The sequence below is a fragment of the Mustela erminea genome, chromosome 3, assembly GCF_009829155.1.
Source record: "Mustela erminea isolate mMusErm1 chromosome 3, mMusErm1.Pri, whole genome shotgun sequence".
Classification (NCBI taxonomy): Eukaryota; Metazoa; Chordata; class Mammalia; order Carnivora; family Mustelidae; genus Mustela; species Mustela erminea.
In genome coordinates, this window is record NC_045616.1 from 130147757 (window position 1) to 130268367 (window position 120611).

Consider the following 120611-nt stretch of genomic DNA (forward strand, 5'->3'; position numbering starts at 1 on the left):
TCTAATAACTCTAAAGAGCTGTCTTAAAGTTTTCTTTTTTTTTTTTTTTTTTTACATCACAATTAATTTTTTTATTTGAAGGAATAGTACAGAAGTCCTGTGACATAATAGGAAAAGTGCATAAGCCTCAGTGTTGTCTTAAAGTTTTCTAATTTTTCATAGCCTTATTCTATTTAATTCACAAATTTTCCCCTTGCTTCCCCTTCAGTGAATAAACCATAAACCCAATCTTCTTTTTCTAATTAGCTCACAAGCACCATCTAGTGAAGAAGCAGAATAATTACAGAACAGTTCCTGTTGCTGATCATGATTTAATCTGTACTAATTAAGCCTAAATGAGCATAGCACGTTTTTACCTCTGTTGTAAAACAGAATGAGATTTGTGAAATGCAAACATTATGGCTAAGGTCAAAACTATGCATTTCAAGTTTTGTTGTTGTCTTGAATTTTTAGAAATTGAATTTTAGAAGTTGAAGTTAGAAAATTTTTAAAAATTTGAATTTTAGAAATTCAGAGTTTTAAAAATTAGCATGCTTTCTATTTCCACTTCCAATTGGCCTTTCTACTACCAAATATTATGGGTCCTCAGACAGCATAAAGTGACACATTTCACTGTATGAATACCCCAGGGTAGTTTTGACATTTCATTTTCTATGTCAGTCCATGCACTACTTTCTTCCTCCTTCTTTTCATTATCACACTAACATGAATTTTTTTTTTTTTTTAAAGAGAGAGAGAGCACACACACAAGTAGGGGGAGCAGCAGGCAGAGGGAGAAGCAGGCCTTCTGCTGAGCAGGGAGCCTGATGCGGGGCTCGATCCCAGGACCCTGAAATCATGACCCAAGCCGAAGGCAGACACTTAACAACTGAGCCACCCAGGCGCCCCCTAACATGAATTTTTTAATATATTCACCTAACCATTTGTCAAGGACTGTCTCTGCCCTCAAACTCACTGTCCAGGAGATAGAGACTTTAGGGAAATAAAGTATTACAGGTATTATGACAGAGGTAATGTGCTCAGAGACTATGTTAATTACAGTGGTAGTATCCTAGAGAAGAGACATTTTCCACAGTGGCCAATCACTGGTGTCAAATGTGACAGAGGTGTCCAAGAAAATGGGTTCTGAGATTTTCACTGGGTGATAAGGAGATTGTTAGTGACTTTCAAGAGAGTGATTTTAGCTAAATAATTAGGATAGGAGCCAACAACAAAGGTTTCTAAGGAGTAAAGAGGGTGTCAGCAAAAGTAAACTACTCATCTGAGAGCTTGAATTGGTAAAAAAAGCTTCTTGGTTCTTTTTAAGATTTTATTTAGTTATTTGACAGAGATCACAACTAGGCAGAGAGGCAGGCAGAGAGCGGGGGAGGCAGGCTACCTACTGACCAGAAAGCCCGATGCAGGGCTCGATACCAGAATCCTGAGACCATGACCTGAGCCGAAGGCAGAGGCTTAACCTACTGAGCCACTCAGGCACCCAGAAAATAGCTTCTAGGTAGAGAAGATAAACTAATGTCAGATTAATGTTTAAGTTCTCTTGTTTTAGAAAACCTTGATAACGTTTCACAATTTAGAGCAAAAAAACAAAACTATAATTAAAACCCAAGAGCATAGTGGTTTGTCTCCTTAGATTATTATAAAGCTTCAGCTATGCTCTGCCTCTAATAATCAATATTAATATTTAATATTTCATTTTAACTTTACATATACTAGATAAACAAGTACAGAAAGACAAGTTTGGGGGTAATATAGAGGAAGTAAAATGTGGCTTAGCATTCTTAGCAGAATTATTAGGCTAATAAAGAAGAAAAAAGAGTCTAAACTGTGAGGAACTGCCAAATGAAAGGAAATTTTCTGCAAAAATTCAATCAGCTCTGCTCTAACAAAGTAACCTCTGTAGGGCACAGGGACCAGCAGAAGACAAGGAAGATCTCAGATGGCAGCAAAGAGCAGGACCAAAATTGGAGCAGGCTGGAGAGAGTGTGCTTATGGAGAGACACATCATTAAAAAAAGGAAAAAGGAAGAAAAGGAAAACCCAGGAGCAGCCTGTACTTAAAAACTAGTTGTTCCTATCCTAGGAGCGAAGCACAGGATCCTTCTCGTGGCACCATACCAAAACAACAGACTCTGTATTTCTAAAAAGGTGAAGACATCTTCTGGAAAAATCGAGTGCCAAATACATGAATGGAGGGAACAGATGTCAAAATGGTACATTAAACTGTACTTCTTTGCTTCTTTGTTCAGCATCCCTAAGAGTTAGAGGTTGTTCTCTAAAAGTTAGCTGGTAAACCAGTTCTATGACTGCACAGTACTGTGGTTCAGAGTAGAGCTTGACTGCCCAGGTTCCAGTCCTGACCCCACCACCTACTACTCTGAGCTTCTACAGCTGTTAAAATGGGATGCCTACTCAAAGGATTGTTCTGTTGTGCTTAAGGAGTTATCACATTGATGTTCTTACAGTCACGCCTGGCACCTAGGATTCAACAAAGGTTAGCTATTATCATAAGTAGCATGCTGATAGGAATAGGAACCCAGTAGGTAGTTCCTAGAATAGGAGGATCAGAGAGCTGTGGCTATGGAAAAGGCCAGGAGACCAATAAGTCACCAGGGATTTGGTAAATGTATAGACAAACCTCTCTAAATACAAAACAGAAAACTTCTAACTGCATAAGAGAAGACTTCTAAGTGTTTAGCAGACATTTAAATTCCAAAGAGCCCACAAACCAAAACAATAAATTAAAATACTGAATTTCATTTTAAAATTCAGTGACCAGATGACAGTAGGAAATGCTGTCTATTACGTCCTTTCTTCTTGGAGCTTTACAATGAATGTTATCAGACTCTGCAATTAGAAAAAGAAAAATACCATTGAATTTTGTTTAATCCGGCTTTGCCTAAACTTTTTTGACCATCGAAACCGTTTTCCTCTTACCTGTCATTAGCGCCACACTTTGAGAAATGCTTCTCCAGGTCAGTTACTTCCCAGATACTCTAAATTAAAGAATAAACAGCAGCTATCCCTGAGGAAATAAATGGACAAGGTTTTGATTTGACAACCCTCAGAGGATTATAAAAACGCTATTCATAAATTGAATATTGGCTAAATCATGATTGCCAGTCTTGCTCAACCCATTCAAAGTCAGAATAGCAATGTTAAAATAAAACATACAGCTCCAACATTTCCTTTTTTCTGCTCACATTGGTAAACCCACTATGAATGATTTTCTGCTTAATTATTACTTATTTTAATGAAGATAAATGTGAGAACTGCAAAGTGCATTAAAGCATTATAGTTCTGACTTAATATGGTGATCATTTAAAGTGGACACAAATATTAAATCCCTATGTTGTACACCTGAAAATAATACAACGTTATATTGTCAGTGGTACCTCAATTAAAATAAAGCATTACAGTTCTTTCTTAATAATCTGAAATTAAGTTATAAAAGAAAGGGAAGCTTTTAACTCTTATTGCATGGGAAAACAGGAATATTTATGGCAGCCCAGTGATGTTTTTACAAGGCGTGCTAGTACTCATGTGAACTCTTATTAGTTTTCTTGCTTCTGAGAAGGTCTTTATTCAGGGGTAAGAACTTAAGTGGATTAGGCATTGCAAGGGGGTCCATCATGCTTTGGTAAGTCTTAGCTTAAGCATAGCACTCTTAACAGATTTCCCCCCTCGAAGCATCTCTTAGGGTTTTTAGAATGCCAGGGGCCTGCTTTCTTGCCCATAATAGGACTGAAACACCCAGTCCAGGCATAAAACTGTCTAAAGTAAGAAGGTAAAAGAGAAGTCAATTGTTCAGAATCTCGGTTCCTCCATCCATTCATTCATTTCTCTAACACACATATATTGAACACATTCCGCAGCTTGCAGTATATTCTAAGTATTGAGAATACTCCAGTGGACAAAAATCAGCAAGATATCTACCTCCTTGGAGCTTATGGCCTCAGGTGGTATAAATGTAATATAATCACATATAAAAAAGGTTAAATGGATATTGCTCTGGAGGAGGCATTTGGCTCCATGAGCACGTTTCATAGGAGAATAGCCTTAATCAGGGCCTTCTGGGACACTTCCCTAAGAAAGTGGTAACAGAGCCAAGAACTGAAGGAAGAGAAGTAGTTAACTGGATGACAAAATAAGGGAAAGTCTTGCAGACTGACGTAAATGTGGGAGCAAGGCTCTCTGGCAAGGCAAGGCCAGCTCCTCTGAGCCACTTCCTGGGAGAGCAAACTAACGAAGGAAGCCTGGCTCCAAGGTCAATGACAAGGAGCGATGTTGTATGTCCAAGGATAGTTGCGCATTCATCTTTGGAGACGGAAATTCTTAGCTTAGAAGGAAAAATATTGTTATTTAAGTACTGTTGAAGTGTCAAGTACCAGGACAGACTAAGAAGAAAGATATTCTGGAGTAAACAAGGTTTCTAAGTGTCTCCCAACTCTTGCCACCTGGAAAAATGACCACCCATGCTTGCACGAGGAAGGGGGAAGTGGAGACAATGAACCATAATAGAACCATAATAAGAAGGAATTTAAGGAAATGGGGAAAGGATGCGTAGTCAGAACTAAGTCAATGCATGGGTTTTTTTTTCTAAAAGAAGAAGAGAGAAGGAGGAGGAGAAGGAGGAGGGGGGGGGGGGGAGGAAAAGAAGAAGGAGGAGGGGGAGGGGAGGGGGAGGGGGAGAAGGAGAAGGAACAAAGTCTGTTATCAGCACTTTGTCATAGCAGTTTCAATCTTCCATTGCTGTATAACAAACCACTCCCAAACAACAATCTGTTATTGTGCAGAATTCTGTTTATTAGGATTCTGGCAGGGTTCAGCTGGTGGTTCTCCTGTTACGAGGATGTTGCTAATGCAGCTGCCTTCAGCTGCTACATCCAAGACAGCCCCTAATCCTCCAAGACTCTCTCCAGATTGCCTCTCATGATTCAGCCCAAGGTTCCTTATAGTATGACCACAAGTTCCCAAGAAGGAATTTTCCAAAAGGCCAGGTCCCGATCCACAAGCACTTGCCCAGCCTCCCTCTGCATATCACTTGTTAAGGCCCGTTGGCCAAAGCGAGGCATGTGGGAAAGCCTAGAGTCAAAGGATTGATTCACACATGCAAAAACAAGAGTTCTCGGAATTTCTAAAAATGGTGTCAATTATTCTCTGTATGTGTGCATATTCTAGAACAAAAACATCATGGAAATTTTTAGTCTGCTCTTTTTTTTCATACCAGCAAACATTCTCTTCACACACCCCCCATTCTATGCCAAAAACAAGATAGCTTTCACAAGTGTTTTAATCCCTATGACACTAAGTTGTGCTCTTTGGAAAAAGCATGGATCTATATGAAAGAATCATTCACTGAATTCATCTTTTAATCCATTGGCAAAGCTGGTGAGATGTGAGTCATCTAATTTTGATATTTACTAGGAGAAACGGTTGAAATTATTAAATAAGATGCTTGACGACCTGTAATTTCAATTACTTATGCCATCCCAATTCCTTATCACCATTAATGATCACAAATTAGTTACATTAGCATTCATGACCTGTCATGAGGGACCTCGACCAGTTAAGTTTCAATCGGGGAAGCAGAACCCCTATGAGTGATAGGAAAGAAGAGATTTACTAGGAACACGACTTGACACAATTGTAGATGCTGGAAGGAAGTGAAAGCCTCCAGCCCAACATGAGCTGAGAGAGAGTGAGGACACACTGGACCCCTCATCTGTCACACACAACAACACAGGTGACCTGCAGAAGCTGGTGCCCTTCCCAAATCCATGTACATGGGTTTTGCCCAGAAAGCTGAGAAGCTGAAGAAAGAGATCCAACACGAGTGAGAAGAGCTGGGGTCCCAACTAAAGTGCAAGGTCAGCAAATTGGCCTGGAGATAAGTCCCCATGGAGCTGCAGCAGTCCTCGGGGGCCCGGAACAAGCCTTCAGAGTGGTATGGCTGCTGCTTTGCCTCATCTCCCAAACTTCACGCAGTTTCTCTCGGGGTTAATGTAGGCCCAGACAAGGAAAGAAATTCTAGGAATGGTACTTCCAGATTAGCTAAATTGACACAAAACCATACTGACTGTGGTCACCACCCATCAGAAACAGGCCTGATAGACTGGTCAACTCAGAAGTCAAAGAAGTCCCAGACTTTGGAAAAGGTAGAGAAACCGGTACTACTGAATAACCACTGTCAGTTTCAACCGACTCCACTATTTCTTGGTAACCTGAGGCTTCCATAACACAAATAGAGTTCCCCCTTCACTTGTGTTCTAAGATAGGGGAGAATAGATTGTGAAAAATGCTGGCAATGTTATTTTTTATTTTACTTCTGAGAGTAGCATGAGGAAAGAGAGATTCATCAGTACCAAAATTGACAAATGATTACTGAAAGGCAATAGAAAATTTTTTTAAAAAAACAAGGACTATTCCAAGACTCATGACTCCAAGTGTCCTCCCCACAATAACTTAGAAAATGACGGTCCTCTGGCACCAGGGTTTTATTTAAAATATTACCAACTATGAATTAAAAATATGTGTTGTTACATATTTGAAGAGAATTATTTCCTGTGAAAAACTGTGATTCAGTGAATTTTCACATGCTATCTCTTCCATTTAAAATGTTTTTCTACAGGATGGGATCAGGAGAGACACAAACTATAAGAGACTCTTAATCTCACAAAACAAACTGAGGGTTGCAGGCGAGAGGTGGGTAGGGAGAGGGTGGTTGGTTATGGACATTGGAGAGGGTATGTGCTATGGTGAGTGCTGTGAAATGTGTAAGCCTGACGATTCACAGACCTGTACCCCTGGAGCAAATAATACATTATATGTTAATAAAAATAAAATAAAATAAAATGCTTGTTCTGGGACATCTGGGTGGCTCAATCGGTTAGGCATCTGCCTTCCACTCAGGTCATGGCCCCCGGGTCCTGGGATCGAGTCCCGCATCAGGCTCCCTGCTCAGTGGGGAGTCTGCGTCTCTCTCTGACTCTCCCCCCTTGGTTGAGCTCGCTCTCTCTCACTTATTCTCTTTCTCTCAAGTAAATAAAATCTTTTAAAAAATAAAATAAAATGTTTGTCCTTCCAAAGGCACAAACCTTGTGCCTAACCACCTCTTATTTATCTTCTAAAACACTTCTCTGCACAAGGTCCCCAGAATTCCCTCCTCTGACCCAGGCAGTAATAATCATTCTCTCCTATGAGCTACCTCCATAATTTGCAAATCATTTCATTTCTGCACTTCCACCAAATTACAATTTTGCATCCCGTATTTCGCTGCAAGAGAAGATGCCACATGTATCTGCTCCCTGGCATAGCACATGTCAAACAATAACTAACAGCTAGGCTTTCCATTGCCCTTGATCATATATTTTATAGATAGGAAACCCAACTGAGTCAGTGGTGGAGGGAATAGAATACAAAACATTGCAAGCACGGCATCTGGGTGGCTCAGTGGGCTAAAGCCTCTGCCTTTGGCTCAGGTCATGATCTCAGGATCCTGGGACCGAGCCCCGCATCAGGCTCTCTGCTCAGCATGGAGCCTGCTTCCTCCTCTCTCTCTCTGCCTGCCTCTCTGTCCACTTGTGATCTCTCTCTCTCTCTCTATGTCAAATAAATAAACAAAATCTTCAAAAAAAATATTGCAAGCATAAGCAATTTCCTACATCACCTTGTGGTCTAGAAAATGTCATCAGTGCTACCATTAACTCTTTTTATGGCTTCTTCCAGTTTAAACAAAAACTCCTTACTCCGCATCTCTTCCAAAAATCTCGTGCCAAACATCTGTGATTCTTCTTTCCTTTGCCACCCCCTCTCTTCACCTGGAATCTAGAAGAACTAGCATAGTTTGGGTTTGACCCACCTCCTGAATGCTCCCTCGGTCTCTCTTCTTTCCTTCCCCATCTCCCTAGGCTGAGCAGTGGCCATTTCCCCCTCTCAGCCTCTCATCCACCTGGACAAGACCGCTAACCCTCCAGACTCTGGTACATCAGGAACATCTTTTCTGCTAAGCTCTCTACATGGTTGCCCCCTGTTGTCCCTTGCAGTTTATTCTACTTTCATAACTCCAGTGGTGCCATGAAAATATTAAATCATGGTACTTTCGAACATATTTATTACCTTCTTTGTTCTGTTTGTTCAACTTCCTTTATTCCGGTGGGCGGGGGAAGGAGAATATATTATTCTAGAGGACCAAAAAGTTTATGCATAAATTAGGAATAGTGATATTTACCAGGCATTGTAATTTAAGAAGACAAATATAATTAATTGGCAGAAAATACGGTTCTTGTTGCTCCATCTGCCACAGGGTAATTAGGGGAATATTGTGATGTTTTGTGCTCCAATTTCCCCAGTGAAAATTACAATTAATAACATACACAGAAATCATTATTTTTAAAAAAATATTTCATCAGTACAAAAAAATTAGATGGGCTATAAATTCTAACTTGTGTTCTTAAAAAGACAATATTTATCAAAAGAACTTGGGTTTTGTTTTTTTTTTTACCTTTTTGTTTTTATTTCAGATGTGCTCCAACTCACAACAATGGTTCGACTTTGGCTATAGATTTAATACCAAAGTACTGCTGATAAACTAATAGATGATAGAGCACTTTACATTCCTCGTAGGGCAGAGGACCAAATGAAAAACCTTCCCCAAAACAGCTCAATGTCTAAAGTTTTAAAAAATAAAGGTCTCTGACCTGAAGCTCACTTTCAGTTGGTCTCAGGAAAATAATTAAATGGCTCCTCAGAATTTCTTTGGTTAAAGCATTCTAATCAATTCATTTTAAATTATTTAAATAGAGTACTTAACTCCTTTCTTTGTAGAAATATTAATAATATTCTGTTCTCATACAAAGGCTTTCACCCCAAATATAAATCGTAGGAGAAATTTGCCAAAATATGTTGAGAGGATGATATCCTCCACCTTGTTCATTTCTTCCTTCCCATTCTACATTGCTTTAAACAATCTTACAACTTCTTTCATTCCATTAGACCAAAGAGGAAGTTAGAGAATGTCAATGGGTAAAGATATCAGTAACCACATCTAGGTAAGAGGAATGACAACATCAGAGGATGCCAGACTAGACCGATGAAGACCGAGGACCCGCGCACTCCGCTCAGACATCTCTGTAACTCACCCGGCTCTCCACCCTACTTGGCCTCCGAGTGAAGATGTGCCCCCAGGAGTAGGAGGAGACGTTTTCAACAACAGGAACAATGGGAGTTCAAGAAAGGAATTCAGTTCAGTTATGGAAAATAAAGTTGTATTTTGGTACATCAGAGTTTGTGGCCTGGGAGGTGGCAATTCACACCAAAACACTGTGGCCTGACTGTTGGGTGGGAGGCTGTGAGAGGTCGAAGCAGGCATGGCAGTGCAGTAGGTAGACTCCGGAAAGCAAAACCCAGAAAGGCTGCTCCAAAGGCTTCTTGGTTCTGCTCCTAGGGAAGAAGCAATCCCAGGATTTAAGCTTTTGTGCATGAGGCAAATAGCAGCAGGTGTTTGGAGAGAGAATGGGTGGAGAGGCAATCATGACAGAATAGGCAGCACCTTTTGTGGTGCCATATGTGAAAAATATTTTTTAATCGTTTAGTATGACAAGGTTCCTCCCTTTCGTGAGTGCCCACTTTCCTTTAGCTACTTTTGCTTGACAAACATCAACAGAGTGATTGAGGAGACCTGCTGCCTGCCAGGTCGAGGGCGCCATTTTCTGTTGTAGGAGGCCCTGAAAACTCACAGGAGGTGAACAGGATGGTGCCCAGCATGAACTGAGCACTTGTTAACTAGTAGCTGCTGTTAATATTACCCACTGAGCTACTAAAATAAGTAAGAGAACAGAGTCTCTCTATCTGGAATTAAAAAAAAAAAAAAAAGTTAAGATAATCTTCCAGATAATGAGTCCTAAACAGAAATCCATGTGGACCACACACAAAAATCATTACCCTCCCTCCACGTCCATGGGAACATACGTAGTAAAATGCCTTTATGTTCAATTTAGCAAAAGGTGAGACCCTCCAGATATTAAACGTTATCCAATGTGGTTCATTATGTAGAACATAGTAACACTTTTCATAGTGATGCCATCATCCAACCACTTGTCCTATATTCAATCATCAAAGATCACCCATTCGTGATGCTTACACAGACAGTGTTCTGGGTGAGAAAGTATTCTGATCCATGACAACAAGGACCAAAGTAGTACAGATACGCGAAAATTCTTACGTGTAGAATAAGACTTTCATAAGATTTTGTCATAGTCTTTGAATGTTCTATTGGTCTCATTTACAATGATGATTTCTAATCCTTATCTGACCATGCATCCAAGTTACTGTAATTATACCTAACACTAATGAAGCAGTTATCCCTAATCAGATACAAGGGTGTGGACCTAAAGGACATCTACATTTCCATGCTCACAGATACCCCAATGGGACAAAACCACAGAGCTGGCTGTAATTTGCAAGAACAAAATTTTCCATGAATCAGTAAAGCCCTGAAAGCTTTACAAGGCCTCTTCCAGAAGGAATGATTTCTGAAGCATAGTGTTCCAGTAAACTCAGAGAGCAGTGACAAAGCATTCTAAGATAAAGCCATGACATGCTGTTTCCTCCCTCTGGGGAAGAAGTTACTCCCTCTGACATAATACGAGGAACTTACCCACTCGGACTTTCTCCCATTTCTCTAGAGGTTCGAGGTGACCTTTCAGTTTGAACCCAGCATCTGTGTGCGTGTGTGTGTAGTGGAGGTCGAGAATCAAAAGGTCTGGATGGAATTCACCAGGCACAGCCCCTACTACTCTGTGTAAGCACCGGACTTGTCCGGAAAATGGACTTCCTTAGAAGGGGAAAAAAAGCAAGGCTGGCTGACAACTGTTCACTGGCCTTTGGAAAATTGGATCCAGAAAGGGCTGATTTAGATGAAAGTTCACTGGCTAAATCTAGGTCTACACCTTACTGGAGATGTTTCCAAATTTCTAAACATAAAAGAAAAAAATTCTTTTTGCTTTTTTTTTTTTTTTTCCCCGTAGTAAGCCAAAAAAAGAGTGTGTGGATGAGGGGGAATACGGCCTTCTTTTAGTTTCTAAATGTTCCTTTTCCATGGGTTTTTCCTATTCACTATATATCAAATCGCTGTGCTGCTGTGTTTTTCAATGTCCCAAATGCAGCAGGGTGGAGGAGGAGTGAGCTCTTAGATCTTCCTCTTCTGTCTTTGTAACAAATAGGAACACCTCCAACCTCTTGCTCTAAGGTCTCATTTCTAATTCACGTCTCTCCATCACCGTGGGAAGTGTAGCTACCATCTTCCCATGTGTCACCTGCATACCCCAAATCTACATCACTTCAATTCTTCTCAACATCTGTGACAACCACTTTTACTCCTCACCATTCTACTGCTGCCACATATACTTCCCCCAAACTCGGAGTCCCCTGAGGTGAGCTGGATCCCTCCCGTGCCCCCATTCTAGTACCTCCAAATCTTTGTTATCCACAATGACCCACACAACACAGCCCAAGCACCTAGATCTCTGAAGGACTGGCTTGGTCTCTGAGCAAAATATGAAATATCTGGGGCAAACTGGACTCCATATCCTTTACGCTATCTTTTCATTAGTTATTATTCTTCAGAAATGGGCTTTTGGAAGGAATTGGGAAATAGAGTTCAAAGTTATAATCTTTGGCAAGGATATGAAGTACAAATATTATATATAGAATCAAGTAGTCATCTGCTTTCACAATCAACATGACAGAGATGTAGTATTTCCCCACTACTTCAGTTCAAGCTTTTAAAGTTCTCCATAATCATAAACTGGCCTATCTCTACCTATCCAATGTAGTTTTCCACTCCTCCTCCCAAAAATTATGTACCAAGATCCAACTATCTTTTTCTACCACTATCTTAATTATATGCCAGAGTTTCAAATATTAACATTCTAATTATTGTCTCATCAGCTATATCACTGTAAACTATATCACTGGAAACTATATCACTGTAAAGCTAGATCACTGGAAACCAAAAGGTTTCCATCCAGAATTACAGTATACACCGCAGTAAATGTCCATATAACCACCTCAGTCGTGAACAGTTCAATCCCTCAGTCCAATATGGAACTTTGAAAAGTTTAAGAACAGCAATCTTAAGTGCTTTGACATTCAAATGTTACCATTTCTGCTCCTTTACTAAACTAACACTTCAAAAGTTTCACTTAAAGGAGCGCCTGGGTGGCTCAGTGGGTTGGGCCTCTGCCTTCAGCTCAGGTCATGATCTCAGGGTCCTGGGATCGAGCCCAATGTAGAGCTCTCTGCTCAGCGGGGAGCCTGCTTCCCCTCTCTCTCTGCCTGCCTGCCTACTTGTGATCTCTCCCTCTGTCAAATAAATAAATAAATAAAATCATTTTTTTAAAGAAAGTTTTCCCCCTCCTTGTTAATTAAACTAATGCTTCCTTCCTTTGAAGATTTAGATTCTTTGAGAATCTAAAGAGGAGCCAGAACATACAAGTTGCTGCCACTGGAGTGTAGAGTTTTGGTTGTTTTTTGTTGTTTTTGTTTTCTCTTACCATTCTGACCCAATAATACTTATTGGCAAGGACTCTCAAAAACTGGCAAGAGCTATAAATTAGACATTTGAACTCTTCTCCCCCAGCTATTCAAAAGAACTGTCCAAATTTCAAGTACGAAAATGCTTTAACTCATAAGGCTTATGCCTTAAGGGACTTGAAAATTTGCCTCTCAGTCAGATGAACACATGGGTTATGAGTTATTAATTATACATAATAAGGCTCTGGGATAGGATAAATTGAACTAAACCATAAAGCTGACGGATACATAATATATCCCATATTTGTGTTGGATGATAAAACAGCAAAATCTAAAAGTTAGGGCCATGACTTGGATGGAATCAGAAAGGCGAGAGCCCACTATCCAGATTCATTACCAAATACCGAACTGTTTTCACTGAGTCCATCAATGCCTGAAACGCCCACTGCAGAAAAAGATTAGTCCTCTCTCTGTGTCCTTTCTATTCCAATCCCTAGAAAAAATGTGGAGAGAGAATGATAAGAAGATTTATATGCCAGAAAACTGTCCACAGTTACACAGACAGAAACATACATCTAATGCATTAAAATGTATACATTTACTTTTACACATTATTTACTTAGATGCATAACTTTAAACACAAACTACCAATTTAGGACAAACAAGAGAAAATAAAGGATTGTTAAAAGGCCTAAAAGACATGTCAACACTAACCCTTTCAATGCCTAGGTAGAATTAAAAATATATATATATTTTTTTCTGGTAACAGACTCTGGGGTACAATGGATTGATTTTGAAAATTCTTTCTAGTTGAATAGCACTATACAATGTGAGCAATACAAGAATAAAAAGAAGTCGGATCTTCTAGTTACAGGACTTAGCAGAAAAAAATGGAATAAAAAAACAGGATAGATGAAGATTTTTTTAAAGATTTTATTTATTTATTTGACAGAGAGAGATCAACAAGTAGACAGAGAGAGAGAGAGAGAGAGAGAGGAGGAGGAGGAGGAGGAAGCAGGCTTCCTGCCGAGCAGAGAGCCCGATGTGGGACTCGATCCCAGGACTCTGGGATCATGACCTGAGCCGAAGGCAGAGGCTTTAACCCACTGAGCCACCCAGGCGCCCCAGATGAAGATTATTTTTGTTGATATTAGACTTTACCATAAGTAATCCACCAAATTTTAGGGAGTTGTACTTTAAGAAATTATATATTCAAATTCATTTAAATATCCTAACCAATAAAGTAAAATAAAACCAACTGGATATGGGTTCAATTCAGTTAACACAACTGGATGACAAAGGACTAATGAGTAGCAAAGAATGAGGTCCTAACTTTTAAAAACATGGAAAAATACTTACTACAAAAAATAAAAATAAATAACTTCAAGTATAATTATTTTTAGTTTAAGTTGAAGGCAGGAATTATCTCAACAACAACAACAACAACAAAACAATCCAAGTTGCTGCTTTCCAGATGTACCTACTACTTTGATATAGGGAAAAGGACATAAATAAAGATAATATTTACTTTTTTCTAGTAGAACTTTCATGATATAATCCAGACTTGAGGTTACTAATGACCTGAGATCCATTAGCAAATTGCATTTACCACTTAAAAATTAAAAAGGAGTCTTTCCTGCTTTAAAACATATGTACACACACACACACACACATACAGACACACACACAAAATCACACACAGATCTTGATCTCAGGCACAACAAAATGGAAGCTGCTTACCAAACCAGCAGATACCATGAGTTGTAAACTGAGTAAATACGAGCATGACAGTAAAAAATTTCACACCAGCTATTTCTTTTTCTGGATTAGAAATAGCTTTTATGTGTTTATAATTGTTTTTGAGAAACATAATACCAAATTAATTATGTAGAGAGGCAGATATCCCAAGTACTCCTCACACATTCACCTAGACATTTTGGCACAGTACCAAAGTCACAAAGAAAATCTACACTTTTGCTGCAAAAAGACATGATCTTTACTCGTGCTCAGATAAACAAAGAGGTAGTGCAGAAAAGGTGCCACCATTTTTCTCAGATGTCATCAATTACATAAGACCTCAAAACACACTCTGATTTGGAAAAGAAAAAAAAAAGAATTCTTGCCAACAGTTAAGAGACTGATTAACTTCATCTCTTTCATAGTAGCAAGCCTTCCCCAGATGTTACTAACAGGCAGAACTATTCGCTTTAGCCCTTTGTTACCAGAGACAATTGCTACATCTCTATGCAAACATGATGAACTCATTTTATTAGTCAAATACTTGAATTCCATTCAAGTGCACTTAATACAGTAATACACATTATAAATTGATTGAAATTAAAAAAAGATCTTGGATTGGAAAATGGATTTTTAAAAATACTAATTTCAAATTACATGTTTCATTGATGTCCTGATGAAATACACAAAGCAAATTATTTGTTTCCAGCATCTCTGAAAGATTATCTAGTCCTTTAATATATTAAAATAGAAGTCAGAAAATACATCCCTGAAGCCTAGAATTGGAAATACAGTTCAAAAAGTTGAAGCCAATTTGATAACATTAATTCAGATTATGGTTAAATGGTAAGAGGATAGCTCAGGAGTTGACAGAAGTTTCAAATAAGTAGCATTTGTTGTAAATAACATAAATGAAGGTAGCGGTAATGTTTATAGGGTCAGATTTTTCAGATCCACATGTATAATGTAAGTACTAAGATCCTAAAGATTTAATTTCTTAAAACACTGCTGACTATTAAGGAAGAATAAAAAAAAATCCAAATGGATTACAACTAAAATAAGGCTGTTCACTCTTTTAGAAAATACTTCCGGAATTCATGACACAAAAAATATGCACAGAAGACATGGCGAATCTTTTTTTCTTTTTTTAAATCAAGGAATCACTGCTCCTGAGAAATCTCCCCACGTGTTTCGTTTTCTTGTCTTCTTTTTCTTCCAAGAGCTTTGCTACAGATGTGCATCAGCTGTATATAGTGATATGGGATTTGTCTGTTCCCACAACGGAAGAGGTGGCTTTGTCAGACAACAGCTTGGTCTTTAAAATTTACTTCTGGTAGGATTCTCTCACTTTCGCCTGCAGTGCGTCACATGTCTTCTTGGCATCGCCTAGAAGCATGGCCGTGTTAGGTTTGTAGAAGATGGGATTGTCCACTGCAGCATAGCCAACACCCAAGGACCTCTTCATAACGATGACCTAAGGAGCCAAGACAAAGGGAGAGAGTGAGTGTATGGTAACAGACACGATGGGGATGTGACAGGGCCAGCACCGCCCTGCCCTAGCTCTGAATGAAGTGCGTACCACAACCAAGTCCCGAGTGCACAGACTTCTGTGACACACAGGGAATGTTTTCTTAATACATGTTTACATTGTATTAACTCTCATTTTTAAAATGTGCCCGTACTCCTATCCATGAGAGAAAAGTCGTATTAACAACATAGTTTCTTCTCATTGCTTTTCTCCATACAGACTGTGTAACATCTTCTAGTCAGAAAAATAAGTATCATTCTGGGCTTCGGAGAACAAACTTGGCATATAAACTTCTGCTACAGATCCTAAGATAAATGTAGCTGAGTGGGAAAATAGGATGGTTCTTATTCCATCACTTTAAAGTGAGGCAGAAGGTTCCATGACGAAAGCCCGAAGAGCAATCTAGCCCATCACAAGACAGAGCGAATGACTAATATTATGCTCCTACAAAACAAAATGGAAGAAGTCAGTCTGTCTAATACTGATGTGTTAGAGTCACTTACAATTACATGAGTTATGGAGGGTGCTATTCAGTTAAATATCAAGTCAGTTCTTAAAGAAATGGAAAGCCCTTCTGTGGTAGTCTGGGACATGTAATCTATCCAAAAATGAAAGCAATATAAATTTACTCCCACTTCACACAGCCTTAGTACAGTAACACATTCTGCAAACTCTCAAATACTGATGACCAGTGCAATAATTTTCCATCTACACGTGAACAAGTGCGTATCTCACCCACCACAAATTTCAAGCTCACGTATTTATGATAAAAAGAAACAAAATGAAAGGGAAATGTACATCACATCATTACAACGGTTAAAATGCAGATCTGACCTGAGAGTGGTAAGGAGACCAGCCCTCCGCCAGGGCGGCAGAAATGGACAAGCCTGTGAGTTCTCCATAGCCCAGCAGTTAGCTTCCATGGAGGTAAGGTGCGTGCGCAGGCCTTGCCTCCTTATGCCATGTCACAGTTTGGATTTCTAAATCACCTTTCTTCTGGACACTCCATAACAACAACAGATGCCCTTTCAAAAAAACTAAATGAAAAAATGTGCTCGTCTTCGTATATGAAGGCAATGATACTGACTCACTGTCCCAGAGGGAAGCCATCTGCTTCCCTGGACGCTCTGTGGAAGTCAGCCAAACTCATTCCAAAAGCTCACAGCTCTTTTTTCAGCTGTGGTTACAGATTTTGTTAATCCACCCACATAACATCATCTAGTTCGAATGCTGACCAGCACATTTACTTGGGTTCTCTGGTGACCACCGAACAGACAGAAGCTGGATAGAGACAGCGGGGCCCTACACCCACTCCAGCTCCTGGGGCTCCCAAAAGGCATCGGCACTCTTCACCAACGTGAACCAGGACAGCTCTGTGTGCGTGTTCTAGGAGACATCTGATGATTACAATGAAACACAAGTCTGAAGCCTTACCTGCTTTGACTTCCAGACCTCGAGGACCGGCATGCCTGCAATAATAGAGTTGGGGTCTTCTTGAGCGGCTGAATTCACTGTGTCATTGGCTCCAATCACAAGGACCAAATCGGTGTCTACATAATAAAGAAAAAAAAGAGAAATAAAAAATGCAAATGGGTCATTTTCTTTTTTCTCAAGCAAATCAGAGTGATCTGGACTTTAAAACAACAATAACAGAAGCTAATATTTATAGGACTCACACTTGTGCCAGGCACTGTACAAAGAGCTTCCTCAGAGAGGCTCAGTAACCTAGCCAATGTCACACAGCTAGAACAGTAGATCCTGCAGCTCTGCCTGAGCATCCTGACCAAACCTTGCATTGCTGTGCTTCCCCTCCCCCACAGTGGATCTACCCAATCTGACTTGACGGTTTTTATTATCTCACAATGATCTTGCCAGTTACATTATTTTATAAGATTTGCATCCCATTTTCATCTTTTAAAATGACCACATAAGATGCTATTTGATGTCTCAAAGAAAATGGTCTAAAGGTCTGTACTGTATTAAAGCTGCGTCCATAATTTCTGGAACTGGCAGGTTTCACACATAATTTAGCAACAGTGAAACCTGAAAGGGGGCATAAAATGTCCCAAATTCCCTCTATAATATAAATTACCTTAGAACTTTGCCAAAAATGCCATGTGAATGTAGATATACACACAACTTCATTATTTTTCTCTAATAAACACTATTTTTTAAGTTTACAGTGGATACTTGCCAGAGGGAACTGGTTTAACTTTAACAAACATGATCTTGAGCCAAATGTCATTAACATTCAACATCTACCCAACAACAGCCATGAAGTACGGCACCTTATCTAGCAAAGTCCTGGCACTTGAAAAGAAAACCAAAAACTACTTTCTTGATCGTGAGTTGTTACAATTGGAAACCAGTAAAATCTCAGATGCTGAAAAGAACTGGACATGAAATTATCAACAGAAGCAATTTTATACGTGAGGATTTTAGACCTGAGGCTGAGTATCCATTTCCAAAAGCGAGAGTCAGAACCTGGATCCGAAAGCCAGGTCTCTTTAGAGTCCTTCTGCAATGACTTCCACTACCTCCGCCCCACCCCGAGATTTTCACCACCTTCCCATCTCCTCCTAGGCCCAAAAGTACCCTTACCACTCACGAGCCTCTTGGACCTCATTCCGTACTTTCATTTATTTCATTTATTTATTTCATTTCAACTGTACACCTCCTAGGAGCAGGTTACTCTTCATCTGACTAGTAGGTCTTCAGTAACCCCACAATTTAGGTCCTAAGACTGGTATGACTTTATTCGGACTAAGAACAAGCTTCTCCATCACCCCCACTACTTACCTGGGAAATCATGGTTGATCTCGTCCATTTCCAGCACAATATCGTACGGCACCCCGGCCTCAGCCAGCAGCACATTCAGCTGACCAGGCATCCGGCCTGCGACTGGGTGAATTCCAAACCTAGACATGAAACAAATGAACAGTTGGCTTTACATGATGGGCCAAAATGTACAGAGACCCCCACGTCACCCCCAGATCTGCACACTTTGTTCTTGGCACCTTCACTCTTCCTGGTACTATCTGATCTCTACAAGAGGGGCTAGAACCGGTCCAGATATATGATCAATCTACAAATATTGAAGTTGGAGGTTTAATCTCTCAGTATACACAAATGAGAGCTCCTCTCGAGAAATAAATGTAACCTTAGAACCTGACTCTTCGTATGTTTCAAGTACAACAAATTCCCAACAACATGAATAAACAATATCACCTTACATTTAAGAAGCATGATGTTCTTTTATGATTCTTTCTGATAAATCTTGCATCTCTAAAAACTTATATAAGTCAGCCTGGAATTAAACACTTGCCATGAAAAATCACCACGATTCCATCAAAAACTGACTCCACATTCAACTTTAACCTCTATGTTCAAATCTCGAGAAATAAAAGATTGTCATTACAGGAGTTAAAGGCCTCCCATCTTTCCGAGCGTGGTAGGAAGCATGACTCCGCATCCCAGGAGAAATGTGATAGCCACACACTGGAGCGTTTCAAAGAAAGAGTGAGACACAAATCAGAGCCCCACACTTTTATTAAGGCAAAAGAAGTCGAAGCATCAAGAAATTTCTTCCAACCACGACCATAATGGGATCTTTGGGGTCATTGAAAGCAGCCTCTTGCCCACAATATTGATCTCTGCATCCTCAGCACTGGGCACCATGCCTCACACAGGAAGGCTTCAATCAGGAGGGAGTGAGTGGGCGAGGGAGTGAGAGTGAATAAATGCAGCAAAGAAATGCATTTGATTGTAGTTCTTGGCAGGGATCCATCCAACCTCAGCTTAAATACTTTGAGTAACCAGAAACTCACTCCCCTCCAGAGGTCAATTCCATTACTGGACAATCCCAATAATTACATCTCTCTCTCTCTCTCTCTCTCTCTCTCTCTCTAATACACACACACACACACACACACACACACACACACTCATTTTCAGCCGAAGAGAACCCCCAACGTGTTGCTTTCCAAGGTCTGTAGTTTGGCCATCTATAGCCTCTACTCCCTCTTTCATGAGGACTCCTTTGAGCTCTCCTAGAATGCCTACTAAGCAAAACACCCTCAGTTCTATTCATGCTGACAGAGCCCACTGCTGTCCTAGTCATCTGTCTCTACACTGTCAATATCCAGCTCAAACCTTAGGCCCCCAAAGTGAATACAATATGCTGGATATCGTGATCTAGATGCACGAAGCGCAGCAAGAAAATCACATTCTGAGCTCTTCCGGTGACAGTGCCCAAGTCGGCCTCGGCGTTTACAGTCGCCATAACACACTGCTGGCTCATACAGAAGTTATGGGCATTTAAGATGCCCTTTTATTTTTCATGGGAACTGCAGCCAAGTCAGGCCTCCCCACTTTGAACACAAGTCCTGCGAGGAACAGATTAAAGCCACCAAGGAATTGACTCCTCCCCAAAAGTAGAATTGAAAAGAGTTTTAAAATGGCCTTTTAGATTGCCCCAATAGCTGATAAATAATTTTCTACATCTTTAAAAGTGTTAATGAAGAGCCTACATGAGGGTCTTGTAATTGGGAGAGGGAAAAAGGACATCAAGTGATAGGTGTTCTTTTGACAAGTTCACTTTTAAATCATCTTCCTTCTGGGATCACTAAATGTTCCTAGATTAACAACTTATGTTAAAAACAAAACAAAACAAACAGAAACAGAAACCCCGAGCTAAAAGGGAACAAAGCAGTTACCTCTAAGCAGTTATACAAGAGATAGTCATTGTACTACTCCTCTTTTTAAAATATAGTTTCCTAACTTTCTGTGAGAATGTATACGTTTGCGGGGAGGGAGTCAAACCATGTCACTGAGGGGCTTCAGGGCTAGGACGACAGTAAGATCAATGACCTAGCTGGGATCTTCCCAGTTTCACAGATGCCAAAAGGAGGAAAACATATACTTTTTATGGTGGAAAAAAAAGTAACTTCATTTAAAATAAGTTACCACTTCATGTTCTTCTCTTGTAACACAATTTACAAAGGGTTTCTCATGTGTTATTTCATTCTATCCCTAATTGTCTTTTAAAAATCTCCACCAAGAATTAGAATGTCCAGCAAGTGATTCAAGCCCCGTCCTCGGTTAAACAAGCCTGTGGAGCTGCATTCTTCTCTCCACCAAAAAGAAGCAAGAACGTAGATCTCTTTTGATAGGATGGCTAATGCTGGCCCTTTGTGAGGTGCTATGCAGTTTGTACAACCTTTTTAGTACGTAGTTAAGCTGGGATTCAGACCTAGGACTTTCTGCCTCCAGAGTCTGAACTTGTAGCTACTATACCATATAGTAGTATGGTCAGGCAATTTGAGAGGTTATTTTGCTTGGTTAACAGCCCCGGTTTACTAGTTACATTGATGTCAGGCAGGTTACTTAAGGCCTCTCTGTGTCACCGTTTTCCCACCAAGCAGTAACCTGCGGTTACTACAAGCTCACTTTCTGCCAAGGGCTAGAGAAAACGCTGCATGAACAGGCTTGAGAAACACCTATTTCTCTCTGCCTGAAGGAGTTCCAACAATCCAATTCACAATGTTCTTTGAGAATAACTGAGAGCCCAGAAAGTTTCAACAATGCTAAGAGCTATAGAACAAAATACATTAAATCTCTGCATGAAAAATTGACACAGGAGAAAAATACGTTGCAGTATACAAAGTATCCAGCACAATGTAAAATATTCACCAGCACCTGCGGAATGCTGGGCAAGTCGATTCTGAAAAGTTACCCAGGGTGGGAGTTAGAAATTACCTGGACAGAATGAACTATTTCACCTCTTTCAACTACTTCATCATCCTTCCCCTCAGTGGGCTAGCTGTACTTTTCTTCTAGTGAAAATAAAATTCAGGGCAGTCATTAATTATTTCACACCAGACCATGATCACCCAAACTCACCACCTCATAAGGTTTTAAGTTCTTCAACCACAAATTCTCCTTTCATTTTGGGGACTGTAATAGTCTGACACTTGAATACAATTTTAAAATATTCTCTAAAGACAAGATTGCTTTCTTTTTAAACAGCAAATTGCTCTCCTAATGTCATAATCGATACCAAACCAGAGTTTTTAATCACTCCTGAAAACAAAAGAAATAAGATGAACTACTGACAATTTATGTTCCCACTCTTCGTGTGGTAATGCAGACTGGATTCAGTACTGTGGCTCTTTTGTGTCTCAGAGCAAGCATTTCTGCAATGTCAGATCGACTCCTTGGTTGGGGTACCTACTTTAAAATTTTAGTATTTTTTACAGTGGCAATAGCATAAAACATTTTTTTAAAAATTATTCAGGTACCCCAGCTTATCTCAATAAATGGGGCTTATTATTACTAAACTTCAAATATGAACATAAATAGCATTTTAATACTTTAATAATTAATACAGTATTTTAGGGGCATCAGGCTGGCTCAGTAAGAAGAGCATCCAACTCTTGATCTCAGGGAAGTGAGTTCGAGCCCCATGTTGGGTATGGAGCCTACTTTAAAAAAAAAAGAAAGAAAGAAAGAAATAATAATAATACAGTACTTAAAGCATGAATATAAAAAAACAGACCTAGAGAGAAAGTGCATTATACTGAAATAACTAAAATATATTCCTAAGCCTGTTGACTCCATGAATTTAGAAAAAGACAAGATATGATGAATGGAAGTTTCAAAGGTGTTTGATTTGGTGAACAGCAGGGTGGTTCTCTACATTCGTGAAAAGGTATGCTCACTTTCATCACTGACTAGACCCAATGAAAAAAGTAAACCACAGATTTAGTTCTAGGAGCTATGGTTGAAAAGGATCAGAGGGTACTTGGCTAAAGTTCAAGAGAAACACAAAACAATCTAATGACCTAGAAAAGAACCTCTAAGTGAAAAAAGATCAACTGGCTCAAAAAAAAAAAAAAAACGCAAAACGTGATTTTCAAGCACACCAAATAAAACAGAAGTTGACCAAATCATCCTCATTTGCATAAAGCAGAAGAAAAGAAAATGGTCTTCAAATGCACAGGAAAGAACTAGAATTTAAAAAATTTTTCTGTGTGCTCAACATCACTCGGCATCAGGGAAATACAAATCAAAACCACGGTGAGATACCACCTCACACCAGTCAGAATGGCTAAAATTAACAAGTCAGGAAACAACAGATGCTGGTGAGGATGCAGAGAAAAGGGAACCCTCCTGCACTGTTGGTGGGAATGCAAGCTGGTGCAGTCACTGCGGAAAACAGTATGGAGTTGCCTCAAAAAGTTGAAAATAGAGCTTCCCTACAACCCAGCAATCACACTACTGGGTATTTACCCTAAAGATACAAAAGGCAGTGATCCAAAGGGGCACATGCATCCAAATGTTTACAGCAGTAATGTCCGCAATAGACAAACTATGGAAAGAACCTAGATGTCCATCAACAGATGAATGGATAAAGAAGATGTGGTATATATGTATAATGGAATACTATGCAGACATCAAAAGAAATGAAATCTTGCCATTTGTGATGATGTGGATGGAACTAGAGGCTGTTAAGTGAAATAAGTCAATCAGAGAAAGACAATTATCATATCATCTCTCTGGTATGAGGAATTTGAGAGGCAGCAGGGGGGTGTGGGGGGGAAGGGAGGGGAAAAAATGAAACAAGAGGGTACCGGGGAGGGAGACAAACCATAGGATTCTTAATCTCAGGAAACAAACTGAGGCTTGCTGGAGGGGAAGGGGGGAGAGGAGAGGAGAGAGAGGGGAGAGAGATCGGGTGGCTGGGTTACGGACACGTAATCAACAAGACAGCTGCAGCAACAATCCTCCCTTTGAGAGGACTGGGGAGGATTAAAAGCAACTGGGGTTAGGGTATGTGCTTTGGTGAGTGCTGTGAAGTGTGTAAACCTGGCGATTCACAGACCTGTACCCCTGGGGATAAAAATATATGTTTATGAAAAATTTAAAAAAAAAAAAAAAAAAGCAACTGTCTTGGGGCACCTGGGTGGCTCAATGGGTTAAAGCCTCTGCCTTCCGCTCAGGTCATGATCCTAGGGTCCTGGGATGGAGCCCCACATCAGGGTCTCTGCTCAGCAAGGAGCCTGCTTCCTCCTCTCTCTCTGCCTGCCTTTCTGCCTACTTGTGATCTCTGTCTATCAATAAATAAATAAATAATCTTAATTAAAAAAAATTTTTTTAAAGCAACTGTCTTAACCACTAATAAGAGACAATGATGAAATTCAGGATTTCCAGAAATAAAGAACCACTCTACTTCAAGTCAATGGTGCTATAATTGCCACGAATTACTCATTTGTGCGCTTTTGAAATGCAAATAACAATTCTTGAACACCGAAAATTTCTCCTATCTCCCAATCTTACCAATCAGTGTTTTCTCCCTCCCCCAGGTCCAAACATCTTCACAAAACCCAATTTACAAGACTTGAGGAAGACTTTAAGTCACGTACTATGTGATATCTAAGGTCTGTATTAGTGTCCTATGGCTGCTGTAACGAATGACACATATTTAGTAACTTAAAATGACACTATCAATTATATTACAGTTCCGGAAGGAAGCAGAAAATCAGTTTCCCTGCACTGAAATCAAGGCGTTGGCACAGCTGCATGTCTTCCAGAGGCTCTACGGGAAAATCCATTCCTTGCCTTCTCTTGCTTCCAGAGGCGGCCCCCATTCCTTGACCTGTGAACGCATCCCTCCAACTTCTGCCTCCACTGCCATATCTCTTCTTCTGACTCTCTCTTATGGCTTCTTCTAGGACTCTCTCTGACTCCTTCCTCTCTGAGAACCCTAGTGATGACATGGTCCTGCCCAAATAGTCCAAGATAGTCTCCCCACCTCCAAATCCTCCCCTCAAATCTACAAAGCCCCCTTTGCCATGTGAACTAACATGTCAACAGGTCTGGGAATTGTAGGTGGACACTTCAAGGCCATTATTCAGCCTACCGCAAACGTCCTTTCTAGTCCTAAAATTCCATGAACTAGGGTTTCTATTTTAGCTGAATAATCCAATATATACTATATGAATTACTTTTGGATAACAATTCTGTATACCTCCTTTATTCCAGTAAGTTTTTCATCTTAATTAATTTGTTTGTTTTGAATACTGTCCTTGCTTATCTTTCAATTAATCCATTTGGCCATCATCTTTATGCTTAAACTGACATGTCCTGGGCCAAATTAGAAATCAAAGAGCTCTAAATGTATTTGCTGTTATTGTAACATTTGATTAGCTACAGACTGCATAAAGACATTATATTTGTTGAGCTAGTTGTGAAGAGGAAATAATGGCAAAGCTAACCAATATCTCATGCTGAATATCCCAAAGGACAGATCATTTTCTATCTGTTGGCATAAAAATTTATTATACTAAACCTTAAGACTCTAATGTTGGAGAAAAACACACGCAAGGCTCTTACAAGAAAATGCCAGTGTTTTGAGAGAAATAACAGAACACACTGAATTTGTAGAAATATATATGTGCACACTGATAAGTCAATGTGAGTTAATAACAATTCTGGCCCATGTAACTGGCTTATCTCCAAAGTATGTATTACAGTTAATTATACCAGACATTGGTTTGGCCATGGCCAGTTATTTCCAGGAACTGATGGCCAAAGCTCATCAATGTTCCATCATCGTATGAAGAATATCCAGAATTTGAAAATGCAAAGCCTACTAGCCTTTTAGTTCTTCCCTTTGAGCCATGAAAATTATCTCTATTGTGCACATACTAAACAAAGCAGAATCAGCTGTCCCTGTCCACAAGAAGATTCTGCAGAAGGAAAATAAACACAAAAATGAGATCACAGAAAGATCTTCCAGGTCTCAGAACTCTGTTAATGTATCTCCTCCTTAGGTTGCACTGCAACACAGTAACATCATAGTAACATAGTAATGTGGCTTACTTATCAGCTCCCACAGCACCTAGCATTCCTTCTAGGGACTCAATGGGAAGGAAGGAGAAAAAAGGTTTTAAGTAACACCATGTGCCCAGTAAGGTCCATTGACTCATAGATGTTCTACATCTCTTTTTAGAGAAAGAATTTAGGGAAGTAGTAAAGAATTTCAGTGAAAGTTCTGGAGAACCACTGCCCAGATTCCCAACATTTGGACAGCTCACTTCTGTATGCCTCCCTTTCCTCTGCACCCAGTGGGATTGAGAACAAACCTCTTCAGAGGACTATTGTGAGATTTAAGTGAGATAGTTCATATAAAGCAGTTTTCATACAAAATACTTTAGACCAATACCAAGCATAATAAGCCTTTAATAAATTAACCTTCAATAATAATATTCTATTCAAATATATCTGTATAATATAAATGTTCAAATAAATGTATCTTTTAATGACCATTTATAGAAAAATACACATTTTTACATTAAAAAATATTGGTTTCATGTCAACATTTGAGTTGGTTTTCTAATTTTTACCTTAAAATTCCAGTAAATAGCAATATAGTCCAATAAAAGCAGTTCTTTGTATTCACAACTACATCAAAAGACTAAAAGAATGATACAGTCAATAAAGACTAAGGCTAGTAACTGTGAATATTGGACTCACTGGAAACGTGTTCATGACAATATGCAGAGACGCACTTCTTTGATAAAATCAGATTTCAAAAGGCCACATTTAACCATTCCACAGATACAATTAGGCAAAAGAATACGGTTTCCTCAAATGACAAATACAACAAGTGTCATCATTAAGTCAGAAAAATTCCAAGAAAAAAGATGCCATGTAATTCCTTTTTTTGCTCTTTTCCTCTCTCAAATATGAAAATGATAGTTTTGTGTGAAACATTATATAATAAAATACTATAAAAATGTAATAAAATATAATAAACACTAAGGCCTCAGTCCCTAATTAAAAGTTCCCGATAGACCCAGGCATGGCTCAAAAAAGGGGAATAATCTACTCAGATAAAACACATGATCTTCAGAGCCTTTTAAATTACTCAAGAAGGAGCAACAGCAAATAAGAGTGTATACAAGAGTGATTTGAAATTTCGTGTTAACAGGATAAAACATGGTAAAAACGCAAGTGAGGAAACACGTTTTCTAAGCTTCTTTTGTAACACATGATGCTATAAACCCCATTTTTACACTTTTTCGCAACTTCCCATTAGATTTCAGACACCACATGTTCTAAAGGGGACACAACGATCGTGAGCCATGGAGACAATATGTCCTGACCAGGGTGTGCTACAGCAGTTATCCTAGGACATGTGGGACTAGTAAAGAGAGCATAAAACATTCACCACACGGATCCTACCACAACTGCTCAAATAAACTACATTTTCCTTCTTGCATTATGGAAATATCCAGATTTAGTTCAGCAATAAAACATGAAGAAGAGCCAAGTGACCCAACTCAACAATAAGACAAAGAAACTACAGAGACAACGGGGCCTCATTTACAGTATTTAGTGTTTTCTCCATTTTGCTGCCTCCTACTATTATAAATACTGCAAAGGATCTTCAGATCAAAAAAAAAAAATCCTTTTATAACCTTCAACTATTTGGTCATACGTTTTTGCCAGTCACTGCACAGAATGTGTTTTCATACTCAAGATGTTCAAAGAGTTCGTTTCGTTTCTCTTATTGTGTTTTATATTTTCAAATGTATGTTGACAACATTTGGGAATTCTGCCTCCCAGTATTATCATCCCACAATTCTCCTAAATATGTTACTCTAAGCTTCTAGGAAGCTGACAAATTAATGAGGAAAAAGATGTAACAAAGGGAAAATTTTCTGAAGTTTCGCTTGTTGGAAGCCTGTTTATTCTTCCTGCTTTTAAGCATAAATATTTATAAACCAATAAAACCTTAAGAGTCAAAACAAGAGGGCTGAGGAGCCGCTAGGCAGCTCGGGAACCAGGCCCCAGGGAGCTGCCGCTTCCTCTTGTGATTACAGGCAAGGCGAAGTCATGCTTCCACACTCAGAACAGGTTTTTGGGAGTGTGGGAACATTCCACTTCCTCACTCCCCAAAATGAAGTTACTTCACCGTTTCTCTCTTCATTCCCCTACCTCAGGATTCCTCAGATTTTTGTCACTTACTATCCAAAGCTCTCCAGTAAAAGAATGTTTTCAAGGGTGCTAATGATGACGTATTTCTCAGGGAGAATGCCATCCAATTCCTCGAACAGGAATGTCTTGGTCTGACTGGGCCGCTAGAACAGAATTCGATAAGCTGGGTAACTAAAACAACAAACATGTCCGCCTCCCAGTTCTGGAGGCTGGGAAATCCGAGATCAAGGCACTGAGAGACTTCTGCACTGGTCTGGAACTGAACCCAGGCAAGGGAAGCGAGAAGGCTGTGGAATAAAATCGGCAGAGACTGGACAGAAAAGAACTGTCACCATGGAGTTGTAAGGTATATAAAAAAAGACGAAGAAAACTAATTATTAATCTCTTACTAAAGAACCTTTAAAAGATAGGTTTCATATGCCATTTGTCTTTCTCTGAGTTATTTTGCATGATACCCTCTAGATCCATCCATGTTGTTGTAAATGGCAAGATCTCATTCTTTCTGATGGCTGAGCAATATTCCATTGTGTATATATACCACATTTTCCTTATCTATCCATCAGTCAGTGGACATGTAGGCTCTTCCATAATTTGGCTGTTGTAGATAATGCCACTATGAACATCCGGGTACATGTATCCCTTTGAATTAGTATCTTTGTGCTCTCTGGGAAAGTGCCTAGTGATGCAATTACTGGGTCATAGCGTGGCTCTATTTTTAACTTCTTGAGGAACTTCCACACTGTTTTCCAGAGTGGCTGCACCAGTTTGCATGCCCACCAACAGTGTAAGAGGTTCCCCTTTCTCCACATTCTCACCAACACCTGTTGTTTCTTGAGTTGTTCACTTTAGCCATCCTGAAAGGTGTGAAGTGATCTCTCGTTGTAGTTTGGGTTTGTGTTTCCCCGATCATCAGTGATGTTGAGCACCCTTCCATGTGTCTGTTGGCCATCTGTATGTCTTCTCTGAAAAATGTCTATTCATATCTTCTGCCCATTTCTTAACTGGATTATTTGTTTTTTGTGTGTTGAATTTTATGAGTTCTTCATATGTTTTGGATACTAATGGAAACAGACTCTTCTCTGTAGAGAACTGGTAATTACCAGAGGGGAGGTGAGGGGGGCGTGGGGGAAACAAGTGATGGTGATGAAGGAGGGCCCTTGTGATGAGGACTGGGTCTTGTATGGAAGTGCTGAATCCCTAAATTGTATACATGAAACTAATATGACACTGTATGTTAACTGTAAGTAAAATAAAAACCTAAAAAGTAAAAAAGTAAGAGTTAAAATAGACCTTAAAGATTCTCCCATCGACTACTTCCCAAGACAGGACTCCTTTATTTAGAATTACACCAAGTATGTGTGCTGTATTCATCACAAAACAGGTCGGGAGCTCAACTGCAGAGGCAAGGAAGAGTCCCTGGTCTGGGCCACACACACCTTAAGGACTCTTGTATTCTTTATGTTTGCACGTGGCAATGCTCCATTCTGAGCAGGGCCCATGAAGGTAATAAAAAGATCTGGGCACCTGGGTGGCTCAGTTGGTTAAGGATCTGCCTTTGGCTCAGGTCATGATCTCAGGGTCCTGGGATCGAGCCCCTGCATCGGGCTCCCTGCTTAGCTGGGAACCTGATTCTCCCTCTGCCTCTGCTGCTTCCCATGCTTGCACTCTCTCTCTCTGCCAAATAAATTTTTTAAAAATCTTAAAAAAAAAAAAAAAAAGATCTGTTACTATATTCAATTATTTTTGTAATCTAATTGTGCATTTCACCTGTGGAAAATATGGTGGGACCTGAAAAGGTAGGTTCCTTTGGTTTGTCACATTCTGATCACAACTTTTTTTTTTTTTTTAAAGATTTTATTTATTTATTTGACAGAGAGAGAGAGATCACAAGCAGGCAGAGAGTCAGGCAGAGAGAAAGGGGGAAGCAGGCTCCCCGCTGAGCAGAGAGCCCAATACGGGGCTCGATCCCAGGACCCTGAGATCATGACCCGAGCCGAAGGCAGCGGCCCAATCCACCGAGCCACCCAGGCGTTCCCTGATCACAACTTTTGATTGACAGCTACACGTCACTGATTAAAAGCACAAGGAAGTTTTTTTTTTGTTTTTTTAATAAAGAACTGTAGTAAATGCAGTTTAGAATAAAAACTTGTAAAGCCTGAAGCAGACCAAATGTTACACAAATCATCCTTACTGGTGAAAAGGCTGGGACCAGCTAGGTAAGGTTAGCTTATTCACCTGAAAAGAAACATTGTGATGAAGGAGAAAACCCTCCTGACAAGACCACTGCTGTCCACAAAAACTGACCAATGAGAAAGGCTGTGGAATCAACTTCCTGGAGAAGCTTCTTAAGTAAAAGAACAGACACCCACCTCTCTAAAATTGTGAAAGACCTTAGAAATAGTGGTTTAGATGAACTCACTTATATGGTTCTGAGTGGGGGAAAAAAATGTTCATTTAATTTTCTAGAACTTTCCAATAGCCATAATTAGAAAACATTATGTACCTTTCGTTCTTTTTTGGAAGGCAAATCAGGGCTGATCTGAAATTTGATGTTTATCTACGGCCTCCCCTTCTTTAGGGAAAAAAAAAAGATTACAAATGTTAAAGAGCTTACAGAAATGTCTCAGGGGCACAGTTTTTCTAATACAGAATATAACCTTTTCAATGACTGTGAATGAGAAAATATTTGCCAAAGGGCTACAGTCCCATTTTCTATTTGTGCATGTGGCCTGGGACACTGAGGTCACCAGAAGAATGAGAAGTCATCTAAAAAGGGCCAGGCCAGAAAACAGTGCAAACATCAGTGCAGCCCTCTACAGAACCACACCACAACACCACCTGTTCCCTTCCAAAGATGCTTTTACAGACTGTGCCCAAATCTGGCTTATCCATCTCTGAGCCAAATCCAGCAACCAAGCCCAGAACAGAAACTGTATGATGACTGACATGCTTTTTATTTCAAAACAACCAACAAGACTATGAAGAATGGTATCACAGGAAAAACAAATTCTATTTGCCACTCGTGTTCTAAAATATTATATTTTGGCATAGGGCAGAGACTTGGTAAAAAAAAAAAAAATTATACATAATGTCATCTTCCTGTCTGAATAACCTTCATGATACTGTTGGGAAGAAATGGCCGGTGAGCACCGTAAGCTGACACTGTCAGCAAAATATCAAGGAAGGGGAACATGAAATGAGAAACGGGCATTTATTTATTTATTTATACTCCGCCATGTTTACGTGAACGTCACTGAAGAACCTCAGCTCAGAGTTTATCACGACTAATACTAGAACAAGAAGCTGAGAAACACCCTGGTGGTCAGAGGCACCAGTTTCATCGGGAGTCAAGTTTCTCCCTCAGAGCACCAGAACTGCGAGCAGACAGACTGAGAAACACGCCCTAGAATGAACTGTAAGGCGGAGGCTATACCAACCATCACAGGCTTTCTTTCCGCTACACCAATACACCATATAAACAGAAAGCCAAAGGTAGTCTGGCCAAGAGTCAGAATCTGAGAGGGACAGGGTTGTTTTCTAAGTGCACAAGAGACACTCTGAGTGGAGAATTTACTGGCAATTATATACAATAGGCTGAACACAGATGTGAGTGGATGCACACATACTTTCTTCGGTTTTACTCTCTCTGCATATTCACAGATAATATTCTCAGGACCTAGAACAGTGCCTGGCACAAAACACTATGTAATTAGTTGTTCAGTGAATGGTCATTAACATGAGTAGTCACATCTAAAAAGAACGTATTGCAAAGCTATCATAAAAATGCTAAGGGTGCCTGGGTGGCTCAGTCAGTTGGGCATCTGCCTTCAGCTCAGGTCATGATCCCAGGGTCCTGGGACCGCGTCACACATCAGGCTATCCAGGAGCCTATTTCTCCCTCTGCCTCTGCCTCCCCCGGAAGCATGAATAAAGAAAACCTTTTCTTAAAAAATGCTAAATAGGGCACCTGGGTGGCTGAGCTGGTTGAGGGACTGCCTTCAGCTCAGGTCATGATCCTGGAGTCCCCAGATCCAGTCCCGCATTAGTCTCCCCGCTCAGCGGGGGGTCTGCCTCTCCCTCTGACCTTCCACCTCTCATGCTTTCTCTCACTCTCTCAAGTAAATAAATAAATAAATAAACAAACAAACAAACTTTTTTTAAAAATGCTAAATAATGTCTTATTTCTTTGCTCAAATATGAAATCTTTTACCTGGCCTAATATCTATTCTCTTCAGAAGCATGTGCTTTATCACTCTACAAATGTGAATGTCCTATCTCTTCTTGCACCTCAATAAATAAATCCAAGGTGGCTGAACTCTATTTACTTGAATTACATTTAACCTTCGAAAAAAGAAAATCCGGTTAGTTTGACAAAGTATCTCATCCTGAAATATTTTCAAAGAGTGGATTCCTAATCAAAAGTAACCTATATTTAAACCAAAGCCATGTCACACAAGACCATAAAACACTATTAAACCACAAACACCACTGGTGGCTAGATGTGTTTAGACAGAAAATGAAAAAAAGATTAAATGTTTTTAAAAACCTGCAAAGAAATTCATGTCACAAGTAGTATAAAAGGTTTAAAATGTCCCCTGGACAAATAACTACTCTCCTTTCCATTCTGACCCTCCTCCTACTCTACTTTTCCTAGCACACTATCACGTTAAGTGGAATTCATTCACTGAGTCATCTGTTTATAGGCTTGTTTGCTTCATAACCATACACTTTTGAGAGTGGCAACTGGGCTTATGCACCCTTTTCTCTCAATACCTGATAACAAGAAATTTCTATCAGCAAATTATTAATAGAAAGATACAGCTGAACATTAACAGGAAAGCAATGTATAACATCAGTTAGCCAATCAAAGAAATTGAAGGGTGGTTTCATGAACTCAAAAGACTTCTGTGATAATCTAAGCAATAATGCTTTCTAAAAAGAAAATTGAACTCTGATTAATTGCAAAAGAAAAAATACACCTCTTTCTAAGAATTACTCAGTAAGAACACTATTTCTGCTCTGTAGGGAAAAGCCCATCATATCAATCCAAAGATTGGGAAATCAAGAGAAAAAATGTCTGTACTCTCATAGCATAAGGTTTTTGTAATAAAATGCTTTTAGAGATCAAGCATAAGTTAGGTGAGTTACAGAGGTGCTCTGGGCAACTGGGAAGCAACTGTACACTGGCCACTGAAGAAAGCCTAGGTTAGTGAACACTCCTGAGCTCCTGTCATGAAATGTCACGTGTTCATTATGTCATCTCAGCTCCCGGTGAGCATGTTATGACTACAGCCAAAGCAAAGGAAAACAGGAGTGTCTCTAAATCAATCATGGGCCATGAAGCCAGACAGACTGTATGACAGAGGCAATTTTTCTTGGCACCACTTGGGCATAACTAATTGATGACAATTGTATGTCCACACTGGCATATTTCCACGGGGGATGTGTGTATGTCACCACATCTGGATGCTAGGCAGCGGGGTCCTGAGGCACAAAGATCTCCTAAAACCAGAGGCCCAGCAGCTGTGCTCAATGAACACCGTGGGAGCTCCACAGGGTGATGAAAGGACTAAATTACTGCTAACTGTAAATACAGATTTATTTCATTAAAATACGAGGTAATGCTGCAGCCATCTCTTATGCAAACAGACATTTGTTTTCTAAAAAAAAAAAAGCTAGCATCTATGGATACATGTATTCCTAAGTCCATCAAGAAAATCTGCATTTCTCCTAGGAAAGGACGACGAAGCACATGAGACAAAAATCAACAATTTCCATGACTCCCTTTAAATTAAAAAAAAAAAAAATCCCTATTCAGAAACTAGAAGGGAAGAATAGGACAATCTACTATTACTGTGTCAGCAAGAATTGTTCTGGAATCTTCCATTTAATTCAAACACGAAATCTGCATAACTTGCTACAAAGCCCATATTGAAAATTCAACAGATCACAGTAAAAAAAAACCTGATATATTAATAATTAATTTCACCTTTATTATGAAATTAATTGATCAATATAAGTGGCTAATTTTTCCTAACTCACAAATAGAGGAATTAGACTGAACAGTTTTGCTCTGATCCTACATAATAAATTATTAGTAAGTTTATTATTAAATTATTCAAACAAACTATGACAATTATGTGAAATGACAGGAGCGCTCTCTCACATCAAGTCTGACAACCTGTTCACAAAATTACTTCAATAAAGCACAAATTATAACTGAGATACTTTCCGTATATGTTTAGTATCTTCCATATAGCTTAAGTCAAGCGACTATTTTTCCCACTCAGGGTGACAGAAATCATCCTAAAACAGCAGTTTATCTTATGTCTTCATGAATCAAAATCAAATTTTAGTCAGGTCAGAAACTGGGATTTCATTTATTTCATCCCTTTTCTTTCCAGATCATTTTCTCCATCCCTCCTATTCTTTTCCCCTCACATCCTGCTTCTGTCAAGTTACCCGACCGTCTTGAGGCCCTCCAATACTGCATCCACCTCACCCCGGACTGATTTTCCAAGATGTCTGGTTAACATGGGCTGGTCAATGGGTAATAGAGAGGGATGTCAGGTTAACCATTCCCTTCCCAAAGGAGAAATGGCTTTCCTGTCTTAGTTATCCTCTGGGAAAGGAATAATCTAAGACAGGAAAGCCATCTTTCTCTACTTCATGAGATTGCCACTCATGTCCTAAACATTTGTGGTGATAGAAGGCATTACCAATATATTAGGACTTCTCACATGTGGACTGAATAAAGAAAAACAATCTCTGTTTAAGAAAATCATAAAAGATTCTTTAACACATCCTTTCCTTATGTTAGGTCTGCAAATGCTTTAAGCGGCAAGCGTATGATTAAAAGGGCAGCCCTGTACAATACCGGATAAGAAAATGGACAATGGTGACCAAAGTGAGACTTCTTAGGTGAAAATCAAAAAACAAAGTCAGTGGGGCACCTGCCTTCAACTCATGCTGTCTTCAGTCATGATCTTAGAGTCCTGGGCTCAAGTCCCACATCGGGCTTCCTGCTCAGTGGGGAACCTGCTTCTCCCTCTCCCTCCCTGCCCCGCTCGAGTTCTCATGCTCCTTCTTGCGCACTTGCTCTCTCTTACATAAGTAAGTAAAATCTTTAAAAAAAAAAAAAAAAGTGATTTTTCGCATCATCTATCTTCAATTTTCTAAGATTATACTAAACATGAAAAACACTGACATCACAGAAAAGCTAGTCCTACCACAAAAGAGTATTCTGACTATCTACGAAAACACTAACTATGGATCACAGGAAGGCAGAGTGGGGAGTGAGGGAGGGAAGGAAGGAAGGAAGAGAGCAAATGCAGCTGAAACTAAAATGATAGATCCACTCGGGGCGTCTGGGTGGCACAGTTCGTTAAGCGCCAGACTCTTGGTTTTGCCTCAGGTCGTCATCTCTGGGCCCTGATCTCAGGATCGTGAGATCAAGCCCCACCTCAGACTCTGCACTCAGCAGGGAATCTGCTTGACATTCTCTGTCCCTCTCCATCTGTCCCTCCCACTCCTCCTCTAAAATAAATATGTAAATCTTTAAAGTAAAAAAAAAAAAATGTCAGATCCACTTATTCCATCATGGAAGTCTCTTCACCACTATTAACGGCCGGGACATTCAGGATTCTGCACCCAGTCTTGCATAGATGCTCTGACTAGTTCTGGGCACATGGCTGAGCTTATTTTCTTATCATCTGCCTCAGAAAAAGTGTAAGATAGACATCTAAAAGGATTTTCATGAATAGACATTAACAGTTTTGTCAACATATGTTAACATTCTGGTGAACGAACAAATTTTATTTTAATAATAGAGTTAGCCTGTCTCTCTGACTTATGGTACCATGTCAATGAAGCTGCAAGAGAACCAGCTTCTCTAGCAAAGAGGCAGCAGGTATCGACTCCTAGGGACAACTCCAGATGGTCCCTTCACAGACTCCTGACAGCAGAGTTCCAGAACAGGGATCCAAAGGTACACCGGACAGATGTGAAGTATTCCAAGGGTCTGTCCCCCACCGACCCCATTTTTACATCCCTCAAACCCTTTATCCAAGGTCACAGGGAATCATCTGGAAATGCAGCATCCTCCACTTCTCCACTGTGCTCAAGATCCTCCCAAGGGCAGAGTCTAGTGCCCAAATGCCAAGAAGCGGCCACAGCTACTGCCCTCACCCTTATTTCAAAAAGTGTACAGTGTTAGGAAAAGAACATTTGTACCGGTCTTGTCCACAGACGAATATGAGAGCGAACCCAGTCAGACATTAACCAGCCTAAAGGATCTCCACTGGGTCTCACTCACTCTTCATCAGGAAGCTCTCATTTGACATACCTTCCATGAGTCAGTGCGAATGCTAGGAACCAGAAAGGGTCAACTTGATGTGGGTCTTTGACCTCCTTTATTTGACCTCCTTCCCCAAATCCAACCAGAAACCGGACTTCTGTTTTTCCCCATTAATAAAAATCCTGGAATTCAGTATAAAGTTTCTTTTTCTAAAATGAGCCTATGTTTAGGTTCTGCGGTATGAGAGACAGCGAAACGAGGCACCCAGACTAAGGCAAGCACAGGGTTTTAACAACTGTTTCTTACTCCACTGTAAGAAAGTCATCTAAACACAAGTCATTGCTTTTCCTTTTCTTACACACACACACACACACACACACACACACACACACGCAAGCCTCACACTACACCCACTGACCTGACTTTCTTGCCCTGTTCCAAGAGCATCTTCACCAGGTCGGCAATGGGGTACTGCGCTTTGGCTGCACAGAGACCATAGCCTGCAAAGAACATGAAGCACACAGAACAGGGTAATTTTTATTTCGAAATCTTATGAAGAATAATTTCTCCCTTGATCAAAACATATTTTTATGCCAAAAAAAGAAAAAAATAAGGCAATCCGTTAATAGGATGAGAAATGAAAGCAAACTTCTGGACTTTTTAAAAATATTGGCCTAAATGTCAAATTCAAAATCTAATGGTCCCTCCTCCATGTTCTGCCTTGTCTGATACTGCTGGGCACTCCCTCCCCATACACCACACCGCACACACACTTGTATACGCACACACACTCTGGGTGTGTGTGCCTGTGGCCTGCGTAAACAGTCAAACTGACTTCAGACTTGGTTTTGAGAACACTGCAGTTCCCTGGTTCCTCTCCTCACTTCGTTACTACTCTCTGACATCCTTCACTAAATCTCCTTCAGTTCCCCTTAAACAATGAAACTCCCCAGGGCCTTGGCTTTACCCCTCACACTCTCCTTGGAAAGTCTCAGCCCATCCCATGGCTTCAACAACCATCTGAGGACCCTCAATCTGTGCTCAGGCTCAGCCTGTCCTTTGAGCTCCAGGATGGCACGTCCATTGTCCGATCTCCACCTCAAACTTAATGTCTCCTAAGAAGAACAGAAAAATGTCCTCTTCTGCCAAAAAAAACCCAGAAGTGCTCCCTACGTCTGATGTTATTATCGGTATGACCACAAACTGCAGACCTCTTCCTTCTCCATTAACCCTTACACTCCGTCCACTCCCCCCCATACAATCAACCACACCTATCCTCACTTTTCTACCCCAGTTTTCCAAATATCAAGTCTCTGCTCAGTCTGTTCCCTCTGCCTTCCCCCATCCCGAACACGGTGCATCCTCAAGGCCCCAAAAGACCCCTCACTTCCTGACACTCCTTTTTAGGCTCCTCATGATTAACAAGAAAGGGTGTCTACACAGTCCAATCTAGCCCTTATCGTAACCCCAATACGTTATTTATTGATCTGACCTCTTCCCTAGATAGAAAATGTCTAAAGGGAGAAGATTTTGTCCTTTACATCTTTCTACCTCTATACTCCAGGTGTTTCTCAGCAGGTAACACTAATGCCACTGTGGGTGGGACAATTCACAATGCAGGAATGTCTCTGGCAATACAACCGTATTTAGTGTCTGCTCCCACACACTAGGACAGTAGCAGCCCCATCTGCGAGACAAAAACCCAAATCTGCATATTTCAAATGCCTCTAGAAAATAATACTGCCTCAATTGAGAAGGCTTGCAGCTGAACGTTCAACTCTGCTAGTGTTTTTTATTTACATCTTAGCATATAACCAACCAGCAAACCACCCACACGTCAAACCAATAGATTTCCTTTATAGAAAACTCTTATGATAGCATGACAGAGTTAAAATCTTAATCTGAACCCAATGTATTAGCTGTAATACCACAGCAATCTGCAGTCCAAATAAAGAAAAATGGAGCTAACCCTCAAAACATTAGGGAATTGAGGCCGGGAGAGTAAATGACGTGGCCAATGTCACGTCAATTGTTAGAAGCAAAATTAAGAACAAAAGTGAGGTGTTGTCACTCCCAGACCAAGTTCTTTCTATTAGGTCATGTTACTTCATCTTATTGGAAACCATACGATTCTCAATGGTTTTTTTAAATATTTACTTTTGAAAAGAGATTAACATTTACTAGCCTTCACTGAGTGAGTCTAAATACTTTCATGTACTACATCTAATTTAATATTGACAATAATTCCAAAAACTATCTATGAGGAATACATAACCAAAATTCAAAGATGACTAAATGTGTGAACAGAATCACAGAAAGACATGGCTAGAACTACCACACTGATCTGTAAAATCTCTGTTATCCCTGAAATATTAACTGAAGCCAAGGATTCTCAACATAGTTGAGAGTTTTTAGTTGATAATCATAGTGTTGCTTCTATGTTTCCATTAAATTTTCAAAAATGAATAAGTTCCAAATCAATTTTTCTATTATAAGAAACTGCATGAACAATTCCAATAGCTATTATAGATTGTTTGCTTTTTTCTTTTCTTTTTTTTTACCTGGAGTAATAATAATGCTATTAGCTTCTCGGATCATGTCAATTGCATTGTCAAGGTTGATTTCTGTATGTGTGCCAGAAATCTCCATGGGTTTTCCACCAGCTGTTGAAGTGGTACCATAGCCTCCGAGAATCACATTAGCCAAGGAGCGATTCATTGCCTGGAAAGCAAAATTATTAGCTGTGAGAGTTTAATCCACATAACTTTTTGAAAATGGTATGAATCTACGTATATGATATTCATAATCATTTTAAGAGATTTGATCTTCTAAAAAAAATCACATAGACCACATCTATAAAAGATGTATTTTGGGGCTGCCTGGGTGGCTCAGTGGTTGAGCCTCTGCCTTCGGCTCGGGTCATGATTTCAGGGTCCTGGGATCAAGTCCCGCATCGGGCTCTCTGCTAGGCGGGGAGCCTGCTCCTTCCTCTCTCTCTCTACATGTTATCTCTCGGTCAAATAAATAAAATCTTTAAAAAAAAAAATGTATTTTCAGTAAAAGTTAATTTTAAAAGAGAATTTAATGGAAAATTACCAATCACATTAAGAAATCAATGAAAAATTCAGACAAGGTTATTACTGTCCGTGTACTGATTAAGCAAGTTCTATCTCCATATTCACATATATGTCACTAGTATAAAAGAGAGTGGTCTCTATGAGAAATTTTACAAGGTGACTACAGATGTCTTAGGTGAATCCTGCTACCAGCTGCAAGCTGTCAAGAGGCAACCAGGAGCTGTTAAAGGACAGCGAGCCACAGCATTTAGAAGTCTGCTGCCCTCTGTCGTCAAGAAAAAAAGAAATGCGGGAGCTGACAGGGTCTTACTTTCCAGATCAGCTACATACAGCTCCACGAAGCTGTAGCAGAAATAACAGGATTCACCATTAGGCTCCTAAAATATCGACTTCAGAAAAAGCAAATGAGTAAGTTCATACCCTGTTTCATTGAAATTTATGCCTGCCGTTTTAACCGGAAAAATAAGCTCAAAAACAATCAGAGGAAGGCATGCTCATTTACAATTATCCAACAATATGCCACACAAAGGCAACAACTAAAACATGACAATGGCAGGGGTGGTTTCTAAAACAGATCTTCTGCAGACCTCTGGAGTTGGGGTGTAAAAGACAAGACAAGCAGCTAGATAGTCTGGGTAACCAAATGCCCCCCCCAAGTGCCTTTTAAGAATTCAAATCAGTACAGGAAGCAGTCATTTTATATGATCATAACTGGCTGTCTCACTTCAGAAAAAATTCTATTTTAATAGAAATTATTAAACTCTATTTTAAGGGCTATAGTAAACATCTCATTGACCCATTATTTATTCCATGTAAAAGCTATGTAAGTGTGGATCTATCACTTATTTAAAAAAAAAAAAAACAGGGGCGCCTGGGTGGCTCAGTGGGTTAAAGCCTCTGCCTTCGCCTCGGGTCATGATCTCAGGGTCCTGGGATCGAGCCCCGCATCGGTCTCTTTGCTCAGCAGGGAGCCTGCTTCTCTCTCTCTCTCTCTCTCTCTCTGCCTGTCTCTCTGACTACTTGTGATCTTTCTTTGACAAATAAATAAATAAAATCTTTAAAAAAACAAAACTGGTTCAAAGGACTATTTCAGATATTGATGTATTTCTGTCATAGGTAACTTCTTTTAGAAAAGTCAAAACCACAAAGTGACTTCATCACCAGCATCCCACTGTCCTGCAGAGGGACAAATGACAGAGGGACATGATGTAGAGGGACAGATATACACGAATAGGACCACCTTATTCTAACTTGGCTTAAAAGGAACCATTCTATACAAAAAATAAAGATTCGAAGGGACATATACAACCTCCAGTGTTTACAGCAAGATGTCTACAATAGCCAAACTAAGGAGAGATCCCAAATGCCCATCGACTGAAGTTGTGGTATGATGTTTATAGCAGTAATGGCCACAGTCACCAAATTGTGGAAAGAACCAAGATGCCCTTCAACGGACGAATGGATAAGGAAGATGTGGTCCATATACACTATGGAGTATTATGCCTCCATCAGAAAGGATGAATACCCAACTTTTGTAGCAACATGGACGGGACTGGAAGAGACTATGCTGAGTAAAATAAGTCAAGCAGAGAGAATCAATTATCATATGGTTTCACTTATCTGTGGAGCATAAGAAATAACATGGAGGACATGGGGAGATGGAGAGGAGAAGGGAGTTGAGGGAAATTGGAAGGGGAGGTGAACCATGAGAGACTATGGACTCTGAAAAACAATATGAGGGTTTTGAAGGGGCAGGGGGTGGGAGGTTGGGGGAACCAGGTGGTGGGTATTGGAGAGGGCACGGATTGCATGGAGCACTGCGTGTGGTGCAAAAACAATGAATTCTGTTACGCTAAAAAGAAATTAAAAAAAAAAAAAGTTGTGGTATGTACATGTAATGGCGTATTACTCAGCCATTGGGGAAGAAAGCCATCTTGCCATTTACAACAACATGAACGGATCTAGACAGCTAAGTCAGAGAAAGACAAATACCATACAATTTTACTCATGTTGAATTTAAGAAAAACAGATGAACACAGGGGAAGGAGGAAAAGAAGAAAAAAAAGGAGAGAGGGAAACAAGCCATGAAAGACTCTTCATGAGCGAGAACAAACAGGGTCGATGGAGGGAGTGAGCAGGAGAGGAGCTAGCTGGGTGACGGGGACTAAGGACGGCACTTGTTATGGTGAGCCCTGGTTGCTACATGTAAGAGACGAACCACTGAGTTCTACTCCTGAAACTAATATTGCACTGTGTTAACTACCTAGGGTTGAAATAAAAGCTTATAAATAAATAAATAAATAAATGGAACCATTCTTCCTTCCCTATAAAACTGAATGAAGGAGAAGAAAACAATTTCTGAGGACATTTAATTACCCACTATTATAATGGCATCTTCGGGAGAAAAAAAAAGGAACCACACAGTAGCTTAACAATCAAAGTCAACTTGTTGAACACATATCCACAATTATATCATCATTAAGCCGATTCCATGTGGTCTCTTAAAAACTGGATTATTTTTCATCTCTGAATTTACCATTGCAACATCGTATTTTCAACAAATGTTTAGGGTTTAGGACTTTGTTCTGTTCCTTTTTTTTTTTTCCCCTGCTTGCTTAAGTGATTAATGAGACTATCCTGTGAGCACTGATCCACAGATTGAGAAGTTCCCAGCTTCCAAGACAAAGTATTCGCAACACTGTCCAAGACTGTTCCTTTTAAGTCATTAAGCCCTATAATGAAAATTGTATGCTACATTAAAGAGACCCCTAATTCACGTAATTCCAAGCAAACTCTAAGAAAACAGTCTGAAAACAAAGGGAAGGTCATAAAATAGACAAAACCAAAGAAATAATACCATATACTCTGATTTCAGTGTTTTGTGGGTGCTGAATAATTGACGGCAAAGCAAAAAAAAAAGTAAAAATAAAAATAAATATTATTGGTTTGGCTTTGACCCACTTTCCTTCTGTTCTATTTTCATTTGGAAACAAGTAACAAAGTGCAAAAATCAGAAAATTTGGTTTGAAAATGCTGTCCCATTGTTATAAGCTCTCTATTTCCCAGGCACTTTGGACACTATCTCAAGTAAAGGGACTATAGAATCGTGAAGAGGTTAATGTCTATGTGACATCTGGACATAAAACAAATCATTCATTTGAGTTGGTTGTCCGGACACTCGAGACATTTTTCAGTTTAATACTGGATATTGTATAACCATAGCGTGTGGCTTAGTAGACACCCAAAAGAATTCTTTGTCAGAACAAAAATTCAATTTTAGGGATTACTGATTAGCCATTCGGAGAGCATTCCATTCCCTCTCCTACAATAAAACTACTCTGTTCTGGTTTGGACTTGCATGTTTCTTCAGTAGATAATAAAATAACGAAACTAAGCATACTAGTATTATCAACAGATCCTGATATATGGCAGTACATCTGTTACCACAGCCTATCCAGAGAAGATTCCAAAATATGAAATGAGCAAACAAATAAAACATTCATTTAGTAATTATTTACTCATATGACTGTGCCAGGTGCATGGTCAGCCTCCATAAACACAAAGGCAAATCATCAATGGCATCTTAAAATACCTTCCTTGCAAAATGAGACTAGTATTCTCTACCTCCAGAATTAGCATGGGGACTAAATGAGCTAATATTTGTAAAGCACCCAGCATTAATGCCTACAGCATATTAATGCCTGCTACTATGCCCAATTACACGCGGCTATTTCATTTTCATTATTATCATAAACCACTCTGAGCTGCTAAAGCCATGAAGAAACAATTTCTTATAATAAAGAAGCACAAGCCAAGAATCAATGAAGATTAATGTGAAAAGTTGAAATCAGGGCAATTTAGAAGGAAGGAAAATTTCTATCTTCAAAATTGAAAAATACAGCAGGCTGGTTTTTGCTGTTGGCCTTGTTTGTTCTGTAGTAAGATGGAGGAAGGGCAAGCATGCAGGAAAACGAGCACCCCACACATCGCTGGTGAGCGCTCAGGCTGGAGAGTCCTTTCTGGAAATCAATTCATCAATATCAATAGCCCACAAAAAGCCCTTACTCCATGCCCAAAGAAATAATCAAAATGCACAAGGAGGTACACTGAAGGGGGAAAAAAAACCCACTAATTATTAGTGATATAATTAAACAAAACACAGAATATATTTGAATATAGGCTTATGAACAAACACTAGAATTAGAATATTAAATTTTAAGAGTTAAGTGATAATGGCATTACAAATGACTTATTTATCCTCTTCTACTTTATTCCACATTTCCCACATTAAACATCTTTTACTTTTGTAACTGAATAGTATTTTTTTAAAAATTAAAGCTTCAACTGTCTTTAAATCCAAATTAATGCAAGTTGCTATTATAAACTGAGTATCCGTCTGATCAGGGTGGCACGTATTGTCACAGAGAGCTACAAGAACACTTTATTATAGAGTACGGGAATAAAAAATAGCTATGGTATGTGGCCAGTAAATGGCATGCCTAAGGTGGTGGAATAGAAAGGAAAAGAAAAAGAAATATAGATAACAGATCAAGAAATATGAAAGGAAAGAATAAGAGAAAGAGGGTATAGTTACAGAAATACATGCAGGAGAAAGTCTTTACAGCAAGTGCCTCTGACTACCTTATTCTAGTTACTGTCATAGAACTGCTCCTGTAAGTGTCTGTAGTTACTATAACCAACAATAATAAAAGAAATTAGGTGAAGAAGAAGGGGTGAGGAAATAAAAAAGACAAATTTGGGAAATACTACAAATACCTAAGTAAAACCATTTAAGAAAAAAACACTAAAGGCAAGAAGTCACCTGTGATGACACTCCAAGAACTAGACACAGTTCCTCAGCTCTCTCTATATCAGTATGCCACCGGCTTTGTTAAAATTCAAATCCTCCCATTTAATTTTAAAATCAGAGTTTTGACCAACCACAAGTTAAAGTAATAATGAAAATCTGCTGCCCCCTGCTGGTCATTCTAATTCACCAAATGAAGAAAAGTCAAATGAAGTGTAAAAGTTCGTGTTTTTAAAATTTATTTTATTTTGGGCGCCTGGGTGGCTCAGTGGGTTAAGCCGCTGCCTTCGGCTCAGGTCATGATCTCAGGGTCCTGGGATTGAGTCCCGCATCGGGCTCTCTGCTCAGCAGGGAGCCTGCTTCCCTCTATCTCTCTCTCTGCCTGCCTCTCTGCCTACTTGTGATCTCTCTCTGTCAAATAAATTAAAAATATATATATATATTTATTTATTTTATTTTGTTTTATTTTATTTTATTTTATTTTACTTTATTTTAAAGTGTTCCAAAATTTATCATTTATGCTCCACACCCAGTGCTCCATGCACTATGTGCCCTCCTCTATACCCACCACCGGGCTCACCCTTCCCCGACCCTTCTCCCCTCCAAAACCCTGTTTGTTTCTGAGAGTCCGCAGTCTCTCATGGTTTGTCTCCCCTTCCGATTTCGTTTTTAGATGCTAAGTGAAATAAGTCAGTCAGAAAAAGACAAATACCATATGATTCCATTCATTCGTGGAGTTTTAAGTAACAAAACAAAGGAAAGAAAACGACACAAACCAAGAAACAGACTATAGAGAACTGATGTTTACCGGAGTGGAAGTGGGTTGTGGGGAGGATGGTGAAGTAGGTGATGGGGATTAAAGAGGGCACCTATCATCATGAGCACTGAGTGATGTATAGAATTGCTGAATCACTATATTATACACCCAACCCTAATAAAACACTGTATGTTAGCTATACTGGAGTTAGAACAAAAAGCTTTTTTTAAAAAGTTCCTTTTTAGAGAAAACTATGTCTAATACAACTAAATAAATTTTTCCTTCTTTATAACATTTGTTTTTTAGAACTCCAAAGCCTGAAACTTTTGAAATAGGAGATACAAACCCCCCTTTCCAAATTTCCTGAACAACTTGGGAGATTTATTTTAAAACCTCTTCCTCGGGGCTATCAAATCATTTGTTCTACAAAATGGCCAAAGAAAACTGATTTTTTATTATAAAAAGATAACTTCAGTATTCAATTTACAAAGAGATTTTCAATTAATATATATATGAGGAATTCTGAATTATAAAATAAGGGGCTGGGGTGCCTGGGTGGCTCAGTGGGTTAAGCCTCTGCCTTCGGCTCAGGTCATGATCTCAGGGTTCTGGGATCGAGTCCCACATGGGGCTCTCTGCTCGGCAGGGAGCCTGCTTCCTCCTCTCTCTCTTTCTCTCTCTGCTTGCCTCTCTGCCTACTTGTGATCTCTGTCAAATAAATAAAATCTTTAAAAAATAAAATTAAATTAAAAATTAAAAAAATAAAATCAGGGGCTTTTTCGGGGTATCTGGGTGGCTTAGTTGGTTAAGCGGCTGCCCTCAGCTCAGGTCATGATCCCAGGGTCCTGGGATCAGGCCCCAAGTCAGGCTCCCTGCTCAGTGGGGAGTCTGCTTCTCCCTCTCTCTCCACCCCCTCCCCCTGCTTGTGCCCTTTTCTCTCCCTCTCAAATGAATAAATAAAATCTTTTTTAAAAAATATATATATAAAATAAAATAAGGGGCTTTTTAAATATTGTAATAAAAGAACAGAGGTGGAAGAAATATCCTTTCTCTGCTTGAACGATTAACCAGCACAGTCATGATCTGACGTCACTCCATTGCACACTTGCCCTTCTGCAGTCATTCAGAACTATCATTTAGAAAACAGTTATCTACCATTTGAAAAAGTTTCCTAGTCAAACCTTTAATTATTTGCAGGTTATCTTCTTGCCATCCAGAAGAGAACTAGAAACAAAAAGGAAGCCAGGAATATTTATTTTCTTGATTTTTTTTCTTCTCTTTTTTAAAAAAATCATGCTGACCACAGAACTTTTAGACAGGCACCTTCACAGATGACCCGTGGGAGTACAGATTGGAGCAAGCTCGCCCAAAACAACACGGTAATAAGCAGAAAGAGCCGAAAAACATGAGCAAACCTCTTTCACTTCAAGGAATCAATCTGAAGACAAAAACCGGAAGTGCCAAACATGTATTTATGGACAGAGAAAAATCAAAAACTCAAAAATAAAAGGTAGAGCATTAGGGAAATGTTAAATAAATTGTATATATCCAAATGATGGATTTGTATTAAGTGCCTTAAAATGGTATTTTAAAAGCATTTTAAATAAGAAAATGACAAGCCTATAGCAAAATGAAAAGAATAAAATGGAAAGGGGGTGTGGGGGAGGGTAGCTGGGTGATGGGTATTAAGGAGGGCACATGTGGTGAGCACTGGGTGTTACATGCAACTAATGAATCATTGAACACGGCATCAAAAACTTATGATGTGCTATATGTTGGCGAACTGAACATAATAAAAAAAAAAGAAAGAAAAAAAATAAAATCTAAAACAGTATACAATATGATCAGACTAGTAAATACTCAGATAGGTAATACAGAAAGAAGCAGAACAGAAAGAAATAAACCAAAATCTTAAGTGCTTATCTCCAGATGGAGCTTGATTTTTTAGCTTGATATTTAATTTTCCTAATTATCTACACTTTGGGGACTTTAAAAGCAGTCTTACATATTTATTGAAATGAAACACTCGGATATCTCTACTGAAGAAAAATAAGAACCGACAGAGTCATTTTTGACTGCAAGTAAAATAACAAACAGATCCCTATTTTCAGAACACCAGTTTCTTACCACACACATGATGTAGGACAGGATGGCCCCTGAGGAGCCGATGAGCGCCCCCACGATGGTTAGCAGGTTGTTGTTCAGCAGGAAGCCCTCCGCACACAGGGCCCAGCCTGAGTAGCTGTTCAGCACAGTGATGACCACGGGCATGTCCGCACCCCCAATAGCCGCTGTCAACGTCACACCCTAGGATGAAATCCAAAGTGGAAATCAAAATTAATAAAATAAAAATAAAACCTCTGACATTGGACATCTTGGTTTTTGATCATTCTGATTTTCCAATTAATGTATTCACCTTGAAGTTCCATGGCTGGTAATGACTAAGTGCCTCCCATCTGATCACTTCTCCCACAGATATAACACAGGTAAGCACTAAACCACCTTCCTCTCCATCCCCCACCCCCGGGAATAGCCCTAAATCCCTAACAGGCAGTGACGAAAAGCAGGCAGAAACTAGAGAGGGGTCTGCACTTGAAAAAAAGTAACAGCATCAAGTGAATTTCCCAGTTTTTGCGGTGTTAACGTAAGGGAAGGCCAAGTGGTGCCAAGAGAAATAGCTAAATCCAAAATATATGCCCATAGTCTTGCTAATTTGAAGATCCAAAGATAGGATTTAGGGTGACTATGGCAGCAGGAAAGTGAGAAGGGAAATTGTGGAGGGGCAGGCAAAAGAGAGGGAGTCCCAAATTTTATGTATGAACTCTGCCCAAAACTCTGGTTGACTCCAAGCAAACCTGTGAAGGATAAAGTAATCTCAGGTTTCAGCTGCCCCCACCATAAGGGAGCCAGATCTGAAATCTGAATGCAGCCAAGTTAGCTGCCTACAAAAACAGGTAAAAAGTAATAATCAATACTCTTTGGAGGAATATAACAGAATCCAAAGTCTCTCTAATGCCACTCCAAATCACCAAACTCTGGAAATGGGAAAGAATGATGGGGAGAAAGATTTTTGCTTTTTAGTCCACATACACCTACCTATGTATTATGAGTTTCAGATGTGAATGTATTCATGTCCTACTTAATGAAGTCAAAAGCCATTAAAATAGTCCACAAAACATTTTATCTTACTCATTCTCATACAAGCACAAAGTACCTCTTAAATATCAAATTCATCTCTTCTCAAAAATGGTAATTCTTAAAGTTTTGCTTTTCTATGCTGTTAGTTTATTCTGAGACATTATGCTTTACTGGATTAAAAAAATACCAAAACCATTTTTATTTTGTTTCAAATAAAACAAAAACCAGTGCTACATACACCGGAAAAAAATGGACTGTCAGCAGTCAATAGAAAGAATTTTAAGTTAATTTACAGACTTCTTTTCTTTTCTTTTTTTTTTTAAGTAGGCTGCATGCCTGGTGCGGAGCCCAGCATAGAGCTTAAACTCACAACCGTGAGATCAAGACCTGAGCTGAGATTAAGATCAGACACTTAACCGATGATCCACTCAGGAACCCCTACTTTTCAGATTTCTAAAAAGTTTCTCTGCCAAAATCAGGCCTCTTAGCATTACATAAAAGTAAGTATCATTTTTAACACTGTAAATCTTGAGCCAAGCAGCCAGTATGTGTTTGATAAGCAATTACTGTATGTCGAATTTTGTGCTAAGCAATACAAATTATTTTAAAAACCTAAAACATGGGGCACCTGCGTGGCTCAGTTGGTTAAACATCTGCCTCCAGCTCAGGGTGTGATCCCAGGGTCCTGAGGTCGAGCCCTGTACCAGTCTCCTTGCTCAGCGGGGAGCCTGCTTCTCTGGACCCTGCTCCCCCTGCCTATGTTCTCTCTCCCTCTCCTCATCTCTCTGTCAAATAAATAAACAAGACCTTTGAAAAAATAAAAACCTAAAACACATACCCTGTCTACAATGTGGACTCCAGGCTAGGCAAACATGAAGGAATCCATGGATAACAGCTGTTTTGCAAAGCACTGTACACTGATATAATAAAATGTTTCACTGGGGCACACAGACAACTAGAGAACACTGTGTGTATCAATATACTAAACACAAAAATGAGAGCAGGAGAGGAGGACCACACTGATCATTAAGGCTTCCCTGACCTCCCCCACTGAACACACAAGGTTTATTAGTGTATCTCATTTTATATAATTCTTTAACTTGGTACCACAGCTTCCAGTAAATGAGCATAACTAATGCTCAAGGAATATCTGATCCTTTTTGCATACAACCCAAAGCACTGTTTTGTGGGCCTTGTCACAGTGAGTAGGCACCTAATGAAAAGAACTGAAACACTCGGCTTTTTAAAATTCCCATCCATCCAGTGATCCACCCCAGAGCACTAAAGATGTCACCTGACAACTTTGAAAGGAACCATTCGGTGGAGAGAAAGAGTGGCTTCCTTCTTACACTTTCCTGTATTAGCCAGATTCTAAAAAGAAGAACGTGTAACATCACTCTGAGACATGTTTATTACATCGAGGGTCTTGAAGAGCTAGAGACATGGTTAGATCGCACTCAGCTCCTCACTGAGGGTGTGCCTTCTGTCCCAACTTCTTACCATGACAGCAGAGAGAGCCGACACAGAGCCCAGACAGGTAAGGCCGGTGGTAAAGCTAGGGTCCAACATGAATGGGATTAGCCCTCCCACACTAGCCGTCAGCAGGCCTGCATTAAGTAAGTGCCTTCCAGGAAGAAGGAGAGGGGCGGATTTCAGGATACCTAGGACCAAGTGCAAGTCTGTCAGAAGCCAGCACATGTCATGGAACACCAACCACCCCCCCCACACACACACACATACACACTCTTAAGTGCACGCCATTTAATCCTAAACTATCAAAATTAAGTATCGGGGGGAAAAAAAAGGTCCTGAAACATAAAAGCAAATTAGGGCTCTTACACGTAACAAATGTTAACAGAAGTAGGAAAAGTATGGCTCAACTTAACTGTTCTTTACTTTGATCATACAACAATTTCTTTACTCTTTGTCCTAGCATCTTAAAAAATTACATTTTTCCCGTATGACCAACACAGAAGTTGTTAAGTGTGGTTTCGTTTATTTAAAACTTCAAAACAGAGTCCTAGCACATTCACATTTCTGATTCTATCAACTGAGCCCAAGGGAGCAGAGCCCTGGTTTGCCAGTTGTTTTTGAAAACAAAAGCAGGAGACAAGGGCATTGGAGGCTTGAAGTTCTTTTGTGACTTTTAAGTTTCATGGAAGTTCTCTATTTAATTTCAATGGCTTGATTACTCAGAGGCAAAGACCAGATCCTTATATCACAAACTAGTTTCTCTATAGACTCAGTTATTCACGAAAACACTGAAAACAGCCTCTGTGAGATTTGGAGGGCTCCCCCCCACCACTTCTAATCTCATGGCTGACCTCCACAGTTGCAGAAGATGGCAAGCCAGAGCCGAAAAATGTGTCTGTGTTCAAAATAAGTACTGTACGGTGATCACACAAACCTATTCAACAAGCTTCTCTCTACTCTGGAAAACGTATCAAGTTCATTTCTGTGAACAGGCATCTCTAACTAAGGGTTGAGGAAGGCAGAGTTTTGTTCACATGTATTATCAATTGTCAACTGGTCCCTCTACACAAATTTCTGTGCACTTATTTCCTCCACTGGCTGTCTGCAGAAGAACAGCTTCCACGTTTAGGAGATCTGTAAGGATCATTCAGGAAAGCAATCTTTTATATATTCGTAATTTGTATGTTTATGTATTTATGTATTTCCGAGTGCTATACAAATTCTTCACCTAACGGTTCTACCATGAAGCCATTTTCTGAAACTGAAACGGACCCTTGAGTCCCCTGAACAACAGCTGTTCCTTTGTTACGTGGAATCACTTACCCTGCAATTTTCCATAGGCAACAAGAGAGCCACTAAACGTGACACCGCCGATGTAAGTACCGAGGTAGGCCACAATCTTGGTGAGATTTGCTGCTGCATCCGTGGCAAAATGTGGATATTCGACAATGTACTCAGCTATGCAAGTGAGCACAGCTGCCAAGCCTACTAAGCTGTGAAAAGCAGCAACTAACTGAGGTAAATCGGAAATCTGGATGCGCTTGGCAATTGTCAGTCCTGTTGGGAAATGCAGGTCAAAGAGGAATTAAAACTCAACAGACCTCTGAGAAGGAACAACAATAAAGCCAACACCTGAAAATTATTCAGCCACAAAAAGACAAAAATCTTACCATGTGCAATAATATTGATGAACCTTGAGGGTATTATGCTTAGGGGAAATAAGCCAGACAGAAAAAGACAAACATTGTATGATCTCACTTATGAAATCTAAAAATAAAAAAAACCAAACCAGGGTACCGGGGTGGCTCAGTCAGTTAGGCGTCCAACTCTTGGTTTCAGCTCATGACATGATCTCAGGGTCACGGGATTGAGCCCTGAATCAGGCTCTGCACTCAGTGGGGAGTCTGCTTGTCCCTCTCCCTCTGCTCCTCCCCCTGCTCTCTCTCTCTCTCTCCCTCTCAGATAAATAAATAAAATCTTTAAAAAAAAAAAAAAAAAAAACAAGCTCATAGATACAGAGAACAGATTGGTGGTTGCCAGAGACAGGGGATGGGAGGTGGGCAAAACAGGTGAAGCTTCCAGTTATAAAAGAAGTCATACGTATATAATATAAAGCATGTTGACTGTAACTAATAATACTGTATCACATATTTGAAAGTTGCTAAGAGAGTAGATCTTAAAAGTTCTCATCATAAGAAAGAAAATTCTGCAACTATGTTAATGGTGACAGATGCTTACTAGACTTATTGTAATCACTTTGCAATATATACAAATACAGAATTACTATTTTGGACATCGGAAACTAATATATTATGTCAACTTTACACCTCAATTTTATATTTTTTATTTTATGTTTGGAGAGAACACATGCATATGGGAAGAGGCAGTCGGAGTGGGAGAGAGAGAATCCCAAGCAGGCTCCACACTGAGCATGGAGCCCAGTACAGGACTTGATCTCACCATCCTGAGATCATGATCTATTCTGAAATCAAAGAGTCAGATGCTTAACCGACAGAGCCACCCAGGTGCCCCAATTATACTTCAATTTTTTTCAAAAAAAGGCCACATTTAAGGTTTTCCATCCTTGCCCCTAAAAAGTATTTATCTGCTTCCTAGTCTGGGGTAAATATTCTCTTACAGGGACTGTAGAGAAGGTAAGGACACTGATTACGTACCCTTTCAAAATAGCAGGTGTTCTCAACACACCTGACCAAGGTCCAACTCCAAAAACCCACACATACAACATTAACACATGCCTTTTCCATCACAACCTGCAAACACTCCCGAACACTTCTTCAGATTACCTGAGGCTCCAACCAAACCTTCACCTTCTCCCCACAGCATGAATAACCCAAGCGCTCTTCTCCATAAACCTACCCCTTGCTCCTGAGCACAGGAGAAACAGCTGGAATTGGAAAGCCTGGGCTTTCAGGTGGGTGAGTGGGAGCCCTGTCCAAAGGTAAAGAAATGCAAATCCCTGGGTAGTTAATATTCAAATGAGGAGCCTGTGAAAGAGCTACATGGCTCTAGGCAGGTGACAGAGAAGGGGTGCACCTCAGAATATCTGCTAAGATCTTGTCTAGAGGTCCTCCTGCCATGAGCTTAGAGCGCATTGTCCTTGTTCCTCTCCAGGGACCATCAGGAAAGGACACAACGCTTGGGGGGCGGGGGGAGTATGAAAGGAGGCCTAAAGCTACTGTTACACTGGTAAATATACCACAAGCTTCTCTGGATAAAAACATGTGGTTATATAAATGTGTACCTGAGTTTTTAATGATATAAAGTAGCATAAAATTTTCAAATAATAAAATATATGATACTCTTTATGGTAAACTCATATTGCCAATGGACTTTCACGGGGTGTTTTTGTTGACTTTTGCCAAACTCTTCAATCTGTTACCAATCTAGTGTTTGCAACTGATGAAATGAGTGTAGTTCCCACGGGAATGTTGGCTGACATTTTTGTTTGCATTAACAAGTAAGACAAAAGTGAAACAAGATATATGTGAGAACCTCACTCACTGTCAACAGCGTGAGCAACACCCCGACTCTGATAATAGTTTTCAAATACTGGAAGAATATTTGCTCATTTTTTGGTGATATTTACAAAGTAATGGCTACAGTCGCAGCACACTTTTACGTTTAAGCTGCACTATTAATATTTACTCCATCTCTTTCTTAGGTCTAGACAATCAATGAAACAATAAATGAAACCCAGATTTGTAACATTTGTTGAATTCCATGGTATAAATGTAACCACCATGGTCAATTTCAAGCTACCAATGTATGTCATTAAAGATGGAGTTGGGAAGAGATGGAAAAAAGCCCACCTTCACACAACGTGTCTAAAAACAGCTATAATATGGGTAATCTCAAGAGCATAGAAAAAAAAAAACCTAACAAATTAATTAGAAAGTTATGAATAATATAATTTGTGTATAATGTATTTATTTTGGTGAACAATCATAGTTGGTGTAATTCTCATTAAAATATAAACATTTGAAAGCATCAACATTGAGAAGGTAGATCAACTATGTCAAAAGGATGAGCTAAAAAATGGGCATGTGTTCCCATAAAGGCAGAACTCCACCAAGTGCTTACCAATGGTACCGCCCAAAGCCATTGCTCCAGACATCTGAGCTAACAGTTCTGGGGATGGTTTCAGGCCTCCGAGGGTGGCTGCCAGGCCTCCGGCCACCCCAATCATGCCCAATGCATTGCCAAGACGAGCTGTTCCCTGGGTGGAAAGGCCGGCCAGGGCACCAACACAGCAGAGACCTGAGCCCAGATACATGATCTTTTTAAAAGAAAGAGAAGAGAAGAGAGAAAGAAAGACTATCAAAACATCCAGTCTATTAGCACAGGGAGAACCTCTCTTGAGGAAACACGATTTCCTAAGACACAATTTTAAATTTCGGACAATGGAGGGACCAGTAGGACTTCTTCTTCTTTGAATGTTTCAATACATGTTCCATCCATTAGGAAAATTAACGAATTAAATATCTTAATTTGTACTTGCAATTATACCATTTATGAAACTGGGGGGGGGGGGGGGGGGGGTTGGATTGGTTAGCATGCATGAATGCATTAAAAAGTACCTGAATTTAAACAGAGTTATAATGGGAACCAGACCTGACTAAACGCTGTAAAGGAGTCAACCCCTGATGCTATAAATGCCAGGGACCATAACATCCACTTTACTCAAGTCAGTCCCATGAGATTCATGAAGTTGAAAGAATTATCATCCTCATTTTACAAAAGAGAAAACCAAAACTTAAGGTTACATAATTCTTCCACGGTCACATGATCGGAAAATAGCAATTGCAGGATTCAGAGGGTCTCTCTGACATACCACTCCAACTCTTCTCAAAAAAGATTTTGTTCACTCAACAAGTAAGAAATGTTGGAAACAGCAGAAACCAAGGGAGACATGTTCTTTCTGCTGTCAGTTGCAATCTCCCAGTAGTCATTAAAAAGTGATTAAAAAAAAATACTGAGTTCAGGACAAAGTTGAGTCTCTATTATAATCACATTGAGACATGGAACTTTCAAAGTTCAACTTGATTATTTCTGTTTTTCTTTAACACTCATTTTTACACTATCTTTTTTAAATGCATTGACATATCATCTCCTGGTTACAAGAGATGATATACTGAATTTGTAGGAGAAGAAAGTAAGTAGGAAAATGACCAACAGTACTTAACAGGAAAATTTCAGATTCTCTTACCAATTATTTCATTGTATCCCCACAACAATCCATTCAGGTACAAAATAAACTTTTGACACTTTTTACATGTGAAAAAATTGAGGGGACAAACAGGTAAACCCACATTAGCACATCTAGGTAGCAGGCAAATCTGTTTCTAGAATCCAGGGTCTTGATTCTTAGGGGACAGGAATGCTCTAGTTGACCAAGATGTTTCTAGAGTTATTATTGTATTTGCTTGGTGGAGCCTGAGTTTGGGTAATGATGATGTTGACTAATGGGAAAGAACACATGGTGGCAAAAATAAAAATTCTCAAGACAGCCTCTTACTTGTTCAATGTTATAACCACTAGAGAGGGCAGCCAGATATCCTCCAACAAAGGTAGCAGCAGGGAGCAGATACAGGTAATTGTATTCTGGGGGATCCGTGGGACGCTTGAACATGTCCAGCATTCTCTGGGTCACCAGAAATCCGCCTTATCAAAGTAAATATGAAACAGAAAGAGGTATTTTGAGCAACATGATTTTTAAACTGGCGCAATTTCTCCATTTTAAAGACATCTTTATCACCAAGGGTTAACTATATTAATAACATTTTAGAACCTCAAAATTAAATTCATTCTATCACTCAAGCCAGTTTCATTGAAGGCAGGAAAACCTATATCCAGGAAGAAAACTTCCAACTATTTTTGCATGACTACAAGTAAACAGGCATTCAGACAGCTTGGGAATGCAAAAGATCAAAGGCTAGTATTTTTTTCGAATAAATTTTTCTGTTTTATTAAACCTATAATAAGTGATAAAAGAAAAAAAAATGCCACATCAACAGGCACCAGATTTCTTTGAGCCATCAATTAATTTTTCGGCTACAACATAGCATCAAATGAGTTTACCCAAGTAATGTGCTAGGCTTTCAGTTTTCAGAAACACAAGCTATAATAAGGCAAAGGCTAAAATTTTATCTAATAGTATACTCATTTACAGATGTTATGGTGATAGCTACAAGTTAACTTAATTCAAAACTATGCATTCAATTAACTTCCCAGTTAACTTGCAGCAAGACAATCATTTTGCTTGTTTATTTTGGGGCACTGAGGGAGGGGGTGTTCTTTTATCAAACAGTTTCTAAAAATTACAAGTGGGCAAAATGATTTTTCTTCACAGAGCACATTCATGGTCTGAGTAAAACAATGTTTAAAGGCACAATCAAATTCTTGAAATTCAAATGTCTAAAAAAAATCCAAATGTCTATTCTGTATGGATTGATATTTGCTTCTCATGCCCCCATTAATAATAGCACTCAAGGCCAACCCGGTCAGGACCCCCTCACTCCCAAGAGCTTTCTCTGTGTCTTCACTTAATGAACTTCTAATCTCTATTCACTCTCTGTTGTTGGCAAGATTCATTGGACTCTGTGAGACAAGAAACTAGTTCTCCCGCTTCCCTTCTGCCCTTCCCCTCCACTCATGCCTTCCCTCTCTCTCTCTCAAATAAATAAATAAAATCTTTAAAAGAAAAAAAAAAAAATAGCACTCAAGCCGGGGCGGCACCTGGCTGGCTCAGGTGAAAGCGTATGTGACTCTTGATTTTGGGATTGTGAGTTCGAGCCCCACTCTGGGTCTAGAACTTGTGCAAATAAATAATTTTTTTTTTTTAATAGCACTCTGGACTCTCTCAGTACCACTGCTACCGTACCTGCAATGTTGACTGAGGAAATAAATGTAGCAAGAGCGGCAAGGCCCTGAGAGGCTGTGGAAGGGTACAAATGGCCTCCCATCAGCGCCAGCCCACCAACTGCAGTCAACCCTAGGAAGAAAGATCAAGATGGTGAATGGTTGTAGAGACAAGGACAAATGAAATGTCACAGGGTCTCACAAGGACAGGCACAACAGGGAAAGTCCTCACGCGCCACCATCACTGGAGTATACGCTTGTGGGCCAAGAGTTAAAACTTCTTCTGCATAAAACTTTGGACTTCTTTAACTTTCTAGCTCTGTGCGCCCGATAAAGATCTAAACTGATCATGTCATTGGACAAGAGATAAAAAGGCAGCGTGGGGAGATAAGCTGCTTCTGAACTGGACGGAGCTATGCATGAACTATAAACAGAGGAGGGCAAAGCCAGGACTCTGAGAGCTCCAGAACATGCTGCCCCTTGGAATTCGCCACGATCCCTGCAGAGCCCCCCAGCGGCTGTGTCTGGAGCACTGGCAGCACGAGGCCTCCACGCCAGGGCAGGCCCCACACCCAACTGTCCGAGGTGGGTCTCCCACCTCAGATCTGAGCATCCCTGGGGGCCAAAGAGAAGAGCTCCTGGGCAGCTGTGTGGACACGGACCCCTGCGAAGACTCACAGCACAGTGTGAGGCTCGGCGGACGCCTCCCTGGCTGGCCAGCTGCTTCCTGTTCCAAAGGCTTCACAGTAAGTCTGACGACAGCTGTGGCCTGCTTACCGCTGAATGTTTAGATGAATCTAAGACAAGTCCCTAAACGATGCTGCACGATTCTGTGATATCAGAGGAATCCTTTCTTTAAAGGAAATTACAGTCGAAAGAACGAACAATGGCTCTGCACTGCTTGGAATGTGAGCAGCCCAAAGGCCTGACACACTCACTCTGCTGGACCCTGACTTCTAGCCCTGCCCTCCCCGCTCTGGGAGCCCAAACCACCCACCTCAGAGGCCAAGCCATACAACTTGTAAATAAAGACCTTGGAAACCTCATTGAAAGCAACTGGAGAGTTGAATAAGCCCATGAAAACTTAAAATGAGGGAAAAACGAGAGAAGAGCAAACCTGAGATTGCATTAGTCACAGACATCAGCGGTGAGTGGAGAGCAGGGGTCACTCCCCAGACAGTGTGGTAGCCCACGATGCCCGCCAAGCCAAAAGTGGTCACCATCTGGGAAAAGGCTAAATTGGGCGCCACAATGCCCAAACCCAGCATCCCAGTGAGACCTACAGAAAGAGAAGAGTGTGAGCTGGCATCCAATTATCTCAGGATTAAAAGCACACACAAATGTGAAATAGTCAATGCTTGTACATTCTGTAGCCAGTAAGGAGTCTTCCAATAGTGAGATTTTTTTACACATTTCACAATGGGGGGCAGGGGAAGCTAAAGGGATTACGAACAAAACTCGGCTTCCTGACCACCACCACCTAAAATAAAATAAGCTGTAAAGACCTAGTGAAATTTATGAGTCACCTTAATAACAATTTCCCCATTGTCCTCTCCCCTGTTTTGACTTTCATTGACAGTGCCACATGTGTATACAAGTGCTTTTGTCCCAGAATTAGAGACCTACATGGGATCTACCCAAGCATTTTCTACTTGGGCAAGACATGACCTTTATAAGGCAGGAGTGTTTTGAAGCCAATGTCATGTCACTCAGCTTTGGCTGAGGAAGAGGGATTTTAAAAGAGTAGGAAGGATTTCATTCACTCCAGCACCTCCCCAAAACATATGGCCTCTCCTCCACCCCCTCCACCCCCGGGACAGGAGTTTTGCAATTGCTCCTGAAGCTGGACTGGACTGCTGGCCGGGGCACTCAGCTCCAGCCTTAACACCAAGTCAGCAAACAGGATTTTACAAAGAAAAGGAAAAAAAAAAAACAAATTAAATTAAGAATGTGCAGAATACAAGCAGTCAGCTCTGAACATACATCTTTAATTATTGCCTTTCCTAATAGCAACCATGTGGACCGCTGTTCTGCAACAGAAGGAAGGGTTACCTAGTGGTCAGTGAAAACAGAATGCAAAGGGGGCACCAGGGAGCTGGAATTCAACTTTCTTGAGTAAGGTACTTTTTTCCCCCTCAATACAAAGTATTTCTTTATAAGTGGCACAGCTAGAACATCTAAGAATTGACATTAATTTTACTTTAGAACATGTAGTAAGACTGCAGTTTTAATTTATATTCCTCTACCACATATAAAATGCCCAGGGTTCCAATACATGGCCTGTTGACCATCTGGAGGGAGAGGAGACAGAATATTGTTTTGTGCTCTAATTAAACATCAGAGAAGCTATATAGAGTTGTGGTTAAGAATATGTTTTCATAAGCCAGACTGCCTCGTTCAAACTGTTGGTCTGCTGCTTGCTAGCTGTGTGATCTCAGGCAAGTTACTTAACTTCTCTGTGCCATAGTAACTTCTCTGTGGCATAGTATCATCATCTGTAAAATTATCAACCCTCTCTGTCCTCTCCTGGAAAAAGAAAATAATAATATGCCCACCTCACTGAGGTTTTGTAGAGAGTAAATAGTATATGAAGTATTTAGTGTAATGCCTAGCATTCATTAAACTAGCACATTAATCAAGCAGCACTAAATTATCATAATCTGGAGTCCATTTTTTATTGGGCATCTAAGATAAAAATCACCTATGTAAAGGTTTTTTTAATCAACTCTTTAGTAAACTAGTATCTTTTCTATAGTATATTTAATAATAATAATGTATTTCTATAGTCTTTGTAACAGAGGAAAGAGAAAGGCAGAGAAAAAAAAGAAAGGGAAAAGAAAGCAAATCATATTCTTTGGAGAATGCTATTCAAATAGATTCCTAACACACACATAAAAGAAAAATACTTGTTTTTATTATAAAGGAAGAAGTTTAAGGTAAAGAAAAACAAGTATCAGGCCATTCTTTTATTCACTAAAATATGCTAATTTCATATCTATTAAAATACAATAAACCTCAACAAACAAAAGCGCAACCTAGAAAAATAAAACATCATATGTGCCTCACTGTATTTCCTGACGAATCGCAAAGAGAAATGGAAATTTACAGTCTTCCCAAGAATCCTCTCCAGGTACAATATAATAATCTGGTTTCTTTCTTTCTTTCTTTTTCTTTTTTTTTTTTAAACAAGCAAGTGCAAGTAGGGACATTGCCCCATTTATTCACCATGTTCACAACCAGAGGCTTTCAGTCATCTTGCTGAGAATTGCTCTTTCTTCAAGAAGAGTTATATTTTTCTCTTTCAAACATCTGGGCTCACAGGGGAATTTGGAGAATGCTGAGGCTACAAGAATTATGTGCCTGCTGCTGGTCCTTAATTCTTTATAGCTTGCTTTTGTTTTGTTTTTGCTTTGGCTCCAAGTAGATCTAAATAATTTTAATTCATTTGATGAGAGAGAAACCAATTTAAAAACCAAATGTCCATACTTCAGACTCTAACACTTCATAACCAGAATGAATATTTACCACTATTTTACAGCAACTGTTTAATGTTTTCCTAAAGATGAAAAAGGCAAAGAATTTGTGTTAAATTTTAAAGAAATGAAAATTTCAAAACTGAAATTTGTTACTAGGTGAAGAACTTAGGATGTTCGACAAAGAACCAAGGGCCGCACCTGTCTCCTACTGTTTATTCTTCACCACAAACATGTGGTTCCCCAGTCTTACCCAACACGCAGACAATCATAACTGATATTTTGTAACTCATAAAGACAAAGAAATAACCACATGTATAGGCACTTAGCACCAACATAATCTGACACACATCACTACCCAATATATTTGATGTAAGATGAAACTCTTAACAGCTGTATTTTAAGTGTTTTCTGTGAAAGAAAAGCATTAACAGCCCGTCTATGCTTTCACACACATTTATTCACACACAGTGCCTGTGTCTCTGGGGTTAGCCATCAGCGTGGTCCCCAAGGTCTCGGAGGTGAGACTAGTAACCCGTTTACGTAAACTTGCTTCTAACAGGCCCACTTCCTCATGGAATCCAAAGGAGGACAACAGAATCTCATTCACTAATTTTGACACTTAATGCATTTCTTACAAATCCAAACCATCAGGACCCCATCCTCATGAATGGGGCTCTCACCAGCTGTATATGCAGAAGCCGTAGTCATCGTCTTCCTGAAAGGGGTGACTGCAGCTGCTTTCTCAGCTTCCAGCTCAGCCACTGTCTTTGGTTTTACTGGGGCACCTTGAGGAATATTTTTTGGGGTGGGAGCGGGGAAAATCACTTCACCGTCCTAACAGAAATTAGAAAAACAGACATTTTTTTAACAGTCAGTCCTGCATGTCAAAAACACAGAAGATAGTGACTGTGCTGGGGAGTGGGGGGGAGGCTTCTTTTAAACATTTTTTTTTTTTATTTATTTTTAAACAATCTCTACACCCAACGTGGACTTGAACTTACAACCCTGAGATCAAGAGTTGCAGTATGCTCTACTGATTGAGCCAGCCAGTCGCCTCTTTAATGTAATCTTAAATGGGGCGCCTGGGTGGCTCAGTGGGTTAAAGCCTCTGCCTTCCGCTCAGGTCATGATCCCAGGGTCCCGGGACAGAGCCCTGCATTGGGCTCTCTGCTCAGCGGGGAGCCTGCTTCCCCCTCTCTCTCTGCCTGCCTCTCTGCCTACTTGTGATCTCTGTCTGTCAAATAAATAAATAAATAAAATCTTTTTTTAAAAAAAGTAAAAGTAATCTTAAATAAATTCATGTCACTTTTAACTTATTTTATAAAATATGTATGTGTATATAAATACAGAATGTTTGTACACATGCATGGATAGTTTCTATATGCACATATATGGAAAAAACATAGACCAATCCCCTAAAAGGAGATAGGTGCCAAGGGGAAAGTTAAACTTTTACCTTATTCAGTTCTGGTTTTTTGTTTTGTTTGTTTCTGTTTTTCAAAAGCAATGCATATTTTGGATGAGTTCACGTGTATGTAAGCCTTTGTGATGTTTTTCTTTAAATCATTCTGCATTTCTAAACAGTTTTTATGGGTATAAACCCAACACATCAACCCTTTATTAGATTTTATCTCAGTTCCAGCATAGGATCCTTCCATAAAACAGAAATCAGTTTTAATGAAAACTTAGGAAGGAACAGGTGTCTTCCCTTACCTTCATCACTACAGTTCCTCTAATGACATGACCCATCGTACCAAAGTCAAAGTCATCTTTCACTTCAAAATAAAAATTATCTTTGTCAGGGCTGATGGCCTTCAGGAGCTTGGTGATGTTGTTGGAATATAAGGTACTGGCCTGCGTGGCCATTCGGCTGGGAAGGTCTGTGTAGCCGATGTGAGTAACTCCCTACATGAACAAAACTACAGTCAGAAAGGTCGATCTCTTCACAATCCTTCTAGAACACGTTTCCGCCATAGCCAAGGCTAAGTTGTGAAATTACATACCTTTATAAATATATACACATCTCACAAACAAATACAGATTTCAAAAGAGCTTTAAATATACCTGTTTTTAATTTTAAAAATTTTCAGGCCTCAGTTTCTCTGAATACTTAAAGGAATAAACATTCCCTTACAAATCACTAAATACATGGGAGTCGGTTCGTACATGGAAGAAGCTGTTTGCTATACCTTATGGACATAAAGTTCTCCTGGCTTAGTGGTCTCAAAGTTTCCGCCAGCCTCAGCAGCTAAATCCACAACAACTGAACCTTCCTTCATTGACTCAATCATCTCTTTACTAAATAAAACTGGAGCTTTTTTACCTGATAAAAATCAAAGAGAACAGCACAAATTATATTATGCTTTCTTCAAACTCTTATTTCCTAATTATTATAGTTGTCTCTGGACACTCAAAAATGTTAACATCTGAAATTTTAATTCTTTCAAGATACCCCAAAAGTCCATCACACCGGCGAAACTGGTCATCCTCCTAGGAAGAAACGTAGTAAGTAGGAACTGCAAAGTCAACATGCAGGAGGGATCTCACCCTTTACTTCACGCAACCCTGTTCTTCCAAACAGGTTTACATCCAAGGGCACTCATGAAAACACAAACATTTGGCCCATCTCTTTTTAAATGCATATAGTAAGCTATTAAGGAAAATACGTGTATCTGAATTGGACAATTCATAAAGATCACAATTGTCAAGGGAATATTCAATAGTAATTTCTGAATTAAATTAAATTAAATATTAATTAAATTAAATTAAATATTTCCAAACATCTTAACAAACTTCACCAGACTTTCCCACATGTTTTATTAATCTACCTTCATTTAACACCGGATAACTTCAAGGACAGACAGAAGAATGCCATGAAATGAAAACAACAGGAAATCCCAGTTTGGGATTAGAATTGAGAATCACGCGTACACTTTTATTCCCTCTGCACACTGTTAATTCTGCTTCTGGTGAGTTGAGCCTTATACTAGTGCTCAGAATATACTGGTAGATAAACAGAAAAGAACTCTGTTCTCATAGAACACTCTAGCCATGAGATAGTTCGCACTTAAAATTCATTCACTGACAGAGCATCTGGGTGGCTCAGTGGGTTGAAGCCTCTTCCTTCAGCTCAGGTCATGATCTCAGGGTCCTGGGATCAAGCCCCGCATCGGGCTCTCTGCTCAGCAGGGAGCCTGCTTCCCCCTCTCTCTCTCTGCCTGCCTCTCTGCCTACTTGTGATCTCTGTCAAATAAATAAAATATTTTTTAAAAAATTCACTCACTGATTCTTACGTAGAAGATAAAGCTCCAAACGTTAAGATTTTTCAACCTAACCTATATTAGTAACATTCAACAGGGCCCACACCATCAGTATATTACAATGCTCAAGTTTCACGGAACAATTTATGGGTTAGCCAAAAGACAAAGGAAATAAACGTGTGAGACTGGTGGTAGGAAAGTAGAGAGTTAATAGCCTAAGCATCATTATCTCCTCTTTCAGAAAGTTTTCAACTCTGTTTACAGAATTTTAGGAAGACCACTATTGATTTTATAAATGGAAATAAATATAAAATAAAATTTGCACTATAATTATCTGTTTTTCAATCCACTTGGCTGGAATACATGTGATTCAAAAAAAGAAAAATAAAGATTTGTAGCATATGTGGAAAAAAATGGTTGTAAAGGTACAAAGGGGTATTTATATAGTACCTCTCTCTTTCTCAACACCAACTGTATACTGCCAAGATAAAGTCCAAATCCCAGGCCTCCTCTTACTGAAGGCCTTCCTGACTGGGTATAAGCACTCTTTCTCTCATGACTGCCCCGCTGGACCTTCTGTTCCAGCCACGCAGGGCCAGCTGTCACATGGTTTGTTGGATAACCCTTTGACTCTCCATGAAAGAGCAATGAGGAGGTATTTCCCCCAGAGACAACACTCTGAAGTCCTGGTGGTTTCACCACCTCTCAAAATTTTCTGGAAATATCCCTTTCCTCTACTCTCCCCCACTACAGTCCAACAAAGCCATCCTGGATATTTAAACTTTACTCAAACATAAGAATTTGGGGCTGCAACGAACATACATCTGAGGACTCTTGCCCCCACCCCCACCCCCAGAGGTCAGGCTGCTGAGCTCTGAGATAATATAAAGCTATGGATCACATGGTCGCATCCACGTAAACTGTCAAACTTCAAGTGCCAATGTGTACTTTCTAGGTGTTTCCGATCGTCCTTCTTCCTCTTTTCTAGTCCACGACCTCCTCTCCGTGAACCAGCCTCTTGCTTGCAACAGCTTTTCCTCACACCTTACTTGTTCCCTCCAGTCTTAGGGGGATATGCCTGATGGGGCAATCTGGGTCCAAATGCACCCCCTTTGACTTCTAACTGCCCCCACTTTAAAGGCACAGGCTTCACAAATTCAATTTGGCATCGAATTCCTCCCACCCTAAAAATTCTGGAGTCCTTCCTTCTTCTGACCCAGCGAGCGCTAAGGATCAGTTCTGGACTATGTCACCCTAGTGATTTGAAGTGGCCAAAAACATTTAGGCTCCCTAGAAAACATCCGATATACCACCGATTTGTCTTTGCTTTTATTCACTCAACCTTCACAAAACAATTAGGCACTGGCTGACACAACTTTAAATGCACACACTTGTATCTTAAAAAAGACAGTAAGGGGACGCCTGGGTGGCTCAGTTGGTTGGACGACTGCCTTCGGCTCAGGTCATGATCCCGGAGTCCGGGGATCGAGTCCCGCATCAGGCGCCCAGCTCCATGGGGAGTCTGCTTCTCCCTCTGACCTTCTCCTCGCTCATGCTCTTTCTCACTGTCAATCTCTCAAATAAATAAATAAATTAAATTAAATTAAATTTAAAAAGATTTTTAAAAAAAAGACAGTAAGTATTCTGTCTATACTGTCAGTCTGAAGTCCATTCACTTTTGAAAGGATAGGTTATTCCTTCACATAAAGTAATTTCTTTAGTCAAATAACTAGAGGGTGAGTTAAAATTTATTTAAATCATGGAGGAATATTTAGAATACATGAAACTATTATAAGTAAAATGCACACAGCAAAACAGTAGGTATAACTGCTGCCTTAATGTAAAAATAATTTTTATATATACATATATGAATTATATATATATTTATATATATACATGAAACACTACATATTCTATATAGTTTCTAGTAAATTCTATGTTGTATAATATTTAACCATAGCAGGACATCTTGAGTGGTTAAGAATATTTTCTTCTTCGTGCTTTTATCTCCTAAATTTTTTGTAAGAGCTAGTTTTAATTTTGTAATTTAAAAAAAATCAATAAAGGCTACAGGGAATACAATGATGAATATAATAGTGCAGCTGGCTTTAAGTATTCACATGTGGATTAATTTTTTGAAAATTCTAAAAGTGTAGAAATGAAAATTGAAAACAGAAGGGAAAAAATAGAGCCAAAAGAGGAGCAGAGTACATAAATTTGGAACATAAAAGTTCCAAATGAGCAAATCCTCAAAAGAATAGTTCAAGAGGAAGACTAAGAAGGCAATTTCAAAATACTGTCTTACCCTGATGGCCTACTAGGGTAAAAACGTAATATATGATAAATGTGACATCACAAAATGGAAGGAACAAAAGGTATAAGATGATCACTGAGATATGGGGGGAGGGGAATCTACCCAAATCTAATATCAGACTTCAAACTAAATTCTAAATTCTATTGATTAGAATGAATTATAAAAGAGAATGAGCCTTTGTGGCACCTGTGACTCAATCAGGAGAGCATGCAACTCTTGATCTTGGGGTCGTGAGTTTAAGCCTCACATTGGGTGCAGAGATCACTTAAATAAAATTTTTCAAAAGAGAGAGAACTGGAGCACCTGGGTGGCTCAGTGAGTTAAGCCTCTACATTCAGCTCAGGTCATGATCTCAGGGTCCTGGGATCCAGCCCCCCATCGGGCTCTCTGCTCAGCAAGGAGCCTGCTTCCTCCTCTCTCTCTGCCTGCCTCTCTGCCTACTTGTGATCTCTGTCAAATAAATAAATAAAATCTTAAAAAGAGAGAGATAATCAACCCATAAAGAAAAAGAAAAAAGGAAACCTTGGTGAATCTCTCTCTAGTCTTTGAATTAAAAAGTATTTCTTAAATTAAAGCAATGGGGAAAATAAGGAAAACATCAATAGATTTAAATATGAAATGTGTATGTATTATACTCCTCAAAAATCAGTATGACAAAAAGTTAATAAAAATTTAATATAATTCAATTTAATATAATAAAAAATTTAATAAAGACAAAACACTAAGATCCTAATACATGAAAAACAACACAAATGTCAATGCTAAAAGAAATCGTAACGACCAAATTAAAAAAAAAAAGTTCACCCTTATATGAATCAAAGTTACAAAAGTGAGATACTCTTTTTTTGTCTCTCAAAATGAAAGAATCAAAAAATCCTAATAATCGGGGGATCCAGATGGCTCATTCAGTAGAGCATAAGACTCATCATCTTGGGGTTATAAATTCAAGCCCCATACTGGGTGTAGAAATTACTTAAAAATAAAATCTTTTAAAAATTGTAACAATGTTGAAGTGAAACAATTAGCTGGATGATCTATTGATGAGATTATGAACTACGTAAAAGTTTCAGGAAAGCGTAATTTACCAACATGTATCAACCAGCCAAAAATGTTGATATCCACTCAACCAGTAATTCCACTTCTAAGATTTGATTAATCCCAGGGAAATAAATGAAGGCACACATGATGAAATAACACAGAAAAAATGTTAGCACATTATTTTTAATTGACAAAAAGAGGAATTAAATGAAAAGCCCAATTTTGTGTTAACCATTGAATAAAATGTGGTGTATTAAAATAAGAAAATCCCCCAAAATTAAAATATATATACAAAAATTTCTAACGACTCATCATGCTATATGAAGGAGAAAACTTGTGATATAGTACTAAATGGGAAAAATGAGGGGCGCCTGGGTGGTTCAGGGTCCTGGGATTGAGTACCACATCAGGTTCCCTGCTCTGCGGAGAACCTGCTTCTCCCTCTCCCTCTGCCTGCAGCTCCCCCTGCTTGTGCTCTCTCTATCTCTCTGTCAAATAAATAAACAAAATCTTTAAAATAAAATAACTGTGAAAAATGAAAATGATATTATATCCTGATCCAACAGGGTAAAAATGCATGGAGGGGCACCTGGGTGGCTCAGTGGGTTAAAGCCTCTGCCTTTGTCTCAGGTCATGGTGCTGGGATCGAGCCCCACATCGGGTTCTCTGCTCAGCGGGGAGCCTGCTTCCCCCACCCCCGTCTCTCTGCCTACTTGTGATCTCTGTCTGTCAAATAAATAAATAAAATCTTTTTAAAAAATGCATGGGAAAAAAAGCTAAAAGGAAACAGTAAAATGTTAATAGTACTTTTCACTGAGTAGAGAGATCACAGACGATCTTTATTTTCTACTTTGTACTTTACCGCATTTCCAAAAGTCACATACTATTTTTATAAAATAACAATAATAATAATAAAGTATTCCTAAATAAATAAAGTACTCCTGTATAATCACAACCAGTTTCTTCTCTAGGTTGAAGACATAAATTAAGAGTTGTATTGGAAGAGGGATACCTGGGTGGCTCAGCGGATTGAAGTATCTGATTCTTGGTTTTGGCTCAGGTCATGATCTCAGGGTTGTGGGACTGAGCCCCAAGTTGGGCTCCACACTCAGCCTGGGGTTTGCCCATCCCTCTCCCCCTGGTCCTCCCCCAACTTGTGCAGTCATGCTCTCTCTCTTTAAATAAGTAAATAATCAAATCTTTAAATAAGTAAATAAAATCTTTAAAAAAAAAAAAGAGAGAGAATTGTACCAGAAGAGTTAAAACAACTTAAAAATGCCATTAGACCAATCTATTTACTTACCAGTTGAATATTGCCACAGCAAATGAAGCTACACAGATAGGACAGCCTTTCAAAGTGCTTCTAAAACACTTACAGAGTGAGACAGAGACCTAAATAAGGATGGGTAGCAAACAGGAAGGTTTTTTATAATATAAAACAAAGAAAATACTATATCCAATTGTTTAATTCAAATCCTTCAAATATAAAGAGATGTCCCATATGCCATAGAGACAGTCTGGTATAGATTCTGGATATAAGAATAAAAAATCAAATGATCATATCAAGTGTTTCAAGACATAACTGCAGAAGTCAGAAGAGTTAATTAAAGGGGAGCCTGGCATTTTTCAAAGTGCTCGAACAAGCAATCCTAAAATTTTTATAGAACCAGAAAAGACCCCAAATTGCTAAGGAAATGTTGAAAAAGAAAAACAAAACTGGGGCATCACGTTGCCTGATTTCAAGCTTTACTACAAAGCTGTGATCACCAAGACAGCATGGTACTGGCACAAAAACAGAGACCAGTGGAACAGAGTAGAGAGCCCAGATATAGACCTGCAACTCTGTGGTCAAATAATCTTCAACAAAGAAGGAAAAAATATCCAGTGGAAAAAAGACAGTCTCTTCAATAAATGGTGCTGGGAAAATTGGACAGCTATGTGTAGAAGAATGAAACTCGACCATTCTCTTACACCATACACAAAGATAAACTCGAAATATGAGACAGGAATTTATCAGAATCCTAGAGGAGAACACAGGCAATAACCTCTTCAACATTGGCCACAGCAACCTCTTTCAAGACACGTCTCCAAAGGCAAAGAAAACAAAAGTGAAAATGAACTTTTTGGAACTTCATCAAGATCAAAAGTTTCTGCACAGAAAAGGAATCAGTCAACAAAACAAAGAGGCAACCCACGGAATGGGAGAAGATATTCACAAATGACACTACAGACAAAGAGCTGATATCCAAGATCTATAAAGAATTCCTCAAACTCAAAACTCAAAAACAGATAATCACATCAAAAAAATGGGCAGAAGACATGAACAGACCATTCTCCAAAGAAGAAATGCAAATGGCTAACAAACACATGAAAAAAATGTTCATCATCATTAGCCATTAGGGAGATTCAAATCAAAACCACATTGAGATACCACCTTATACCAGTTAGAATGACCAAAATTAACAAGATAGTAAATAACAAGTGTTGGAGAGGATGTGGAGAAAGGGGAACCCTCTTACACTGTTGGTGGGAATGCAAGTTGGTGCAGCCACTTTGGAAAACAGTGTGGAGATTCCTTAAGAAACTAAAATAGAGCTTCCCTATGGACCCTGCAATTGCCACTACTGGGTATTTATCCAAAGATACAGATGTAGTGCAAAGAAAAGGCCATCTGTACCCCAGTGTTCATAGCAGCAATGGCCACAGTCGCCAAACTGTGGAAAGAGCCAAGATGCCCTTCAACAGATGAATGGATTAAAGAAGATATGGTCCATATATACAATGGAATATTATGCTTCCATCAGAAAGGATGAATATCCAACTTTTGTATCAACATGGATAGGACTGGAAGAGATTATGCTGAGTGAAATAAGTCAAGCAGAGACAGTCAATTATCGTATGGTTTCACTTACTTGTGGAGCATAAAGAAGAACATGGAGGACATTAGGACAAGGAAAGGAAAAGTGAATTGGGGGAAATCAGAGGGGGAGATAAACCATGAGAGACTATGGACTCTGAGGAACAAACTGAGGGTTTTGCGGGGGGTGTTGGGTGAGCCTGGTAGTGGGTATTAAGGAGGGCACATATTGCATGGAGCACTGGGTGTGGTGCATAAACAATGAATCTTGGAACACTGAAAATTTTTAAAAAAAAATTTTTTTTAACTAAAAATAAATAAAGGGAAGCCTGGATGGCTCAGTCAGTTAAGCATATGGCTTCATCTCAGATCATGATCCTGGGGTCCTGAGATCAAGCCCTGCATCAGCTCCCCACTCAGTGGGGAGTCTGCTTCTCCTTTTGCCCTCCCTGCCACCATGCTCACGCTCTCCCTTGCTTGCTCTCTCTCTAACGTAAATAAAATCCTACAAAAAAAAGAAAAGAGGAGTTAATCTTCTTTAAAGGCAGTAAGAGGTGTTTTGTTTTGTTTTGTTTTGTTTTGTTTTGTTTTGTTTTGTTAAGCAGGCACCACTGGGCTTTCCCCTTTGTCATTTCTGTTAATTTTATAATTTTATCTGCAAAACAGCTACACAAATAGACCAAAATTGTTACATTTCCTCAAACCACCTCCACTGAAAACAACAATGACAACAGAAAATATGACAGAAAAAAATCAACAAAGAGAACTTTTTTTTTTATGTACTTCCTGGCACAATGCAAACTGTGGCTAAGAGATCTGACCTGATGTCCAACTTCGTGAAATATTTCTTGGTTCCTCCTGGTTCTTGGACAACACATTCATGGTAAGATTATTCTGTTCTCTCCCAGTGGGGGATGTTTGTTTCCATATCTTAGCCAAGGCAACGGTAGGACATCGTGCGTCACAGTCATCATTCAAATATTCATTCTTTCATTCACTCAACTACTGTTTAGTGCCTACTACGTTCAGGCTGGATAGGGAAGGAAAATTTTCCCTGTAACCCTGAAGACTAATATTTTAGGACTGAAAGAAGCTACATGCAAAGCTTAGTGAACAGTTACATTATCCAAAACAGTTGAGGTATTTAAAGCAGTCATCTAAAAATTTTCATAGCTTCCTAATTGGTTGGCCATTATTCAGGGTGAGTGGGGATGGCACAGATATGGGTGAGTATCCTTGAATCTCTGTGTGCATCAGAATTGGCTCCAGGCTGAAAAAGTGCCTCACCTGTGCACCATTTCTAGCTGTGTGGATGTACGGCTGTGATCCACACACATACATTCCTAAATATGACTGACGTCACAGTTTAAGAATTCACAGAATTCTTTTCATACTATGTATCTTCAAATTAAGTGAACGCTAAGATGAAGTTTTAAAAGTATTAAAGTTAGAAACTTCCAGAGGTGCCTGGCTGGCTGAGTCAGTTAAGCATCCAACTCTTGGTTTCAGCTTGGGTCATGATCTCAGCGTTGTGAGACTGAGCCCTGCATCCAGCTCCATGCCCAGAGATGAGCCTGCTTGAGATTTGCTCTCTGCCCTTCCCCTTCCTGCTCACTCTCTCTCTCCCCTGCTCCCCAAATAAATTTAAAAATCTTTAAAAAAAAAAAAAGAAAGAAATTTCTAGAAAAAATTACTCATTTCTGAAAACAGCTTTAGAGGCACCTGGTGGGCTTCGTTGGAAGAGCATGTGACTCTTAGTTCCACCTCAGGGTCATGAGTTCAAGCTCCACATGGGTATAGAGTTTACTTAAAAAGAAAAAGAAAGAAAGAGGAAAAATAGCTATAACAACTAGGGCTGTATAGAAAAAAATATATCATTGCCCTCTCTGCAAGATGATATTCAGAAGAGGGATTTAGCTTGAACTAAATACCAATGAGTAAAGAGTTACCAGAAAGTTTCAATATATTATACCTCATTGAATAAACCAGGCTTAATATGATCATCTGAAATCAATAAATTCTCAGACTCTACCGGGAAAAGAATCAAGCCCTCACAGACAACTTTAATCACATCAAACAAACAAACAAATAAATTAAGAGGAAACCACTAAAAATATTAAGGACAAGACACCAAGGGTAGCCTGGGTGGCTCAGTTGGTTAATCATCTGTCATCCGCTCTGGTCAGGAGCCCTGCTCAGGGAGCAGTCTGCTTCTCCCTCTGCCTCTGCCCCTCCCCTCCACCTATGCTCTCTCTTGCTCGCTCTCCCTCTCTCTCTCAAATAAATAAACAAAATCTTTAAAAAAAAAAACACCAAGATGAAATGGATTTACCACAAAATTCTATAACGATTCTAATGAAGTTTTAGCATTATTTACTGAAATTATTCAATAGTATGTAATTGGATTGGGGAAATTCCTGACTTCCGGACCTATAAGGCATCCAATTAGACAAGCTCAAGAAACACTTTCTGCTTCAACAAGGCCATATTATATTTAACGATATAGTAGCAAAGACATTAAAATTATAAATTACAGAATATATTTATCCAAACCAAAACAAATATCTCATGAACAAGCACTACCAAGACCAGGAGAATTTTTAATGTAATGTAATACTATACACTGATTCAATGGCAAGTACAGCATGTAAAAACATTCTGAACTACAGCATCTATACATAAAGAAATGCATTATTAATAGAAATAATTAATAATTTTGCACTGAGTGCTGTTGTTTACCCAGCACCCACTTTGTTTGTCTCTGGTCACTACTCTGATTTCCATTTCTCCACACAGTCTAGGACCTTGACCCAAAAACCACTCCAGAGATGCAGGCTGGTTGCCCTAAGGGTAATCTCATCACCTTATTAGTGACCAGTTCAGAAACCAGATGTAAGCCAAGGGGTATCTAATTGCCTTGTCTCCGTGAACTGGCTCAGAGATGAACACTAATGCAATGAAGGCCAATAAGAAGACGGAAGGGCTTCTGAAAAAGAAGTTTCCTTCCTCTTCAAGAGAGGAACCATCGGAACTGACCTGTCTTGTCCTGTGGGCATTGTGCTGGGCACGCCAGAGGGCTCAACCCGCTGCTGCCTTCCAGCACTGAGGACAGGGCCAACTCACCGAGCAGGGCAAGACAAGAGAACACAGGAGCACAGTGAAAGACCCCTGATTTCAGCACACCTACCCACACTTCTGCCTGGACTTCCTCTGCATACCTAACCCAAGAAATATCCTTTCTGTTTAAGGCAGAATGTGCAGGAATTTCTGCTTCTGACAGCCAAAGTCATCATAATCAATACATACCAAAGGCTCTTTTGGAATTTCAAAATCACAGGTGGGGGTTAAAGCTTTGGCTTTTAAGCTATAAAAATGCCTACAGAGAAGGACAAAAGGGTTTTTATACACTTACGTATACCTATGAGAAAAACAGATAATTGATTATGTAATTGACCGGAAGTGGCAAGAAACTGCAGAGTATGTGATCCATGGGTCTTTCATCTACTTGGGTGGATTTAGCCAGCCTCATGGTGCATGGAGCAACATACTGATTCAACCCATCTTTCTATGTTATCACTGGCTAAGCTTTAGACAGCTGTGTTGGCAAACAGAGATTCTAACCCAAGCTTAAAGAGCCAAGCAGAGTATTTAACATGTGAGTTCTATTCATAAAAGTAGAGACCAGTTTTCTCTGCACAATTAATTATTTGTATAAGGAACAGAGAGAAAGCCAGGCCAGCTAAACCTTGGCTTTTACAAACTGAATGCTGTGAGATATTTCTAAATGTAATACTTACGAAATATGATTAGTCAACAGCATATTTTAGCAAATTAGAGAAATCCCGAAAGATCTATTTAATGAAAAAAGCTAAAAACAAGTTTTACCTAATTATTAAAGGACACATTCATAAAATATTTTTTAAGGATTATCTTAATAATCCACCTCTTATAGCTGCAAGATTCTGTATAAATAAAAATCAAAATTTGTCAAGATTTTACCATGGCTCCATAAGCAGTAGGAATTCTTTAAAAAACAGTCTACCATATTTAAATTGTAGCGTGAAAGTATAATGTTCTTTTTTTTTAAGATTGTATTAATTTATTTGTCAGAGAGAGAGAGCACAAGCAGGGGGAGCAGCAGGCAGAGGGAGAAGCAGGCTCCCCGCTGAGCAAGGAGCCTGATGGGGCACTCGATCCCAGGACCCCGGGATCATGACCTGAGCCAAAGGCAGATGCTCAACCAACTGCATCACCCAGGCACCCCAGAAACATATCAGGTATACATTCTTAAATGTGTAACATCTCTATTCTTGTATAAATTACAACATTCTTTGTGTTCCCTCCAACACATGCTTAGATGTACCTTTGCTACCAAAATGCCTTAAAAACTGAAGCAATGAATATATATGACACATTCTGATTTTACTAGTTTTATAAAATAATTAAAAGATTTTTTTTAAAAATAGAAATAATACTGCTTATTTCCAATGTTATTCAACTTAGGTCAGGATGAGATTACCTGACAAAAGAGCCTTAATGAAATGCATATCTTTGGAAAATGCAGTTTTTCAGGGAATGTCTTAGGCATTCCACAGAGTCCTTGAGACTGTCCGGACTTCCTATTAAAAAAGTCAAGGGGTGCCTGGGTGGCTCAGCTGGTTAGGTATGAATCTTGATTATGGTTCAGGTCATGATCTCAGGGTCATGAGACAGAGCCTCAAGTTGGGCTCTGCACCCAGTGAGGAGTCTGCTTCATATTCTCATTCCCTCTTCCTTTGCCCCGCCCCCAGCTTATGCAGGCGTGCATAGGTTCGTTCTCTCTCTCTCTCTCTCCCCTCTCAAATAAATAAATAAATAAAATCTCAAAGAAAGAAAAAAAGAGGTAAGTTTTCAGTCCTGAGTACCATTTGTAAAACCAGGCATCACCAATGGCAGAAAAGAGAACAATGCTAATGCTCTCTATGCCAGACCCTACATGGGATTGTTTTCTTCATCTACTCATGGGATAAAAATTTTACCCCATTTTCAGAGATGAAGACTTGGAGGTTCAGAGAGAAACATCAGCCAGTTATCAGGCAGTGGACCTAGCATCTGAATCTACTCTATTGGGCTCTAAATCCAAGATCTGATCCACTGTGAATGCATTAAACATGAGATAAAACTACAAAGTGAGAAAAAGGAAAAAGCTATTAGCTGCTCACCAAAATCCATGTTTGTTTTGGGCTGAATTGTGTCCCCAGAAAATTCCTATGTTGGAGCCCTAACCCCTAGTACCTTAAAATAGGACTGTATTTGGAGCGAAGGCCTTTAGAGAGATGATTAAGTTAAAATGAAGCAATTAGGCTGGGCCGTAATCCAGTCTGACGGATATCCTTAAAATAAGAGAAAATGTGGATACGAAAAGAGGCCAAGACCATGTGAGGACACAGCAAGAACAGAACCATCTACAAGCCAGAGAGGACTCAGAAGAAACCAGACCTGCCTATGCCTTGACCTAGGACTGCCAACCTCCAGACTGTGAGAAAATAAACACCTTGTTAAAACTGGGATTTTCTTAGCAAAATTAGCTACTACTTAGCTAACTAATTAGCAGACTAATACAATGTTCTGTTATTCCTGCACATACAGCAAGGCAACAATTCCCAGCTTCTCTTAACAGTTAGGTTTGGCCGTATGACTAAGTCTTCCGAAGAAACATGAGCAGGAGCCATAGGTGGCATTTCTAGGCATCCTATGCACATTCTTCTATGTCCCCATCCCTTCCAGATGACTGGAAGAGAAACCGTGCCTAGAGTGCCCTTCAGAGCCTCATAATGACGACGACAGCTACACTGTCCTACCTGAATCTCCAGACAACCACGTGAAGGAGAGTTGCCCACCAGTGTGTCAACCGCCCATTCCTGTTAACTGAGCAAGGAGTCAATTTCCGTAATGTCTGAGCTTTTGCCTTGCTTTCTTAGAGCAGCCAGACCACCCCAACACGGAGGCACAAGAAAGTATAGGGAAAGTGGAAAGAAGGAAAATACTGAAATGCACGTGGAGGGCCACACTAGCTGCTCGCAGTAACTCCATCCGGGGTTCTTCCCCAGAGATGGCCTCGGCCTCCCAATCCTTTTCAACTCAGGGACTGCCAGGGATGGGAACACAATGCTTCCAATCTTGCAACACACTTTTGGAGAAATAACAGACCAAACCAGAGTATAATTCTATGCCGTAAATTTTCCTAGCAGACCATTTGTTAAATTTGGCCCAATAACTCACTAAGTGTGCTCAAACACACTCTCAGAAGTCACGACTGATAAATGGTAATGAACACTCCCCATCTTGGCATCTTCCTCCTGATGACAAGTTGCCCTGTTTGTGCTGAAAGCTACCAAGAGGTGTGTAGACAGCCTGTGGTTACCAACCCTTGATGTTGCAACACTTAAGTCTTTCTCTCCGTCCTTCAAAACTCTCAAAACAAATGAAAATTCGTAGAAGTAATATTACAAAATTCCATACAGCCATATGATAAATTTAAGGGAGGGAAGGAAGACCCATGAATTAGATCAGTCAGTAAAACACAATAAATAATTTACAAAAGAAAGTTAGAAATGACTGATCTCTATACTTTTGTACTGTGAGATCCTCTTGCTTACAGAGAAGGAAAAGACCAGTCTCTCTAAACAATAAACATGGACTTTGGGCCAAAACTCCGTAGAGGCATGAAAACAATATTATCTTGGTGGTTTTCACAAATGGAAGAGTATATCACTGTATCAATTATTCTCTTGCCTAAACATAAGTTTGAACATTACTGTGAAAAACTATTCTTGTGTGCCGTATTTCTACTCATTGGGATAGATAGATTTCAAAAAGACAAGTAATGTCAGATGGAGAACCAATGCTGATTTTTGAGGCAATGGCAAAATATCTCCAGCTTGCTGTCCTACGCATATAGCCTTTGCATGTCGGGGAAAACAGCCCCTCCCAATTCTCCAGAGTCATGTAGAATTATCACAAGTATCCTGTATAGGGTATATTCTACAGACCTTACCTAGTATAGATAAAAAGCATCATAATCTGTATTGTGCCTAAAAAGATGTCCAGCTTATATGACCTATGATATTGTAATTTATAATCAAGCAATGAATATCTTCCTTTCTGACCAATAAACACTTTCTAACTCCTAGACAGACCTCCTACTACTTCCCAGTTCTAGCTCCTGAGAGACCTAGCTAGCCACCTCAAATTACAAATTTGGCAAGTATTCTGGTTTTGGCAATTTAAGAAAGCTAGGTTCCCAGTCTTAAGTTAGCCTTTGCAGCATTCTTATCCAAAAGTTGAGCCAAGAGAGTGTTCTTTCTCTCATTCCTTGGACAGCATCGAAAAATAAGAGACTGTAACAACGAAGACCTCAAGATGGCACCCAGAACACGAGAGATGCTGAAAAATCTCTTGAGTCTCAAAAAGTTTAGCAAAAAAGATTATGAGCACAACCTGAACATGGCCAGAGGGACTTATTTTTTAATAGTAGCCCCAAAGGACAAAGAGCCAGACAGGGAAGTTGGGGAGTCTTCCCGTGTGTGCAGAACACCACAAAACAGGACTGTCAGCACTGTCCTGAAGCTACCTACATTAAGTGACACTAGAGCCTTTAACCCTTCACCCACCCCAATCTAGGGAGTCCAGATGATGGCACAAGTATGTGGTACAAAATGGCAGCATAATAATTAGCAACCTCCAGAGATATTTCATTCCACATACAATCTACACAAAAACAATGTAATTGTTCTTTCAAGCCCGAAGACTGAGTGCACCTTGGAGGATCAAAAATTTGCCAGTTCCGTAAGGTTGCTACCCGAAGCTAGCTAACTGCCCATGCCCCCCTCTTAGTGTCCTTATCCAAATCCGGTCCTGTGTGCAGCCTTCCAAGCACCTGTGTCCAAGCAAGTGAGCTTGGCCAATTTCTGACGTTTGACTTTAATCCCCTTTGGATCCACTCAGGAAACTTGAGAACAGCTTGTGTTCCGAGAAGTCTTTCAGGACCTCGACACACATCAGGTGATCCATGCAGAGACCCAGGACATAAACCAGTCAAGGTACAATGCCAAGGACAGTTTTTCAAAGGGTATTTGTGCTTTTATAAAGTCTTTTTCACCTTTCATTGAAATGCTCACGCTTTCGGGTCTCAGTCCCCCAGGGATAAGAAAGATCTTTAGAAAAATCATCTTCTTCCTCATAATATTCCCACCAACTTTTCTCTTTTATTTTGGCTTTCAAAAAAAAAAAAAATGTAGGGACACTTGGGTGGCTCAGTGGGTTAAGCCTCTGCCTCTGCTCAGGTTATGATCTCAGGGTCCTGGGATCAAGCCCCGCATCAAGGTCTCTGCTCAGCAGGGGCCTCCACCCCCACCCCCCACCTGCCTCTCTGCCTACTTGTAATCTCTCTCTCTCTGAGTCAAATAAATAAATAAAATCTTTTAAAAGGAAAAAAAGGTAACAGAAGACTAGCCCTCTGGTCAAGCACTTCATCTAACTTGAACATGCTTCTGAACAGATCACTGCTTCAGAAAAGACGGAAGACAGTAGAGGCTCAGTGGAACAGATTAACAAAATGTCTTTAACAAATCCTCTTTAAGACTATTACACGATTTGACCTTTTACTAAAGTATACTTACTATAAAGTCCTTATTTTAAAAATAAGTATTATTGGAGGGAGTAGGCCCTAAAAAGAGTATGTGTTTTATACACAAGTCTTGAGTTGTATTGCTTACTTTAGGCTTTATCCCCAATAATAATTCTATATACTATGTCCAAACTATCTGATGTCCAAAAAGAGCATGACTTGACTAAAACCAGCTTCCTAGTCAGAAATCATTTACTCCAAGAGGAAATGTTTTAGCACCCTCTACTGGCCACTTGTTGTACCTATTCAGCTCATAACCTCTCCGGAACATGCAGCTAACTTCCAAAGGTCAGATGGGGGCTACAGCAAAGACCACCCCATCCCTCCTTCAACATCCTTCTGTGCAACAGCTGGGCCACAAGCCACTGCCACAAAAGGAAAGGACAAAATCCTTCAGCACTCTCCTGCTACTGCTTGTTCATGAGTCAGTGGACTTCACCAATACCGCCATGAGCCCCTGGCTGGCCTGATCTGCATCCACCTCCAGTAACCAACCCACCTCATTTCTAGACTCACAGATTCTTCTATGGGTTAACCCTGTGTCACTAGCCCATTGCCATCTGCTTCCCCTGGCCAGCTCGGGTGGGCTGTGGGTGTCTGGAGAGACCAGCTCGCCTATCTGATATCATCTGGGTAAACAGAGGACAGAAAGAAGAGCTTGGGGGACACATTTTCCCCTAGAGGCTCACAGATGTGGTGTCACTCAAGTTCCTGCCCTTGCATACACATTATTCAGCTGGGGGGTTGTGGGAAGATGCCAGAAGAGAACTTCTCCTCTCCCATGACCTCATGACAAAGCAACTTCTAATTTTCCACTGTCCCCTAGAGAAAGCAAGCCTCCTTTAGAAGATTCTAACAACAAGTAACCATTAACCCTCTAAGCTCTCATTATCTGGCCCACTTCCTTTCAGAAAGGAAAACAGTAGAGTTAGCATGGTGGTCATTTTTCAATATCAGAAGGAAAGGGAGAAGAGGAGGGGTAGAGCATTTCTTCAAAGCCAAAATCTTGCTAGATCAAGCTACTGTTTACTGATTAATAACTGCTTACTAAACCAGTAAGGTTAATCAATCATCTACTGAGAGAAAAATATTCTTTAAAGAGGATGTGGTAAGGATTGGAAAGTAATTCCTGCCATCAAAGAGCTTGCAATTTGGTTGCAAAGACCAAACATGCCAAAGGAAATGATTTTAAAAGTGATAAAAGTGTCACATCCTTTAGTAAAAACATATACCAGAATTTCCAAAAACATGCACACACACACCAAGCCCCCTTCTCTCTCTCTCTAGTGTATGGAGAAATGATTAAATATTAATAATGGTCATCTCTGCTGCAACTTCTGGTCTGTACTTTTTCTTCATATTTTTCAGTACTGTCTGGATGTCCTACAATAAGAACGTAGTATCTTAACAAAGGGAACAGAAATAAATTAAAAAAACCAATTCATCAAGGGTATCAACAAACTAAATTGCTTACAAATATAATACGATATATAGAATATGACTATGAACACAGTTACATAAAAATAATAGAAAAAAATGGATGCCACTATTAATGATCATCTTTATCCAGGCGCTACGCAATTTTTGTCCATTCTGGCTTTCATGTGCTTTCTCATTTTTCTAGAAAGTAAATCAATCTTTACTTAAAGAAAGTCCAATGTTAACAGCTTTCACTGTCCTTTTGAAATACCACTAGTCAAAGTGCTCTGCTGAGAAGCCTGAGCTTAAGGACGTACCTGGAATCAGCGCTGTGCTGATGAGAATGTCCACCTCCTTGCACTGTTGGGCAAAGAGTTTCATTTCAGCTGCGATGAACTCTTTGGACATCTCTTTCGCATATCCCTCCTTGCCCCTCACCAGATTCCTTCAAGTCCACCTCCAAGGCTCAGCACCCAAGAGACTTGAACTGCTCCAAAGCTGCAGCTCTGGTGATTATTGAAGGGAAAGCGGTGGTTAATTTCAAGCCCTTAACAGAAATCAAGATCAGCTTTTACCTACACATTTTGGGGGGTTTTTTGAGGTTTTTAAGTTTTTACTTATTTAAATTCCAGTTAGTTAACGTACAGTGTAATATTAGTTTCAGATGTACAATATAGTGAGGCAACACTTCCATACATCACCCAGTGCCCATCACAACAGGTGCACGCCTTAATCCCCACCACCTGTTTCACCCATCCCCCCACCTACCTCCCCTCCGGTAACCAGTTTGCTCTCTACGGTGAAGAGTCTGTTACTTGGTTTGCCTCTTTTTTTTTGCTTTTGTTTGTTTGTTTTGTTCCTTAAATTCCACATATGAGTGAAATCATTGTTTTTTGTCTTTCTCTGACTTATTTCACTTAGCATTAGGCTCTCTAGCTCTATCCATGTCACTGCAAATGGCAAGACTTTATTACTTTTTATGGCTGAACAAAATTCCATTGTGTGTGTGAGTGTGAGAGAGAGTGTGTATATGTGTATACCACATCTTTCTTATCCATTCATTAGTCATTGGGCGCTTGGGCTGCTTTCATAATTTGGCTATTACTATGTTGCTATAAACATTGGGGTGCATGTATCACTTTGAATTAGTAATTTTGAAAAAAAAAAACTAGTATTTTTGTATTCTCTGGCTAAATACTCAGTAGTGCAACTGCCAGATTGTAGGGTAGTTCTATTTTCAAACTTCTGAGGAACCTCCATACTGTTTTCCAGAGTGGCTTGTACACGTTTGCATTCCCACCAACAGTGAGGGAGGTTCCTCTTTCTCCACATCCTCACCAACACATGATGTTTCTTGTGTTGTTCATTTTAGCCATTCTGACACGTGTGAGGTGATCTCTCATTGTAGGTTTGATTTGTATTTCCCTGATGATCAGTGATGTTGAGCATCCTTTCATGTGTCTACTGGCCATCTATAGGTCCTCTTTGGGAAAATGTCTATTCATGTCTTCTGTCCATTTTCTAATTGGACTGTTTGTTTTTTGTGTGTTGAGTTTTAAGAAGAGCAAACTGTATATATGCAAAATTGGTCATTTTCTTTTGAATATCTCTGACTGGGCTATCTCAGTTATTTCCAAAAGTATGTGCCACTTCTACAAAAATTAATTTTTCCTGGAAAAATTAAAACTATAGGGAATTCCAACTTCTACTTACTTCAGTCACAAAAGGAATTTCACTACTGATAACTCCAACAATCACTTCTGATTCTTGGGGCCCCACTATCAATAATGATGTGAACTCTGACCTACATTAAGATTTGACTTCATTCAAATCACTCAAATTGAGGTCTTCGTTTATAAATGTTCTGAATTAGGGGGACCTCTCTCTCATGAATGACTCTTAGAAGTATTTTAACAAAGTTATTTTTTGTCCCTAGTCCTCATTAAACTGTGCTTGAAAAAAACAACCTATAAAAGGTATAAAGAGCCAATACATTTAAACTACATAAAAATACATTCAGTTTAAAAATAAATAAATAAACACTAGGGGCAGTGGGGTGGCTCAGGTCATGTCTCCAGGTGCTCAGATTGAGCCCCACATCAGGTTCCCTGCTCAGCCGGGCGTCTGTTTCTCCCTCTCCCTCTGCCCTCCCCCTACCTGTGGGCTCGCTCTCTCTCTCTCTCGCAAATGAACAAGAGATCTTAAAAATAAAAATAAAAATAAATAAATAAATAAACACTAGCCATGCACCATGTACTGGTTGGAAAACCAGAGCCAGCAAAGATCTCAGTCACGCCGGATGGTGTGTTTCACTTGTCAACATCCATCCCTCTATAGTGAGTCCCAAACATCCCTGATGACAATGATTATTTCAGGGCTTGCTAAACTTCAAATTCGTAGGCCCCTTCCCAGACCCACTGAATTACAATCTCCCGCAGAGAGGCCAGAAGCTTATTTTTAGCAAGAGCTGTGGGTAATTCTGGCCACAGGGAACTTGGGGAAACTGTGGTCTGAGCCTCCCAGTCCCCAGCAACCACTGGCGTCAGAAAGAACAGACCCAGTGAGTAGACATGATTGAGCAAGAGGTCCTCACCTTTCTGCTGGCTTGAACAAGGAAACTTCAAGCCCAGATTGCCTGCGGAAGCCAACCTGAGCCAAAGCTGAAGAACAAACAGAAAGGACAAAAAGAACTTGGTCCTGGAAGGCACCAATGCGCTGCTGACGCGAGTGTGAAAAATGGAGCCTTCCCATGAATTTTCATTTAGGAGAGCTAATACATTTTCTCAGAGTTTTTAAGCCAGTTTGAGTTGTTTTCTATTCCGTACAGCCGAAGGTATACTACTGTTTACCAAGTTTCAGAAAAGTCTACTACTTTTAACGAAATAAGATAAATTTAAAATGACATAAAAAAAATTAAATGACATATATGTGTAAGTGATCACAATTTTGATCAAAAGGTATCTACATAAATATCTGTAAGGAAATGATGCCCCAAAAATCATTAGCAATTATCTAGCTGGGAGAATTACAAAAAGGCATTTTTCTTTTCCTCCTTATGGTTTTCTCTGTATTTTTTCAAAACTGAACATGCATAATCGGAACCATAAATGCTTTTTTGTAATTTTTTAAGATATTTTTTATTTATTTGTCAGAGTGAGAGCGTTCGCGTGAGGAGGGGGAGCAGCAGGCAGAGTGAGAAGCAGGACGCAGGACTCGATCCCAAGACCCGGGGATTAACTGACTGAGCCACCCAGGCATCTCCTATTTTGGAATCTCTGCTTCAAACTATTATCATTTAAAACTATTATAATATATCAAAATGTAAGACATGAATATTTTTGACCCCAAAATTCCTCTTCTAGGAATTTACCCTAAGGAAATAATGAAATCTCTCGAAATACATATGTTCTGACACAGAAAATACATGCAGTATTGTTTATACATAGTAAAAATGTCCATTTATAGGGGACTAATTAAGTAGGTCACTGTACTTCCACACAGTGGAATCCTATGCAGCCATTAAATATATTTGTAGGTAAGTAAATATCTTCACGATCTACTGTTAAAGCCAGTTAACTAGTACTATCAGTAAAATTATATTTTAAATTAACATGTAGAAAAGGGAATATATACAAAGATGTTAATAGTTCTTTGCAGGGAATAGGCTATTTTCACTTTTTGTATTTTTTTATATTTTTCCTGAATGGGGAAATAAGCATGTATTATGTTTATGATACGAAATAAAACTGAATGTTATAAATTGATTATATCTCTTTATAATATGTAAAGCAGGGCTATTTATCTCTACATCATAGAGATCTGTAAAGAACAAAATAAAGCATATAGCACAACGCCTGAGAGAGTAAGCATTAGAACAGGTGTCCAAAAACTACAACTCCTGACCTGCCAATTGTTTTTTGTTTTTGTTTTTAAGATTTTATTTATTTATTTGAGAGAGAGAGATCACAAGTAGGCAGAGAGGTGGGCGGCGGGCGGCCGGGGGGTGGGGGGACAGGCTCCCTGCTAAGCAGAGAGCCCAATGTGGGGTTCGATCCCAGGACCCTGAGATCATGACCTGAGCCAAAGGCAGAGGCTTTAACCCCTGAGCCACCCAGGTGCCCCTGCCAATTGTTTTTGTAAATAAAACTTTACTGGAACACACACATATACACACACACACACACACACACACAGAAATATAAAAAAGTAAAGCTATTGTTTTCTAAACTTCTCAATGTAGGCATTCAGTAGGATGCTCACTATAGTTACGAGGGGAATCTCCTAGTTATTGTTTGAAAAAAATTTTAAATCACACCCCTTTAATATCACTGAGCAATGAGTTGTCCTTAAGGTTTTAGGATGTTTATCCGAAAATATATATTATTCAGTCTTCCAACAAGAATTTGTAATCGTGTGTTTTCTAATACATTTGGATTTCATATTTATATATGATACCAATCTCCAGTCTCAAAATAGTGATTAATGAGCTATAATTCTTAGAAAAGCATATATCAGTTTTAGGCACATCTTTCTTCGTTGTGTACTTGATCTATCCTAATGAGCGGTAAATGGAGTTAAGCAACAGCCACCCTCAAGCTATCAGCTCTGAATACAATCTAAACCAATGACATCAAAATACCTAATAAATTCTCAGTAGCTGTCCCAACATCAAGTTTCAAAACCTCTCTAAGCCAAAAATACACATTTCCACTTTAATGCTGCTTACTGTCACTACAATGAAAATTTGCACAACCTCCTCCCTCTGGGTTTGGCTGTCTTCAAAGACTTCACATCAGCAAAATTAAAAATTAAAAGACATCACTAATGACAGGCTTGACTCTGGCTATCCTTGTCTTGCAACCTGGTTACTTCAAAAATGCCTTTTCTCATGTGAGCAGGATAGCTTTCCATCAGTATATCACTTCTCTAAACTCCAGGTAAGCCCTGACAACCATGTTCTATGGAACATTCCTTACTCCGGAAATGCACACTCTTTCCAACTTTGAATATTGCAAATTTTTTTGGAAAATTTTGATCATTCTATTTTCAAGATTAGCCATGGTATTATTCCTTTACCGATCTCAGCTGATAACCACCATATGCTTCAACCTTGAAATAGTATTCATACACATAAATGAAAGCCACTCTCAATAAGCATTTAATAAAATCCAGTATCTAGTATCTTCTAAAATGAAGAACAATTTTAATCAAAATTTTCTTTAAAGAATTATAGATAATGTTGATACACCTGCTTTAAAGTACACAGTGAACCTAACTGACTACTTTCCCCTAGAGGCTCTACTATTGCCCAATCACCTCTATCTGCTTCCAAACATTCAAGGCAGAGTATACCCCTTACCTCTTACCTCTCTGCCACCTGTCTGTTCTCCAAAATGTCTCTAATGCTGACTTTTTTTAAACTAAACTCTTTGCCCAACATGGAGCTCAAACTCATGAGGCCAAGTCACATGCTCTACTGCTGAGCCAACCCAGTGCCCCCAACATATCTCCTCTACTACTTTCTTTCTTCAAACTCACAGATGTGGTGGTCACGTCCTGCCTGATTTGTAAATGCATCCTGAACAGGTAGAGCAACATCACAAACTCAGGATAGGATAACTCTGGTCCCACTGCTAATCCACAGAAAGAAACAAAACTGAATGCAAGTCTTTTCTTTTCAATTCCTCTGCTTTTTTTTTTTTTTTTTAAGACTTTTACTTACTTGACAGAGAAAGGGACAGCAAGAGAGGGAACACAAGCAGGGGGAGAGGGAGAGGAAGAAGCAGGGTTCCCATCAAGCAGTGAGCCTGATACCAGGCTCGATCCCAGGACCCTGGGACCATGACCCGAGCCAAAGGCAGACATTGAGCGACTGAGCCATCCAGGTGCCCCCAATTCCTCTGCTTTTAAATGATTTCTTCAGTACTGAGTCTGGGCCCTTCCATTTTTTTTTCCCCACTAGATAATATTTTTCCACTTCGAGTTAACATTGAAGAAGCAAAATAGTTTTAAGTGGAAAGAGCTTATAAAGCAGTTTTCAATGTGCAACTGCCATTTATAAATCCTAAGGAAAGCATAATACCCACCTGAAACAAATGCTTTTGCCTTAGCAGCAATCACTAGAAAGGCACTTACCTGGTGTCAAATCCTCGAACAATTGCACCCATCGACTTCGCCGCACCTGCAGAAGCCAGCCCAGCAACACCACCACCAACAATCAGAATCTATGGGAAAGGGCAGAATGGTATATTTTAAATAAAGTTCATTATCAACTGATTATGAAAAACCACCAGCTAATAACTGTCAGCGGCTAGGGCACTACACAGTTAATTCAGTAACATACCAGGTGTGCTGGTGGTGAATAGCCCTCAGTTAATACTGAGTGGACAGACAACTCTTTAAAGGAACCACCACTGTTTTCACAAATTCATCAAAGGACCACCTGCTGGCAAAGGCCCACAACCTTCACTGAAAATAGACAACCAGCCTCTCCAAGTGGAAGCCACGTACAGTCTGATGAACAGTACATACATTAAAGATCACTAAGTCTTTCCTAGTGTATAAAAGCTATGTGTACTGAAACAAATTCCCAGTGTAGCATTCTAGCTACCTCTCCCCTCTCAAATGTGAAGGTTTCTCTATGTTCATAAGATGTCAAAATAAGTTTCAAAGATGGGTACAACTTTGGTGAAACAGCCACTCTACCCTGTATTTGGAGCTCAGATGCTTCTGAAAGAACAGCAGGTGACGAACTATGTAATTCTGAACCATTATGAATGAACCATACCACGGCAACACAATGACTCTCCTAGCCATGGAAGGGTCAGAGCCAAGAAAATCAAAGAATTCCTCAGAAACAAGAGTCGAGACCCTGCCTTCTAAGAAACACAGTAAGAGTAGTGTTGTCTCTAGTCTGGAATGGGCCTTCCAGAAAAAAAGTTCTATTATACTCCCCAGTCAACTGAGGCAACTCCTTGTGATTGTGTTTAAAAAAAAAAAAAAGCCACCCACAGACACAGAAACAGTGCAGCTTTATAAATTCCCACCTACCCATCATGTCCACATGTCCCTTCTGCCTCTTTAAGAAGCCTAGTCAACTCATGCTCCAGGGCCCCCCCTAAGCAAGGTTTTTAGAAATCATGTGAATTCATCTTGATGGTGATGGTTTAGGGTTTGGGGGTTAAGGAGACAAAGAAAGACCAAGGAGGCTCTGGGCCCTCCAAGGCACCCACCCCACTTCACACTATGACAATGTGAACTAAGGGATGCTTCAGGTGAAGCATCTGCCTTCAGCTCAGGTATGATCCCAGAGTCCTGGGATCAAGCCCCAAGTCCGTTCCCTGCTCAGCAGGGAGTCTGCTTCTCCCTCTTCCTCTGCCCCTCTGGCCCTGCTCGTGTTCTCTCTCTTGCTCTCTTGCTCTCGTCGCTCTCTCTCTCAAATAAATAAATAACATCCTTTTTAAAAAAAAAAAAAAACTAACAAAAAAAGAATATGTGAAATAAAAATAAAATATTTAAGGGGCGCCGGGGTGGCTCAGAGGGTTAAGCCTCTGCCTTCAGCTCAGGTCATGATCTCAGGGTCCTGGGATCGAGCCCCACACTGGCTCTCTGCTCAGCAGTGAGCCTGCCTTCCTCCTCTCTCTGCCTGCCTCTCTGCCTACTTGTGATCTCTCTCTCTCTCCTGTCAAATAAATAAATAAAATCTTTTAAAAAAAAAATTAAAAAATAAATAAATAAATAAATAAATAAATAAATAAAAATCACAGGACTAGACCAAGCTATCCTGAATCAAGAAATGACCCATACACACACACAAAAAAACCCGGAATTTAAAAGCCGTAATTGCACAATAATAGAGCTGTGTAGATCTCACAACAGGAATTTATTTTCTCTGCAGCACCGGGTGAAGAAAGACACAGAGATTAAGGGGCACAGTTAAATCCTGACTCGACTACCAACTAGTCCTGGGTGACCCTGAGCAAGCTGTTTGGTTTGTGCAACAGAGCAGTCAAAACACCCCTTCCCAGATGGCAGTTATATTAAATGATGGAATCTAAAGCTTTGACTGCTGACTCACACACCACAGACATATACTCGGGAAACAGGGAAGGCCATGGGAAAGAAATGACCTTTAGGAACATTCTTTATCTCCAGGGTGTCTGGGTGGCTCAGTCAGTTAAGTGTCCAATTCTTGATTTTGGCTCCAGTCTTGATCTCAGCATCGTGAGATCATCAAGTCCTATGTCGGGCTCCACACTCAGCATGGAGTCTGCTTGAGACTCTCTCCCTCTGTCCTTCCCCTCACTCACATTCTAAATAAATAAATAAGATCTTTTAAAAAGGGGATATTCTTCATTTCCAGTCACTTAACGTGTTCCTCCTCTCAGTCTGCCAGCTCAGTTAAGAGCGCTAATTGTGCGCACAACTGTTCAAGCCAAAACAGGAAGGTCATCTTGAGGCTTCCCTTTGCACGTTTCCACCTCCAGTCCACCAGAAAGTACTCTTGGTGTCAACTCCCAAAGATCTCCCAATCCATCCCCTTCTACACATCTCTATTGTCACTGCCTTCCCAGGGCACAACTTCCACCGTCAATTCTGTACAGATCTTGCCTTCCCTCTTCCCCCTACTAACCATTCTCCCAAAGAACTTCCATACGATTTTTTTTTAATTCTCATGAGATAATTATATATATATATATATATATATATATATATATATATATAAGCCTCTGTCCCTAGTTCCTGACACAGAACTCCTAGAACCCTTGTAATTTCCAAAACCAGAAAAGCACTGGGAACATTTTTTGCTCTAATAACTCGTCTGTGACCACAGTTCATGACACAGAGTTCCTAAATCCCTTGGAATTTCGAGGGTGATAACAGAATCTTCTGTTCTAACAAGCTGACTCTTAGTGGGCTCCTGGATGGCCGCTGACAGCCACTGAGAATTTTCAGCCCCACCTCCCACTCTCCAGAGAGAGGAGAAGGGCTGGAAAAGGAGTTAATGATCAATTATGCCCACATGATGAAGTCTCCTTTAAAAATCCCAAAAGTACAGGGTTTGAAGAACTTCTGGGTGAATACAGGGAAGTGCAAGAGACAGGAGCGTCCAGGGAGGGCACGGAAGCTCCACGCCCCTTCCCACCTCCCTTGCCTCAGGCATCTCTTCCATCTGGAAGTTCATCTGTACCCGTTATCATAACCTTCTATAAATTTCCTGAGTTCTGTGAGCCGTTCTAGCAAATTAACTAAACCCAGGGAAAGGATTGTGGAAACCTCTGAATGATTTACAGTCAGTCTGCCTGTAACAACCTGGACTTGGCGACTGGCATGGGAAGGGGGGTGAGGGCAGCCTTGGGGGACTGAGCCCTCTACCTGTGGATCGCACACTACCCCCAAGGAGATGGTATTAGAAATAAGTTGTGGGACACACTGCTGGTGTCACATAGTTGCTCAGTGTAGAGAAAGCCCCACACATTGGGTGACCAGAAGTGTCAGAAGTGAAGTGTTCCTTGGGACAGTAGAGACACAGAAGCAAAAGTGAGTTTTTCCAAAATGACCCTGAATTAGACATTTCCATCAGCTGTAAGAGAATCTGAACAACCCTGACAAGAGAAGCCCAACATCATCCAGCTCCAACCTACCTTTCCACCAACTCACATCACTCCCCACCTTGTTCACTGCACTCAAGACCAATAGCCTTCTTTATCCTTCTCTGTTTCCATCTCAAGGCTTCACAGGTGCTGTGCCCTTTGCCTGAAATCCTGAACACCTGGTTCGTTTCTCACCATCCTTTAGGTCTCAGCTCAAGTGTCAAAGGAGCCTTCCCACAGTCCTAGTGAAAGCAGCTGGCCCCCACAACTTACTATCACACCGTCCTGGTCCTTTCATGTTTAAGATTATCTCATATACTTGTTTGATTTATCGCCTCACTGTGGCCCCTACTAGAGTGTAGGTTTCATGTGGCAGGGATCTCATTTGCCTTGTTCATTCCGCAGCTTCCAGATAGTGCCTGACCTATCATAAGCCATCAAACGATGCTCGTTAGCTCATTCTAGACAAGGAAGAACCCTCCGTATTTATAGGAAACCCAAATAAAAAGTTATTCAATCTACCTTGATATCAATGCCCCCCTAGTGTCTAATTCTTCAATACCAAAAAACTATTTCTGACGGATGACCACAGTCCCTTAACCTGTGGTTTAAATTCTCAGTAAAGACAGTCTCTATTCTACCTTCTAAAAGCTGATTGATTCTCCTTCCTTTAAGCCTCTCGTCTTCTGTTTCACATTTTAATCTCTTATATATTCCCAGCTTTCCTCTCAGTTTCCACATCCTTCAGGAAAGAGTCTAACCAAAACTGAGTAACAGGTTTGTGCATCAAAGCATTCAGCCAGTTTAAAAACAACCTTGAACTGCGGCTGCCATGAGTGCCAGACCTACTCTTAAGATCCTGACAAAGAAATCAAATGGAATCCCTTCAGGGGCACCTGGCTGGCTCAGTCAGAAGAACATGTGACTCTTGGTCTTGGGGTCATGAGTTCGAGCCCCACTGGGTGTAGAGATGATTTAAATAAATAAATAAATAAATAAACTCCACCCCCCCCCCAATGTAAACCCATCATATGTCACATCCCTGTTATTTTTGCTAAATTTCCTTGCTGTGTATTCTGGCCTCCATTTAAACCACTTGCCATTTTCCTCACCTGGCCTTTTTTTAAGGCAATATACCACTAGATTCCTCAAAGCTGCCATATCTTTTTTTTTTTTCCCTTTCATTTTTTTTTCTGGGAGATTTATCTCGTATGAGTTCTCAGTTTGTATAATAAAGTACTTAAGAGCAGGAAGCACCAAGGAAACCTGTACCAACAGACATCCTCTTCAGTCCTATTTCCTCTACCCAGACAATGTGCTTCCACCGTCATTTCGTGGATGCAGGGTTGAAGGGTTTCGAAGCAATCTCTCTTCCACCCAGCCATCCCCACAGCTCATCAACGGCCCCTCTCGGCTTTCGATCTAGATTAAAGAAATCACACCCCTTCTCTCTGCCAAGGACCGGGATGACGCCACCTCCCTTCCCTCCCCCATCCTCTTAACCCATTTTTGAAGATAAGGGAAAAAACTAAGACAATCTTTTCTGTGAGTGAAATGTAACAGCTGGAAAATCGAGAATTTGCTGAACTAAGACAATCTTTCCTATGAACCAAGTGTCACAACATTGTGAAATCGAGAACTTACTGAATGGTATCCTGAAGCTTTTTTAAAAAAATCAGTAATAAACTAATAAACATGCTACACAGAACGAGTTACCCAAAACACCTCCAAGAATTCAAGTTAGCAAGTCAAAAATGGAAAAACACTAGCACTTCCAGAAATGTCCAAATTCTTTTCTGTCAAGCATCCGTAAACAGCCTTGAGGCTCCACCGTGTGTCCGTACGTGCCACAGGGTTATTAGTGTGAAGTCAACATGGAACAAAACTTTTAATTATAGTTTAGTACTATTTAGTACTACACCTACTCTCACTTTTCATCCATTCATATTATAAAGAAATATGCAAAGTTTTTCCTACCTTAGCTGGAGGAACTTTTCCAGCAGCTGTGATCTGACCAGTAAAAAACCGTCCGAAATGATTTGCTGCTAGTACAACAGCTTTATAACTGAAAAAAATAAATATTTCCATGAAATGAAAGATCTTAGACTCCTCTATTATCCTACCTTGCCAATTAAGCTTTCTTTAAACGTCAAAGAAAAGTCACTAACATTTTCGAGTACCTATTAGTACTAGTACCTACTAGTACATTAGTACACTAGTACACTAGTACACTAGTACTAGTACACAAGTACACGTACACTAGTACACTCACATGTTCCCTGGGTCCTGGCTGGAGTGCTGTGTACAGAGGAGACTAAGGCACTTTCTGCTCGGAGGAATGTGGCTCAGACTGAGGAATCGTGCCTACCCTGGGGAGGGATGGGAGAAGCTGTCTGAGGGTAGCCTGTTCCTGACTTTGCTAGTACAACAGCTTTATAACTGAAAAAAATAAATATTTTTTATATTTAAATATATAAAACATCTGGAAACAGATGATGCTTCTGAAATCACCTCCTCTAAGAGACTAGTTGAATTAGGTTTTAAGCATGAAACCTGTCAAAAACCATTCTCACTGTCGCATGGATACCTACTCCTTTAACCTCCACCACAATCCTGTAGAAAGGTACTGTTACTACCTTCATTTTATAGATGAGTAAACAGAGACACAGAGAGAGTCAGGGAATTTAAAACAAACAAACAAACAAACAAAACACTTCCCTTGATCAATAGTGGTTGAAAGCATGAGATGCTGAGACAGACTGCCCTCAGCTCAGGTCCCAATTCTACCACTAACCAGGCTTTGTGACCTTGGGTAAATTTTTTTTATTCTCTAATCCTTGGTTTCCTTGTCTACAGAGTGGGGGAAAAAAAAGCATCTGTCTCTTAGTGTTTTTGCAAGGACTAAATGGAATAATGCAGGTGAAGCTCTTGGCACAAAGCCCGCCACAATAAATGCTTGGTAAATATTAGTGTTTCTGACTAAAGAAATACTCTGTGCAAGAAAAACTAGTAAGATATATCAATTTTCCTTACTAGGATATGTTTAACATATTAGAGTAAGTTCATTTTCAGATCATTTTATACCTTAAAGACACTTCTGCAGTCTCACTTGATAACATACACACAATTAAAATCACAATGCAAGTGTGTAATAAGATTTACTTGCTAGCTGACAATAAAACCTTTCCCTGATCCTATTTTGTATAAAATAATACTTAATAAGATAATGGATGCAAAAGTGTAAAATAGTAACCACTATTACTTTAAGTATTATTATAGCAGGAAAATAGTATTTTAGAGATTACGTTATTTGTTAGTCTTACTTCTGAATCCAAGTCATAGAAATTTTCAAAAAGCAAACTTAATAAAGATTCAAAGGCCACTGTAAGACACTGGAATATTTCAAAAGATTCAGTTGATATGCTGAAAAAATAACAAAAATGAGATGGAGCACACAGGAAATGTACAAGAAATGTTGATGGGGGAAAAGTAGTAACAGTTTGTCCTTTTTTCGATGAGAACAAAATAGCCCAGAAGAACATCAGTGAACTGGAAGGAGTGTGTCCTCACTGTAACATGGCTATGTGTGTGAGTTAGACAGTGATTTATCACATACTGTGTGGTAAGTATACCAGAAGATTCACCTGCAACTATGCCCTTTGTATGCATCAGATCAGGACATAAGATAGTGATTCTTTACACTGTGCCCCATAAATCCCCAAAGGTTCAAATTTCAGCCAGCTCTGGAGTCATTTGAGGAAGGGTAGAGAATAAATATGTTTCTGGACACCCCTTCATCCCTCAATTTAAGCAAGGCCACTCTGCTCTTCCTGGATTTGTTAATATTGCCTCATAATATTTCATTTGCTCAAAAGATTCATAGTTAAAAACCAGTGATCTAGATCCATTCTACAGAAAATATTTAGTCCCACAATACCTAATGTAACTTTTCTACAAACTAAGTAATATGGCAAAAATTCTGTCCTTTGGTATATACTTTGTATCACAAAAATCATCTTCCAAACCATTTGCCATATTATAGTAAGAATAACAAAATGTTTTCAATTTGTCCATTCTGTCTTCCACTTTTCTATAAAAAACGGACAGTTGAAACCCAAAGTAGAATCTCTTTACTCTATTGGCCTATTTGACACACTACATCTAAGATATAAAATCTAAGAAAAACTTCAGCTCATGTGTCAGGCCATAAAAAGCTTTATTCAAGTTAGTCTCGCTTTCAAGCATTGTTTATTTAACCATTTTCATCTGTCAATGCCTCATTTATATTAGCAAATTGTCACCACCAATGGTTTTCATGCTTAAAACCTAACTCAACTAGTCTCTTAGAGGAGGTGATTTCAGAAGCATCATCTATTTCCAGATTTTTCCCACTCTCTAGCAAAGTCAGGAACAGGCTACCCTCAGACAGCTACTCCCATCCCCCCCCCCAGGGCAGGCACGATTCCTCAGTCTGAGCCACATTCCTCTGAGCAGAAAGTGCCTTAGTCTCCTCTGTACACAGCACTCCAGCCAGGACCTGGGGAACATGTGAGTGGCAGGCAAAGATAAGAGGACATAGTTAGCCCTCAGTTAGCAATATGGGTTTTAACAGCAGATGAAACTTCTTCAAGTCCAGAGATTTTCCGTATTCATTAAATAGTTTATGAATTTACCTAAGTAAAACCTAATTAAAATGGCAAATACTAACATGTACACATTAGGTTGAACCATATGAAACTGCCAATATCTAACCATTTTTACCTATAAAAACAGCCATTTATAACAACTAAACTTACTGTGGTAATCATTTCACAATATACTGATATATCAAATCATTATGTTTATCCCTTAAACTTGTACAAGGTTATAAGTCAATCATCTCTCAATAAAACTTGAAAAAAAATAGCCATCTCAACATCACATATCACAACATATCACCAAAAATAGGCATTTCATGTAACCACACATATGTAGAAAAGAGTCTATTCCTCATACAAATAATTTCATAATCATTTGCTCAGTGCAAGGAAATAAGGCTTCTACCTATGAAGACTAAAAAAGCGTGCAGAGCAGACTATAACTTGAAAAGTCATTTCCTATAACTGTGAAAAAATAAAATAAGCCTTAAAAATAAGCAAGCTTTCAAAAAGCTGCGATCTCCAACAAGTATTACAGGTAAGATCCCTGTAAGAGAGAAAAGCTAAAATGAGCATGTTTCTAGAGCACCACCATACTTTTGTTCAACTGAAATGTAAAAGAATTGACATACCCAGCAATGTTGGCCATGGAGCTTAGCGCGTCATATCCCTGAGCAATTGTGACTCTTGGAACCTGGTCCATTGCCAAAACTGTAGTTTTTCTTTTAGAAAGTTTATTTAGCAAGTCTGGATTTTGGGCTGGGTAAATAAAGCTAATCAGTGTTCCCGAAGTCTTTAAAAGGTCAGCTTCATGAACACCTAACGTTGGGTTAATCATGGGGGCTCGTACCTGAGGGGAAAAAAGTCACATCACTGATTAAAAATGTAAATATCTTTACCATATTTTTAAGTAACTAGGACAATGTAAATAATATGCCATAATTAAAATAACACTCCAGAAGTAATCTTTCGGCAATACATTTCTGATTAAATTCCTAAACGAGGTAAGGAACACAAAGATCTTTGCCATCTGTCCTCTGATTGATGACCTATGAACTGGTCTGAGTACAGAGCATACTATTACTCTGGTAAGATTAAGAGATACTAGAAAAAATGGACAGGGAATCTTTGTTGTGTGTTCTTTGATTCTTGCAAATTTTGGCAAGCACAAACATCTGGAGTGGCAAGAAGTTAAGAACAGTATAACCTAAACTCTCCACTGTCGTACCTATAGATTTATGTCACCTTAAAATTCCAGGGGAATATTTATGGATGAACACTATTCAAACTAGTAGCCTTGCTGAACTGCGCTTAAGCAAAAAGCAACTCTGTCCTGGGAAGAAGTATCAAATAAGTCAATGAACATACACACCATATGTTAGGAAGTTTCAAATGTCCATGTTCTGAAATCACATTTTTTTTTAATTCCACCTAAAAAGATTTTTTAAATGTGGCTTTTCTTTTTCTTTTTTTTAATTTCTTATAGCCATTTTCAGGGACCTTAAATGACTTCAATATCTTTAAGGCTGGTAACATGGTTTACTACCACCAGCTTTTCCTAAGTTCCTGCAGGCATTCAGGTAAGCCAATTCATTGGCTGGCTTTTATAAAATGTGTTTTATATCCAAGTTTAAAAATCAGCCTCCAATTAACATGTATCCTTTCATTAGCTCTCATTTCGCAGCCGTGTTCTTAGGCAAGTAAGCCCAGAAAACAATGGCTCAGGGACTTACATTTTAAAAGGAAACAGAAACACAGACACTGGGTCAAAACTTTCATTCCACAGCATTTCATCTCAATTTACCTATGAGACACCTTTATTGGTTACTCCCATGTCAGTTGCTGCTCTAGTGATGCATGTGATTTTAATTAATTAATTAAGGTTCTGTACTTAATTAAGACTCTCTGGCAAGGTCTATTTTTCCTCAGTGAGAATCTATAATATAGATTTAATAAAAATTAGAGGACAACTTTGCATTAATGCTCCTGGCCCCTATCAAATGCTCAGCTGAAACAACTGGCATCTGAGTGATTTAAGTCAATAGAATGCTTCCCTGAATGTGCTTTTTAGATCACTAGTTCCATAAGATAGTAAAGGCTTGATTAAAAAAAAAAAAAAAAACAGGTCCCAAAGCCAAGTAGCTTATTAATGCAAGCATAGAGTTATATGTTTCAATATTATAGGGTTTCTCAATGCATTTAACATGCTCCTACACACTGAGTCTCTAATAAGAACACAAAGCATTTCCAAAACTTATGTACCCTACCAACCCTTTACTGTGGGACGTCTCAAAAGTTTTTGATCCCTAGAGCAGATATTGGAATGGATTATACTTATTTTTCTATCTAAGCTCTTTTAACATACTAAGTATATCACTAAGCATCTGCACACCTAAACATTCTAAAAGCTTTAGTTGAATTACAACTTACCTACATACCATTTATTTTACTATTAATGTCTACAGCAAAAAATTTTGTGTCTTCTGCAAAAATCACTAAGACTCTACCCAAGTTATTCAATAGAGATTATGAGAAAAATTATGTGACTGATTCATCTTAGAAATTAATACACACACACGCACACACACACACACACACACAGCTCGTGTTTCCTAAAAAAGTAAGGAGCTTCTTTCAGCCTAATGATCATGCTTCTACGATCCCTATTTTCCTCCTTGTCTTGGTTGCAGAAGGCTTAGGATTTAAGTTAATGCTCCCCTCTAGTAATTATCTCTGCTAGACTTGGGATGCAATCTCTTCCTTCCTCTATATAAATTTTTACTTTAGGTTTTACATCTAAAGTTCTTCAGCACAGAGATTCTATTGTATATTAAAACCTTTTATTAAAGTAGGTATGGCTACTCTCCACTCAGCCCCATGTTGCCTTATCCAGGGCAGCGCTGCCCTCTCTAGAAATAGCATTTATGTCAATTACCTCACTGATCCTTCTATGTAACAGAAGATCACTGTACATTCAGTCCCAGGAGGATTCCATGCCTTTTTTCTATTCCAGTAGCAGTTAAATACTCACCTGTAGGTATTTTAGATATATATGAACCAGGAAGTGCAAATTCTCCCCAGCCAAAAAGAAGGGAATTCCCACAGGACAAATGTAAAAAGGAAGATCACTTTCTCCTTTCGTGGTTACCCATGGATCACACTGCCTGATGAAAGTTCTACTGGAATATGAAGAATATTCACAACATGCAAGGATTTCTCTGAGAAAAGGCATTGTTTGAAAATATGAAGAGACACAGCAATAGAGTAATATAATTTTCTTATGAAAAGTTTTTTAAAAGTCAGCATGCCATAAATGAGGGGGGAAAAGAATAATTACTTTGACCACCAAATCAGAAGCCAGCACTTCCTTCACCCCTTGGATCTGGGCACCTGCTGCTCTGTAGTGATCATCAGAAAACTTGGAAGCTTCACCAGCACCTGATTCCACGACCACACTAAAGCCCTGCTTGACCAAGGCCTGAACACCAGCAGGAGACAAGGCCACCCGCTTCTCATTTTGGAAAATCTCTTTGGGGACACCAACAGTCAGTTGTTTATATGGAATTCCTACAAAGGTAAAAAAAAAAAAACAACATAAAAACAAAAATGGGCAGTTTGTTCAAAATATACTACACATAGAAGTTACAGCTCAACATAATGTTCCCACTTCATAGTCATACTGAGTTTTTTTTTATCAATGATGGAAAATATTTATGCCCGCTCCCCAGAAAATACCCAAATATTTCATTTAGACAAATGGCTCTCTTCAAGGCACATGACTAGATTAGTTTAGCCTTAGGGGGGGAAATGGGTTGTGAAAAATCAATCAACAGGCAAATTCCACTCTTCAAACGACCCCTCTGGGATTTATGGTCTCCTTGTCCTTACCTTTAAGGAAGAAGGAAGTAATTTGCTGTTTTGAAGAACTACGCTGTACTAGACACTTTGGTGGCCTGCTGCACTCAAGAGTTTCCTTCCTGGCCATTTGACCACAAGAAATTCCTCATAGATTTCCATGGTTATATCCTGAGACCCTACATTCTTGGCCACAGCTGATCAGACCAGGGATCCACAGCTGGGTCAAAGATAACAGTCTACAGGCCAGACACCTCTGATGTGACTTACACAGGAACTGCCCAAGGATACTCTATGTTGGCCAGTGATGATTCAATCCAGTCAGGTTCTTTCTCAAGGAGTCTGAGTGCCACAGAAAAGGACAGAGGGAGTAAATGGTACAGAAGCTATTTGGAAGCAGTCAAGAGGTAATCAAAGGGAGGTATACAGCAACAGCAGTAGAAACATTAGGAGTAGCGATACAAAGATGAAAGATGAGCCATAGCTATGAAATCCAGAAGAACATTCTACTTTTCCAAGAAGTATATGAACAGTTTCCTGGGCTTCTGTACTTCCCAAGAACACATACAATAAACCCTCATCACAAAATATATCCTAATGGGATCTTGTTCCTTGCAAACCAAAACAGCCTGTATGATATACGTAAAGTATTTATAGATGGTTCTGAACAGCTTTAGCTAAAGTAGATTAGTTTCTTCTGTTGTTTTACTCAACATGCAGGCATAAATAGATTTTTTTTAAATAAAGATCTGCTTCTATATGTTTTACTAAAGCTTAGGAAATCTATTCTAACAACTTACACTCTAAATATACATAATAAAAAAAATTATCTCCACAGAATAACAATAGTCCTTAAGTGAGGCCTTAGAGAAATGAAGTCAACCTAAAAATACCTTCACTTGATCACAGTCTTAGACCCCATACTCCGTAATCAGTAATAACTGATAGTAAGCCAAAGGCAAAAATACGATGAATCTTATCCTCTACTTAAAGAAGAGGGAGGAAAATAATAGAAAGCTGGAAAATATTTTGGATTGATGTGCAAAGTTAAATCACACTTGGAGTTTACTTATCTGACAACCTCAGATTACCTAGGCCGTATTATACCATAAGTCAAGGAAGCTACCAAAGATGAATGAAGATTCAGGAGCCAACATGAAAGGGCATCCGCTCGGCCAAATAAGAAGCAATCTGAGCAGGAAAGAGAATAATGAACTGCAATGTAATAAAACACATCCAAGTGAGCTAGTCATGATACTCAAAAAACAAGAATTTTTAAAAAGCTTCGCTAGCCAGCTTTAGCAGATGTGTAGAAAGCAGAGTAACGGTCTCCCAAAGATAGCCACAATCTAATCCTCAGAACCTGTGGATATGTTAGGATACACACCAAAGGAGAATCAGGGTAGCAGATGGAATTAAGTTGCTAATCAAGTGGCCCTGAAACAAGGAGATTATCTTGGATTATCTGGGTGGGCCAGATGCACTCACCAGGGTCCTTAACTGTGGAAAAAGAAGGCAGAAGAGTCAGACTCAAACAGTAATTTGAAGATGATATGGAAATGGGGGCCACGAGCCAAAGAATGCAAGCAGCTTCCAAAAGCTGGACAAGGTAAGGAAAAATACCTCCCTCTAAAGCCGCCAGAAGGACAGCCCCACCAACACCTTGATATAAACCTAGTGAGAGCCATTCTAGACTTTGGCTTCCAGGAGTGCAAGACAATACATTTGTGTCATATGAAGAAAGTATATTTGTGATCACTTGTATAGCAGAAATAGACAACTAATACTTAGGGGTACCAAGACATTATTACCAAAACTAGTAAATAATGGGACAGAATCAACATACATCCCACCTCACCATCGCAACCTCAGGGTAACTAAATAAGAGAGGGAAAGTTTTTCTTACAGAAAAATTCTAGCTCTAAATGGAGATAAAATGATAGCATATCACCATTTTAAAACCCCCCCATGAAACCATGGATTTAGTTACTGATCATTAAACAGCTGTATAGCCTTTGAATGAAACACTGATGAGAACTTGTTGTTGATGGATACCAACAACATCTAAACTCACTGATTAATCTTCTTGATGTAATGTAATAGATCGTACACAGCGTCATCCATGAAGCATTCCTGCCCAAAAAAAGACAACCTGAGTCTGATCAAACCTCTAGATCTAGCCAAATGGCACAGAAAATACAAGGGACAGAGGAACTGGATAAATAAGACCAAGGGAATTCCGTCAGCTAAATCTAGAATGTGAAATTCTGCAAGGCAACAATGATATTCTTCAACAAATAAATTAAAGGAGAAAAAGGGAAGCACAGAGAACAAAAGAAGAGATGTAGCAAGCAAATACAACATACAGACCTTGTTTGGATCATTATTTGGGTAAGGCAACCGTTAAAAAAAAATGGAAAAAAAATATGAATACTAACTGGGTACTGTCCGTGCTTTTCAATGTGGTAATGAAATTGTGGTGTTATATATTTTAAATAGAATCTTTATCTTTTAGATATAAGCAGCTGCCTTCGGCTCAGGTCATGATCCCAGCGTCCTGGGATCGAGTCCCACATCGGGCTCCTTGCTCCGCGGGGAGCCTGCTTCTCCCTCTGACTCTGCCTGCCTCTCTGTCTGCCTGTGCTCGCTCTCGCTCGCGGTTTCTCTGATAAATAAATAAATAAATAAATAAATCTTTTAAAAAAAAAAAAGGAATTATCTAGGAAATAGTCAAGAGCCAGAAATTGAGGGGCGCCTGGGTGGCTCAGTGGGTTAAGCCGCTGCCTTCAGCTCAGGTCATGATCTCAGGGTCCTGGGATCGAGTCCCGCATCGGGCTCTGTGCTCAGCAGGGAGCCTGCTTCCTCCTCTCTCTCTCTCTGCCTGCCTCTCTGCCTACTTGTGATCTCTCTCTGTTGAATAAATAAATAAAATCCTTAAAAAAAAAAAAAAAAGAAATTGAATAAACAAGTCTCCTGCATAGTTGCTATAGAGACCTAGATGTCCAGCTTTTATTCACAAGGACAACTCTCACATCCTCAATGCAGTTACTTACTTTTATCTTATACACAGTTTTATCACACATGGATCACTTGGCTTTCTAGAACACCTAAAATAAAATAAAAATCTGAACATAAAATTGAGGAGTATGCAGGTACCAGTGCAGGTACATGGCTAAGAGTCACTTGCCATGTGAGAACAAGAAAAGAGGCTGTGAATTCTGTGATAGACAGACCTAAGAACTCAAAAAGCATAGCAATGTTGGGATCCCAAATGCAAAGAGTCCCACAAACTTAAAAAGAAGGGCATTATTCTATGTGGCAAAGCCTTTAGGTTACCCCTCCCCCCAAACATCCATACTGTTCTTCCACCTTAGTTAAAAAATGTCTATTTTAGTGGAATATGTCATCATCTAGAACAAAGGACCTCTTTTATGTCCAAGTCTCCCTTACAACCACATAATGGCCACCTGAGTTTTGGCCAATGAGGTATAGACAGAGTCCTAGGAGGGCCTTTGTGCAAAATGCATAAACGGATCTCACTCAGCTTAGAAAGCCCTTATTTAGCTTCAGCTCCTTTTGGCCTGCACACTAGAACAGCAGCAAGGGGATCCTGGCAGGGAAGGCCTTGTAGGCCACTGAAAGACTTCAGCTCTTAACTCTGCATGGGCTAGGACACTGGCAAATTTTGAATAGAAAAGCACATGATCTTTCATTTTTAAAAGATGATGCTGTTGTGTAGATAACAGACTGTAGCGGGAGCAGAGGCAGAAAGCATAGAGAGCATTTAGAAGCCTAGCACAGTAGTCCCAGGGACAGATGATGGTGCCATGGAACAGGACGATAACAGCAGTGATGGTGAGAACAGACTCCAGATATAAGGTAGAATGACCCATACCTACTATGAAGATCTAGGATGACCCCAAGGTTTCTGAACTGAGCAACTGAAATGAAGTTGCCATTCACTAAACTAAGAAGTACTACTTCAGATTAATTCATATACTTAGTTGCTAATTCTAGGCAGAGATGAGCCATGTATATTACAATTCCTCAGTACTGACAAGGAAAGAGGAAGAGCTGCTGGGAGAAATGGTTTCGCTGAGCAATAGCTTCCCGGATACAACTCAACTGGTTTATTGTTCCTCTTTTTCTATTTTCTTTTCTTTTCTATTAGCACTGATGATCAGTAACTTCTACACATGGAAAATATAAAAAAGCACTCCTTGGGCTTTTTTTAATGCAAAATAATGACTCACAAACACCAGGCTATCACATTCCATGTTTTTCCTTTTATCAATCATCAGAAGATCTATTAGCTTCTACAACTTGAAGGTTTGATTTACATAAATTGACATGAGACTTTACCTGGTTTCCCAGATTTACACCACAGGGCCTGATGAGTATGAAATGTTCGTAAAAAATCCTTCTTCCCATGTATAACCTTACAGGACCCCAAATTGCTAAGTAACGGACATGAACAGCCAGTCACCACGGTTTTCAGTAGACTCGCCATGTTCATATGAGCTCCCAACTTTCTGGATGCCAAATTTCCTTGACGGTAAAATACTGAAAGGAAAGAAAATAAAGCATTTATGTGCTAAGAAAAACATACTTTGTCATTTGAACATCAAAAACATTTTTTAAAATACTAATTCAAAGAGCTTGGAATATAAAAGTTGTGTGTGGGCACCTAAGATGAATTTATTTGCCGAGTCCTTTACTTACAGAAGATGCTTCAAAAGTTTGTTTCCAACTCAGATATTTAAAACTTGGAATTCATTTTCCCACTTAAATTGTGGTTCTAAACCTATTATTCAATTCTAAGCCTCAATCACCTAAGTCTAATTGATCCCTAATGTAGCTGGAAAGCTAAAAAAGAAAACTGCTAGAGTTCAGTCACATCTAACAGGCAAGTTACCTTCTAAGTCTGCATGTACAACAAAAATAACACAGGTACCCTTGAATTTCCCTTAAATGGTCTATAATACTGTATAATAGCAACCTACTTAGCCACCAGGTTGAACAGAAAACACTGGCAACATAGTCAGTACAGCAAGATGCTTATCCTGTAAGACCCCCTGAATTGAGATAAGTGAACATGAGATGCATGTTTGCCAAGTGCACATCTTAAGAAAATTAAACATGGGGCACCTCGGTGGCTCAGTGGGTTAAGCCTCTGCCTTTGGCCCAGTTCATGATCTCAGGGTCCTGGGATCAAGCCCCGCATCGGGCTCACTGCTCAGCAGGAGCTTGCTTCCCCCTCTCTCTGCCTGCCTCTGCCTACTCTCTCTCTCTCTCTGTGTCAAATAAATAAATAAAATCCCCCCCCCAAAAAAAGAAAATTAAACATGTGTGGGCTATGACTCCAATTTTTAAAAAGAAAGGAAAATGCCATTATCACATAAGTTTGTGCTTGTAGGTATGGGTGCCACTAGGAACTCTTCCATCAGTGGTTCTCACAAGTGGCCACTCTTCACCAGCTCTACGGGGCTGGATGACCTAAGCTTCAGGGGTTCCCTCCACTGCTCTCCATGGCAGAACCCCAGGGGTACATGGAAGGTACCCCCACCATTCCTGGATTCCCAATGTTCCCCTAACCCCCAACCTTCTTTTCTTTCCTTCAAAATCAGGAAAAAGTAGAAGATCTGAAACCCTACCATTCAAGCTCAGCTAACTCCACCAACTACTTTAAAAGTTCTGCACCATCATGTGGGTCCCCAGTCCCAGAAGACCTCCATAAGCATTCTTCCAGCATCCAGAGGAAGAAGGGTCTAGCTCCCTCAGAACTGCTGCTACAACTCCCTGAAGCAACTTCTTACAAATACCAGAAAGCCACACTGGGAATGGAAATCCTTAATCCAGATGGTGCTTATTCTTAAAATGCCCTTTAATTCAACAAACACGTGTAGAGAGCTTAGTCAGAGGTACAGCCGTTAGAAGCATCTGTAAAATCAAACTGGAATAGGTCACACATTTTGAGATAAGAAAAGTCAACAAGTAATAACACTACAAAGCAGAGTAAGGCAAGTCCAAAGTTCTTTGAGGCCTCGAAGGAGGAGATTATGCATTCTCAGAAAAAAAGAAAAGAAATAAACATTTAAGATGGAGAGAGTAATAAAAAAAAAAAAAAAAAAAGTAAGGAAGGGGAAGCGTGCCAGATTGGTTCAGGCAATCAGAAATGTGTATGAATAATGCTTTGCCCTTGAAGAAGTTTTATATTTTCAGTGTTTCCACATGTCATTTCATTTCAATCCCAAGCATTCCTGAGTCCCATAAATATTCTCCTTATTTATTCATGGGTCACTTGTAGGGCTAGTCATGGCTGAGGATGGAGAGCAAACCAGCCCTACATTCAAAACATTCAGTGAATCTATGCCAAGAACCAAGGGAGATACAAAGATGTATAAAAGATACAGATATAAAAAATTCTTGCCTTGAGGGAGATTCGTCCTACCATTACCAATGACCTAGTCTTATTCCAATCTCCCCACTTACCCTAGTTTCTCTTCTTGGATCATCCCACCTCCCCAACAACCACCGTTCTCGTGGGGCTGATGAAGTTTACCCAGACCCACTGCCACTCACTCCCTGCTTGACCTGAGTCTCTCTGCACCTCAGTCCGCTCATCTATAAAACATAAGAAAGCTCATTTGTAAGACCCCCCCATTTGGCTCTAAAAACTTTTATGATGAGATTTTACAGTGCCTTAAAGCTGAAGTCCTATTTCATAGAATCTGGAAAAAACTGCCCTGCCTACTTGGAAAATGGGAATTTGATGTTGAACAGATCCCTGGCATCAGACATCAGTTAAGGACAAGGCCCTCAGAGGCTGATCTCTCCAAAAAACTCCACATAATCAAGTTATGAACGTAACCAGACAGCAATCAGAAAGTAGTTTTTTGACAGGAACGGTTCCTACCACTAAGCCTAAATCTCTACAAATGACCCTGAAAGATATTCAGAGAATATCTGAGACTGTGTTCTCACAGACAGGTACTTGTTTCCATCAAACATAGAATACTAGCTTAATTGTCACATTTACCCCTTTCTTTCCTTCACTTAAAAAGCTCTCTTCTGGGGATAAAAATATATTATATGTTTATAAAAAATAAAAAATAAAAAATTTTTAAAAATTTTTTTAATTAAAAAAAGAATTCTAAAATAAATAAATAAATAAATAAATAAAATCTTTAAAAATTTTTTTAAAAAAGCTCTCTTCTATTTTATTATCCACGTGCTTCTGTGACTTTGAAGAGATGGGGGAAATCTTTACAACTCAAAATTGAAAAAAAAATTAGTATATCACCCGTGTAGCAGTGTAATGTTAAGTAATTTGAACAATTATATTCCCTAAAATTCTTTTTTTTAAGATTTTATTTATTTATTTGAGAGAGGGGTAATGAGAGAGAGCATGAGCGAGAAGGTCAGAGGGAGAAGCAGACTCCCCATGGAGCAGGGAGCCCGATGCTGGACTCGATCCTGGGACTCTGGGATCATGACCTGAGTCAAAGGCAGTTGTCCAACCAACTGAGCCATCCAGGCGTCCCATCCCTAAAATTCTTGAGGGCAATCTAACAAGGTGACCTGTGGGTTTTAAGCCCCCATTCTGCACTTGATTAGCTGTGTCCTTGGCCAATCAGTCACTTAACTCCTCTGAACCTGATATCCTCACCTTTAACATGATAATGACAGCACTGCCCTTTTTCGGTTGTGAATATTAAAAAGACACAGTATCTTAATTGCTATTATTATTCACTTTGGTATTTTAACTGGCCCAGAGCTTTGGTAGTTAGGAAAACAGCAAGTGTTTTTTTGACTGAATGAATGAATAACTAGGGCTAGGTAACCTGAAACCTAGGTATCTAGGGAACACATTCTACAGAGTTTCAGGAAATTTCCTTTGAAAATGAAATGCTGTGTATCCTTGTGGAAAACTGATTCCATCAGCAAAGGTAAAAAGCCTGAGCACATTTGCCGATAAGAAAGTAATCCTAAACTGTGCATTTAATAAAATTTAAAAAAAAAATAGCCAGGTTTGCAAATAAAGGGGGTGCGATGGAGAAGAGGGGGGCATTTTAAATAAAAGCATGCAAGCCCCCTCCAAACGGAGTCTGTCCCACAAGACTCCTTACAAGGCGATCTTTTCACGACTGCCCTGAAAAACAGGGCGAATAAAGGACGCCCGCAACCGTAAACAAGTCACGCTTTTAAATCGAAGCATACCAACCAAGGACACTATACCCTACAGAAGCTTAGACTGGCAGGCAGTGTGACCTCGCCCAAACCCACCGGTACCGCCCCTCTCCTCCGGCCACTAAACTGCCGCGCAGCTGGCAACTGCACCGTACCGCTATTTATAACCTTCCCCCGGAGCCGATTGGCCGAGGCCGAATAATAGACATTCCGCCTCCAGGGTTCGAATCAGCTCGGCCCCCGCCGTTGTCTCCTCCCGGTCGCCAACCCCGAGCCCCCCTCTGCCCGGCTGAAGTTTGCCCGGACCACCATCAGCCCGCACAGACAGGCACACTCACAACTTTCGCTCGCCTAGTTCTCCAGCCGATCGCCGACCCCGAATTCCCTCAAGGTTCTAGCACAATTTCGGGGCGTCCAGCTGCCACTTCTCCAGGTGCACTCTCTATCAAAAGTCCTCTATGACCTCCCCTCCTCCTCCCATCTTGCGGGCAGAAATGACACCGCACGACTCCCGCTGCACCCCCCGCCAAGCTCCAAGATCTGCACCTGCACAGCTGCCAGTCCCCTGACCCCTGCGAGTACCCAGTCTCCCAACCACCCGGCCACTCCTTTCCACGTCGCCCCAGCAAGAGACAGGAAAGAGGGCCCTCGAAGCGCCGTTCTCCTTCCGGACCCAAGCCTCTTGCCTGCGGGCGCCGCGGGGCACCCCGCACCCGGGTCACTGCCGACCCCGCCCCCTTCTGCTCCTTGACAGGTCTCCACAGCGGGGGCCCGAACCATCCCCGCGAGCCCCCGCGGCCCCTCCCCAGCTGCGCCCCAATCCCGCGCCTGGGCGGCCCGCGCCGCGCCGCTCACCTTGGCTGGGAGGCCAGGCGGCCGTGGGCGGCACGCGGCGGGGGACGCCGCGCTGGCAGACCCGGGTTCGGGCCCCACCGCTCTGCGCCTCCAACCCGGAAGAACAGCCCCAACCCCGCGGCGGCGGAGGCCACGTGACGGCGGCGCGCACCCCCCACCCCCTCTTGCGCCCCCTCCTCCGCCCCGCGCCCCCTCCCCACCCCGCCCCGCAGCCCGCTCGGCCCCGGTGCCTGCCTCCCTCGCTCCCGACAAGAACACGACGTCGCCGAACGCCCCCTGGGAGCTCAAAGCTAGTTACCCCAAGGGGCCCTTCACTCCTCAATAGCAGCCAAAACCTCTTTGTCTCGGGCTCGACCCGCGGCCCCCTGCCCCGCCTCCGCGCTTTCTCTCGGCGCGTCCTTGTCAATCAAACCTGGAGCCCTGCGCGGGCGCTGAAGTTTGCGGCGCTACATGTGTAACTGGAGAACCAGCTGCAAGTGTGATTTCCTCTCCAGCGTCCCACCAGAGCAAATAAAGAGATAATATTACTCCACTTTTGGTACCTTCCCCCTAGCTGTCTAGGAAAAAATCAGAACTTCTGTAACAGAAGAGGACCAAAAGCCAAGTGGGAGGAGGTCACGGGGTAGTGAAGGGCGGGAAGGAAGGCGCTGTTTTTGCATTCTGCCCGGGGAGGTGGAGTTAAATTCCTCGGAAACGATGTCAAGGCCCAAAAATTAACACACATCTACGTATTCTTCTTCCCACGGCGGGCCCAGAGAAAGCCGTGTGCCGCTGGTAGTATTAATATCCAGCAGCTAGAGATGGACATGAACTGGCCGGACATGGCCGGAGTTAATGGCACCAAAACTATTAAAGGACCCCAAAACATAAGGACCTGCCTGTCCTCTCCACATAGTTCTGTTAGTCAGCAGGTGTCTTCTGATTAAAAGTGAGAAGAATCAAATACATAAAATGGTTCACTTAGCAAAGCTCAATCATCATGAAATGTCAGCATGATCACTGCTTTTTACTTTAAGTGAAATATTTAAGATAGGTAAAACAGAGATATTCCTTTAAAAAGAATCTTCAGAGAAACCCTTTAATAACATCTCTTACACGGCAGTCTGCCTTCAGCCCTAGGTCATCAGCGGATCCCAGAGTGCCCAGATGGAGCGAGCTGAGCAGGGAGCCTGCTTCTCCCTCTGCCCGCAGCTCCCCCAGCTTGTGCTTGATCCCTCTCTCTCTCTCTCTCTTTCTCTGACAAATAAATAAATTTTAAAATAAGGGACGTCCATCTCGTGCTTTTAATCAGCATAAAAGGTCATTCAACTAACGAACTTCTACTGGCATCCAGAAGATGTCAAGGAAAAACACTGCCCTTCTCCTGAAAGAGTTCACAGACAGGAAAGGACACAAGCCCCGTATTTCAGAAAATATAAGAGCAGTGGTTGGCTGCTGGGTTCAGTCAGTTAAGCATAGGACTCTTGATCTGGGCTCAAGTCATGATCTCATGGGTCCAGAAAATGAGTCTGGCATCTGCTCCAGGCTCAGCGGGGAGTCCCCTTGAGAATCTCTTTCTTCTTCTGCCCCTCCCCCACTCTTGTGTTCTCTCTCTCTCTCATCCTCTTGACAAATTTTTTTTTAAGATTTTATTTATTTAGTTGACAGAGGGAAACACAGCTAGAGAGCGAACACAAGCAAGGAGAGTGGGAGACAGAGAAGCAGGCTTCTCTCCCAGCAGGGAGCCTGATGCCTAACTCCATTCCAGGCCCTGGGATCATGACTTGAGCCCAAGGTAAATGCTTAAGGACTGAGCCACCCAGGTGTCCCTCTAATCCTCTTAAGAAACTTTTTAAAAAGATTTTATTTGTTTGAAAAGAGGGGAATCACAAATAGGCAGAGAGGAAGGCAGAGAGAGGGGGAAGCAGGCTCCTCACTGAGCAGAGAGCCCCACGTGGGGCTCCATCCCAGGACTCTCCAATCATGATCATGACCTGAACAGAAGGCAGAGGCTTAACCCACTGAGCCACCCAGGCACCCCCTCTTAATAAATTTTAAAAAATAAAATAAAAGCTTTGAGCACCTGGGTGGCTCAGTCAGTTAAGTCAGCGACTCTTGATTTCCCATCTGGTCATGATCTCAGGGTCCTGATATCAAGCCCTGAATGGCATTCCATGCTCAATGCAGAGTCGGCTTGGGTTTCTCTCTACCCCTCCGTCTGCCCCTCCCCTCTGCTTTCTCTCTCTCTCTTGAATAAATAAATTTTTAAAAATAATAAAAGATGGAGCCCCTGGGTGGCTCAGTGGGTTAAAGCCTCTGCCTTTGGCTCAGGTCATGATCCTAGGGTCCTGGATCGAGCCCCCATCAGGCTCTCTGCTCAGCAGGGAGTCTGCTTCCCCCCATCTCTCTGCCTGCTGCTCTGCCTTCTTGTGATCTCTCTTTCTGTCAAATAAATAAATAAAATACTTTTTAAAAAATAAATAAAAATAATAAAAGATAAAAAGTGTAATGAACCATGATAAATGTAACCAAAGAAAAAGGGTCAAGATACGGCAGTTTCAATGAGGCAGAAGTAATTGGTAAGGATTAAGACTAAGCCTCTTTCATGATACACGTAAGTCAGATCATTGTGCTGTATGCCTCAAATGTATACAGTGCTACATGTTAGTTATATCAATCAAACTGGGGAAACAAATACTCGTTTTAAAACACTGGGGGCCAATATTTGTTGCTTTTCTCTTTCAAGGCTTAAAAATTAGTGGTTCCAAAAAAAAACCAAAAAACAAAAATCAGTGGTTCCCAGCTGAGGACACTTTTATCCCACTGTGTCCAGAGACATTTGTCCTCACGCTGCAGAGGGAAGACATCTAATGGGTAGAGACCAGGGATGCTGCTAACCAGTCAACATTACACACGACAGCTCCCTACAACAAAGAATTATCCCAGTCCCAAACACCAACAGTGCTAAGACTGAGAAATTCTAGCTGAAATGAATGCTTAATGGGTTATTTAATTTCACCTTCTTATTTCACATCAGAACAGATTCAAAGATGACATACCACTTTTCACTTTTTCTCTTTTCACTTTTTCATGTAAGTATATGATAATTTTTAAAATTCATTCTTCTCATTTGTCGAACATAGCTTGGTGCCATTGCTCCAGATAAAAACATTTGACATTTGGAAGGTTCTGTTTTAGGCCCTACTCTCCTACATAGTAATTACAAAATATTCATAGCAGTCTCCAAAGAAAATTGGATTAAGTTCCAAAAGTTTGTAAGTTAGTTGCTTCTGAATCTTAGAAAATATCTTGTATAAAATTTTTGCAAAAATGTTATATTCCCTCTTTGGTTTTGTGAGGACTTTGTCCGCTTTGATATCTGCTTCTTCTTCCCGGCTTTTCCCGCCCCCAATCCCCACTTAGAAAAGTACCACCCCTCTCAGGATGCTGGGGTTGTTCAGTTGGTTAAGTGGCAGACTCGATTTTGGCTCAGGTATGATTTCAGAGTCTTGGGATTGAGCCCCATGTCAGGTTCCCTGCTCAGAGGGGAGTCTGCTTCTCTCCCTCCCCAGCTGCCCCTCCCCGACTTGTTTCTCTCTCTCTCTCTCTCTCTCTCAAATAAATAAATCTTTGAAAAAAAAGAAAGAAAAGTATCTCTCACATATATGTACATTTTCCTCACAGAATTACAGATTGGGCTATGATTTGGATAATTAATAATTAATTTAAACAAATAAATAAAAACTTAAATAATAAATATTTGATAATTTAAATTTGGACAATCCAATTTTTTTTTAAGATTTTATTTTTATGTAATCTCTACACCGAACATGGGGCTCAAACCTAATCCCAAGATCAAGTCCCACACGCTGGGCGCCTGGGTGGCTCAGTGGGTTAAGCCGCTGCCTTCTGCTCAGGTCATGAATTCAGGGTCCTGGGATCGAGTTCCGCATCGGGCTCTCTGCTCAGCGGGGAGTCTGCTTCCTCCTCTCTCTCTCTCTGCCTGCCTCTCTGCCTACTTGTGATCTCTGTCTGTCAAATAAAAAATAAATCTTTAAAAAAAAAAAAAAAAAGTCCCACACGCTACTGACTGAGCCAGCCAGGTGCCCCTGGATAGATCCAATTTTAAGCCCTCTGAAATTTAGAAGAGTTTGTACCCACAAATGCTTAAAAACAGTATTTACTATTTAGAGTCCTAATCTATTAAAAGAAAAAAAGATTAAATCTTTAGAAGAGTATAATACACCATTAGGTTCTGCTTGGAACTTCAACACAGAGAGGTGCCCTACAGCCAAGAGTCAAAATGTAGACAGAGCCTGAGAAGATATGAGATCAAACACTGAATGCTAGGGATGCCTGGATGACTCAGTTGGTTAAATATCTGCTTTCGGCTCAGTTCCTGATCTCAGAGTCCTGGGGTGGAGCCCCACATTAGGCTCCCTGCTCAGTGGGGAGCCTGCTTCTCCCTCTCCCTCTGCCAGCTGTTCCCCCTGCTTATGCACACTCCCTCTCTCTCTCTCTCTCTCCCTCTGTCAAGTAAATAAATAAATAAATAAAATCTTAAAATTTAAAAAAAAAAAAAAAAAACCCACCTGAATCCTAAAGAGAACACGTTATCAAAACCCTGCATCCAGTTAAAACCAAGCCAGAGACAGGTCAATTAAATGTGTTTTTATTATGATTTTTATGTTAAACGGTTATCAGTAGTCTATGGTTTCAAGCTTCCCTTGTACAAGTAAATATTAGCAAACTCCAGTGAGAAAGTATTCTTAGACTCTGTAGACTCCAGGGATCTTGAATAATGCAGACACTTGACTGGTTTTAAGGCAACCATTGCTAACCCCAAACTCAGCCCTTTTTTTTCCCAACAGACCAATCAAGACTGTATTGATTTTAGGAAGCAAATATTAACCAACTAAGTGAACTTACACTGTTCGACATTAATTGGAAGAGGATGGAGGAAAACTGACCTTAAAAAGCCAGCACAAAGGTAAGTAATTGCTAGTTTGTTTAAAGCCCCATGTTGGGCTCCCTGCTCAGTGTCAACTCTGCTATGACAACTTCCAAAGCTTAGTGTCAGCTCAGATCTCTCTCTTGAGCTCCAGACCCGTGTAGCCAGCTCCCTGCTGGTCATCTCCACTGAGTTAGCCACAGGTATTTTAAACTCAACATAAGAAAATTATCTCCTGTTCCTCTCTTTTAGCTGTAATATACTTACTGCTTCCTCAATGTACAAAGCTGCTCTACACCCCCTAGCCCATTGACATGCTTTTTCTTCAGCACGGAAGCTCTCCCTGTTCTCCCTACTCTTCGTAGACTTGCACTCATGCTTGTCTCTTCCTCTGAAGCATTCCAGACAGGCTCATTCCGCCTCTCAGTTCTCCAAACTGGCACAGTGCTTGGCACAGAACAGATGCTACATAATGATGTTGCACGTTGTTTCTAGGAGAAAAAACTACTGTAAAGAAGATAGCCCAGGTTCCGGCCCATAATAGATTTTCAGAAGTGTGTCCAGTTTAATTTTTACAAAGATGCAAGAGCAATTCAGTGAAGGAAAGGTTGCCTTCTAAGAAATGGTGTGAAAATAACTGAACATCCATTGGCAACAATCACTCCACCTAAACTAAGTCTCACAGTTTATATAATAATTAAATCAGAATGCAATACAGACTTTAATGTAAAACTGTCACCAGCCTGACCCCAAAACCCCGCCTTTACTGCCCACCGGTTTGTACCCACTAACTTTGGTCTTACATTTTCCCCTAAGCACTTCTTTCAGGCTTTTCTCTAGACTCAGGCACATGAAACCTAAAATCACCCCGCAGGTGACCAACGGCACTGACAAAATCTCCCCACTGGCCAGACCACCAAGACCATTTGAGCTAAATCTGGCTCACACCTCTGCAGATGGACCATGGTCTGACCTAGGGAATGACCTATAATGACCTCTACCTAATTATAATACCAGAGTCTCTGCTCCAGGAGAAGCCTCAGCAGCATTTCCATGACATACAATGTTTGCGTAGGCACGTTTCCTTAAGACACGGGCATGACCTTATGCCCTCTTCTCCACAGGATGACAAGTCTTCTCTATCTATACATTCATCCTAACACTAACCCAAAGGAACCCATTCACTCTCTCAGGGAGTCACAGCTTTGGAAGCCATTCCTTATGACCTCATTTGCTACAAAGTTTTCCTTGTGCAACAACTCAACCTGGTACAATTTCTGACTCACCAAAGAGCAAACTCATGTTGGTTCGGTGACAAACCCACAAAACCTCTTAAAAGAAATAAGAGGAAAACCTTCAGGATCCAGGGTGTGGCTTGACACCAACAGCTTGATTTATAAAAGGAAAAACTGATAAATTGAAACTCACCAAAATGAGAAAACATGTGAAAGACGAGGTTAAGAGAATGAAAAAACAAGCTACAGAATGGGAGAAAATAGGGGTGCCTGGGTGGCTCAGTGAGTTAAGCGTCTGCCTTTGCTCAAGCCTGCTTCCACTCTCCCTCTGCTACTCCCTCTATCTGTGCTTTCCCTCACTCTCTACTACTCCCTGTCAAACGAATAAATAGAGGCGCCTGGCTGGCTCAGTGGGTTAAGCCTCTGCCTTCAGCCTAGGTCATGATCTCAGGGTCCTGGGGTTGAGCCCCACATCAGGATTTCTGCTCAGCGGGGAGCCTGCTTCCTCCTCTCCCTCTGCCTGCCTCTCTGCCTACTTGTGATCTCTCTCTTTCTGTCAAATAAATTTAAAAAATCTTAAAAAAAAAAAAAAGAAAAGAATGGGAGAAAATATTTGCAAAACACTTATCTACAAAGGGTGCATATGTAGAATGTATAAAGAACCCTCAAAACTCAACAGTTCTTAAAAAATCCAAATAGAAAATGGGCAGGGGTGCATGGCTGGCTTAGTTGAAGGAGGATGCAACTCTTCTTTCTTTCTTTCTTTTTTAAATTCCTGACAGAGAGAGAGAGAGAGGAAGAGAGAATGAACAGGAATGGGGGTGGGGTGGGGAGGGAGAAGCAGGCTCCTCACTGACCAGGGAGCCGGGACATGGGGACTCATCTCAGGACCCCCGGATCGGATCGTGATCTGAGACACAAGCAGATGCTTACTGACTGAGCCACCCAGGCACCCAGGAGGTTACAACTCTTGATCTCGGGGTCACAAAGCTATGTGTCATTAGGCAGTCAACACATATTTGTTAAGAGGAAGAAAAACATTGTGAGTGCCCTGTAAGAGTTGAAACAGAAAGAAGATTCAGTTGACCCTTGAAAAATGTAGGGGTTAGGAACATTGACCCTCTCCCACCCCCCATAATTGAAAATCTGCATATAACTTTGACTCCCCCAAAACTTAACTAAGAGCCTACTGTTGACCAGAAGCCTTACCAATAATATAAACAATTAACATATGCTTTGTATATTATATGTATTTTATGCTGTATTCTTATAATAAAGTAACCTAGAAAAAAGGAAATGATAAGGAAATATATGTACAGTACCATATTATATTTATTGAAAAAAATCTGCGTGTAAGTGGGCCTGCATAGTTCAAATCCATGTTGTTCAAAGATCGACCGTACTGGCCTTGCGCCAACAAAAAGAGCAGTACATAGACTGTGGCAGAGAGCTAGGAAAATAGAACACATCATTACCAAAAGACCTCTTATTTGATATTTATACATTAAATATTGATGCTCCTAATTGTCTTTTGAATGCCATATTTGGAGCCTGAAAATAGCATTTCTAGCTATTACATTATCTCATTGCTAGCCAGCAAGCACTTCGGTTCAATTCTTGGAACTGTGCAATTAGTAGAATGTTGCCCATTGTAATTATTCACCTAGACCTTCCTCTAAAATTTTCAACTCAGATCTCATGCTCTGACCACCACTTTCTTTCTTTCGGACTCCCTTCTTTCTGACTTTTGATTCCCTTTTCTTTCTGATCTATCATTCATCTTTCGTTTTCAGTCCTTTCTCTATGTAGCTTAAGCCATGAGCAGCCCCTCAACCCCTTCTGACTTTACTCTCCTGCTTTAACCGCATAATGAAATTTCACTCCCAGTAACAGACTGCTCGATTCCTACATCAGGTCGTCAAGAACTGCTAGAGAAAATCGCAAAATTGTTCAGAGCGTTGCCCCTGCAAATCCCTGGTCTCCAACCCCGGCTGGACTTTTTTGCGGCCCCCAGGAATTCTGTGAACTGGCCCTCTTCTGAAGCAGCTTCCTTTCCCAGAGCAGCATTTGCAACCGTTGCGCTTTCCTCAAACTCCCCCTTTTTATGTCTCCCACCCTCAAGGTAAAGACATCTCCTCCGTTTTTACTGAGAATGTGGAGATCATCTCAAGTTTCCAGCACCCTCCTTCTCCTGCAATTTCTCTGCATCTGTTTCCATTTCTTAGTGGAAAAAGCTTTCCTCCATCTGAAGTTATTTCTGCCACCTGTACTTGAATTTGTGACGAGCCTCTTCCTCTTTTTTTTTAAATTAAATTGATTTATTTATTTTCAGAAAAACAGTATTCATTATTTTTTCCACCACACCCATGCAATCCATGCCCTCTATAATACCCACCACCTGGTACCCCAACCTCCCACCACCCCCCCGCCACTTCAAACCCCTCAGATTGTTTTTCAGAGTCCATAGTCTCTCATATTTCACCTCCCCTTCCAATTTACCCCACTCCCTTCTCCTCTCTAACACCCCTTATCCTCCATGATATTTGCTATGCTCCACAAATAAGTGAAACCATATGATAATTGACTCTCTCTGCTTGACTTATTTCACTCAGCATCATCTCTTCCAGTCCCGTCCATGTTGCTACAAAAGTTGGGTATTCATCCTTTCTGATGGAGGCATAATACTCCATAGTGTCTATGGACCACATCTTCCTTATCCATTCGTCCGTTGAAGGGCATCTTGGTTCTTTCCATAGTTTGGCGACTGTGGCCATTGCTGCTATGAACATTGGGGTACAGATGGCCCTTCTCTTCACGACATCTGTATCTTTGCGGTAAATACCCAGGAGTGCAATTGCAGGGTCATAGGGAAGCTCTATTTTTAATTTCTTGGGGCCTCTTCCTCTTGTCCTTTGTTCCCTCAGTTCCCCTCCTTCCTCCTGATGTTTTCCTTTCTCCCCTCACTGTCCTTAGCTAACAAATCATCTTTCTCCCATCTTTAAAATAAAAAAGAAAATATAACGGTGACAAAACATCTGTAATATCCTTGCCTTACAAACTTCACATATCTCTCCCATTTATATCACTGGCAGATTTAGAGCTGTCAATGCTTCCTAATACTGACAACGGCTTGTCGCCAAATCACTCGCAAATCTATATTATTCCATTTGCAAATTTCGTGAGAATGCCTATTTATTAATTTACGGTGAGAAATAGAATTCAAATAGAATAGGATATTTGCATCTCTATGACCCACTTATTCTGGAGATAAAGTGTAGAATTGTTTCAGCTTGTGGACTCCGCACTTCGCAGAACTGGGTTGCTCACTATTTCTGTGATCTTAGGCAAGTTAATTAAGCTGTCTCAGTCTCAGTGTTTTCATCTACAACACGAGGAAAGTGATAGTACCTGCCTCACAGGGTTGTTTGAAAGATGAAATGAGGTAATTAAAATGAGATAACTCATGTAAAGTGTTTTTTACTTAGAATGCACTAAGTGCTAAATATTAACTATTATTGTTGTTATTGTTCTTCTCAAAAAGCAAATTTAGATAGATAATTGGAAGATCACAGGACGAAGGGGGCCTTGGTTCCCAGAGGCAGTTGCTGTCCAGCGGGTCAGTAGCTATAGGCAGGATGGACCTGCAGAGGCGAGTAGAGGGCTCGGGCTCAGAAAAGGGGCCTTCTTACAGAATCCTACTTAGGACTCCTTCAGAATCCTTTTATTTGGCTTCTCTGTAACGTATGACACTCTTGGGCCATCCCCTCCACCTTTTTTTAAAAAAAAAAAAAAGATATTATTCATTTATTTGAGAGAGACACAGAGAGAGAGAGAGAATGAGTAGTGAGGAGAGGCAGGGGCAGAGAGAAGCAGACTCCCTGATGAGCAGGGAGTCTGAGATCATGACCAGAGCCAAAGGCAGACGCTTCACTGACTGAGCCACTCAGGTGCCCCAGGGCCCTCTCCTTTTTACATTCTGTTCTCGAGGCTTCTCTCAGGTTTAGCCCTATGTAAACAGAATACGCAGATCCCTCTTCTTCATATAATAACAGCCATTAAATGTGTGCTTCTCTTTCCTCTTCTGCCTCTATTCACTTTCCCTAAGTTATCTTATTTCCTCTATGGCTTCAGCTCTCAGATATCTAATGCTAGGCAACATTCCTCTGACCCCTAACTCCATAATTTACCTATCCCCTGAACAATTCCACTTGGATGCACCAGGTGCCAAATGAAATGTCCGAAATGGAGCTAGTGAGTGTCTCCTTTTTCGCTGAACCTGCCCCCCTCTGGTATGCCCTCTTTTGGAAACTGAAGGATCAAAGCCAGAATCCTGGGAGTCATCCCTATTTCTGGCTTCTTAGTAAGCCTTGCATACATCTGTCAGCTTTTCAGAAACATTTCTTGAATTTGGCCCTTCTCTCCAGCCCCGCTATTACTAACTTAATCACCATCATCATTCCCTCTGGAATTTCTGCTACAACCATCACAGGTCTTCCCGCTTCCAGTCTCAGACACCTCGCAGCTACTAATCTCACACCCCTCCTTATCCTCAGCTCTAGAACAGTGTCCAGCACAGAGCAGACATGCAATAAATATTTACTGAGTGAGGGGCTCCTGGGTGGCTCAGTCAGTTAAGCATCTAACTCTTGATCTCAGCTCAGGTCTTGATTTCAGGGTCGTGAGTTCCAGCCCTGTGTTGGGCCCCCCATTAGGCATGAAGCCTACTTAAAGAAAAAAAAATTTTTTTACTGGATGAATGAATAAGTGAGTGAATGAATTTCTGTCCTCATGGAATTCTAGTTCAGCTAAGGGATCAACATTAAACAAGTAAGCATACCAGATATTGGGGAAATCCTAAGTAGCATTCCCTGCTATCTCAGACTCAAAGATAGACTGGAGCCTTGATCCAGATGGGAGTCAAGTCCTGACTGGCTGGGACTAAATTTCATATAGGAGTGGACTAGGAGTGGAAGATAATTTACACAAAAGAGACCCAAGATGTCAACTAATACAACAAACATGTCAGCTAATACTTAATATCCCCCCCCACTAATTTATGATATATACATTGCAATGATAATTTGGATGGGGAGGAGTGAACTGAACTAGCTAGGAAAGTGTAGGAAGTGATGGGATGAGGTGGAACAAGGTTGGGGCACCTGGGTGACTCAGTCGTTAAGCATTTGTCTTCAGTTTGGGTCATGATCCCAGAGTCCTGGGATGGAGCCCCACATCGGGGTCCCTGCTCAGCGGGAAGCCTGCTTCTCCCTCTGCCACTCCCCCTGCTTATGTTCCCTCTCTCACTGTCTCTCTCTGTCAAATAAAAATAAATAAAATCTTTTAAAAAAAAACAAACAGATGGAACAAGGTTTATTTATATGTGTTCAGTTTTTAAAACTTTTTATTTAGAGATAATTCAGATTTACAAACAGTTTTGAGAAATAATATGGAGAGGGCCACATGGCTGGTGTGGTTGGTTAAGTATCCAGCTCTTGGTTTCAGATCAGGGTTCAAGATGGAGACTCACATTGGGGTCTGGTTTTTGTTTTTGTTTTGTTTTGTTTTTAAGTTATTTATTTATTTATTTGACAGACAGATCACAAGTAGGCAGAGAGGCAGGCAGAGAGAGAGAGGAGGAAGCAGGCTCCCCACTGAGCAGAGAGCCCGAGTGGGGCTCGATCCCAGGACTCTGGAATCATGACCCCAGCCGAAGGCAGAGGCTTTAACCCACTGAGCCACCCAGGCGCCCCTCACATTGGGGTCTGTACAGAGTCTGCTTACAAATCTCTCACCCTCTCCCTCTGCCCCACCCACTTGTACTCACTCTCTCTCTCAAATAAATAAACCTAAAAAAAAAAAAAAGAAAGAAAGAATACGGAGAGATCTTATTTACTCTTTACCCCGCTTCCTCCCATGGTAGTATCTTACATAATTTTCCATAAATACAATACAATATTATATTCAGGAAATTGACAGTATGCCTACCTCAGTTCTACATGCACTCATTTGTGCATGTGTCTGCACACATACATGTATTTCGTTCTATGCAATTTGGTCATATATGTAGATTCACATGACCCCCACCATAGTCAAGAACAAAATAATTCCATTACAAAGATTCCTCATAATATCTACCCTTTCAGTAGCCACACTACTTCCTTCTGAACCGCGGCCCCTCCTTAATCCCTGGCAACCACTAAGCTATTTTCTATCTTTATAATTTTGTCATTTCAATGTTGTATAAATGGAATCACATAATAACTGTTTGAGACTGTTTTTTTCCCCCCACTCAGTATAATTCCTGCGAGAACTGTCAAAGTTATGTGCTGAGGAGTTATCCTTCTTCTTGCTGAGTAGTATTCTATGCACCACAGTTTAACCATTCATCCATTAAAGAACATGTAGGTTGTTTCCAGTTTGGGAATAGTATGAATGAAGCTGTGATTAAAATTTGGGTACAGGGTTTTGTGTGAACATAAATCTTCATTTCTTTGAGAAAAAAATGCTTAGTTTGAGCTGCTTTAACAAAATACCACAGACTGGGTGGATGAAAGAACAAATTTATTTCTCACAGTTTTAGAGGCTGGGAAGTCCAAAATCAAGTGCCAGTATGGCCAGGTTTTGGTGAGAACCCTCTTCCTGGTTTGCAGATGACCATCTTTTTGCTGTGTTCTCACATGGTACAAAGACAGAGGTCTCTGGTCTCTTCCTTTTCTTGTAAGTGCAAGAGGACCAAAGAGAAGGCTCTTTCATCATGACCTCATCTAAACCTAATTACCTCCAAATATCATCATAATGGGAATTACAGTTTTCACATATGAATTTGGAGGAGACACAAACATTCATAGCATTCTGCCCTTCTTAAAAAATTCTTGGGGTGTCTGGGTGGCTCAGTGGGTTAAAGCCTCTGCTTTCCGCTCAGGTCATGATCCCAGAGTTCTGGGATCGAGCCCTGCATCAGGCTCTCTGCTCAGTGGGGAGCCTGCTTCTCCTCTCTCTCTGCCTGCCTCTCTGCTTACTTGTGATCTCTGTCTGTCAAATAAATAAATAAAATCTTGAAAAAAAAATTCTGACATGCAAAATATAGTCATTCCATCCCAAGAGCCCCCCAAATTTTAATTCATTCCAGCACCATGTCTAAAAACTAAAGTCTAAAATTTCATCTAAATATTATCTAGGGGCCTCTGGGTGACTCAACTTGTTGAGCATCCAACTCTTGATCTCAGCTTACGTCTTGATCTCATGGTCATGAGTTCGAGCCCCACATTGGGTTCCGTACTGGGTGTAGAACCTACTAAATAATAAATAAATAAATAAATAAACAAGATTAAATCAGATATGGATGAGATTCAAGTTACCATTCATCCTGAGGCAAAATTCCTTTCCAGCTGTGAAGCTATGAAACCAGTTAAGTTATGTGTTTCCAAAACATAATGGTGGGACAAGCATAAGACAAAAACATTCCCATTCTAAAAGGAAAATAGAAAGGAAACCTACTCGCAGGCAAATTCCATGACACTGTAATACTCAAAACCAATCCTCAAATTTGTCTCATATGATCGTGAGGGCTGAAACGACCCATGATTTCTGTTTGCAAGCTGGGGATCCAGGGAAGCTAGTGGTATAGTTCCAGTCCATGTCTGAAGGCCTGGAAACAAGAGCACCAATGGTGTAAGTTTCAGTCCAAGGCCAAAAGACCAGTGTCCTAGCTCAAGCAATCAGACAGGGAGATGGAATTCTCCCTTCCTCCTCCTTTTGCTCTCTTTAGGCCCTCAATGGATAAAATGACACTTTGGGGAGAACCATCTTGTTTACTCAAGTCTACTGGTTTGAATGCTAATCTTTCAGGAGCGCCCTTATGCACATTCCCAGAAAAAAATGTTCAACCAGATATCTGGACATCCCATGGACCAGTCAAATTGACACATAAAGTTAACTATCACAAATATCCTGGAGTGCAATTTCTGGGTTGTATAATAGTTATATGTATGATTTTTAAGGAAACTGTCAGAAACTAGTTTCTAGAATGATTATACCAATTTTATATTCCCACCAGTAA

General features: G+C 40.2%; 1 protein-coding gene and 1 non-coding gene across 2 annotated transcripts; both read right to left on the minus strand.

Annotated features, from left to right (window-relative positions):
* Window positions 1–14502: 14502 nt before the first annotated feature.
* NNT (nicotinamide nucleotide transhydrogenase) lies at window positions 14503–106540 on the minus strand. Its single transcript, XM_032337450.1, is given in 23 exon segments — window positions 14503–15741; window positions 17230–17345; window positions 18595–18713; window positions 36513–36594; window positions 38656–38815; window positions 46863–47042; window positions 49374–49534; window positions 50670–50903; window positions 53448–53643; window positions 54883–55028; window positions 56248–56358; window positions 57343–57504; window positions 60382–60535; window positions 61415–61606; window positions 61891–62024; window positions 79575–79680; window positions 79682–79763; window positions 85393–85481; window positions 90828–90915; window positions 94120–94337; window positions 96825–97054; window positions 101705–101905; window positions 106388–106540. Coding segments are annotated over 22 exon segments (3264 nt in total). The 5' UTR covers window positions 101859–101905; window positions 106388–106540; the 3' UTR covers window positions 14503–15591.
* On the minus strand, window positions 94966–95091 carry LOC116587442. Its single transcript, XR_004284451.1, has one exon. It is a non-coding gene; the product is annotated as a small nucleolar RNA SNORA33 (small nucleolar RNA).
* Window positions 106541–120611: the final 14071 nt, after the last annotated feature.